This window comes from Triticum urartu, chromosome 5, assembly GCF_003073215.2.
Source record: "Triticum urartu cultivar G1812 chromosome 5, Tu2.1, whole genome shotgun sequence".
In the NCBI taxonomy this organism is placed as follows: domain Eukaryota; kingdom Viridiplantae; phylum Streptophyta; class Magnoliopsida; order Poales; family Poaceae; genus Triticum; species Triticum urartu.
In genome coordinates this window covers 259184901-259329079 of record NC_053026.1, presented here as the reverse complement: position 1 = coordinate 259329079, position 144179 = coordinate 259184901, and the positions used below count along the sequence as shown (strand labels likewise).

General features: G+C 46.0%; 1 protein-coding gene across 5 annotated transcripts in view; it reads right to left on the bottom strand.

Moving 5' to 3' along the window:
- The window catches only part of LOC125508537, a 5433-nt gene extending 4164 nt beyond the window's left edge, over positions 1-1269 (bottom strand). Inside the window, exon 1 of one of the 5 annotated variants that reach the window (XM_048673265.1) lies at positions 813-1269. The gene's annotated coding sequence lies outside the window, so the exon portion shown is untranslated. The remainder of the gene's footprint in view (positions 1-812) is intronic. The other 4 variants (XM_048673264.1, XM_048673263.1, XM_048673262.1 and 1 more) reach the window with 4 other exon arrangements.
- Between the last annotated feature and the right edge of the window lie 142910 nt (positions 1270-144179).

The following is a 144179-nucleotide window of genomic DNA, read 5'->3' as shown; positions in this document are numbered from 1 at the left end:
ATTATCACAGTATATCATTGACCTATATTTTTATACACATTTACTGCAGACTATCTTCTTTACAATTTTTCAAACTAACAACTAATAAACTGTCTTTCCCTCACAGAAAAGAACAAATAGACAATCTTTATGAACATTCCTTCCATCCATTTATATGTGTATATATATTGACTCAAATATATTTTCCTCACATGTGTCGCCATGGTTCTTCACATGAACTTCCTTTTCTTTGAGAAATTGTAGCAGTGCCAGTTTTTTTTGACATGATGCAGTGACCTAGAAGTGAACACACACACTAATAAAGTCATCGCTGCAATGCAAATATATGCTCTACTAACTAATGGGCATGCTTCAAGTTATTTTTCACAATCCCTGCAAGTATTGTCTCTGCGGCGATACAGTACGGCGGAAAAGCACATGTGTGTGAAGCCACACAAAAAGAAAATTAAAAAACCTGACAAAGACAAGCAAACACTATCATGTATATCCTTTACTTTTTTATGTCCATGTACTGATGTACCCCATACTATCTACAGCCTAATAATTTTGTGTATTGTGTCGATACTCCTTTCTTTAGGGGGTCAATACTACTCGCTGAGATGACTTACAATAGCAATTCCCATCCAACAAGCGACTGCTATTCATTGAGAAAACAGAACAACGCCACACCACTGATGCCATGACCTAGACCTGGAACCACCCGACTATAATCACGCAAGGCATACCATCAGATTATAAACCATTCACAATAAAATATGGACTCCATATAGCAACATACGAGAAGATAGGTAAGGAAAAAAACTGCATCTTACTTGTTGAGATCTGGAGGCGGGGCCGGGACAGGGGTCGCCGGTGGAGGAAGAAGAACGGCAGGCTGCTCCTCAACAGCAGTCGGTGCGGCGGATCCTCCGGCGTATGGTGCTGCTGTTCCCGGCGCGCGGCGGATCCTTGGTGGCGGACGGCGCTGCTGTTCCTCGGCGGCGGACGGTGCTCCTCCATCGCAGACGGCGCTGCTGCTACTTCGGACTAAGGGAAGGGAGGCCGGGGTCCAAGATGTGGTGGCGCGAGGGGACCGGCGGATGGTTTGTGGCGGAGGCGCGCAGGTTGGGAGCGGCGGCGCGGTCGGATTAGGGTTAGGGTGTGTGGGTGGCGAGATAGAGAGAGAGAGGTGAGATTGGGGATCGAACAGGTCGGGGTCGATGGGTCTGCTTTTTTCTTTTTTCTGGTCTAGTGCGAATCGGATGTTTGGCATGGCGTGCGCATGGCTCTCTCTGGGCGCCATATTTTTCGGACATGGGCTGAAGGAAAACGCCGACACTTTTTGTGTCCATATGAATCAGCGACACACAAATAGACAGCATTGTCTCCATCTACCGACCTAAATTTTGATGGTGTTTTTATGAGTTTTGGCGACAAATAATGTGTCACTAACTTATAATAATACTAATATACTGTGTGTCGGTATAGTTTGGGACAAAAAAAGTGTCGGCGATTCTCACTTATACCAACAGATGCATGTCGTCTTTGTAGTGTCGTGGTGTAGTGATGGTTAATGTCATGCCCGCGGTCCGAGTCTGTGGCCGGCGATGTCTCGTTGCCCTTGAAGAGAAACTTCCAGGCGTCTTCGTGAGTGGTTTCGAAGAGCCTCTTCAGGGTATGGTGCTTCTTCGGATTGAACTCCCATAGAGGGCGGCTTCGGCTTTGGCACGTGAGAATCCGGCGAACTAGCATCACCTGGATTACATCGACAAGCTTGATATCTTTGTCCACCATGCTTTGAACGTGCGTCTGCAGTGCTATCAGCTCATCTGGCGAACACCAGTTCGGGTTCTTCTCAACCCAGGAGGTGAGTTGCATGGGAGCACCGGAGTTGAATTCGGCAGCCGTGGCCCAGGTGGCGCCGCGGGGTTCTGTGATGTAGAACCACTGTTTCTGCCATTCCTTGACAGTCTCTATGAAAGTGCCTTTTGGCCAGGAGACATTGGTCAGCTTGCTCACCATGGCACCTCCGCACTCCGTGTGATGGCCATCCACCACCTCCGGCTTCATGTTGAAGACCTTGAGCCACAGCCCAAAGTGGGGATGGATGCGGAGGAAGGCCTCACACACGATGATGAACACCGAGATGTTGAGGAAGGAGTTCGGGAATAGATCATGGAAGTCTAGCCCGTAATAGAACATCAGCCCGCGGACGAAAGGGTGGAGTGGAAACCCTAGCCCGTGGAGGAAATGGGGGATGAATACCACCCTCTCATTGGGCTTCGGTGTGGGGACGACTTGCCCCTGGGCTGGAAGACGGTGTGCGATTTCCTTCGCCAAGTACCCGGCCGCCCGAAGCTCAGTAATGTCCTTCTCCTTGACGGAGGAGGCCATCCACCTGCCTTGACCTCTGGATCCGGACAAGGTTGACTGCTTGCTCGAGTGGGAAAAAGATGAGAACTTGGGCGCTAGAGCTCAAGAGTGGAAGTGCAGAGGAAGAGAGAAGGCGTGGGAGAAGAAGGGGGAATCCTTATCCCCTTATAAAGGCAGTGAATATCGAACACCTCCCCACTCGCCCCGAAACTCGGCTATTCCCAAGGGCTGTGCGAACGGCACAATTGGGTTACCCACACCCGTATTGATGAGAATCCCGCAATAAGGGGACACGATCTCTACTTTGACAAGACGTGCCAATGGCAACTGCGTCTCGAAACATGGAGCGGCAGACGAAAAACGGTTCGAAATTATGACCGGGCGGACGTGATGTCATGTTGCAAAAAGTTGTCAGCGGATTGGACTCGTGGATTATTATATTCTCTTCGGTTGTGTGTGGTGTGTGTTACAGGTCCGGACACGACCATTACGTCCGAAGACCATCTTAGAGTTCGAAAGGAGGAACCCGCCTTGCAATGCCGAAGGCAGATCTACGCGTCGGATACCTTGTCATTGAAGCCAGGTTCAGGGGCTACTGAGGGAGTCCTGAACTAAGGGGTCCTCGGGCATCCGGCCTGTTGGCCATGGGCCGGACTGATGGGCTGTGAAGATACGAAGACCGAAGACTGCAGCCGTGTCCGGACGGGACTCTCCTTGGCGTGGAAGGGGAGCTTTGCGATCGAATAAGTAGATTCCTTTCTTTGTAACCGACCTTGTGTAACCCTAGATCCTCCCGGTGTCTATATAAACCGGAGGACTTAGTCCGGAGGGGGGACAATCATTACCGTAGTCATACAGGCTAGGCTTTTAGGGTTTAGCCATCTCGATCTCGTGGTAGATCAACTCTTGTAATACTCATATTCATCAAGATCAATCAAGCAGGAAGTAGGGTATTACCTCCATAGAGAGGGCCCGAACCTGGGTAAACATCGTGTCCCTTGTCTCCTGTTACCATCGACCTTAGACGCACAGTTCGAGACCCCCTACCCGAGATCCGCCGGTTTTGACACCGACACTCCCAACAAGCAAAAGAAGAACAAGGAAATCTTTTTGGATTTTCTTTTTAATATTACTACTAATCATGCATGGAAAGTAAACTAGCTACAGCTATTTTTTTTGGTTTTTCTAAAGTTTTTTTCAAACACACAAGAAGAAAGTAAGAAAAATAAAATTTAAACATGGATGATACAATGAAAAATTGTGAACACTGACAAGATGAATAAGTGAGCATGAATGTAATGTTGGTGGGAAAGACGTACTCCCCGAAGCTTAGGCTTTTGGCCGATCAGAAGTTTGGATGGTAGTAGGGGTACTGAGGAGCGGGCATCCACTGATCCTACTGTTAAGAATCCTCCTCTGCCTCTGCAGCAGCCTGAGCGTAGGCAATGATGTCCACATGCATGATCCTATATCCGCCCCTGGCAACAGAATCAAACAAAGCAGGAGAAGGCAGTGGAATAATATCACGAGTTTTAATGCTAAAAACTAGGTTATAAGGAATAGGAATGTCAAGAGATCTATCATCAGTAAAATGGTGGTGGTCCATGGCAGCATGGTCTAGGTAAACCTTAGTCAGAGGATAATCATATATGGCGTATCTCAACCTCGAAGTGAGCCGCCAAACGAGTAGCATAAATCCCACCATGAATTTTACCCTTGGATTTATTAAGGTGGAGGCGATGAGCCACAATAGCTCCCAAGCTATATGTGTTGTCACCTTCTAATGCACGACGCAAAACAGCAAGGTCTGGTGAGCTGAGCGCACCCACCTTCTCCCTAGCAAGCAAGCATTTTGCAATGAAAATAGCAAAGTAATGAACCGCAGGAAAATGCAAGCCAGCGGCAGTGATAACTGACACCCCTCTCTCATCTCCCACTGTCAAAGTGCGATAAAAGGTCTCAAACTCTGCCGGCCTAGGCTCGGCTAAGCTCCCATCAGAAGGGATCATGCATATGTTACAAAATTCAGTAAGTGGTATATAATGGTTTTCAGCATATAAATCAAAACTCACTTCAGGAGGATTATTCCTAGGCAGGAAAGTAAAACTTTGAACAAAGATGTTTGTGAGGATTTGGTGCTGTTCACACTCATCTGTGATGAAGTCAGTGAGGCCAACATTAGCAGCATATTGTGTGAACTCCTGAAGGATTCCAGTCTCTTCCAGGAATGGGGTGTGCGGCCATTCACACGGTCATACTTCTGCCAACCTCCAAGGATGAAGATCACTATCAGATGACTGCCCAATAACACCCTTGGAGTTCTTCTTAGAGCCAAACTTCCTAAAGATATTCATGGTTTTCCTATGAACAAAATTCTGAAATTTATTAGCCCACAAAATTTTCTCAACAAAACTTCACAAAAATGATATCAACTACTCATAGGGATACATAGAGGCCATAGCAAGCATTCAAACTACTTAGAACACTAAGAATTCAACATGCAAGCTCATCTACAACAGCACCAAGAGTAGCTAATTATTCAAAATATAAACCACTAAAACAAAAACTAATTGGACAAACGGTGGAGTCACATACCAAGCAACAATCCCTCAAAACAGTTTCGGAAATGGAGCTTCGAGCAAAGAAATGGAAATCCGCAGGTTTGAGAGCAAGAACACGGGAGAGAGAGTAATGGATTTTTTTTCTGGAGGTAGGTGATGATGTGGTATAAATAGATAAGTGAGGGGTCCTACGTGGGGACCACAACCCACCAGGGCGCGCCTGGGGGTCCTGGCGCGCCCAGGTGGGTTGTGCCCACCTCGTGCACCTCCTCTGATGTTATTTGCACCAAAAATTCAAAAATATTCAGAAAAAATCGTATCAAATTTTCAGGGCATTCTGAGAACTTTTATTTTTGGGTCATTTTTTATTGCACGGGAAAATCACAAAACAAGCAAAACATGCAATTTATTTTATTTAACTAATAAAAACAGAGAATAAAAAGTAGGGACAGAAGGTAATGCTTACTAAATTCATCAACTTCATACCGCTCAAAAATGATCCATTAATAAGGTTGATCAAGTCTTATTAACAACCACTTTCGATTAGCATGAAACCGAAGAACTTTCATAGTTACCAGAATGGGGATATGCATGTCCCAAATAATAAGCATTTCATATTTCTTTTTGACAGTAGGTAGAGGTATTTGAAAACTTCCAATAGTGATTGTCGGAGATTTTTCAATAACATTAGTACCATTCACTTGGAATTGTTTCTTCGGAAAGAGCACTGTATGCTCATTACCATTGATATGAAAAGTGACCTTGCTTTTATTGCAATCAATAACAGCCCCTATAGTATTCAATAAGGGTCTACCAAGGATAATCGACATGTTGTCGTCCTCGGGCATCTCAAGTATAAGAAAGTCAGTTAAAATAGTAACATTAGCAACAACAACGGGCACATCCTCACAGATACCGATCGGTATGGCAGTTGATTTGTTAGCCATTTGCAAAGATATTTCAGTAGGTGTGAGTTATTCAAATCAAGTATTTTATATAAAGAGAAAGGCATAACACTAACACCATCTCCTAAATCACACAAAGCAGTTTTCACATAATTCTTTTTGATAGAGCAAGGTATAGTTTTCCGGTTCTCCAAGTTTTTTAGGTACTCCATCTTTAAAAGTATAATTAGCAAGCATAATGGAGATTTCAGCTTCCAGTATTTTTCTCTTATTTGTGATGATGTCTTTCATATACTTTGCATAAGGAGGCATTTTCAAGATATCAGTCAAGCGAGTACGCAAAATACTGGCCTCAACATTTTAGCAAAGCGTTCAAATTCTTCATCGTCATTCTTTTTATTTGACTTAGGTGGAAAAGGCATAGGTTTTTGAACCCACGGTTCTCTTTCTTTACCTTGTTTTCTAGCAATGAAGTCTCTTTTATCATACCTTTTATTCTTAGGTTGTGGGTTATCAAGATCAACAGGTGGTTCTATCTCAACATCATTGTCTGGTTCTTTATTATTTGGTTGAGTGTCTTCATGAACATCAACATTATCTTTTTCATTATCACTAGGTGAGTGTTCATTACCAGACTGAATTTTAGCATCAGAGGTAGAAACTTCATTATCATTGTTAGGTGGTTTTTCTATTTCAGGTTCACTAGGAGCATGCAAAGTCCTATCATTTTTCCTTTTCTTTTCCTTTTTAGAAGAACTAGGTGCACTAATGTTAGCTCTTTGTGAATCTTGTTCAATTCTTTTTGGGTGTCCCTCAGGATAAAGTGGTTCCTGAGTCATTTTACCTCTTCTAGTTGCAACTCTAACAACAAAGTCATGCATATTATTATTCATTTCATCAAGAAATTCTATTTGAGATTTAGCAACTTGTTCTAACTGAGTTTGAACCATAGAAGCATGTTTTCCAACACCTCTAACATCATTTGATATTCTAAATAATAAGTCACTCAAGCAAGCAATCATACCAGAATTGTATTTCAATTGTTTCATAACATTTGCATTGAAGTGATCTTGTTTTCAATAATTTTCAAACTCATAAAGGCATTGGCTAGGATGCATATTGTGAGGATTATCATTATCATTGAATTTCATAAGAGAATTTACCTCTACCACCTTAGGCGGTGGTGGTGTGTTAAGCCCATGTATTTCTTCAATAGGAGGTAAATTTTTAACATCCTCAGCTTTAATACCTTTTTCCTTGAATATAATGTAGCTCTAGTTCATCAATATAATGTAGGCATGTATTCCGTAAATAGTCATACGTGCTTATGGAAAGAACTTGCATGACATCTTTTGTCCTACCCTCCCGTGGCAGCATGGTCCATATTGGAAATTAAGTGATATTAAGGCCTCCTTTTAATAGAGATACAGAAAAAAGTATTAACACACGATGAATACATGAACTCCTCAAACTACGGTCATCACCGGGAGTGGTCCCGGCTATTGTCACTCCGGGGTTGCCGGATCATAACACGTAGTAGGTGACTATAACTTGCAAGATCAGATCTAGAACATGAATACAATGGTGATAACATAAACGGTTCAGATCTGAAATCATGGCACCCGGGCCCAAAGTGACAAGCATTAAGCATGGCAAAGTCATAGCAACATCAATCTTAGAACATAGTGGATACTAGGGATCAAGCCCTGACAAAACTAACTCGATTACATTATGAATCTCATCCAACTCCTGACCGACCAGCGAGCCTACGAAGGAATTACTCACTCCCGGTGGGGAGCATCTTGGAATTGGCGATGGAGAAGGGTTGGTGATGACGAAGAATGAAGATCCCCTTCTTCGGAGCCCCAAATGGACTCCAGATATGGCCTCCCGATGGAGAACGGGAGGTGACGGCGGCTCCGTCTCGTGGATCGTGATAATTCTTTCTCCTCGATTTTTTCTGGAAAAATTGGATTTTATAGCGTCGGTTTCAGGGTCTGCGGGGCCCCCAGGTGGGGGGGGGCCTGCTGGTTGTGCCCACCCAGGTGCCCCCCTTCGGTAGGTCTTGGCTCAAGAAATTATCTTTTATTGTATGAAAATTTCTCGCAAAGTTTCGTTCCATTCCGAGAACTTTTATTTCTACACAAAAACAACACCATGGTAGTTCTGCTGAAAACAACATCAGTCCGGGGTTAGTTTCATTCAAATCATGCAAATTAGAGTCCAAAACAAGAGGAAAAGCGTTAGGAAAAGTAGATATGTTGGAGATGTATCGGTCCCAGCAGTCAGGGGGAAACATTTTTTCACAAAATATGGTGGCCTGTCCGGTGGGTCCCTGCTGTCAGGTGGAGGAATCATTATTTTCCGCGTAATAAGGAGGCACTTCCTTGCTGCGGCCGTGGACCCAGCTGCCAGCCTCTCCACATATAGTACTCTTCTGATGGAAGTCGTTCCTTGACCACATTGACCACACCGCGCCGAGAGCACCAAGGCGGTGGACGTTGGTGAGGCCTACGAAGTGGACGACGCGGAGCCGGGCAAGACACGTCAGTGGATGCCTATGCGGAGTGGAGTATGAGGGTTCACTAGTTCGGCTATGGTGTGAGGCTGCCGTCATCGCAGGGCCTGGCCAGCGGTGAGAGTAGTAGGGGGCGGTGAGGCCTCCGCGACAGCACAACCGGCCATGGGAGGCAGGAGCAGGCGGCACGACCGGCGCTGGTTTGGGCGGCTGGAGCAAGAAGACTAGAGGTTGAAGAAGGACTACGGCCATTAGATGGACATCCTACGGTCACTGGAGCTCGATTTGTTCATATTGACTAAGTTGACAAAGCCCTCCGTCCCCGTCAACTTAGTAGGCCCACAAGTCAGCCTCCCACTATGGTGGGTCCTAGCTAGCAGGGGAAGTATTCATTTTTTGTGCGTAATAAGGAGGCACTTCCTTGCGTGCGAAGATATAGCTGGTGGGTCCGAGATGACAGTGGGGGGAATGTTTTTTCCATGAAATACAGAGGCCCTTCTGATGGGTCCCAGTTGTTAGGTGGAGGAATCATTATTTTGAGCGTAATAAGGAGGCATGTCCTTGCGTGCGGCCATGGACCCAGCTGTCAGCCTCTCCACATACAGTCCACTTCCGATGGATGTCGTTTGTTCACCATGTTGACCACACCGCGTCGAGAGCACCAGGGCGGTGGAAGATGGCAAGGCCTAGGAAGGGAACGACATGGAGCCAGGGAAGACTTGGCAGTTGTTTCCCATGCAGAGGGGAGTACTAGGGTTTACTAGTTCATCTGCCATCACCGGAGAATAACAACAGGTGTGGGTGAGTAGAGGGATGGCTAGGCCAACGATGGGAGTACGGTGGGGCGGTGAGGCCTGCGCGGTAGCACAGCCGGCCACGGGAGGAGGGAGCAGGCAGTCCCTCCGGCGCTTGTTTGAGCTGCTGGAGCAGGAAGAGCAGAGATTGAAGAAGCACGACGGCCGTTGGATGGACATCCAACAGTCACTGCTCTCGTGTGTTGACTAAGTTGACACGGCGTTGCGTGTGCGTCAACCTTTTTTTAGGAAAGCGTATGCATCAATCTAGTAGGCGCACAAGTCACCCTCAAATGTGTGGAAAACAGCATACAACCCATCTGCCATTATTTCTAATAATTTACAGCTCATTCGCTAATTCTTAAGGATTTTTTTGGAGCCCATCTTCTTTTTGTATGCATTACAGCCCATATTGTTGCCACGGTTAAAAATTATATGAAATTTTGCATATTTCGGTGCGGTCAACTATTTTTAATCCTGACATTTCGAGTCACATTCAAACTAATTTGAAAACTAAATTCATATCAATATAAAATCCAAATAATTGTCCACACATAAAAATCAATGGAATTTAAAATCTCAAAATGAAAAAAAAGAAATTTGAAACTAATTGCCGGTTTGATTTGTTTTAAAAATGTATAGCTCATTTCTCATTACTGATAGCCCATTTTCTCGTCTTGAAAGATTTGTAGCCCAGCAGGGCTGACAAAGCAAGTAGGCCTGGGTTGGGTATTCTACAAAAGAAAAAAAACTGGGCTAGCCATTTTCAGAAAGAAAAACAACTACTTGGCTGGTCTTGTGGTAAACATAAAGAAAAAGGCTGGCTAGACAAGCCAGAGTGCCCCGCATATCCCAGTTGACACCCTGCTTCCATCTCCAAAACAAAGATAAATGGGCAAGCTACTTCCCTAAAAAACTGGGCAAGCTACTGGGTCCCTCGTGTCAGCCACTCGTTGTGCAATTCTCTTGCTTATTGACTACGTTGACAATGGCATGGGACCCAGATGTTAGAAATCCATTAGGAGGAACCATTTTTATGGCTTGAAATAAGGAGGCACTTGCTTGCGTACTGCCATGACCCTGGTGGGTCCCTGCTATCATCCTCTCCACGTATAATCATCTCTTGATTGTGTACGCGTCAACCTAGCAGGCCCAGAAGTTAGCCTCTAAACCCGTGGCGGACAAATACAACCCATTTCAAAAATAACAATCCATTCCATACGTTCACACGGAAACTTCAACATACAGAGCAAAGTAACAGGTCTGACCAGATATAGAGTACTGAATTTCCACGTTGACAACCATCATAGCCAAGTTAACTATCTACTCCCGCTAATACTCTAGTGTACATGTACTGACTTACTCCTAGCTAACTAGACGATGTCGGCCGCCATCTGCAATACACGCTAAATGCCAGCACCGACGTCCTCCTCCCCTCGGACTTACCGGAGGTGCGATAGGGCTCGCGCGCGTTGGCCCTTTTCATGTCGGCGTGGTCCACCGAAGCTTCGGCTTCTAAACAGGAAACCCACTTGAAGAGTTGGTAGTAAAATTCGGCATCACACACGCGTGTGTGCCCGACAGCCTCTAAGGCTATTTGCCGGGTGTCGGCCTCCACGTAGTCGGCCCAGTCGCGGGCGCTCTGCTCACGACTCAAAGTGGCGGTGCGCTGCTACTCCATGCCCCGCTGGCGACGCAAATCGGCGATACGCTGCTCCTCCACTAGGAATTCGCGCTCCAACAAGTCCTCAACCTCCGCATTGCCATCTAAAGACCGATAGAATGCCTCCTCCCTCCGTCTTCCTTCCGGTGAATAACCGAACACTAGCTCCGGCGGTGAGAACCTCTGGCATCGCCTATTGCGGACGGTCGGGGGCATGATGGATGTGGCGAGAGCGAGGGCAAGTGGCGAGCGACGTTGGGCCGTTGGGGGGGTGTGAGGGGAGCCGATAGGGCAAGTTGGGTGACGGTGCTACCAGAGAACGCCGGGAACCAGTAATTATAGGCAGAAGGTAGGTGAAGCAGCATGTCGTAGGAAATGCAATGGTCATCAGAATTCAATGCATAAGCAGGCATGGCTTAGCGCGCAAGCTTACCGTGGAAAACTAGAAAAATTGATGTGCCATCCTGTCCCGTTCGTGCTGGGTCGCACATCGGCATGACGGTCAAACAAGTGCAGTCGAATTATCCAGATGAGGTACTCCCTCCTTGTAAAAAATAATTCCACCACACATCATCTACCTTGGTTGGTGAGATTTTTGAATTGAGCCCTGCAAACCAGAAAGGAGGTAGTACGTGCGTGATCTGCTATTTACTCGTGTAGGATCGAGTAGGTCGGATAGTGTACGCGTAGGATCGCATTAGCTGATGAACGTTCGCTGGGAGATAAGGCATTTGCGAACGTTTTTGCTGGCAGTTTCTTCAGATTCGCATGGCATTTTCTTCAAAACAGCTTGTCAGTTTCTTTAGAAATAGGCATTTTTGTTCAGAAAACTACCACCTTTGGATCTTGCGTCGCAACTAAAACTACCAGGAGTGTATTAGTAGGCTAGCTAGTGATCGATCAGGATCATGCTAGTAACTTGTAAACACAAATAACATAGAAATCATGATCATGTTGTGCATAGTAGTAAGAGCCGATCCGTTCAAAATGTTCACACGAGAATCACATGCCTGACATTGTAATATTTTCATATTAGTAGCCCATTAGTAGACCAAATTCACAACCAACTAGTAACATGTTAATGCATCTCAATGATTCATAGATCATATACAAATATGTAGCTCCAAAAGCAAAGATCTAGAAAAACATCTGTTCTTCCTACTAACATGGACGCTTCTCTGGGTCAACATTCAGTACAGAGTGAAAGACAAATTTGTTTGTGAAGTCTACAATTCCTCTTGCAAACGCAAGTGGTTTCACCAACAGCTGGAACCATGAGAATGAACCACACATGACGGAGGAACATCCACTGCAATATGATTTGGTCTTCTCTCGATCCCACGGCGAGACTATTTTCGAAATACAAGCTTTAACTTAGAATGATGCCCATTGTATAATCAGACCAAAGCAATGAAGCACCTAGTGTTGGCCAATAAATAGTACAGTACTACTTTTGTGCAGTCCATGAAGTGACTATCCAGTCTTTTGTGTCTATTTTCAAATGGCACTGCATGCAGTGACTATACTATTCTTTTGTGCAGTTCCACCAAAATTACGGTCACTTTGTTTGTTCAGGCAGACATCTGTCTGCACAAATATCAACCAGCTAGTAAACATATACCCCACCTTGTATTTTCGGTTTAAACATGCCTCTTCCACTTAGCATCTATCATGTTTTGCATGGGACAATTTGATACTCTCATGTTTGGCTCTGGACAATTTCGTACTGAATTGATTTGCTAGTTCAGAGCAGAAATATAGCGCACATTCTTCATCAGACCAAGGATATCCATGTTCGTAGTGATGGAAGAGGTGAAATCGATACAACCGAAATTGAGCATCCAATCATTGAATCATGTCCTGCACCTCCAATGTACGTCCACCCTGCCAATAAATTCACATGCAAACCACTAATATTACTATCTAATGATAGTACAAAAAGAGTAGCAAGATAGTAGCAAACCATGTACCTTCGTAGTGAACAGCTCATAGTGCCACCAATTGGATATAAAGGTTTGGAAGAAAACATGCTCCTAATGTTGAACCATTTGGAATTTTTGTGCAGTTCCACTAAAATCGAGCATCCCTATTTGCATAGATATTGAAAGTGTGATTATTATAAAAGTGGCAATAGGTGAAGCATAAACTAATATAAGAATTACAATTTCTTAATGGGAAAAGGTAGCAAGACTATTTCTAACCACCTGTTTGAAGGAATAAATAAGGCAACAATGGCTGATGTCAGGAAGGCATATATAGTTTTTTCTGAAAAAGTGAACCATTCCTGACCTTTCCTCTTCTTTTAAGCATATTTTGTGTAGTTCAACTACCATAAAATGCCATCACCGCCTTGACAATTTAGTGACACGGTACAAAAAGAAATGACTTAACATCACATCATGATGTCAGGTATGTAATCGACATGTATGTAATCTATAAGCATTAACAGTGCAAAAATCTAAAGGTAGTAACAAGTTTCATCGTTGGTATACTGGCTGCGCAACAACATTAGAATGCCTTAGCTGAAAAATCTTTAATACATCCACAATCAACAGCTAACCCTGAAATAATCCAGTGATATTAAATGGCATTGCTTAAGTTTATCGATGGCATTAGACTGAGTATGGCATTAGTTAAATGTGGCATCACTTTAGTAGTAGCATTGCTTGACTTTACTGCTGGCGTTATAATAACAACAAAAAAGTGGCAATAAGAGCATGGGATGCCCATTCAGACAGTGGGCGCACCAGTACGATGTACCTCCACGGATGCATAGAGTGGTGCCCAGAGCAACAAATATCCAGGAAGCATATGTGGATTACGTCCCATTTTTTCTCTTTAGCCACCTTTTTCCTATGTGAGGACAACAAACCGATCGACCTGGTCATTCTCTATTGCGTTGTCATGCCTTTCTACCCCTTTTCACCCTTTTTCAACCAAGAGACACGAGACTCATTCCTTAGCTACTGATTTCCCCCTTTTCAACCTATATGCGGGTTCGATGCCTAGTCGCTTGGACAGTACTTTCTCCCTTCCTTTCCTTATTCAACCCAAACATGGATTAGTCTGCATGAAGTAGGGTTTCCTTTAATAGAGCAAATTAAGGTTTTCGTCTGCATGACCAGCAGACCAGAGGATAGCAAATTGGGAAGATGGTGGAGTGGAAAAAGATCCACATGCAGCGACGTGGCAGATGGGGCAATAGAACAAGGGTATGGTTCGAAAAGAGGTAGCAAACCTGAGGGTCAGCAGGAAGTGGCTTCACTCATGGTCGTCGTCCTCCACACACACTACGGTAGCGGGCTTGGAGATGGAGGCCATCCCGCGCAGGCGCTAGGTCTGAGAGGACGACCTTGTCGTCAGTGCGTGACCTCGCTCGCCGACGACGAGTGCGTCAACGCTGCACATCCTTTTCTTCCCCGGCGGATCTAAGACCATCGGTGAGGAGGGAGATAGAGGCCATCTTTTTTAGATCTGGAGAGAGGGTGATAATGTGAGAAGCAAGTGGGCAGCCCTTAGCAAGAAAGCGCTGAAGCTCTAGCCTATATATCTTTTTTGATACTAGTACTAGAGGTGGAGTAGTGGTAGAGTAGTTTATATTTTCTCTGCATACACTACCAGTTAGTCATGCTTCAAAACTGAAGGGAACACCATTAAAAAAATAAAGGTCGATAACTAATGCGGCACCTCGGGCCAACGCGACCAGATCGCATTTTGCACGAGAAATTACACACCATGTTTCGTTGACATGTGGTCCCGTTCCAACATGTCAGTGAGAAGACAGCGAGTCCTTTTGTAAAATTTCCGAACAGACGTCTATGTAGGCCAGGGCGCCTCTTCGTGTACCGTGGCAACCGTCCACCACCTCTCTGTCTTTCCCTCTCGATTTGGAACTGTTGTCGCACGCTCTTCCTCCCTCCTGCATTTGCTTTCACCCTTCCTTCTGCCATTGTTCGATCATCTTCTCCATGGAGGGAATAGGCCGGAAACGACCCCGTTATTCTTGCCCCGATCTGAAAGATGACATGGTGGAGGAACTCATTGATCGGTGCGACGTCATCACCCCAAGGGTCCAGGAGCGGTTTGATCCCCCCTATCTTCTTCGCCGTGACCCTGATCACTGGCGCGCGGACGACGGAGGCCTCGTCTTGTGCAAGTTGATGCAGCTTGATAATGATACATGTGATTTTAAGATGCTATCGCTTGAGGATAAGGCTTGGGCAGGCGTAAATGGAGATTGGGTTGTTTATATTGGGTACAACTGCGAGTGGGAACTTGTGAATGTGTACACTCGTCACCGGGTTCCACTTCCAAAAATGTTAGACTGCCCAGAGGTTGAGCACACATGTATTCTACGTACGTTCAACTACGATCATGGTGACTGTCGTCTACAGAAGATAGCAATTTGTCTAGTTCCCGACCGCTCTTGGGGTTATAGGAATGCTTGTGTTGTCGCTATCTTCGACAAGCTTGTTGCCATCCTTCATATATCGACTCGATGGATATTGCTTAAAAATCATTTTCTATACACGGATGTGTACTGTGATTCAATTCAATATGAGGGTCTTGTGTTTGCTGCCACCACTCATGGCACTGTTTTTGCATGGAATCCTGGTGCTTCCGGTACGTTTGTATTCCACCGTAATTATAATTGTTTCATCCACATGCATGCGGGTTAGCTAGTTTCCCTTTACTAATTAACCTTCTTGTGGTTCCAAGGTCCTGTGAACATTCCACCACCCATACTTCAAAAATTTTATAACCAAGGGGGAGATGTCAATGATGATGATCACGAGCATGAGGACCCATATACTCAGTGGCGCTTGGCAACTTATTCCAATGGATCACCTCTTCTTGTCTATATACAGGGCACTCTGATGTTACTAAGGAAGCAGGTGTTGAATCGCATGGTCGCACTCTTCAGACCTATTCCAACATTAGTTGCAGGGTATTCGGGATGGATACTAATGTGCTAGCGCCAACACCTTCTCCCTTGTTCAGTATTGATAATCTTGGAGGAAACTCACTCTTCCTTGGATAAAACTATCCAATGATGGTGACAGGCGATCCAGCTGCTGTTGACACAACATTACTACCATTTATGAGAAGCAACTGTATCTATACCTCGGACATTGCTATGGTTCCCTACCATGGCTATCACAATATGGGGCATGAAATAGGCCACTTCAGCCTGGATGATCAGTCATGCGTTGGTCTCAAGATTGACAATAGCTGGCCCTTCCCAGAGAATATCTTTTGGTTCAAAGCAAGCGTTTCCAACACCTAGGATTGGTTGAGTTGAAGTTCATTTCATTGCTTGTTATTTGTTGTGTGATGAAAACTTTAGTATTTATAATGTATCCTCGTTGTGGTTGTGGGTTGATGACCTGTTGTGTGTAATGCTAAATGATATGCCTGTGATAAACTTACTAAATTTATAAATGGCTTTCGAGTCGCTTCTCTGATGGGTGCTGCGATGAGGAAAAAAATATTTTCCGAATACATAATTGTACGTGCATTGCAATGATACGTCTCCAACGTATCTATAATTTATGAAGTATTCATGCTGTTTTATTATCATTCTTGGATGTTTCACAATCATTTTATAGCAACTTTATATCATTTTTTGGGACTAACCTATTGACCCAGTGCCCAGTGCCAGTTGCTATTTTGCTTGTTTTTTACATTGCAGAAAAATCAATATCGAACGGAGTCCAAACATTGCGAACTTTTTGGAGAATTTTTATGGACCAGAACACCCAGGATGGGCTAGAGCAGCAGCTCGTGGGTGCCCCGAGGGGGGAACAACCCACCAGGGCGCGCCTGGGGGCCCAGGCGTGCCCAGGTGGGTTGTGCCCATCTCGGTGGCCTCCCGCTCCCCCTCTTTACCCTATAAATTCCCAAATATTCCGAAAACCCTCAGGGTTAACCTAGATCAGAAGTTCCGCCACCGCAAGGCTCTGTAGCCACCGGAAACCAATCTAGACCCCGTTCCGGCACCCTGCCGGAGGGGGGAATCATCTCCGGTGGCCATCTTCATCATCCCATTGGCCACCACAATGAGGAGGGAGTAGTCCACCCTCGGGGCTGAGGGTTTGTACCAGTAGCTATGTGTTTAATCTCTCTCTCTCTCTCTCTCGTGTTCTTGAGATGTCACGATCTTGATGTATCGCGGGCTTTGCTAATATAGCCGGATCATATGGTGTTTTCCCCTCTCTATCTTGTTGTGATGAATTGAGTTTTTTCCCTTTGAGATTTCGTTGTTATCGGATTGAATACTTTTATGGATTTGAGAACACTTGATATATGTCTTACAATTGAATACTCATGGTGACAATGGAGTATCGTATTGATTCACTTGATATATGTTTTGGCACTCAACTCGCGGATTCCTGAGGTGACATTGGGGTAATCTATGCATAGGGGTTGATGCACAGTCTTGTCTTTGTTTCTCCAGTAGAAATCTTGGGGCACTCTTTGAAGTTCTTTGTGTTGGATTGAATATTATGAATCTGAATTTGCTTTGGTGGTATTTTAGTACGAACTCTTGGTTAGATCGATCGGAAATAATAGCTTCGTGTTATTTTAGTACGAACTCTAGGATAGATTGATCGGAAAGAATAACTTTGAGGTGGTTTCGTACCCGACAAACAATTCTGTCTTATGTTCTCCGCTAGATAGGAACTTTGGAGTGATTCTTCGTTGCACGTTGAGGGATGGTTATATGATCCAATTATATTAGCACTGTTGAGAGATTGCACTAGCGAAAGTACGGACCCTAGGCCTCATTTTCAAGCACTGCAATACCATTTTTGTGCCCGTTTACTATTTTCTACCTTGACATTTTTATTTACTTAGATTATAAAAATATATTTCTACCATCCATATTACACTTTTATCACTATCTCTTCGCCGAATTAGTGCACCGATACAATTTGCCATTGTATTAGGTGTGCTGGGGACACAAGAGATTTCTTGTATATGGTTACAGGGTTGTTTGAGAGAGACCATCTTCATCCTGTGCCTCTCACAGATTGATAAACCATAGGTCATCCACTTGAGGGAATATTGCTATTGTCCTACAAAACTCTGCGCTTGGAGGCCTAACACGAGTCTACAAGAATAAAGTTGCATAGTAGACATCAAGCTCTTTTCTGGCGCCGTTGCCGGGGAGGTGAGTGCTTGAATGTATATCTTTATATCTTGCAATCGAATCTTTTTAGTTTCTTGTTTATCAGTAGTTTGGTTTATAAAAGAAAACTAGAAAAAATGGAATTGAGGTTGCATCATATTATTCATCTTTATAATGTCTTCCATGAAAATGATGGAAAGGAAAATTTTGCTCAATTGTTAGAGGAAGAATTCAACAAAATGTTTGGCATAAATGATGAGCATGATTGTAATGTTATTAGTGTGAATTATTTGAATATCCATGATGCTAATGATATGCAAAGCCATAAGCTTGGGGATGCTATGTTTGATGAAGATGATATTTTAGTCCCCCAAGATTTGATGTGCAAATTTGTTATAATGATTGCATGCCTCCTATTTATGATTATTATAATGATAAAAGTGGATTTGGAGAGGTCATGACTTTATTTAGTGATGAATCCATTATTTTGGAAGAGGTTTCAATTGAATATGAAAACAAAGTTGCTATCTATGATGATTATGGTGATGATATGTATGCTATATTGAATAATGATAACCATGAAACTTTTCATCACGGTTTTAGTTTTCAATCTCATGATAGTTATTTTGTTGAGTTTCCTCCCACCACTATTGTGGATGAGAAGAAATTTTCTTATGTGGACAGTAATAATTTTTTTATGCATGTGCATCATGAAAAGAATGCTTTATGTGATAGTTATATTGTGGAATTCATTCATGATTCTACTGAAAATTATAATGAGAGAGGATCATATGCTTTTACATATTGCAATAATATCAAGTTTCCTCTCTTTGTGTTGAAAATCTTGAAGTCGCACTTGCTTTGCCTCCCTATGCTAGTTGATTCTTGCACCCATGGATTATTTGCTCACAAAATCCCTATGCACAGGAAGTGGGTTAGGATTAAATGTGCTTGCCATGTGTTTCATGATGCTCTTGTTATGTTTCAATTCTTATCTTTTATGTGAGCATCATTGAAATCATCATGCCTAGCTAAAAGGCATTAAAGAAAATTGCTTGTTGGGAGAAAACCTAACACTTTTACCTACTGTTTTTGTGTGTTCACATGATTAGGCTACTGTAGTAATCATGTTTTATTGATTTTGTTTCAATAAAGTGCCAAGTAAGACCTTTGGGATGGCTTACGGTGATAGTTGATTTGATCTTGCTGAAAAAAAGAAAATTTTGCCCTCAGGCAGACAATTCTAATTTTTAACAGAAGCGTGATAAAATGATGATTCATTTTGCAGTAGATTAATAGAAAAATTACCTAGGTTTTCCTACTTTTTCAGAATTTGTGGAGTAGTATAAGTATGGTTGGAGTACAGATTACTACAGACTATTCTGTTTTTGACAGATTCTGTGTTCAATGCATGATGACCCACATAGGGGATCACAACAATTTTCGAGGGTAGAGTATTCAACCCAAATTTATTGATTCAACACAAGGGGAGCCAAAGAATATTCTCAAGTATTAGCAGCTGAGTTGTCAATTCAACCACACCTGGAAACTTAATATATGCAGCAAAGTATTTAGTAGCAAAGTAATATGATAGTAGTGGCAACGGTAGCAAAAGATAATAGTAGCAAAAGTAATGGTTTTGGTATTTTGTAATGATGATAGCAATAGCAACGGAAAAGTAAATAAGCGAAGAACAATATATGGAAAGCTCGTAGGCAATGGATCGGTGATGGAGAATTATGCCGGATGCGGTTCATCATGTAACAATCATAACCTAGGGTGACACAGAACTAGCTCCAATTCATCAATGTAATGTAGGCATGTATTCGGAATATAGTCATACGTGCTTATGGATAAGAACTTGCATGCCATCTTTTGTCCTACCCTCCCGTGGCAGCGGGGTCCTAATGGAAACTAAGGGATATTAAGGCCTCCTTTTAATAGAGTACCGGAACAAAGCATTAGCACATAGTGAATACATGAACTCCTCAAACTATGGTCATCGCCGGTAAGTATCCCGATTATTGTCACTTCGGGGTTAACGGATCATAACACATAATAGGTGACTATAGACATGCAAGATAGGATCAAGAACTCTCATATATTGATGAAAACATAATAGGTTCAGATCTGAAATCATGGCACTCGGGCCCTGGTGACAAGCATTAAGCATAGCAAAGTTATAGCAACATCAATCTCAGAACATAATGGATACTAGGGATCAAACCCTAACAAAACTAACTCGATTACATGATAGATCTCATCCAAACCATCACCGTCCAACAAGCCTATTGTCGGTGTCAAAACCGGCGGATCTCGGGTAGGGGGTCCCGAACTGTGCGTCTAGGCCGGATGGTAACAGGAGACAAGGGACACGAAGTTTTACCCAGGTTCGGGCCCTCTCGATGGAGGTAAAACCCTACGTCCTACTTGATTAATATTGATGATATGGGTAGTACAAGAGTAGATCTACCACGAGATCGAGGAGGCTAAACCCTAGAAGCTAGCCTATGGTATGATTGTTGTTGTGTATGTTGTCCTACGGACTAAAACCCTCCGGTTTATATAGACACCGGATAGGGTTAGGGTTACATAGAGTCGGTTACAATGGTAGGAGATCTACATATCCGCATCTCCAAGCTTGCCTTCCATGCCAAGGAAAGTCCCTTCCGGACACGGGACGGAGTCTTCAATCTTGTATCTTCATAGTCCAGGAGTCCGGCTGAAGGTATAGTCCGGCCATCCGGACACCCCCTAATCCAGGACTCCCTCAGTAGCCCCTAAACCAGGCTTCAATGACGACGATTCCGGCGCGCAGATTGTCTTCGGCATTGCAAGGCGGTTCCTCCTCCAAGTACTTCATAGAAGATTTTGAACACAAAGATAGTGTCCGGCTATGCAAAATAAGTTTCCACATATTGCCATAGAGAGAATAATATTTACACAAATCTAATCTGCTGATGTATTCCGTAGTGCGACACACCACGACCAAGCCTTTATCCGAGTCGTTTCATTATCCCACCTCAGCGCGTCATGCGAGGCGGTTTCCTTGGCACGTCTTGTTAAAGCAGAGATCGTGTCCCCTTATTCCGGGATTCTCATCAATACGGGCGTGGGTAACCCAACCGCGCCATTGATTACGGCGCTTGGGAGATAAGCGAGTTTTACCAGGCTGGTGGGGACACGTAGTTGCGTCCACCTATATAAGGGGATAAGGATCCACCTTTTCACCTACGCCTTCTTCCTCCCTTGCTTATCCATTCTCGCGCACTCGAGCTCCAGCGCCCAAGTCCGCACTCCCCACCTCAACCTTCTCCAGCCATGTCCGGAGCGGGAGGCAAGTGGATGGTCTCCTCCATCACGGAGGGGCACATCAAAAGACTAAGGAAGGCCGGATACTTGTCTAACGACATTGCGCACTGGCTTCCCGAAAAGGGGCAGCTCATCCCCACCCCTAGGCCCCATGAGAGGGTAGTGTTCCTCCCCCATTTCCTCCGCGGACTAGGTTTCCCTCTCCACCCATTTGTCCGGGGGCTCATGTTCTACTACGGCCTGGATTTCCACGATCTGGCCCCGAATTTTGTCCTCAACATCTCAGCGTTTATCGTCGTGTGCGAGGCTTTCCTCCGCATCCACCCCCATTTCGGCCTATGGCTCAAGACTTTCAACGTCAAGCCGAAGGTGGTGCGCGGCAACCAGGCGGAGTGCGGAGGCGCCATGGTGGCCAAGATGGCCAACGTCCTATGGCTTGAGGGCTCCTTTGTGGAGACCCTGAAAGGGTGGCAATCGGGGTGGTTTTACATCACCGAGCCGCGCGACCCCAAATGGGTCGCAGCCCCCGAGTTTCGGTCCGGACCCCCTACGCGGCTCACCTCCTGGAAGGAGACCGGCCTGTCGTGGGGTAAAAAAGGAGAGCTGACCGGACTCCAAACATGCGTCCAAACCCTGGTGGACAAGAAGCTCAAACTTGTGAACGTAGTCCAGGTTATGCTCATCCGCCGGATCCTCCCGTGTCAACAACGGGCTTTCAACCTGTGGGAGTTCGACCCGGCGCGGCACCAAACTCTGAGCAGGCTCTTCGACACGACGTACGAAGATGCCTGGAAGGTGCTTTTCAAGGGCGCCGAGGCCCCTGCATCCGCTACCGAGGATCGCGGATTCAGTACACAACGTCACGGTCATGCGGTAAGCTGTTTTTTCCTTTTACAGTGTATCGGTTTTTCATAGTTTGACTCTATGCGGGATCTAAACTCCCTTACCTTTGACAGGATTGGCAGGAGACGTCCGGACAGATCAACTGTCCGGCTCCTTTGCCCGAAGGCCCAGCGGACGCTCACTTGGCAAAGCTGCTGGTTCCGGCACCCCATGTGGTGCCGAAGAAGAGGGCTAAGAAGAAGGCCACGCGGACTCGAAAGAGTGCCCGGCGCCTGGAGGTGTCGGATTCACCATCCGACGAATCCAAGACGCACTCCTCCCATGAAGACGAGGAAGAGGAAGAAGAGACCCCTCCCCCTCCAGCGGGGGAAGGGAAGAAAAGGAAGGCCGCCCCAACTGGGGAGGCCGAAGGGTCCAAGAAGGGGAAAACCCTTCCTCCGGACTACTCCACCAACGCCGACGACGGCCGAGAGGAGTGGGCGCCCAGGGACAAGCCCCTGGCCAAATCGTAAGTATCCGGATACCAGAGTAATTCATAGTATTCGTTTATTGCACAGCTTTCCCTTATGTCGAATATGTTTATGCAGCCCCCCCAAAGACCGGCTCGACGCGTCGTCGAGCGGCTCACTGGACTCGTCGGAGGTGAACTCGCTTCCGACGGCTTCCTCCCCCCGCCCTATGGACGACACCGAAGTGTTGTCCCAACAGGTTCCAATCCGGGAGGAGGTGGTCCTGGAGGCGCCGCGAGGCGACCTCCCGGACTCCAGGAGTAAAGGGGATGAAACCCCCCAGGGCTCCAAGTCCGGCCCTAGGCCGGACACCGCTCCAGAACCTTCAAAGGTTCCAGAGTCCGGCGGGGGACCTCCTTCCAAGAGGAGCAAGCCCACCGTGCCGGTGACCTCCGTCTAACCCGAGGTGCCGGACAATCTGTTGGAGGCGCTCCAAGGCGCCTCCATCGACGAGAGTGGTCCAGAAGGTTCAGTCCGCCAAGAGCGGACTGACAAAAGCTTGTAATAGCCTTTTAACAGGCTTTGAGGTAAGTAAAGAATGTGTAAATAATATTACCGCATAGACAGTAGCCCCTGATGCTCTGTTTGGCGTTCGGGAAGAAAAGCCGAATAGAGGATCAAATAAAATTCGCAGGAGTCTAACAAAAAGGAGTCAATATGCGTGTGCAGGCTTCCCTGATGGCGTCCGCCGCACTGACTGCGAAGGTGGACACGCTAAAGCAGAACCTCGAGCAGTCCGAGCAAGAGCTCGGGCATGCCAAGAAGCAGCTCGAGGACAATGAAGGTAAGAAATACCTTGTTTAAATATATATAAAAAGGTGCAATTGTGAAAAATGACAGGATTATCATGGCTATTGTAGGGGCCACGTCTGAGGTGGCGACCCTTAGGCAAGCACTGGTCGAGGCCGAAAAGAGGGCGGCCACGGAGCGCACCGAGCGGGAGAAGTATGAGGCCGAGGTTGGCAAGGTACGGCAAGAGCTCCAGGCTCTCATGGAAAAACATGAGAGTTTGGAGCTTGACTCAAAGACGCGAGTGTCCGAGCTCGCGGTGGCCATTGAAAATGCCAAGTCTGCCAAGGCCGAATCCCAGAAGACCCTCCAGGAGTTGGATGAGGTGAAGAAGATAGCGGCGGGTAAGGCATTCTTTATGCAAAGCAAGCACATAAACGTGAGTTACTTGTTACTTACCCGAATCTGGAGCTCTCCAGGAGCGTTCGCAGATCTTCCCCGGAGTGTATCTGATGCCGCCGCATTCTATCGAGCCGAGGAAGGAAGCTCGACAGAGAAGGTGTTCTGGTCTCAGTATGCTGAGGCCGGACACCCCGTGCCCCTGAGCGACCAGCTGAAGCAACTGGTCGAGCTCCACAAGGTGGCCGAACAGACCATGAGGGGCCACATAGTTCGGCTGTGGCCTGGAGAGGCTCTGCCTAGGAGCTATTTCGGGCTGGTGCGGCGGCTGGTGGAGGCCTGTCCAAGGCTCTAAGTTATCAAGCGCTCCGTCTGCATTGAAGGTGCCCGTAGGGCCCTTGCCCGTGCTAAGGTGCACTGGGCAAGCTGGATGCTGAGAAGCTTGTGAAGGACGGGCCACCGCCGGGGAAAGAGCATCGCAAGCCCAAGAATTATTATAAGGATGTTCTGAAGGGTGCCCACCTTGTGGCGGATGAATGTTCTATGGATGTAATTTTTGAGTAGAACTCGCTCGTTTTGTCCTGTGCGCTGAAAACTTGTTCATATGCGCTAAGCAATGTTGTTTGAATTTAAAATATTACCTTCTGTGCGGCTGTTTATCAATTCTGAGAGATGGCAAGTCGTCGGCTTCTGCCCCCGTGCCGCTAGTGCTGGGGTGTTCGGGGATGAACCTGAGCGCTCTTTTTCCCATGTTTGGGTCCTTCGAGGGAGGCGCTCAGCCCAACGAACAAGGCAATCGGACTATAATGCATGAACACTCTCACTTAGCCATAGACTTCTATAATTTTAAATTTCGGCGAAGCCCCTGGTATTCGAAAGACCGAGTTCGGGGCGCTATCCACGCCTTGGCCGGATAGAGCCGGCTCCTCGCCCTAAGCGGCATAAGTCTTTAAGGACTCGAAAAAACCTCTCGAACAGCGACCAGCTCTCGCTTCATCATGACGGTCAGTTTTAGCATTCTCCACTGAGGTGCTCGACCCAGCTCAACTGGGGCACAATCGCAGTGGTTCTCCTAGTGCTACCTTAGCCGATATAGCGGAACATAAGGCACCAAAACATAGGAGCCGGGCAAACCCAACTAGTGACCCAAGACATGATTCGGAGCTGATGCATATAATGCTATAAGTTTGGGATGCCGCACTTGTTAAAGTGTTCGGACTTCTCACACCATGTTGAGGGGTACTGAAGCCCCTGGCGTATTTTGGCCGTACCAAAGTGTACGGGTGCAACATGTCGTTAAGGAACATATATAAAGAAGAAAGGTAATGCAAAAATAGACGAAAGCTATGCATTGTTTATTGAAAAGGGGTGCGATCAAGGCAGAACGATACAAGTAATGCGATAAGTGGAAGGTTGGACTAGTTAACATGTCCGTTCCAGGGGCAAGTTGCGGAATAGTATGCGGAACGGGTATACTGCTCGTGATAGAGACCACCTGGGAGTTCCATAATGCGGCGTGGCTTGTCTGCTTCCCTGGTTCTTGCATCGTTTGTGCGGCAATTGAATTGCCGAACAGGCCTTCCGAAGGATGGAGTCCTGAAAGTAAGAGAAAATTAAAAAATCGGCAGCCCTTGGTACGGTTTAAGCCATGTTTTGGGCGTGCCGTGATGGTGCCCCTCCCCCAGTGCCCATGGTATCTCTAGAGCGTAGTTATGTACGCGAAGTACTGGCGTCGCCTTTTTGCGAGGGTTGGGGTTGGGGCCGCATTGCTACGCCTGCTCGGATCGTGCCAGGCGGTCTTGTTGTAGGTTACTCCGGGCGCGCTTGACGGTGTCCGGTCATTTAGTGGCCGGACTGGAGAACTTCCTGGAGAGGCTGCTTTGTACTTCCGCTGCAAGGGCCGCCGTGTGCTCCTCCGTTCGGAGGGAGCGTTCGGTGTTTCCATTGACCATAATTACTCCTTGAGGGCCTGGCATCTTGAGTTTAAGGTATGCGTAATGCGGTACCGCATTGAACTTAGCGAATGCGGTTCGCCCGAGCAGTGCGTGATAACCATTGCGAAACGGGACTATGTCGAAGATTAACTCCTCGCTTCGGAATTATCCGGAGATCCGAAGACCACTTCAAGTGTGACTGAGCCTGTACAGTTGGCCTCTACAACTGGTATTACGCCTTTAAAGGTCGTTTTGGTGGGCTTAATCCTCGAGGGATCTATGCCCATTTTCCACACTGTATCCTGGTAAAGCAGGTTCAGGCTGCTGCCGCCGTCCATAAGGACTCTAGTGAGATGAAATCCGTCAATAATTGGGTCTAGAACCAATGCGGCGAATCCTCCATGACGGATGCTAGTGGGATGGTCCCTTCGATCAAAGGTGATCGGGCAGGAGGACCATGGGTTGAACTTTGGGGTGACTGGCTCTACCGCGTATACGTCCCTTAACACGCGCTTCCGCTCCCTTTTGGGGACGTGGGTTGCGTATATCATGTTCACCGTCCGCACTTGTGGGGGAAAACCCTTCTGTCCACTGTTGTTCGGCGGCCGGGGCTCCTCGTCGTCATCGCTATGCAGCCCCTTGTCTTCATTTTCGGCATTTAACTTGCCTGCCTGCTTGAACACCCAACAATCCCTGTTGGTGTGATTGGCCGGCTTTTCGGGGGTGCCATGTATCTGGCATGAGCGGTCGAGTATTCGGTCCAAACTGGACGGGCCCCTGGGATTCCTTTTGAATGGCTTTTTCCGCTGACCGGATTTAGAGCCTCTGAATCTGGCATTAACTGTCGTATCCTCTACATTGTTGCCATTAATGCGGCGCTTCTGCTTGTTGCGACACGACCTGCCACTACTGTCCCTGGTGTCCGAATTACCAGGGTTCTTGGTCATATTGTTGCTACGAGCAAGCCAGCTGTCTTCTCCCGCGCAGAAGCGGGTCATGAGTGTCGTGAGTGCTGCCATAGATTTCGGCTTTTCCTGTCCAAGGTGTCGGGCCAGCCACTCGTCACGGATATTGTGCTTGAAGGCTGCTAGGGCCTCAGCGTCCGGACAGTCGACTATTTGATTTTTCTTTGTTAGGAACCGTGTCCAGAATTGCCTGGCGGATCCCTCTGGCTGCTGGATTACGTGACTTAGGTCATCGGCGTCTGGGGGTCGCACATAAGTGCCCTGGAAATTGTCGAGGAATGCGGCTTCCAGGTCCTCCCAACAACTGATTGATCCTGTTGGCAAGCTGTTAAGCCAATGCCGAGCTGGTCCTTTAAGCTTGAGTGGGAGGTATTTGATGGCGTGGAAATCATCGCCGCGGGCCATGTGGATATGAAGGAGATAATCCTCGATCCATACCGTAGGATCTGTTGTGCCATCATATGATTCGATGTTTACGGGTTTGAAACCCTCGGGGATTTGATGATCCATTATTTTTTCTGTAAAGCAGAGTGGGTGTGCGGCGCCTCTGTACTGGGCTATATCATGACGTAGCTCCAATGAGCCTTGTCTACTGTGTTCGGCCCCGCCGAATTTGTGGCCGGCGTGACGGTTACCGTCTCGAGCCGTGGGGCGCCCACGCGATCCGTAGATCGATCTTGTTTGCCTTGCCTTGTCCTCCAACATATCTCGTAAGTCCAATGCATATTCCCGTGCCTTGGTACGGGGTGCGGCTTGAGTGGAGGGCCGAAAGGCCTCTCTGTCGCGGCCACGAGGCGGCCGGTCGGCCGCATCAAGTGCTTCCTCCTCTAATTGGGGTAGCAACCTGCGCTTTGGGTAGCTCTTGGAGGGGCGTTAGAGTTTGTGCTCTTCGGCCGCAAGGACTTCAGTCCATCTGTTGACTAGCAAATCTTGATCGGCTTTAAGTTGTTGCTGTTTTTTCTTGAGGCTTCTTGCCATGGCCATAAGCCTGCGTTGAAAACGCTCTTGCTCGACGGGATCCTCTGGCACGACGAATTCGTCGTCGTCGAGGCTTGCCTCGTCTTCGGAGGGAGGCATATAATTATCGTCCTCGACCTCTCTGTCTGCCGCTCTCTCATGAGGGCTGGTTTCTCCATCCTCCTGTGCTAAATCTTGATGGAGGGGGTTTTCTTCGGCACTTTCCAGAGTACTATTATCTCTCGTACTGGAATCACCGTATTTGTTTTGGCGGGATTTTGATCGGCGCCGCTGACGCCGGCGCTTAGGCTGTTTCTTGGAGGGGTCATCCTCTGCTGTTCCATCGCCATCTCCTTCTTTTGGGGTGTCCACCATGTATATGTCGTATGACGAGGTGGCTTTCCAGGGCCTAGTAGGCGCCGCTTCTTCATCATCTCCTTCATCGGCGTCCATACCGTCGATGTCTTCGGAGTCGAAGTCGAGCATGTCGGTTAAGTCGTCGACAGTGGCTACAAAGTGGGTGGTGGGTGGGCTTTGAATTTCTTCATCGTCCGTACCCCAACCTTGCTGACCGTAGTCCGGCCTGGGCTCTCCTGATAAAGAGAGAGACTTCAGTGACTTCAGGATATCGCCGAGAGGCGAGTACTGAAAGATGTCCGCGGCAGTGAACTCCATGATCGGCGCCCAATCGGATTCGATCGGCAGGGGCGCGGAGGGTTCGAAGTCCGGAGAGGAGTCCGGCTCCTTGGAGTCATGAGTCTCGCAGAGTACGGGGCTGGTGTTCGGCTCAATCGCCGTTGGGGTCATAGCCCCCGAGGTGGCGTCCAACCGCCCATCCTCGATCGGCGCAGTCGGCTCCGAATTAAGGATCGGAGCTGACGCGGGTGCGGCCTCCAGGGCACTGTTCGGCGGCAGAGCTAAATCATGCTCATCGTGACAGTGCGGCGCGCTCGGCAGTGGCTCGAATCCGTCGAAGATCAAGTCCCCGCGGATGTCAGCCGTGTAGTTTAAACTTCCAAATCTGACCTGACGGCCGGGGGCGTAGCTTTCGATCTGCTCCAGACGGCCAAGCGAATTGGCCCGCAGTGCGAAGCCGCCGAAGACGAAGATCTGTCCGGAGAGGAAGATCTCACCCTGGACTGCATCGCTATTGATGATCGTAGGAGCCATCGAGCTTGATGGCGACGACACAGAGGAACTCTCAATGAAAGCACCAATGTCGGTGTCAAACCAGTGGATCTCGGGTAGGGGGTCCCGAACTGTGCGTCTAGGCCGGATGGTAACAGGAGACAAGGGACACGAAGTTTTATCCAAGTTCGGGCCCTCTCGATGGAGGTAAAACCCTACGTCCTGCTTGATTAATATTGATGATATGGGTAGTAGAAGAGTAGATCTACCACGAGATCGAGGAGGCTAAACCCTAGAAGCTAGCCTATGGTATGATTGTTGTTGTGTATGTTGTCCTACGGACTAAAACCCTCCGGTTTATATAGACACCGGATAGGGTTAGGGTTACATAGAGTCGGTTACAATGGTAGGAGATCTACATATCCGTATCGCCAAGCTTGCCTTCCACGCCAAGGAAAGTCCCTTCCGGACACGGGACGGAGTCTTCAATCTTGTATCTTCATAGTCCAGGAGTCCGGCTGAAGGTATAGTCCGGCCATCCGGACACCCCCTAATCCAGGACTCCCTCACCTACGATGGAATTACTCACGCACGACGGTGAGCATCATGAAGTTGGTGATGGAGGATGGTTGATGATGACGATAGCGATGGATTCCCCTCTTCGGAGCCCCGAACGGACTCCAGATCAGCCCTCCCGAGAGGTTTTAGGGCTTGGCGGCGGCTCCATATCGTAAAACACAATGATTTCTTCCCTCTGATTTTTTCTCCCCGAAACCAAATATATAGAGTTGGAGTTGAGGTCGGAGGAGCTCCAGGGGGCCCACGAGGTAGGGGGGCGCGCCCTAGGGGGGCAGGCGTGCCCCCACCCTCATGGACAAGTGGTGGGCCCCCTGGTCTTCATCTTTTGCAAGGATTTTTTTATTATTTCCGAAAAGTTGTTCCGTGAAGTTTCAGGTCATTCCGAGAACTTTTGTTTCTGCACATAAATAACACCATGGTAATTCTGCTGAAAACAACGTCAGTCCGGGTTAGTTTCATTCAAATCATGCAAGTTAGAGTCCAAAACAAGGGCAAAAGTGTTTGGAAAATTAGATACGACAGAGACGTATCGACTCCCCCAAGCTTAAACCTTTGCTTGTCCTCAAGCAATTCAGTTGGTAAACTGAAAGTGATAAATAAAAACTTTTACAAACTTTGTTTGCTCTTGTTGTTGTAAATATGTAAAGCCAACATTCAAGTTTTCAACAAAGATTATGACTAACCACATTCACAATAACGCTTAGGTCTCAAGTTTACTCATATCAATGGCATAATCAACTAGCGAGCAATAATAATAAATCTCGGATGACAACACTTTCTCAAAACAATCATAATATGATATAACAAGATGGTATCTCGCTAGCCCTTTTTGAGACCGCAAAACATAAATGCAGAGCACCTTTAAAGATCAAGGACTGACTAGACATTGTAATTCATGGTAAAAGAGATCCAGTCAAGTCATACTCAATGTAATCTAACCGTAATGAATGCAAATGACAGCGGTGCTCTCCAACTGGTGCTTTTTAATAAGAGGATGATGACTCAGCATAAAAGTAAATAGATAGGCCCTTCACAGAGGGAAGCAGGGATTTGTAGAGGTGCCAGAGCTCGGTTTTGAAATAGAGGTGAATAATATTTTGAGTGGTATACTTTCATTGTCAACATACCAACCAAGAGATGGCAATATCTTCCATGCTACACACATTATAGGCGGTTCCCAAACAGAATGGTAAAGTTTATACTCCCCCTCCACCAACAAGCATCAATCCATGGCTTGCTCGAAACAACGAGTGCCTCCAACTAACAAGAGTCCCAGGGGAGTTTTGTTTGCAATTATTTTGATTTGATTTGCATAAAGCATGGGACTGGGCATCCCGTGACCAGCCACTTTCTCGTGAGTGAGGAGCGGAGTCCACTCCTATTGAGAATAACCCGCCCAACATGGAAGATACAGAATGCTCTAGTTGATACATGAGCTATTCGAGCATACAAAACAGGATATTTATTTGAAGGTTTAGAGTTTGGCGCATACAAATTTACTTGGAACGGCAGGTAGATACCGTATATAGGTAGGTATGGTGGACTCATATGGAATAACATTGGGGTTTATGGAGTTGGATGCACAAGCAGTATTCCCGCTTAGTACAGGTGAAGGCTAGCAAAAGACTGGGAAGCCACCAGCTAGAGAGCGACAACAGTCATGAACATGCATTAAAATTAATCAACACCGAGTGCAAGCATGAGTAGGGTATAATCCACCATGAACATAAATATCATGAAGGCTATGTTGATGTTGTTTCAACTACATGCGTGAACATGCACCAAGTCAAGTCACTTAAATCATTCAGAGGAGGATACCACCCTATTATAGTCAAAAAAAGATACCACCCTATCATACCACATCACAACCATTTCAATAGCATGTTGGCACGCAAGGTAAACCATTATAAGTTCCTGGCTAATCAAGCATGGCACAAGAAACTATGATCTCTAGTTGTCATTGCAAACATGTTTATTCATAATAGGCTGAATCAGGAATGATGAACTAATCATATTTACAAAAACAAAAGAGGTCGAGTTCATACCAGCTTTTCTCATATCAGTCAGTCCATCATATATCGTCATAATTGCCTTTCACTTGCAGGACCGAATGATGTGGATAATAATAAGAGTGCATGTGCATTGGACTAAGCTGGAATCTGCAGGCATTCAATAAACATGAGAAGACAAGGTAATATGGGCTCTTCTGTCAGATCAACAATAATGCATATAAGAGCTACTTCAACAATTTAATCATGGTCTTGTCCTATCGACCCCCAAAGAAAAGAAAATAAATAAAACTATTTACACGGGAAAGCTCCCAACAAGCAAAAGAAGAACAGGAAATCTTTTTGGGTTTTCTTTTTAATTACTACTACAAGCATGGAAATTAAAACTAACTAAAAGCTACAACTAATTTTTTTTGTTTTTCTTAAGGTTTATTAAACACGCAAGAAGAAAGCATAGAAGGAAAATAAACTAGCATGGATGATACAATGAAAAAGTATGAGCACCGACATTTGGCAATGAGTGTGTGAACATAAATGTAATGTCGGTGAGAAATACATACTCTCCCGAGCTTAAGCTTTTGGCCTAAGTTGGTGTATGGCCACGGCTGGCCTGGCGGATATCCATAGTAATATTTGGGGTCGTACTGAGATGAAGAAGACTCTGACTGCCACTGGTTGGCAATCATCTCCGGATCCCAATGGTAATTAGACTGTCATGGAGGATCAACTTGTGGTTCGGACTCTGGCTCTGTGGCTGATGTAGGGTTCCGGTAGGCGTGAATAGCCTCTAACGGAACAAGGTACTGGCCTGAAGATAAATCAAACAAGGAAGGAGCAGGTAGGGTAATAGTCTCAGGATGATGTTTATGAAAGAATAATTTGTATTTAAGCTCCCCTTCCCTATTCTTAACAATAAAATCATGTGCTACCATACTCTTATAATCTAAGTAAACACGAGGCAACAATTTTTATTCCTTCTCATAATGCCTAATAGGTATGTTAAAATGTGCAGCTAGGCGTGAAGCATAGATGCCTCTGAAGATGGGGCCCTTTGTATGGTTCAGACTTAACTGTTTAGCAATAATACCGCCCATACTAACAGAGTTATCACTGAATAAACCATGGAACAAAATAATAATATCAGGAACACTAAGGTTTCCACAGTTTCCACGACCAATTAAGCAACGACTAGCAAATATTGCAAAGTAGCGTAAGACAGGAAAATGTATGCTAGTGATTCATGCATTGGAAACCTTCCTCGTTTCCCCTACAGTGATGGTATCAATAAACCCATCCACATCCTCTTGATGTGGTTCCTCTGTCGTTCCCTCGAAAAGGACCAAACAAACCCGACAAAAATCATAAAGTGACATCTCCTTATGCTCATCATATAAATAAAACTCCACCGTATGTGGTGAGCTCCTAGAATGGAAATGAAAGTTTTGCACAAAGATATTTGTGAGTAAGAGATACTGATCGCGTTGGTCGTGGAGGAAAGCGGTGAGGCCTCCATTTTCAGCCAACTCATAAAAATCTTCATAAATCCCGGCTGCTCTCAAGAATTCATCGGAAGGCCATTCACATGGTCGAACCTCCGCGGTGCGAGGTAGATTATACTTGGGCTTCTGTGCCTTTTCCTTCGAGCTTCGGCTCGATGAGCCCATCAAAAGTCTCTTCATTATTTTCTGAAAAATTCTAAAACTTTTAGTAACTTCAAAATAAAAGTAAACCAAACGCAATAATATTGATAGCAACTACTCCTACAAGTGCCTAGAGCCTATATCATGCATCAAAACTACTTGGAACCATATAAATTTGATATGCAAGCTCAAGAACATGGTCACCTAGGCAGCACAAATTTGCAATGAATAAAGCACTAGAACAAAAACTAATTGGACCAATGGAGGAGTCACATACCAAGGAACAATCTCCCCAAGCAGTTTTGTTTGAGGTGCTTTGAGCAAGGAGATCGAAAATGGCAGCAAAACGAGCTTGGACTCGGGTTTGAGCTGGATATTCGTGTTTGTGGGAGGAAGGAGTGTATGGGTGAAAGGATAAGTGGAGGAGGGCCACCGTGGGCCCACGAGGCAGGGGGGCACGCCCAAGGGGGTAGGGCGCGCCCCTGACCCTCGTTGCCAGGTGCCAGCTCCTCCTGCTGTGTTCTCAGTGCCAAATATTCTCAAATATTCCAGAAAAAAATCATATTTAAATTTCAGGGCATTTGGAGAACTTTTATTTTTGGGGTATTTTTATATTGCACAGATAAATCAGATAACAGACAGAAAAATACTATTTTTATTTTATTTAATATAAATAACAGAAAGTAAAAGGAGGGTATAGAGAGTTGTGCCTTCTAGTTTCATCCATCTTATGATCATCAAAAGGAATCTACTAACAAGGTTAATCAAGTCTTGTTAACGAACTCATTCCGAATAACATGGAACCGGAGAAATTTCGAATAACACTATGTTACCTCAACAGGGATATGCACATCCCCAATAAGAAGAATATCATATTTCTTCTTGACAGTAGGAAGAGGAAATTCAAAACCTCCAAATAGAATCGATGGAATTTTTCCAATAGAGTTGATACTATGAACTTGAGGTTGTTTCCTCGGAAAGTGTTGGGGATATGACTACTGGAGGTAAACCGGCTAGGAGTGACCGGGTTAACCCCATGAATATAGAAGCCCATGAAGACGTAAGGATGGTGGCGCTTTACGAAGGCCCAAAGCCCAAAGGCATGTTAAGGCCTGTAGATGTAAACCGATTCTTTCATGTAACTTGTATTGTAGGTTAGAAGGAATGGAGACCGAGCCGGACACATTTATGATGGCCTCGGGACTCTGTAAACCGGCGGGCGTCAACCTATGTATATAAAGGGACGACCCGACAGCGGTTTAGGGACAACAGACAACAACTCGAGAGCCAGGCAAAGCGGATTCGCTCCATGGTCATCGAAACCCTAGCAATACCAATCACAACTAGACGTAGGCTTTTACCTTCATCGAAGGGGCCGAACTAGTATAAAATCCCTCGTGTCCCTTGTCCAGTTTAACCCCTTTAAGCTAACCCGTAGCGATGGCTCCACGACTAAGTCCTTTCATGAGGACATCTGCCGTGACAAACCCACGACAGTTGGCGCCCACCGTGGGGCTATCGCACGATGGTTTCGAGTTCTTGAAGGGCAGCTTTGATGGACTCAAAGGATACACCGTGGGCCGGATGACGAAGAGTCGTCGCGGCAAGCTCTACATCGACGATGTAGGATGGGGTCCCGAGGCCGGTTCAATCAAATACGGGTACCGGGTCCCCTTTGGTGGGATTCACGTCTTCATCGGCAAGATCGGCGAACTGGGCCCTCAGCTGGACACCTGCACCGACATCATCGAGACGGCTCAGCATGCAAGCCCTTCCCCGGTTGAGCCCACAGCAAGGCATGTTTTCGTAGGTGTCATCCATGGAGCAGAATATGAGGATGGACCGGCATCTGATGGAGAAACCGTTGTCTGTTCTGATGACGAGTCTTAAACCGGACAGACCGAATCGCTGTATTAGTTGCAGGACGGCCGGATTAGCGGAGGTTCCGATGGCAACAGTATTTCAGACCCTCTCGATCTGCCAAATCGGGTCGCTGTCTTCATGGCCGGTACACAGCTAGCGCATCACTCTTCTACCGCCGCGGCAATGCTCTCCGGTTCAGCAACAGCAATGCCAGCGGGAGCAGGGGGCTCTCCGCCACCTCCGATTCAAGTTCTGTCGGATTTGTTCGATGCTTTGGCAACATTGATGGCCGCGCAGGTGGACGCAGCAGCCCGGGATCAGCATAATGCAGAGATTGCAAAGGTGAAAGATCAGATAACTCAAGCTAAAGCGGACCTAGCTGCAGAGAACGCTAGGATGGCTACAGAACGGGCCGAGTTGGAAGCTTAGGCCTACCGGCTTAGGCTGGATCAGAATGCCTCAGACAAAGTCATGAGAAGAAGATACCGGTTGCACCTCCCGCTGGGTTATGAGCCAAGAAATCTCTTCAACACGCCAGGAGCAGGAACCAGTAACCAGCCAGTGTTAAACCGGACAGAGGCGCCGGGAACAGGAGCGCCGGTTCAGCCGCGCATGATGGACCCGCCTCGTCAGAATAGCATTGTGCCGCAGTATGTTCCGACGCCCCCAGGGCATTACTCCAACCCGTTGGACAACATTGTGGCTGCTGCTTCACGATTGGCAGCCCTCCCAACCGACGGCAAGTCACCAGTTGTGATTGAGGCACGACGGGCTAGAGAGCTCCTTCAAACAGCTTTGAATCAGCAGCAGGCTTATTCGCATAGTCGCGAGAGGATTCATTCCACCCCCCGTCCAAGTCGTTGCTACAGCAGGCACGTCGAGGATGAACCGGCTGTGTCAAGCAGTGCACGTCACCGAAACTCACCGCGAGGGCACAACCCGGCAGGTGGAGGTGCTAATGCGCATGATGTGGTGGATCATGGTCATGCATGTCGAGAGGCCGAGTTAGCAGCTCTGCATGCAGCTCGTCAACCTACTCCGGTTCGCCCTACGCTTCGGTGGAGCCAGGCGTGGTCTTCAGTTCTTTAGGGGTGCCGTGTCTTTGAAAGTGCGTTATATCGACTAGAGGGGGGGTGAATAGGCGATTTTTATGAAAGTCTTCAAAACTTGGGAGTTATGAAGACAAACAGTGAAGATTATGCCTATTACTATGCAGCGGAAGTTAGATTACACTAGGCCAGCCATGGTCATGTATTCAATAGAGTGAAAGCACAGTGACAAACAGCTTCAGTGTAATAAGGATCAAGTAGGAAGAAGTTATGAAGCCAAACAGATCATGCATTCACGTTGTGAAGACAAATGATAAAGCAAGCACGCAATGACTTCACAATGAGTAACAACAAGAGAAGGAAGTGAAGATGAAACCAGTGACTCGTTGAAGACAATGATATGTTGGACCAGTTCCAGTTGCTGTGACAACTGTACGTCTGGTTGGAGCGGCTAGGTATTTAAACCTTAGGACACACAGTCTCGGACACCCAGTCCTGAACACACAGTTCAGGACACCAAGTCCTCACCGTAATCTCCTTGAGCTAAGGTCACTTAGTCCTTGCCCAATCACTCTGGTAAGTCTTCAAGGTAGACTCCCAAACCTTCACAGACTTCGTTCACTGGCAATCCACAATGTCTCTTGGATGCTCTGAACGCGACGCCTAACCGTCTGGAGGATTCACAGTCCTCAAGTGTAATAAGTCTTCAGATCACACAGACAAGAAGACTTAAGTGATGCCCAATTTACTCTGGCTCTGGGTGGTTAGGGCTTTTCTCCTCACTAGGAATTTTCTCTCAAAGGCTTCGAGGTGGGTTGCTCTCAAACGACAAAAGCCGTGCACTGAAATCTGAGCAGCCAACTATTTATGGTTGTGGGGGTGGGCTATTTATAGCCACTTGGCAACCCGACCTGATTTGTCCGAAATGACCCTGGGTCACTAAGGAACTGACACGTGTCTCAACGGTCAGATTTCGAACTCTCATGGCAACTTTACTTGGGCTACAAGCAAAGCTGACTTGTCCGGCTCTAGACAAGATTTGCTCTCATTGTCTTCACTCGAAGACATAGGTTTTTGATTTAGGCATCACTTAAGTCATTCTGATTTGTTCTCCTGGACCCCACTTAACAGTACGGTGGTTCCTATGACTCAACAAAAATAAAAAGAACTACGAAAGATCTAAGTCTTCGAGTTCCATAGGCTTCATAACGTGTCTTCTGTTGTCATAGTCTTCAATGTGAATATCTTCATATACCACCTTTGACTTCAATGTCTTCATTCATTTTTAGGGGTCATCTCTGGTAGTAAACCGAATCAATGAGGGACTTCTACCTGTGTTTTCCTGCAATTCTCACAAACACATTAGTCCCTCAACTAGGTTTGTCGTCAATACTCCAAAACCAACTAGGGGTGGCACTAGATGCACTTACAATCTCCCCCTTTTTGGTGATTGATGACAAACTAGTTGAAGTTTTCAACGGGGAATATAAAGTGTGAAGTCTGTAAAGGAATTGTCATCATAAGTTGCAAGTGCTCCCCCTGAAGATGTGCATATAAGTTAATTTGCTTTTGGAATGCAAATGCACATGGCAGGTTGTACTTGTGGAGATCAGCTTCAGCTTATGATGACAATCTACTATGCATGTGAAAGTATATGAAGATAATAACATGCATAATGGAAAATGGACGTCTGCAGAATGAGATGACTGCAGAATTTATCGTCGCACATGCGGAATTTATCTTCGCAAAAGGAGTGGTAAAACAAGTAGCAGACGACCATCGAGTTTTAGTGTTTACAACTCAAAAGAACCAAATGAAGCAAAACAAGAGTTGCAAACACGAAGCAAGTATAACAAAACAAGGTACCCGCCCATATTGACCCGCTTGAAGACTATAAACATCATATGCTTCTCCCCCTTTTGTCAGGAATGACCAAAAAGGTTTGAAGACATAGAGTTTTCTACGCGTTCCCAGGCGTAGCAGGGTCGGTGGAGTTGTTTGGCGGTGCTGAGCTTTGAGGTGCTGAAGCGGGTGGTGGTGAAGTAGCATCATCATCTTCATCAATGATCCTCGCAGTGACGGTGGCAGCAGATGAGGAATACTCAGAGTCTTCAAGTGACGGTGTGTTGCGCATCACAGCCCTCCTAGGAGGTGTGGTGTCAAATTTGAAGCGCTCTGTGAAGCCATCCTCTTCAAGTTCAGCTTTAGTGCAGATCATTGAGTGCCCTTTCCACGTACGACGGCAAGTCTCATGCGTAACGAAGGCATTCTTGGTGGCCAGGTTTCGAAGACGGTTGACATCCACCAAGAGGCTCTTCATCTGATGTTTCAGCCAGTCGTGATGCCTATCTTGCTTTTGGTGAAGGGCCACAAGAAGCTCTCGGTCAGTGAGGACACGAGCACGCTTCTTGGGTCTTGGAGCGTTTGTGCTATCTGTGGCTTCAGTTGATGCTGGTGCACGTGTAGTGCCAGCCATAGGATAGACCCTGGACATGGCTTCAACACCTTCAACATTCTGCGTGAAGCTCTGGTGTTCGGCATTCTGAAGACTTATTGGTTGCTTGGCAGGCTCAGGGTATATTGCTTCAGCAGAGATATCCACATCTGGCAGGAAGATGCGATGGTTTCGGGCTGAGGGCTGATAAGAAATTGTAGAGTGCAGTTTGATCAGCCTCATCACCCAAGGGGCATAGATTTTTAGACCAAATGAGTCCGAGCCTGACGCAGCAAGTTATCGTATGAAAAGATCCTGTGCATTGAAGCATTTGCCATGCATGATATAGAATATGAGAGTCTTCATTGCACCCTCAATCTTGGCATGTGGAGAGTGTCCCTTAATGGGCCAGAGAGTCCGCCGGATAATATGATATATGGTCCTGGGCAGGTACTCTAGGTCTTCAACGAAGAACTCAGTTGGATAGGGTGCATCTTGAGGCAATGGCTTCATCATTGAGAGCATCTGACTCATATTGGGTTCAGGTCTCTGAAATATGCTCTCAATAGCTTCAGAATGAAGTTGACACCCTTCCTCGAAGAATTCGCCTGGAGTGGGTAGGCCAGTGAGCTCAATGATATTGAATGCATTGGCTTCATGATGGACATTTCCGGTCATCCACTCCAGGATCCAAGTCTTAGGATCTCTGTTGTAGCCTTTGATGTGGAGAGTGGCATAAAACTGAAGCAGAAGCTCTTCGTTCCAGTGCTCTTCATCAGTCACGAACGGCAGCAGACCCACTTGCCTGAAGCAGTCCAAAGCTTCCTCAAGACATGGCAGACCAGCAATAGCTTCAACCTCAAGGCGCTTGTGTGGGAAGATGCGACCTTGGTTGTATAAGATGCAAGAATAATAGCTGCGCTGTGAATAGCTCCAGAACCTGTCTGATACAATCCTTTCCCTTGAATAGGGGTTCTTGGAGCTATCGAAAAATGTGTTGTCTGCCTTGAAGCTGTTTACATCAAAGGAGTCAGGTGCTGATGCAGGACCTGGGAACCTTGGAAGCCTTGGGACTGGCTTCTGGACATGAGGCCTGTGCTCTATGTGATAGTCAAATTGTGGACCTGCAACAGACTCAGGAACTGAAGTGTCTGGCTCAGTGGCTTCGCTGTCCGCTGAAGCATTTGGTGGGGCGGGCTCCACATTGGCTTCAGTGTTAGTAGTTTGAGGGACATCTTCAGGCACGTTCTCTTGGGGAACTGCATCTTGATGGAGCGAGGGAGTGAGTTTTGGAGGTGCTTCTTCATTGTCTTCGGCTGATGCAGCCGGAATTTCTGCAGACTGGACTTGAGGCCGTGGACCTTTGCGAAGCCTACGGAACGCAGACGACGCTTGTGGTGTCGGAGTGGGCTGGGCCTGAATGTCTTCTTCCTCCTGAGGGCGATCCGCCCATGACTCATCTTGTGCCATTGGCGTCAGAGGACGACCAATGCTGATGGGTTCGCTTGTTTCAAGCTGAGGAAGGGCTGCATCACCTTGCACATTGTCCTAATGACCAATGTCTTCAGCAGCTAGTGGGTCGGCTGCTGGAATATCTTCAGCATCAGGTGCCTCTGTGGGAGCAAGCTCATGAACTGTTAGTCTTCTTTCTGCATTGGGGTGAATGACAGAAAGGGATTCAACCATCAAGGGCTCTGTGGGAGCAGCCCTAGATTTCTTAGTCTTGTGCTTCTTTTTACTGGGGGCAGAAGGAGAGGCTTCAGAGCTCTTCCTTTTTCTGGCTTCAGCTTCTGTAGCTCTTGTCTTCTTTAGCTCTGAAGCTGTTGACCGGCTCTTTGGCTTCGAGCCAGTCGTGGAGGTTGGGAAGACAATGGAAGTGGCCGCTTGTCTTGATGCCTCTGGTTCACTCACAGCAGGCTGCTTCTTCTTCTTTGCGGCCATCTTGGGGTCGATGCCTGGACGCCCAAGTGCCTTGCGCTTTTCAGCCTCGTTGTAGGCTTGAACACATTTGTCAGCCAATGACTTCATCCTTTCATGCGAGCCTTGAGCTTCAGCACGCTTCTTCAGAAAGTTTTCTTTGAGATCATGCAGCATGATTTTGAAGCTTCTGACTTCCTACACGCTGAGACTGGCCATGTGCTTCTTGAACTGAGCTTTTTCGTGATCAATTTTCTGCTTCAGCTCAACAATGCGCTGAGCAATGGCCAGTTCTGAAGCAATTGCGCCTTGGAAGGCGACGCTGAGTCCAACAGGCAGCTGCAGATCATTGAAGCTTATATCTGGTGTGTCAAACCATTCATCGATGAAGCTGTGGATGATGGCGACATCAAAGAGAGGCAGATTGTTGAAGATTTCCGCTTCCTCCTTGCTTTTGATGAGCTGTTCTAGTGCGTCATCGCCCAGATCTTCATCGCTTGATAGATCAATGGCTTCACTGCGCAGAATGGCAGCAACAGTGAGCTCTTTGCCTGTGTGTTGCTGGGGCTCCTTATCCTTCAGGGGCTTGGAGATGCGGGATACATCTTCAGACTGCACACTGACTTCAGGAGGTGCAGTTTTCAATGGCTTCGCCCTTGAGATTTTTGAGGCAGGGGCCGGCTTCGAAGCTTTTGGTTTCTTTGTCTGCTTTGGCTTCGGCACAGCAGGAGCTTCATCAGACTCAGAATCAGCTGGAGGGTCATTCACAGCAGTCCCTTGGACTAAGATGTGGGTGATCAGGCCCTCAAGATTGGCAAACGGACCGATGATATTGGGTTCCGCGTCGCGTGTGCCATCTGCCCTTGGTGAGGAGGGACCAGGATTGAAGTCAAGCCCAAATTTCTTCTTGTTTAGCTTCGCAGACTGTTGAGCAAACTGAAAGTTGCGTTTGAAGAGATTGTCGTCACGACACCAGAGAAGTGACGACGGACGTGCATCATCAGGCTGTGGTCCTCGGACCATGCATGGGTAGAAGCCTTGAGCAATGGCTTCATCTCTGGTTCTGGGTACAAGGTTCTTGTATAAGATATCCCCCCATGGACACTTGATTGCATTCTTTTCAGCATACTCCTGGGTGACGAAGCGGTATTTGAACCACTGTTCTGCCCAATAGCGTCGAATCCATTGGATTCGGGTTTTGCGCTGCCCATAGCTCTCTTCTAGATCTGTTTTGTACATTTCTGCCAAGTCTTCAGGCAAATCCTTGGAAGTTCCCTCACGTCTCTGTCTGCCCCCCTTTCTTGCTGCTGCAACTGAAGCCATAAACTTTAACTTGAAAGGCTTCAAAACTTTCAAAGGCTTCAAAGGCTTTCTTTTTCTGGACAAACAGGAATTGGCTTCAGGAGAGTTTATGTGATGCTGTTGGAATTCTGCAAATGAATGCAGACTATGTGAACCGAAGGATTCTCCCACGGACATGTACCTGTGACAGCATTAAGGTGCGAGGGAAGGGGAAGAGGTCATATGCATTCTCAGAAGGTTTTGAAGATTAATCAGTTTAGAAGACATTGACCTCATTGTGCGAAGACATTCACTTATAGATAAGAAGTTGGTTCCAGATTTGTACGAACCCATAGATCAGTACAAGTGAGGAATCTAACTACTTTATGAAGCACAAGTGAATATACTAGGCATGTTATGAGATGCAGCGAGAGATCTAACTGGTGTGAAGAGAAACTTCTTATGGTTGAAAGTGACAGAACCAAGAGATCAAAAGAGGCTGTAAAAAGAAGTTTTATTTACCACACTGGAACTGCTAGACGGAAGGAAGTTGATGCCGAGCAGTTCAGTCCTCCGTTCCCTAACTTGGCGACGGAAAACACCTACGGCGACAGCGGAGAGGACGATGTCCGCGGTCGGCGTGAGAACGGCGTTGGAGAGGTTGCGGCAGCGAAGCGCTTCGTCTCCGGCGTCGTCGAGTGCTAGCGGTGGCGCTAGGGTTCGTGCGAGGATGGAAGAAGGAGATAATGACTGCGGTAAGTGTGAATTTATAGACCCAGAGGCGGCACTGTGCTATTACGCAGGTGCCCCTGGCGGTTCGCATTTGAGGCACGCGTGGCCAGTTAGCGGAAGTTTGGGGTTTGTTCCACGTCCCACGCACGCCTAAATTGTCGGGTGGTCGTTCCTGCTTCTTCGGATCTTATGTGGAGGAATGAGCATTAAAAACGGACTTTTATGGTTGTCTCTATCTCTTCAGCTAACAAGGACACATTGAAGACATTCGACAGTTTCAACAGAATGCATATGACTTGGAGAGATAGAGTTTGAGATAGAAAGCATAGAGAGGTTAGGGTTCGATCACATTCACTTAGTTCAAAAGATTCAACCAAGACGACATAGCTATAAGTGAATGCTATAGAGGACAGAACACTTAGAGCATATATATATATAATCATCGTAGTGAAGATAATCATGAAGACATGTTAAGTTCGAAGCCAAACCAATGTGAAGATATTGCAAGGTAACGCCATGAGTTAAACACTTCAAAATGGAACGTTTGGTGGTGGCGTTACCCACCGTATAGGAAGTATTAGACCCAGACACGGCGCACAATTATTGTGGCGCTCCGAAGTCAGATTCCACATTAATGTATTCACACTTAGAATGTATGTCTTCATTGATTGAAGATATACTTTACTTTGTGCGTTGCATATCTAAGTCATCAATATTCATAAGTGTTAGGATGTGTGCCTGATCACAGGACATTTGAGGATTCCAAGATATTTAGCTCACACCGTAACTTGCAAAACCTCTTCTCATCCAAGGGCTTGGTGAAGATATCTGCCAATTGCTCTTCAGTGTTGACGTGTATGATATCAATGTCTTCCTTCACAACATGATCTCTGAGAAAGTGATGGCGAATTTCAATGTGCTTTGTCTTCGAGTGCTGAACTGGGTTGTTGGCAATCTTGATGGCGCTTTCGTTGTCGCAGTAAAGTGGCACTTGCTTCAGATGAATGCCATAATCCTTGAGTGTTTGCTTCATCCACAGAAGCTGAGCGCAGCAAGATCCAGCAGCAATGTATTCAGATTCAGCAGTGGAGAGAGATACACAGTTCTGCTTCTTTGAAGACCAACATACAAGTGATCGTCCCAGAAAGTGACATGTGCCTGATGTAGACTTGCGATCAACTTTGTCACCAGCATAATCAGCATCCGAAAATCCAACCAAATCAAACTCTGAGCCCTTTGGATACCATAATCCTAGAGTTGAGGTGTGAGCCAAATATCGAAGAATTCGCATCACAGCTAAGTGATGCGACTCCTTTGGTGCCGCTTGAAATCGAGCACACATGCAAACACTAAGCATGATATCTGGCCTAGATGCACATAAATAAAGCAAAGACCCAATCATGGAGCGGTATACCTTTTGATCGAACTCTTTCCCATTGTCATCAGGACCTAGATGATGTTTGGCTGGCATTGGTGTTGTGAAGCCTTTGCAGTCTTTCATACCGAACTTCTTCAGGCAATCTTTGAGATACTTCTCTTGAGATATGAAGATGCCATTGCGCTGTTGTCGGATTTGAAGACCAAGAAAGAACTTCAGCTCCCCCATCATGGACATCTGATATTGCTCTTGCATCATATATCCAAACTCTTCACTGTACTTCCGATTGGTGCAGCCGAAGATAATGTCATCCACATATATTTGGCACACAAATAGTTCACCATCGTATGTCTTCGTGAAAAGAGTGGGATCCAGGGAACCAGGTATGAAGCCTTTGCTCTTCAGAAAGTACTTGAGTGTATCATACCAGGCCCTAGGGGCTTGTTTGAGGCCATACAGTGCCTTGTTGAGCTTGTATACCATATCAGGATGTTTTGGATTTTCAAAACCAGGTGGTTGTGCAACATACACTTCTTCTTCAATCTTGCCATTGAGAAAGGCACTTTTCACATCCATTTGATATAGAAGTATGTTATGATGATTTGCATAGGCCAGCAGTATGCGTATGGCTTCAAGCCTAGCCACAGGAGCAAATGTTTCATCGAAGTCAATGCCCTCCACTTGAGTATATCCTTGAGCAACGAGACGAGCTTTGTTTCTGACAACTTGACCATGCTCATCTTGCTTGTTGCGGTATATCCATTTGGTGCCTATTATGTTGTGCTTCCGTGGATCAGGACGCTTAACCAGTTCCCATACATTATTCAGCTCAAACTGTTGAAGCTCTTCTTGCATAGCTTGAATCCATTCAGGTTCCATGAAGGCTTCTTCAACTTTCTTGGGTTCTGATATTGAGACGAATGCGAAGTGCCCACAGAAGTTTGCTAGCTGAGTTGCCCTTGAACGAGTGAGTGGACCAGGTGCATTGATGCTGTCAAGTATTCTGTCAATCTGCACTTCATTTGCAACACGAGGATGTATAGGGCGAAGACTTTGCTCTTGCTGATCTGCGTTGTTGTTTGGAGGAATGTCTTCATGCTGAGCATTGTCTTCATGTTGATCAGGTGCTGAGATGATGAGTTCTTCTTCAGGATGAGCTTCAGAAGGCATAATCTCTCCAGTTCCCATAAGCTTGATTGATTCACTAGCTGGGACTTCATCTAGCACATTTGGCAGTTGCTCTCTTTGTGAACCATTTGTTTCATCAAACCGCACATCCACTGTTTCGACCACTTTGTAATGGAAGAGATTGAAGACTCTGTAGGAGTGTGAATCCTTTCCATATCCAAGCATAAAGCCCTCATGTGCTTTTGGTGCAAACTTTGAGGTGTGATGTGGGTCCTTGATCCAGCACTTTGCGCCAAATACTCTGAAGTAACTGACATTTGGCTTCTTGCCAGTTAGGAGTTCATAAGATGTCTTGTTCAGAAGCTTGTGAAGATAAACACGATTGATTGTATGGCATGCAGTATCAATGGCTTCAGTCCAGAATTTTCTTGGAGTCTTGTATTCATCTAGCATTGTTCTGGCCATTTCAATGAGTGTTCTGTTCTTGCGTTCGACGACGCCATTCTGCTGTGGCGTGTACGGAGCTGAGAATTCATGTGTGATGCCCAAGGTATCAAGATATGTATCAAGGCCAGTGTTCTTGAATTCAGTGCCATTGTCACTTCTGATGTGCTTTATCTTGGCGCCAATAATTGTTCATAGCTCGATTGGCGAAGCGTCTGAAGACATCCTGCACTTCAGTCTTGTAAAGGATTATGTGTACCCAAGTATATCTAGAGTAATCATCAACAATGACGAAGCCATAGAGGCAAGCAGTAGTAGTAAAAGTTGAGTAGTGAGTGGGACCGAAAAGATCCATGTGGAGCAGTTCGAAGGGTTGTGTAGTAGTCATGATTGTCTTCGAAGGATGTTTTGCCCTTGTCATCTTCCCTGCTTCACAGGCACCGCATAAATGATCTTTCTTGAACTTGACGCCCTCGATGCCTATGACATGCTTCTTCTTCGCAAGGGTGTGGAGGTTCCTCATGCCAGCATGCCCAAGCCTCCGATGCCAAAGCCAGCATTCTGAAGCTTTTGCAAGAAGGCATACCGCAAGTTGTGGTCCTGCTGAGAAATCTACCACGTACAAATCACCTTTCCGATACCCTTCAAACACTAGAGATTTGTCAGATTCCATTAGCACCAGGCAGCGATATTTTCCAAACATTACAATCATATTCAGATCGCAAAGCATTGAGACAGACATTAAGTTGAAGCCAAGGGATTCAACAAGCATGACTTTATCCATGTGTTGATCCTTTGAGATTGCAACTCTACCTAGACCCAATACCTTACTTTTACCAGTGTCAGCAAATGTGATGTGGCTCTTGTCGGATGGACGTAATGTTGAGTCCATAAGAAGGCTTCTTCTGCCAGTCATGTGATTTGTACACCCACTGTCAATAATCCATTCTGAAGATTTTGAAGTCGCTGGTGTCGTACCCTACAGTACAGTTAGGGGGATAGGCTTCACGAAGAGAATTGTGAAGCATAAACATTTGACGAACCAGTGGGTTATGAAAACTTAAATCCAGATTAGGACTAATAGGGAGAGTAGCATGCGATTCAGGAACGAAGTACATATTGATCCCATTCGGGCATTTTATCTTGCGCCCTACAAGATTTTTAAGGTCCCCAGCAATAGCATCAGAAGATTTTGTTTTTCTGCTGGAGACCTTTCCCTGCAAAAGAGAGTTAAGCCTTTCTTAACCACCCACATCTTCAAGGGTGGCTTAGAAGCAATAAGTCTAAGTGCAGCATCTGAGAATTTTGGCTTTGAAGCCTTAGCAAACAGTCTAGCAGGTGGACAATAATACTCATAGGAATAAGCAGAATAATTTTTGGTCACATGAACACGGTTCGATGAACCGCTCTCATACTCATGTGCCTGAGTATGGTTTCCCTGCAAAACATTTGTGTTAGTGTGACTCAGGTGAGTCCTCTGTTTGTATGAAGCCATTGGACCGTATGAAGCCTTTGGTCTGAGATTTGTCTTCTTCAAGTGAGGTGTCATGAAGACATTCACAGGAAGATTTTCCAGACACTTTTTGGAAACCCAGATCTTCTTCATAGGCAGTCCATTCCTGCAATTAGTACCAATGTACCTGGCAAACACTTCACCATTCTGATTCTTAAACAGTTTATAGTTTGCATCAAAGGATTCATCAATGATAATGGGGTTAGCACAAGTGAAGCCAGATAAGTTGGATGGATCTGCTGAAAGTTCCTTTGCAGCAACCCATGTGGTTTTGGGGTACTGCTCAGGTTTCCAGTAAGAGCCATCTGCATTGATTTTCCTCACAAATCCAACACCCTCTTTCCTAGGGTTTCGATTCAGGATCTGCTTCTTGAGGACATCACATAGTGTCTGATGTCCTTTAAGACTTTTGTACATCCCTGTTTCAAGCAATGTCTTCAACATAGCATTCTCATCAGCAATAGCAGTGGTATCCTCAGCAGAGGGGTTAGTTACCACGTCAACAGTTGAAGATATTGCAACAACAGTAGAAGTGGAACATTCAGCAACAGAATTAGCATTATCACGCTCAATGCATTTAAGACATGGTGGTTCAAATCCTTCCTGAGCGGGACTGATCTGTTCGGAGCGAAGTGACTCGTTTTCCTTTTGAAGATCTTCATGAGCCACCCTCAATTTCTCAAGTTCTTGCTTCCTTTGAAGATAATCATAGGAAAGCTTTTCATGAGTTGTTGAGAGAGTATCATGACGATCTTCAAGTTCCTGATACTTAACGTGAAGGTTTTTTATGTCTTCAATTAAGGATTCAGATCGAGTCATTTCAGCACCCAACAGATCATCGCTTCTGTCTAACAGTTTTTGAATATGTTCCATAGCTTTCTGTTGTTCAGTTGCAATTTTAGCAAGTGTTTTGTAGCTAGGTTTTGAATCACATTCAGAGTCATCGTCACTAGATGTTTCATAGCGAGTAGTGCGTGTGTTTACCTTGGCACCACGTGCCATGAAGCAGTAGGTAGGAGTGGAGTCGTTCTTGTCATTTGCGTTGGTGTCGGTGATGCAGTCATTGTCTTCAGTGTTGAAGATGGACTTGGCGACGTATGCTGTAGCCAGACTCGCAATGCCAGAATTAGACTCCTCCTCAGACTCCACCTCTGCCTCCTCAGATGCGGACTCCTCCTCTGAATCCATCTCCTTTCCAACAAACGCACGTGCCTTGCCAGATGAGCTCTTCTTGTGTGATGAAGACTTTGATGAAGACTTGGAAGAAGACTTTGAGTATTTCTTCTTCTTCTTGTCGTCAGAATCATATTCCTTGCTCTTCTTCTTGGTGAATTTTTGGAACTTCTTCACTAGCATTGCAAGTTCTCTTCCAATGTCTTCAGGATCATCAGAACTGCAGTCAGATTCTTCTTCAGATGAGGAGACAGCTTTTGCCTTCAAGGCGCGAGTTCGCCCATAGTTTGGACCGTAGATATCTCTTTTCTCAGAAAGCTGAAACTCGTGTGTGTTGAGCCTCTCAAGTATGTCAAACAGATCGAGTGTCTTGAAATCAGGACGTTCTTGAATCATCAGGGCCAGGATGTCAAACGAACTATCAAGTGATCTCAGCAGCGTTTTGACGATTTCATGTTTGGTGATTTCAGTGGCGCCGAGGGCTTGAAGCTCATTTGTGATGTCAGTGAGTCTATCAAATGTGTGCTTGACATTCTCATTGTCATTTCCTCACAACTAGCTTGTGCAAGTGTGATCAGAAGCTTCACGAGAGGGTCGTGAACTCTGTTGTACCGGCCGTGCCTCAGTATTTGCGCTGGTCTGAGCAACCCATTTTATGGAGTAGAGAGGATCACCCACCCCGGGTTGACAATCTGGGTCATGTGGCCTCAATGGTGGCACCTCAAGTTGGGGGGTATAAGTTCACCAAGGTGCTCATGGATGGGGGAAGCAGTATCAATATTCTCTACTATGATACCTTCCGCCGTATGGGGTTGACAGATAAGAATCTTAAACTGTCGAACACCATTTTTCATGGTGTGGTACCTGGTAAATCTGCATATCCAGTGGGCAAGATAGCCCTAGAGGTGGCCTTTTTGGAGATGATCATGATTCAAGGTTAGAAACATGGACTTTGAGGTGGTGAAAATCAAGAGTCCATATCACGCTCTGCTTGGGCGTCCGGCTTATGCCAGTTTCATGGCAAGGCCGTGTTATGTTTATCTACAGCTTAAGATGCTAGGTCATAAGGGGACCATCACAGTACATGGGAGCAGGAAGATTGCTTTGGAATGTGAGGAAGGTGACGCGGCTTACGCTGAGTCGGTTTGTGCCACGGAAGAGCTGAAGTTTTATAAAGACAAGGTTGATCCGGCAGACATGACTTCTTTGAAAAAGCCAACTACGGAGCACGATCCGGCGTTGAAGTTTAAATCAGCCACAGACACCAAGATGGTTGATTTTTTCCTGGCGATTCATCCAAGCAGTTCAGTATCAGCGCTAACTTGGATCCCAAATAGGAAAGTGCGCTCATCGAGTTCATCCGTGAGAACCGGGACATCTTTGCATGGAAGCCTTCTGACATGCCGGGTGTACCGAGGGAACTCGCTGAGCACACACTTAATATAGATCCTAAGTTTAAACCGGTCAGACAGTTTCTCCACTGTTTCAACAAAGAAAGGCGTAAGGCTATCGGTGAGGAGGTAGCTCGGCTGTTGGTCGTAGGGTTTATCGTGGAGGTCTTTCACCCAGAGTGGTTGGCTAATTCGGTGCTGGTTCTTAAGAAAAACGGCACTTGGCGTATGTGTGCAGACTACACAGATTTGAACAAAGCTTGCCCAGCCGATCCCTTTGCCCTCCCTTGTATTGATCAGATTATTGATGCTATGGCGGGTTGTGACCGTTTGTGTTTTTTGTATGCTTATTCTGGTTATCATCAGATCAAATTGGCAGTTAAGGACCAGGAGAAGACAGCTTTTATAACTCCCTTTGGAGCCTTCTGCTATGTCTCCATGCCATTTGGGCTCAAGAGTGCCCAGGCGACTTATCAACGCTGTGTTCAGAATTGTCTTCATAAGCAGATTGGGCACAATGTTCACGCATATGTGGATGATATTGTGGTAAAGTCCAGGAAGGAGGAAACATTGATAGATGACTTGAGAGAAACCTTTGATAACCTCCGGGTTTACAAGATGATGCTTAATCCGGACAAATATGTCTTTGGTGTTCCGGCAGGCAAGCTCTTGGGGTTTCTGGTGTCTAACAGGGGCATTGAGGCTAATCCGGAGAAAATCACAGCTATCACATCTCTGGCTAAACCGGCATGTATCAATGACGTTCAGCATCTGGCGGGTCGGATTGCGGCTTTGAGCCAGTTTATCAGTCATCTAGGGGAGAAGGCTATCCCTTTATATCAGATGCTGAAGAAAACGGATGACTTTGTATGGAGCAATGCGGCTGATAAAGCGTTTGAGGATCTGAAGAGGCAGTTAGCTGAACCGCCTGTGCTTGCAGCTCCGATCGATAAAGAGCCTTTACTGCCATATGTGGATGCTAATGCCAGGGATGTCAGTGTGGCTATTGTTGTGGGGCGCAAGGATGCTAGAAAGGAATATTCGGTTCAATGACCGGTTTATTATATTAGTGAGGTGCTTATTGAATCAAAGCAGAGGTATCCGCATTGGCAGAAGCTGGTGTATGGGGTGTTATGGCAAGCCAGAAGCTCAAACATTATTTTCAGGGTCATCCCATCATGGTGGTCAGTTCAGCCCCTCTAGGAGATATCATTCAAAACAGAGAAGCAACTGTCCGGATTGCCAAGTGGGCTATTGAGCTTGGACCTCACGGGCTCAAATATACACCTCGCACAACGATCAAATCCCAAGCACTTGTGGACTTCATCCATGATTGGACAGAGTTGCAGGCACCAGAGGAAAAGCCAGATAACAAATATTGGACTATTCACTTTGATGGATCCAGGCAATTGGAGGGCTCGGGGGCTAGAGTTATATTAACTTCCCCATGAGGTGACAAGTTTTGTTATGTTCTTCGCTTAATGTTCCCTTGTACTAACAATGCAGCTGAGTACGAGCCTTACTCCACGGTCTTCGGATGGCTATGGAGATGAACTTAAGCCGGGTTAAGTGCTTCGGTGACTCAGACCTAGTGGCTCAACAAGTATCTGGCACTTGGGATTCTAAGGACCCACTCATGGCTGCATATCGACGAGAGGTGGACATAGTAGTTGGTCATTTCAAGGGTTATCAAGTCGACCATATAGAACGGAAAAAGAATGAAGCAACGGATGCTTTAAGTCGCCTAGGCTCACAGCGTAAACCGGTGCCACCTAATGTCTTCCTCGACGTACTGCATAATCCATCGGTCTAGATACCAACAGAGGAGGAGTTGGCTATTCCTGACCCGGAGGCCCATTTGGTGGCAGCTCTGCATGTCATACCGGATTGGACAGTCTCGTACTTGGCTTACATGAACCGAGGCGAGTTACCGAAGGATAAAACCTTGGCCCGGCAGATAATCCGGTGTTCCAAGTCAATGACCATAATCAATGGGGAGTTACATTGTTACAGTGTCACAGGAACAATTCAGCATTGTGTATCTCCTCAAGAGGGTTGTGAGATTTTGCGAGAAATCCACGAAGGAGACTGTGGTCACCACGCCGGTTCAAAATCCTTGGTAGCTAAGGATTTTCGTCACAGTTTCTATTGGTTGACAGCTCATGCTGATGCTAAGGATTTGGTCAAAAGGTGTGACGGTTGTCAAAAATTTGCACGCCGCGCTCATGTTCTGTCTCAGGAGTTGAGAATGATCCCAATCACTTGGCCATTTGCAACTTGGGGGCTCGATATGGTTGGACCCTTTAAGAGATCCAAGGACAAAAAGACCCACATGTTAGTGGCAGTGGACAAATTTACCAAATGGGTAGAAGCAGAGCCAGTCAGTAAGTGTGATGCAGCCACGGCGGTTCAATTCATCAAAAAGGTGATATTCCGGTTTGGTTTCCCACACAGTATTATAACTGATAATGGTACTAATCTATCAAAGGGTGAGATGGAGGAATTTTGCCAATGTGAGCACATCCGGCTTGATGTAGCATCAGTGGATCACCCCCAATCTAATGGTCAAGCGGAGAGGGCAAATCAAGAAATTTTGAGAGGTATTAAACCCCGACTTATGGTTCCATTAAAGCGGACACCAGGTTGTTGGGTGGAGGAGTTACCTTCTGTGTTATGGAGTATCAACACCACACCTAACAGATCTACGGGTTACACACCTTTCTTCATGGTTTACGGAGCAGAGGCGGTTCTCCCTAGTGACATCCGTCATGACTCACCTTGTGTGACGGCTTATGTTGAAGCTGAGAATGAGATAGCACGTCAGGACTCACTGGACCTGTTAGATGAGGAGCGTGATTTAGCAGCAACATGTTCGGCGATTTATCAACAAGATCTCCGACGTTATCACAGCCGCTGGGTTAAGAACAGAACTTTTCAAGAAGGCGATCTGGTGCTCCGGCTCATCCAGGATCAGACTAATATGCACAAGTTATCCCCACCTTGGGAAGGACCTTTTGTGGTCAGCAAAAATCTGCACAATGGGTCATACTACCTCATTGATGTTCGAGAGCACAAAGACTCACGTAAATCGGAGGAGGAGACCAAGCAGCCATGGAATATAGCCCTTCTTCAGCCTTACTATACTTGAGCCACATGCTCTTCTTATGTACATACTTATGACAATGTATATATTATATAATAAACCGGAGCCTCGGTTAAAGCGGGGTCTCTGTTCCTTTTTTACATCATGTGTGGTTTCACAAGGGTTTCTACTGACAAAGCGGAGTTTTATTAACCCGACTTATAAGGCCACACAGATATGAAGAGAGTCACTAGGGGGCTTGGTCGTATCCGAACCATAGCTACACCTCTTGATCGGTTTAAAACCAAAAAGGGACATCACTAGGGGCTTGGTTGTCTTCACACCATAGCTACACCTCTTGATAGGCTTTAAGCCAAAAGGAAATTATGTGGAACCAAATAGAGTCTGTAGCATCAAGCACAGCTCAAACATAGGTAACAAGTGAGCACAGCTCAAAAATTACCTGGGGGCTCCTTGCTTCTCAAAGAACAACGAGCTTGCACCCTTGTAATAGGCTATCAAGCCAGGCTTGGAAGCCAGGTGTATTCACTTGTCAAAGGTAAACCTGGGTTATCCTGCCTCTTTAAGTAAGCCACTCCGTCGAGGTAAACCTGGTATGACCCATCGAACGATTGACAAGTCAATTCCATGGACCCTGAACTTGTCAAAGTTAAAACAGTGATTGGTTAAAGATCGAGGTCCATCTTAAAAGGCTTTGCAAAATGGTTTAACTCAGTGGCCTGGTAGCCCATGAACAACCTCGATTTAGGGCCTGGCAGCCCATGAAAAGCCTTGTATATTTCTTTTTGATTTGCTATTTTTTATCTTTTGATAAGGGATTTATGAATATTTTCTGATAAACCGGTGTTTGTCACAACCCGGCATGACTTTCAACGCAGTTGTTAGTACATGGTCAGTTTTAAACCAGTAGTACATTGCTTCGGTCTGGTTTTGACTAGATGTCACCAGCCTTATACAAACAAATAAGCGGCTATTATAGCACCGTACGGTTTTTATGTGAACCGTCAAGAGGACAAGGAGTCATCAACACTCCGAATTGGTGTTTTTTCACCATTACCATACAAGCAGTTGGTCAGCCAACAAGGTATGTCACATATATCATCTATTTTATCCGGTTAATACAAATCTTGGTTATATATCCAAGTTATGTTTATATTTTTGGGCATCATGACCCGTCCAGTGGTAAACCACTAGGACGCTTTCAAGTTCTTATATGTAGGAACACAAATTATAATGGACTATGCATAAACAGATCCCAAAAGAGGAACAAGTTTTCAAAGTATCAAGCAACACAAGCATGCTCGATGGCATGGCAGATAAAGGTGTTTCTGCTATCGTATTACAAGGAGCTTCAAAACGGCCCAAATTGAATAATTGTTTTCAAGTAGTGGCAGACTGTAGCTGATAACCCGGTCGATGGTTTAGGATTCTTCATCGGGACGGCTTGACGATTGAGGGTCGTATTGTGCAGTCACATCTTCTTCATTCCTCCCCAGACGTTGGAAATCAATCGTTGACCAATCGATTCCGGTTAAAGCTTGAAACACGGCATCTTCATGGATAAGGCTGGAGGGGGCAATGTCAGGAGCGTAAGTATGCTTACGGATTGGAGGCACAAGATCTTCAACATCATGGATCACCGCGGGCTGTCTCTTTCCCTCAACATCATAAACTGGTTGGAAATGAGATAAATCGGTGTCCTCTGCCAGTTTGCTTGCTATTGGCCGCATCTCCTTTGTTAGCCTTCGCAGATCGTCATTATTGATGTCTGAGCCGTCTTCTTTCACACCAGGATACCCTTTGATGATATCTGCCGGTTCAAGATCCGGAATCCATGCCTTGGCACGGATTAGCGCGGTCAGTGCTCCTGATCTTGCGGCTGATCTCTTCAGTTCGTTGATCCGGGCCGGTAGCATGGCCATCTTCTCAATTGTTTCCTTTATCAACGATGGCGTCGGCTTGTTATTGGCTGCAATGCAAATGGCACGCTGGGATCCAGAGAACAACTGTTCTATTAAGGTGTAGGCCGATTTAAGTTTCATCTGCATGTCAGAGCCCAGATGAGCAATGCGGGTCCCTGTCATAGTTCAGCATCAGTAAACCAGCCATTGATAAGATCTTATGAATAAGACAAACTGCACGTGAGGGCACTTACCAAACACAGTAGAAGTCATGGCATCAATCTACCGCTTTAAACCGGCCAGTTCTTCCGCCACCGGTTTCAGGGCTGCCTCTGCATCCTCGGCCTTTTTTGTCAAACCGGCCTTTTCTGTTTCCCAGTCAGCACGCTCCTTGTTGAAAGTCTCTTTTAGCTTCTCCATAGCTGCCAAGGCATTGGTCAGCTCTTCTTTGGCTTTGGAAGCCTCTGCTTGTTGAGACTTTACATTCTCTTGAAGGTCTGCGGTTTGAGCATCCTTCTTATTCAGCTCAGCCTACAAAGGTGAGATATATCATCAAAACAGGTTATGAAGTACCAAGCGTATAACAAGTTATGCACTTTGTACTTGGGGGCTAATGCCTTTTTGTTCTATCATCAACATAGTTTTCACAAGTCTCAAGTACAATGCAAGAATTATCCTTAACACTTGGGGGCTAATGTACATCTGTTCAAAGCTGACGAATTGATTCAAGACCCAGTTTACCTCGCAAAGCTAAACCGGCCCTTGGGGGCTACACAGGTGAAAAACTAGAGGAATATAATGGTCACGTCTGATTTACATCAAACGATCAGTTGGTATATGGAGGATACATTTGTAAAAGATAATGTCTTATAAAGTCCCGGTTTATGATTTTCATCATAAACCGGCCCTTGGGGGATGCTTGGGTTGATGCGTGTACTTTGGATTTAAGAAAGGAAAGGGATGAAAATACCTCATAGCGCTCTTTCATCAAGTTCACCAAGCCAGCTTCATAATCTCGGTTTGAGTGCAGACGGTTTAGAAAACTGGAGTGGAGTTCTTGAGCGCCGAGATGGGCGTAGCTTGACAAGTCAGTGCTCCATTTACCTTTTTCCATGGTAGCACGCTCTTCCTTGGCACTATGTTGGGCTAAGATTACAGGATGGCCAGGAGAGGTGTGACCAATACCAGTAATGGTAACCTCGCCTTCTTTATCTCCAGCAGCTTTTTCTGGAGTTGATGGAGTTTCAGTAGCTCTCACCGGACTAGCCTAGATTGGATCTACCGGTTCAGCATCAAGCACAGCAGTATCAACTTCCGGTTGTTCATCGATATTGTGATCTTGAGGGGGTGGCTCATCAAAGGTGGCTTCATGATTGGGACCCTCCGGTTCGACAGTTTGGTCCGGTTCACCTGTTTGTTCCGGTTCAAGAACCACCTGGTCTTCAGACGGATTGTTCACCCGAGTCTTTTTGCTGGGACTGGCTTTGGCTCTAAAAAACAGAAAAAGATGTGAAAGTTAAGCATAATATATAAAGTATGGAAAACATTCAAAGAAGGGGTTCAAGTACTTACCCAGCTACAGTTTTAAGAGGAGGAAGTTGGGTCGCTGTTGACTCGCCAGAAGATGAGGGAGGTGTCACCTGATAATTTTAATCGGACGGATTAAGAGGTTGTTGGAAATAACCTGCCTTGGGATAAGAATTGTCAGAAGGAGGTGAGACCTCAGATTGGCGCTTTCGGACCGGGGTGTCAGGTAAACCCGCCGAAGTGACCTTTTGGCCGCTGTGCCGGGTTGTGCAGCGAGCCTCGTGCTGCTGCTTCTTCAAAATAAATGTTGGTTCCAAGTGAGCAAGAGGATGTGAAAAGCTTACTTTCTGGATTGCTTGACGGATTTTTTGTGTTGGCAGAGTCTGAACCGGAGGAAAGGATAATTACCTCTACATTGTCAGCTTGGCTACCTTCCGTGCCCTCCTGATAAATATCATTGTTAATGAGATGCCTAAAAAGGGAACCAAGTGAATCAAGTTCTACCTCAACTTCCGGTTCATCCACGTCGTCATCTAGTTCCATGCTGATACGTTCAGCTGCCTTCCGCTTTGAGGTTTTCTTGACGGTTTTTGTTTTGGGGCAGGAAGGCTTTGCCGCTTTTTCTGCAGGTTTCTTCTTCCAGAATGGATCATCACCCTGTTTATAAACAAGCAGAAAGATATTCACAGGTTGAACAGTCTAAAAAGATATCAAAGGTAAAAAGGAAGGACAGTACTTACAGCATGCGGTTTGTTTTTTTGTGTAAAAGGGGTTTAGGCCGGTTTGGCGGCAGACAGATTCCGATTCATTCAAAATCTTCTTGAAACCCTCAGTGACTTCTTCATCAGTTAACTGAATGTTGATGTGACGTTGGGAGTCTTCTACTTCACCAGTGTACTCACACATTAAACCAGAGCGGCAACTTAATGGCAAGATGCTCCAGGATATCCAGCAATGCACAAAGTCGACGCCTGATAAACTGTTGGCCATAAAGCCTCGGAGCTTGGCGATTTGAGGGACATAAGAGGCCCATTCCTGGGCACTTAGACGTTGCGGCAGTGGATGCGTGTTGGAAAGACGGTGGGCACGGTAACCCGTCAGAGGGTTCTCATCTTCAGGGGAGGTGTCTTTACAGTAGAACCAAGTTTGGTTCCACTCTTTGGGGTGACTATGCAGCTTGGCATGAGGGAATTCAACCTATTTTCTTTTTTGAATAGAGACACCACCAAGTTCAGTGTTGGGTCCATCTACAAATTCAGTGCACCGGTTCAGATGGAAAAAATCCCGGAACAACTCAGCAGTTGGTTCTTCTTGTAAGTACACTTCACGGAAGACTTGGAAGTTGCATATATTGGATACTGAATTAGGTCCAATATCTTGAGGGTGGAGCTGGAAACTGGCAAGCACGTCCCGGAAAAACTTTGACCCGGGCGGTTTGAAACTACGACCTATGTGTTCAACAAATACCACTACCTCACCCTGCTTAGGGGTAGGAGGATTCTCCGGTCCAGGAACTCGCCACCGGATCCCATTCTTTTTGGGTAAGGTACCAATTCTGACCATTTCGTTAAGCTACTCTTCGGTAACCCGGGAAGGAGCCCAGTTACAAGCATAAAACTGTTTCGCCATTGCAAGCGAAAAGCTGAAAGGAAATACCGGTTTACAAATCATTCAAGGTGATACATAAGATGCACGGGATACAGATATACAAGTATGTAAATTGCGTAAACCGAAGGCTGATACAATAATGAATGACAGGGCAATATCAGAACTAAGGTGTATGCATGCTGTTAAACCGGAGTATAACAACAGAGGTAAAAGGCTTGTCCGGTTCACCAGGGGACTAATGGTATATGATAGATTGCTTTTACAAAGGTAAACCGCCTATGTGGTGAAGAGGATACAGATCTAAGGCAAAAATGACTAAGTAAGGTAAAAACAGATTTCACAAGGTTGCAGGGAAATTCTGGATCTACTGTAAGACAGGAAAGTAAAAAGTAGACCTAAAAGGTTGATCCCAAAGCAGTTCACAAAGGACCAGATCAGTTTTTATGCGCGTAAAGGTTTGTTGTGGTAACAGAAGATAAGCCATTACATGGAATACATCAGGTTTGAGGTTTTTATCCATGGACTAAGGAGAAACAGGGAAGAACAGCGCCGGAGCCTCGATGAACTTCGACGAACGAGGAAACCCTAGTTAGATCTACAACGGAGAAAGGAAGGGACTTACAGTGGCTGTTGAAGCAGCGGAGGTACGCCGCGGCTCTCTCGTGCAACCAAGTTGATGCAGTGGCCAGCGGAGACGCGGAGGCGAAGCTCGGTGACGGCGGCGGCGCTCAGATGCAGAGGCGTCACAAGGAGGAAGAAGAAGTGGAGGAGACGAAGGGAAAAAAAGAGAAGGGCCCGTGGTCCTATTTATAAGGCAAAGTGATAAGTGACAAGTGCGTGAATCGAGGAGCTCAAAATGGATAGTTAATAAGGATGTTTCCTCGATGGTTGGATATTCATTAAATGAAGGGAATCTTCGGCTTCAATGAATAAATGACGTCATGGCGGTTTACTACGGATCTAAAGGATGACATCATGGTGGTTTACCAGATCTATATGAAGATGACAGGGCAAGAATTTTTCTAAGTATTGAAGATTGACATGAACAAGTTCAAATCAATCTGGGGCCTAATGTTGGCGATATGACTACTTGAGGTAAACCAGCTAGGAGTGACCGGGTTAACCCCATGAATATAGAAGCCCATGAAGACGTAAGGATGGTGGCTGTAGGATCGAAAGTATGTCTAGAAGGGGGGGATGATTAGACTACTTGACCAATTAAAAATCTATCCTTTTCCCAATTTTAGTCTTTGGTAGATTTTAGCTATCTTAGCACACGTCAAGCAATCTTAACACAATTCAAGCAAGCATGCAAAGAGTCTATGAGCAGCGGAAAGTAAAGCATGCAACTTGCAAGAATGTAAAGGGAAGGGTTTAGAGAATTCAAACGCAATTGGAGACACAGATGTTTTTGTCGTGGTTCCAATAGGTGGTGCTATCGTACATGCACGTTGATGGAAACTTCAACCCACGGAGGGTAACGGTTGCGCGAGTCCACGGAGGGCTCCACCCATGAAGGGTCCACGAAGAAGCAACCTTGTCTATCCCATCATGGCCATCGCCCACGAAGGACTTGCCTCACTAGCGGTAGATCTTCATGAAGTAGGCGATCTCCTTGCCCTTACAAACTCCTTGGTTCAACTCCACAATCTTTGTCGGAGGCTCCCAAGTGACACCTAGCCAATCTAGGAGACACCACTCTCCAAGAAGTAAAAAATGGTGTGTTGATGATGAACTCCTTGCTCTTGTGCTTCAAATGATAGTCTCCCCAACACTCAACTCTCTCTCACAGGATATGAATTTGGTGGAAAGAAGATTTGAGTAGAAAGCAACTTGGGGAAGGCTAGAGATCAAGATTCATATGGTGGGAATGGAATATCTTGGCCTCAACACATGAGTAGGTGGTTCTCTCTCAGAAAATGTGTATTGGAAGTGTAGGTATGTTCTGATGGCTCTCTCCACGAATGAAGAGTGGGTGGAGGGGTATATATAGCCTCCACACAAAAACTAACCGTTACATACAATTTACCAATCTCGGTGAGACCGAATTGAGAAACTCGGTCAGACCGATTTAGCAAACCTAGTGACCGTTAGGATTTTCGGTGGGACTGAGATGCAACTCGGTAGGACCGATATGGTTAGGGTTAGGGCATAACGTAATCTCGGTGTGACCGATTACACAAACTCGGTGGAACCGATTTTGGTAATAAGCTAACCAGAGAGTTGGTCAGGTAAACTCGCTGGGACCGATCGCTCATTTCGGTGAGACCGAAATGTTACAAAAGGGAAACAGAGAGTTCACATTGCAATCTCGGTGGGACCGATCGCTCATCTCGGTAGGACTGAAACGTTACGAAGGGAAACAGAGAGATTACAACCCCATCTCGGTGCGACCGAGATCCCTATCGGTGAGACCGATTTGCCTAGGGTTTGTGGCAGTGGCTATGACATCTGAACTCGGTGGCGCCGGATAGAAAGAATCGGTGGGGCCAAGTTTGACTTTTGGTTTAGGTCATATGTGGATGTGGGAAGGTAGTTGAGGGTTTTGGAGCATATCTCTAAGCACTTATGAAGCAAGAAAGCCATTAAGCAACACCTCATCCCTCCTTGATAGTATTGGCTTTTCCTATAGACTCAATGTGATCTTGGATCACTAAAATATAAAATGTAGAGTCTTGAGCTTTGAGCTTGAGCCAATCTTTTTTGTCCTTAGTATTTTGAGGGGTCCACTTTCCTCATCCATGCCATGCCTTTCATTGCACTTTTCCTCAAATATTAATCTTGGAATAGCATTAGCTCAATGAGCTATATGTTGTTAGGAATTACCAAAACCACCTAGGGATAGTTGCACTTTCAATCTCCCCCTTTTTGGTAATTGATGACAACATATAGATCAAAGCTTCAACAAATGATAATAAGAGTGAAAAACATTGTCGCTTTGAGAAGTATGGGAAAAGCAAGAGCTCCCCCTAAAATTGTGCATAGATTATGATTTGCTTTGGACTGCAAATGCACAAAGGGTTAGGCTCATGGGTTACTCTTCCATGTCACATACATCTTGGTGGAGCGCTCAAAATGATAATAATTAAATACATGCACTCATCACCAAGCAAAGTGAATGATCATATAGGGATAAAATGATAATGTCATCCAACAAGCATTAATGTAGCATATGATCAAACACATGATCATCCAAGTATCACGCAGACAAAATGTATCGCAAACAAGCAAATAAAGTTCAACCACCAAAGCAAGAGAGAATAAAAAGCAACGCTCTCTCTCGAAGCCTATGATCTATACATTTTTCTCCCCCTTTGGCAACAAGTTACCAAAAAATTCCTAGAAAATGCATAGCACTAAATCGTCTCTCAGGCTTGGTCTTCAGGTGGTGGTGTCCGGGTAACTCCAAGAACGAAGGCTTCAGTCGAAGTAGATGGAGCTGATGGAGTAGGTGCTGGAGCTGGTGGCACTGAAGTTGTAGCTGGTGCAGATGAAGTGGCTCTGGTGTCTGGAACAGGCACTGCAGTAGATCTCTGAGCTCTAGGCACTCTGGCAAATGCATCAGTGGTTGTCTTGCCCTTCCTCTCCTGCATATCATCCTGAAGTTGCTCCACAACAGACTGTATCTCAGTTACCTTCACATCCAAGTCATAGAACTTTTGCTCGACGATCCTTTCCAAGTTCTCCTGGTTTTGAGTTAGGGTGGCCAGTCCCATCTCAATCCTCAGAGTGGATGCAATCAGGTAGCCAAGCTGATCTTGCTTGCTCTTCAGAAGATACTGAGATGCTTCTTCAGTAGTTGGCATCCTTGCAACCTTTTCAGCCTTTGCCTTCTCCTTCTTGGCTTGTGCGTGCACAGAAGCTGGTTCATCTTCATCCATCACTACAGTGTTGTCCTCAAAGTCTGGGTGGATGGGCAAGTGCTCCTTGTCCAGCAGATATGTGCCAGTGCCCATCTTGGAGTTGATCAGCTCCTGGATCTGTGGGGCATACCCACAACTCCTCTTCTGATCAGCAGCTGTCCTCTTTATAGTTTCAACTATAAGACTCATGACTTTAAACTTTTGTGGAACATAAAAAATGTGCAGCAAGTTGATGGAGTGACCTCTGATCATCTTGTGACCACCTGAGTTTGGCAAGAGAGTGTGCTTGAGGATCCAGTTGATAGTTGGCAAGCCTGACAGAAGGTAATGTACAGATTCAAACTTGTGTGTCTCAAGAGCAGCATCTGGGATCTCCTTGTACATGTGTGCCATGGTGTTGTGATCCTTCTTCTTGTTGGCATAGACATCAAAGTCATCTTCACTCTCTTTTCGAGCATTGATCAATTTCGCCCATTCAGCAACCGTGGACTGGTACCTCGTACCTTCAGACATCCAGACAATCCTTCCATCTGGGTAGAAGTGAGCTGTGGAGTAGAATTGCATGACGAGCTCATCATTCCACTTTGTGAGCTTCAGAGCCACAAACTTATCAACTCCACAAGCCTTGAAAATGTCATATACACCAGGGAAGTGATCCTCATTTTCCTTGATGTACTCCCAGTCGACCCATCTCATGTCACATACTATTGGTTTCTTGTCAAGTAAGATGGTCCCATAGAAGTCCTGCTGTTCTTTGGTATGGAACCTGTAGTCCACAGCAGTCCTTCTCCTGGTGGCATATGGATCAGACTCTCTCCATAGCCTTAATCCTGAGTCCTTCCTGATCTTCATGTTCTCAGCTACTGGATGAGCATCATTGTGATCTGGAATTTTTGGCTTCAACTTCCTCAAGACATGTGACTCATCATCTTCTTCTTCCATTTCAGCTTCAGGCACTGGGCCTTGTTCTTCTCCTCAGCAGGGATGTTCCTGGTGCTCCTCTTTGGTTTTGGCTTTGGAGCTGGAGCACCAGCCTTAGGAGCAGTCTTAGGCTTAGATGGAACAGCCCCTACCCTTATGGCATCACCCATAAGCTTCTGAGCTTTGGGTGCTGGTGCAGCATCTTCTTCCTCTTCCTCTTCAGAATCTCTCATGATTGAGGATCTCCCAAGCACTCTAGCAGTGGTCTTTTTGACCCTCTCTTTCCTCTTCTTCTCTGCCACATCCTGCTCTTTGGGTGCAGATCCCAAAGTCTCTTGAGTAGATGCTCTGGCCTTAGACATTGGAGCTCTCTTGGCAGAAACCTTTTGCTTCATGCCTGGCTTGGTGGCAGCAGCTGTGCCATATTCCTTCTTCAAGACTTTCCTCTTTGAGGTGGTTTCTTATTCCTCAGCCACATAGTCCTCATCCTCTGACTCTGAGGTTCTTTTCTTGCTGGCCCTGGTGGCAGCCTTTGGCAGATTGCTTGGTGTGCTCCTGCTGCCATCATTTGAGCTGCTAGAGGGACTAGTACCCTCACTTAAGTGAACCTGCTCCTCTGACTTGTTCTGACTGTCACTTTGATCAGACATGGTGCAAACACTGACAACAGACCCTGTGAATAGATGATAGATGAGGTAGAGTGGATGAGCATCACAAAATGCAGAGGTTTTTGCAAAAGAATGAGTCAAAAACTTAGTTTTTAGTTTTCCACAGAAAGCATTTCGGATCAAGCGATTTGTAAACTCGGCGATACCGAAGCAGCTTTTGGAACCTAAACTAGTGAACTCGGTCAGACCGAGTCACAGTTCAGTGGCACCGAGACTGCTAGGGTTTCACAAAGTCCTGAACTCGGTCACACCGATTTGCAATTCTCGGTCAGACCGAGAACCACATGTGCAATGGCCTGAGCCTAATCAGTGGTACCGAGTTCCACAACTCGGTGGGTCCGAGATGGTTTCGGCGGAAACCTAACCCTAAATTCTCAATTCATGACTAAACTACAGAGTGTTTTCGATGGATAGAATGATTTCAATCGTGGCAAGATACATGGCAAAGCAATGTGCTGGGGAATCTGAGATAGAACAACACAGTGATTGTGTTCACACCTTAGTTCGGCGATGAACTCGCTACGGCGGCAACAGCGGGGATGATTCCCGTTGACAGCGGTGGAGACCAGCGGCAGGAGGTGGCTGGCGACGTGGAGGATGATCCGGAGACCCAGAGAGGCAGAGCGGGCTAAGCGCGGGTCGAGGAGGTTCAGAAAGTTTTCCAAAATTTGACCCGTGGGTATATATAGCCCGACCCTGTCGGTGTGACCGAGTGGAACAACTCGGTGGCACCGAGATTCATAACTGCAAGCAGTTACTGAAACTCGGTGTGACCGAAAAGTTCAAATCGGTTGCACCGAGAGTGAAAACCTAGATCGACTTAGTGATCTCGGTATGACCTAAATGGGTGAATCGGTCAGACCGAAACGCACAAAGAAGTTTTGGAAGTTTAAGTCTATGACGAATCGGGGACTCCGAGTGCTCCTCACACAGAGTGGTTCGAATCTGACTTGATCAAATTTTGTGATGCAGCATGAATAGAGTTTGAGACGAGAAGAGCATATATAGCTAGAGAAGGTTCTTAGGCATTCTTGTCCATCCACTTGGCCAAAAGAAAAGGAAACCAATCAATCAAAACAACAAGTGGATGTCCTTGAATGAGTAAATTATGCAACCAACATGCTCACACAATAAAATGGCAATTGAAATATGTGGCAAATCATGCACAAACAATTCTAGCATCTATCAAGCAATTGGCGATGACTAGGTCATCTATATATGAGTATATTGACTTAGGAGTCAAATGAGAACATTTGATCATAGGTCATACTCATCGTTTAAGCACAAGTGGGGTTACCACTTTTACATAAAAACGTTGTTGTGTTCACACCATTAGAGTTGCTTTAACTCAATTGTTAGAGTAAAGCTCCCCCTAGATGTGAGAACCCCCTAAGAGGGATGAACTAACCTTGGGTTTTGTCGATGATGAGTTCATGTAGGTGTTGAAGATGTGGATGCTCTATGTTGATGTAGATCATTTGGAGCTATCCTTTGGAGTGAGTTGCACTTTCCATACCTACACGGGTTAGTCCCACAAGGAACAAACAAGGATATCCATAGACATAGAGTGATGCACACACAAGATGATGTCTATGAAAGCTTTAGGTTACCTTGTCCCTTGTCTTACCAACAAGAGGGTTTGTGACTCCTTGAACTAGTGCAAGATGTGGAAGTTGGTTGCACTTGTTCTTGCCAAAATGATAAGAGTGAAGTATGTTCGCAGAGTCACCCTTAAGAACTCTCTAGTTCTTCTTTTTCGGGATCCACACCATCTTGATGGGAATCCTCGGAGTTGTAGTTGTACTTGATGAAGTGGAACTTGACGTAGTCTTGGGAACCCACTTGATCAAGGCCTTAGGAGCTTCTTCAAATGCATCAATTTCCTCTTAAAGCTTGTCCTTGCCTTTTTGCTTGTGGTCTTGTGGTGGAAGATCATCTTGAGCTTGTGTCCCTTTGAAAGAAGTAGGGTCATACTTCTCTTGTTGAGGAACAAACTTCGTCTTGGGGTATTGATGTTCTTCCCACTCAACTCCATTGGCATTGAACTTTCGTTCAAAACCAATACCTTGATTCTTCCGGTGCCTTCCTTGCTTGCGTACAATTTCCTCGAATTGCTTACTCCCAGCAAGGCTCTTGTCAACACCTTTCTCTATGATTCCCTTCAATAAGCTGTTTTCTTGCTCAAGTGTAACTTGGCTAAGAGAATCATTAGTGGAATCAAGAGAACTACTAGAAGCAACAACATTGGATTTAGCATGATTATTGTTGCTACTAGAAGAAGAATCTTTCTTGTTCTTGTTACTAGACTTGACTTGAGGCATGTAAGTGGATAAGAGTAAACGCTTGGCAATGTAAGAAGAACTTTTCTTGCGAAGATCATCATTGATGCCTTTAATAACTCATGCTCTTGCTCAAGGTTGAGCTTTTCAAAACGTAATTTCTCATGAGTCCTTCAAAGTTCTCGATGATCTCATAAGATAGTTTCATGAGCTAACTTAAGAGTGTTTAGTTCTTTAGTTAGAGACTCAAATTGTCATTCGTTTCATCTTGATTAGCATGATTAATTGACGTTTCATCATAGTATTCATCACTATAGTTGTCAACAAGTAAATCATCACCTAACAAGTCATCTTGATCACTATTAAAATCAACATACTCGGGTGCGATACCTTTGGACCTTTGGCCATGAAGCATCTTCCAATTCCTTCATTTGGTGAATCAAATATGTCGTAGGAGTTGGTTGACACAAGTGCTAGACCGGCAACACCTTCATCTTGAGTATATTCGGAGTCGGAGTGATAGCTTCTCTCGGAGTCATTGTCGGAGTCGGAGCCGGATACCCATTCACCAACATGAGCTTGATGTCTTCGTTTTGTGTAGCTCCTTGATGACTTGTCCTTTCTTTCCGAATCCTTGATTCTCTGAGAGGGTCTTCGTTCATATCGATCATAACTACTCCTTCTTTCCCTTGATGGTGATTCTTCTCTTCTACTTCTTCTTCTGGGAGAATCTTCTCCTCTCTTGTGGGGTGCCGTACACTCATTGGAATAGTGTCCAGGTCTTCCACAATTGTAACAGTTTCACTCTCGACTAGAAGATCTTTTGTCATTGTAGGACCTTGACTTGAAGCTTCTCTCTTTGCTTCTACTCTTGTAGAATTTGTTGAAGTTCTTCACCATTAAGCTCAATTCTTCATTGAAGGTTTGTTTTTCACTTGATGGTGTGAGGGCTTCGCATGAGGCTTTGTAAGCACCACTTGATTTGTTGTGGAGCTCCTCCTTATCCTTGAGTGAGATCTCATGAGCAACAATTCTTCCAATGACTTCCATTGGCTTGAGATCTTTGTAGTTTGGCATCATTTGGATCAATGTGCATACGGTATCGTATTTTCCATCCAAGGCTCTTAGGATCTTCTTGATGATGAATCTGTCGGTCATCTCTTCACTTCCTAAGCTGGCAATCTCATTTGTGATAAGAGCAAGCCTAGAGTACATTTCAGCGACACCATCACCATCCTTCATTTTGAACTTGTCAAGTTGACTTTGAAGCATATCCAACTTGGATTCCTTGACGGAGTCGGTACCTTCATGCATGTCAATCAAAGTATCCCAAATTTCCTTTGCATTCTCAAGACGGCTGATTTTGTTGAATTCTTTGGGGCACAATCCGTTGAAGAGGATATCACAAGCTTGAGCGTTGTATTGTAGCATCTTCAACTCTTCCGCGGTAGCTTCATGATTCGGTTCTTTCCCATCAAAGAATTCACCTTGCAAGCCAACACACACAATAGCCCAAACGGCAGGGTTATGTCCAAGAATATGCATTTTCATCTTATGCTTCCAACTAGCAAAATTAGTACCATCAAAGTAAGGACCTCTACGGTGATAATTTCCCTCGCTAGACGCCATACTCTCCTAGGTTGTGAAACCAAGGCTATGACCACCAAAAGCTATGGAAATCAAAGCAAATGGAGACCAAAGCTCTGATACCACTTGTAGGATTGAAAGTATGTCTAGAGGGGGGGGGGTGATTAGACTACTTGACCAATTAAAAATCTATCCTTTTCCCAATTTTAGTCTTTGGCAGATTTTAGCTATCTTAGAACAAGTCAAGCAATCTTAACACAATTCAAGCAAGCATTTAGGGTTTAGCCACTGTTGGACTATGAAGATACAAGATTGAAGACTTCGTCCCGTGTCCGGATGGGACTCTACTTGGCGTGGAAGGCAAGCTAGGCAATACGGATATGGATATCTCCTCCTTTGTAACCGACCTTGTGTAACCCTAACCTCTCCGGTGTCTATATAAACCAGAGGGTTTTAGTCCGTAGGACAATATACAATCATACCATAGGCTAGCTTTTAGGGTTTAGCCACTCTGATCTAGTGGTAGATCTACTCTTGTACTACCCATATCATCAATATTAATCAAGCAGGACATAGGGTTTTACCTCCATCAAGAGGGCCCGAACCTGGGTAAAACATTGTGTCCCCTGCCTCCTGTTACCATCTGCCTTAGACGCATAGTTCGGGACCCCCTACTCGAGATCCGCCGGTTTTGACACCGACGTTGGTGCTTTCATTGAGAGTTCCTCTGTGTCATCGCCGTTAGGCTTGATGGCTCCTACTATCATCAATGGCGATGCAGTCCAGGGTGAGACTTTTCTCCCCGGACAGATCTTCGTGTTCGGTGGCTTTACGGTGATGATGTCCGCTTGGCCATCTGGAGCAGATTGAAAGTTGCGCCCCTGGCCATCAGGTCAGGTTTGGAAGCTTAAACTACACGGCCGATATCCACGGAGACTTGATCTTCGACGGATTCGAGCCTCTGCCTTGTGCGTCACGCGGTCACGATGAGTACGATTTAGCTCTACCATCAGACATCATTCTAGAGATCGCACCGGCAGCCACTCCGACCCTCAATTCGGAGCCAGTTTCACCGACCATGGACGGGGGGATGGACCCCGCCACAGAGGCGTTACCCTCAGCAGCGATCGAGCCGAACATCGACCTTAACTTGCCCGAGAGCCATGTTGTTAAACTGCCGAATTCTTCTCCGGCCACGGACTCCGAACCGCCTGCGCCCGTTCCTATCGAATCTAATTGGGCGCCGATCATGGAGTTTACCTCCGCGGATATCTTTCAGCACTCGCCCTTCAGTGACATACTGAACTCATTAAGGTCTCTCTTCTTGTCAGGAGAGTCCTGGCCGAACTACGTCCGGCAGGACTGGGATGCGGACGACGAAGAAATTCGCGGCCCACCCACCACCCACTTGGTAGCCACTTTCGATGACTTAACCGACATGCTCGATTTTGACTCCGAAGATATCGACGGTATGGACGACGATGCGGGAGACGAAGAGGAACCACTGCCCACACGACACTGGACAACCACCTCATCATACGATATATACATGGTGGATACACCCAAAGAAGGCAATGGCAATGAGACAGCGGAGGATGACCCCTCCAAGAAGCAACCCAAGCACCGACGTCAGCGGGGCCGCTCTAAGTCCCGCCAAAGCAAAAGTGGTGACACCGGCACAAGAGGTAATAACACTCCGGATAGTGCCGAAGACAACAACAACCCCCTCCAGCAAGATTTAGAACAGGAGGATGGAGGAGCCAGCCCTCCTGAGAGAGCGGCATACGAAGAGGCGGAGGATGATAATTACATGCCCCCTCCGAAGACAAGGCAAGCCTCGGCGATGACGAATTCGCCGTGCCAGAGGATCCCGTCGAACAAGAGCGCTTCAAGCGCCGGCTTATGGCCACGCCAAATAGCCTTAAGAAAAAGCAGCAGCAACTTCAAGCTGATCAAGATCTGCTAGCTGACAGATGGACTGAAGTCCTCGTGGCCGAGGAATATAAACTCGAGCGCCCCTCCAAGAGCTACCCAAAATGAAGGCTGCTACCTCGACTGGAGGAAGAAGCGTATGATGTGGCTGATCGGCCACCTCGTGGCCGTGATAGAGAGGCATTCCAGCCAAAAGCTTAGCCCGCACCCCGACGCCATTCAAATAAAAAAGCATGGGGAAACATGCCAGACCTGCGAGATGTATTGGAGGACAAGGCAAAACATGCAAGATCGATCTACGGATCACGAGGGCGCACCACTATGCGAGACGATAAATGTCACGCCGGACATAGTAAAAGTAAATCCGGCCGGGCCGAACACAGCGGGCAAGACCCATTTGAGCTGCGTCGCGATATAGCCCAATATAGAGGCGCCGCACACCCCTTATGCTTCATAGACGAAGTAATGGATCATCAAATCCCAGAAGGTTTCAAACTTGTAAATATTGAATCATACGACGACACAACAGATCCTGCGGTATGGATCGAGGATTTCCTCCTCCACATCCACATGGCCCGCGGTGATGACTTACATGCCATTAAATACCTCCCACTAAAGCTCAAAGGACCAGCGCGACATTGGCTTAACAGCTTGCCAGCAGAGTCCATCAACTGTTGGGAAGATCTGGAGGCCGCATTCCTCGACAACTTTCAGGGCACTTATGTGCGACCACCAGATGCCGATGACTTGAGTCACATAATTCAGTAGCCAGAAGAATCGGCCAGGCAATTCTGGACTCGGTTCCTAACAAAGAAAAATCAAATCGTCGACTGTCCGGATGTAGAGGCCCTAGCGGCTTTCAAACACAACATCTGCGACGAGTGGCTAGCCCGGCACCTTGGTCAGGAAAAGACGAAATCTATGGCAGCCCTCACGACACTCATGACCTGCTTTTGCGCGGGAGAAGACAGCTGGCTGGCTCGCAGTAACAATATGTCAAAGAACCATGGTACCTCGGATACCAAGGACGGCAATAGCAGGTCCCGTCGCAACAAACATAAGCGCCGCATTAACAGCGATAATACAGAGGATACGGCAGTCAATGCCGGATTCAAAGGCTCTAAACCCGGTCAGCGGAAAAAGCCATTTAAACAAAGTACGCCGGGCCCGTCCAGTTTGGACCGCGTACTCGATCGCTCGTGTCAAATACACGGCACCCCAGACAAGCCAACCAATCACACCAACAGGGATTGTTGGGTGTTCAAGTAGGCCGGCAAGTTAATTGCCGAAAACAAGGATAAGGGGTCATATAGCGATGACGAGGAGGAGCCCCCGCAGCCACACACCGGAGGACAGAAGAGGTTTCCCCCACAAGTGCGGACGGTGAACATGATATACGCAACCCACATCCCCAAGAGGGAGCAGAAGCGTGCGCTCAGGGACGTATACGTGTTGGAGCCAGTCGCCCCAAAGTTCAACCCATGGTCCTCCTATACGATCACTTTCGATCGCAGGGACCACCCCACTAGTATCCGTCATGGCGGATTCGCCGCACTGGTTCTAGACCCAATCATTGACGGATTTCACCTCACTCGAGTCCTTATGGATGGCGGCAACAGCCTGAACCTGCTTTATCAGGACACAGTGAGCAAAATGGGTATCGACCCCTCAAGGATCAAACCCACAAAAACGACCTTTAAAGGCGTTATTCCAGGCATAGAGGCCCATTGCACAGGCTCAATTACACTGGAAGTGGTCTTCGGACCCCCGGATAACTTCCAAAGCGAAGAGTTGATCTTCGATATAGTCCCGTTCCGCAGTGGTTATCACGCACTGCTCGGGCGAACCGCATTTGCGAGATTCAATGCGGTACCGCATTATGCATACCTCAAGCTCAAGATGCCAGGACCTCGTGGGGTTATTACAGTCAATGGAAACACAGAGCACTCTCTCCAAACGGAGGAGCACACTGCGGCCCTCACAGCAGAAGCGCAAAGCAGCCTCTCAAGGCAATCCACCAGTTCGGCGTTTCAAGACTCGGACACCTTCAAGCGTGCTCGGAGAAATCGGCAACTAGACCGCCCGACGCGATCTGAGCTCGCATAAAAATGCGGCCCCCACCCCAGTCCCAGCCAAGCGGCAAAACTCGTGCCACGCGTAAATAATTACGGATTAAAAATACCATGGGCACAGGCGGGGAGGGGGGCACAACTGCGGCACGCCCCAAAACACGGTTTAAACCGCACTAGGGGCTTCCCGCTTGATTATTTTTCTTTTTCAGTACTTTAATCTCTGGAAACACTGTCCGGCAGCACTATTGCCGAACACATGATGCAGCAACTAAGGTGGCAGAAAGTTACGTCACACCACGGAATTCCCAGGTGGATTACAGTAATGAGCGAAATATTTGATTTAATACTATTCCTCAGCTTGCCCTTGGAAGGGACATAGTCCTACTCTTTGCTTATCGCACTATCTGTATCATTCTGCTTTAACGCACCTTTTTGAATAAACAATGCATAACATTACGACTATTATTGCATTCATGTTATATATATATGTGTTCTTTAATGACGCCTTGCAACCGTACACTTTGGTACGGCCAATACACCAGGGGCTTACGAACCCCACAATATGGTGTGAAAAGTCCGAACACTTTCACAAGTGCGGCACCCCGAACTTATAGCATTATATGCATCAACTCCGAATCATGTCTTTGGTCAAATGTTGGGTTTGCCCGGCTCCTATGTTTTGGTACCTTACGTTCCGCTCTATCGGCTAAGGTAGCGCTAGGAGAACTACTGCGATTGTGCCCCGGTTGTGCTGGGTTAAGCACCTCAATAGAGAAAGCTAAAACTGACTGTCATGATAAGGCGAGAGACTGGTCGCTGTTCGGTGAGGTTTCGAGTCCCTAAAGACTTATGCCACTTAGAGCGAGGGGCCGGCTCTGTCCGGCTTAAAGGCATGTATCGCGCCCCGAATTCGGCCTTCCGAAAACCAGGGGCTTCACCAAAATTTAAAATTATAGAATTCTATGGCTAAGTGAGAGTGATAAAGCATTATTAGTCCGGTTTCCTTGTTTGTTGTGCTGAGCACCTCCCTCGAAGGACCCAAAAATGGGAACAAGAGTGCTCAGGTTTATCCCGAACACCCCAGCACTCACGGCATGGGGGCAGAAGCCGAGGACTAGCCATCTCTCAGATTGGATAAACAGCCAAACAGAAGTTAATATTTTAAATTCAAACAAGCGTTGCTTAGCGCATATGAAACAAGTTTTCATACATACAGGATCACACGAGCAAGTTTTACTCAAATATTACATCTTTTTGTGCACTCGTTCGCTATGAGACGGGCACCCTGCAGAACACCCTCGTAGTACATCTCGGGGTGGCGATGCTCCTTGCCCTCCGGCGGCCCTTCCTTGATCAGCTTCACGGCGTCTAGCTTGACCCATTGCAATTTCACACGGGCGAAAGCCCGACGTGAACCTTTAATGCAGACGGATCGCTTGACGACCTCCAGCCGCGGGCAGGCATCCACAAGCTGCCTCACCAGGCCAAAGAAGCTGTTCGGAAGGGCGTCGCCAGGCCATAGCCGGACTATAAAGCTCTTCATGGCCTGTTCGGCCGCCTTATGTAGCTCGACCAGCTGCTTCAGCTGGTCGCTCGTTGGCACCGGGTGTTCGGCCCCAGTATACTGAGACCAGAATAGCTTCTCCGTTGAGCTTCCATCCTCGGCCTAGTAAAATTGTGCGGCATCGGACACGTTGCGGGGCAAATCTGCGAATGCTCCTGGAGAGCTCCGGATTCGGGTAAGTAATCGGTAATTTACTTTTACATGCTTGCTTTGCATATAGAATGCCTTACCCGCCGCTATCTTCTTCATTGCGTCGATCTCCTGGAGGGCCTTTTGGGCTTCGGCCTTGGCACTTTTTGTGCTCTTGAGGGCCGCGGCAAGCTCAGACTCTCGCGTCTTCAAGTCAAGCTCCAATGCCTCGTGCTTCGTCACAAGAGCCTGGAGCTCTTGCTGCACCTCACCCACCCGAGCCTCTTGCTTTCCTTGCTCGGTGCGCTCCTTGGATGCTTTATCTTCGGCCTCGGACAACGCTTGCTTTAGGGTCACCACTTTGGTTGTGGCCCCTGGCAAAGTCATGATGATCCTGTTATTTTGCAATCGCATTCTTTTTATACATATCCATAGACTAGGTACTACTTACCTTTGTTCTCCTCGAGCTGCCTCTTGGCAAGGCCGAGCTCGTCCTGGGACCCTTTCAGGTCCTGCTTCAGTACGGCGACCTCCGCAGTCAGTGCGGCAGATGCCAGCAGCGAAGCCTGCATATGCATATTGGCATACTTATATTAGACTCCTGCGATATTGTTTGATCCTCTGTTCGGCTTTTCTTTGTGAACACCGAACAGAGCATCAGGGGCTACTGTCTATGCGGTAATATTTTTCCTATACTTTAAACACTTACTTCAAAGCCTGTTAAAAGGCTGGCACAGGCTTCAGTCAATCCGCTCTTAGCGGACTGAACCTTCTGGATCACCGCACTCATAATAGTGCGGTGCTCCTCGTCGATGGAAGCGCTGCGAAGCGCTTCCACCAGATTGTCCGGCACCTCTGGATGGACAGAGGTCACTGGTGCAGGCGTCTTGCCCCTCTTAGAGGAGGCAGCCTGCCCGAGTCCGAAACCACTGGAGGTTCCGGCGCGGTGTTCGGCTGAGGGCCGAACTCGGAGCCCTCAGGGGCCTTGTCCCCTCTGCTCCCGGAGTCCGGGAGGCCGCCTTGAGGCGCCTCCGGGACTGTCTCCCCTTGACCCGGTGCCTCTTGAGACAGCACCTCAGCATCGTCCGCAGGATGGGGGGAGGTGGCGGTTGGAACTGGATCGCTATCCATATCCGACGAGCCCAGGGAGCCATCCGATGATACATCAATACGGGCTCGGGGCGGCCTGCATTATCACATTCGGCGTTAGGTAAAGTAGTGCGGAAAAGGGGTGCTATGAGTGACTCTGGTATCTGAATACTTACGACTTCCCCAGGGGCTTAACCCTGGGCAGCCACTTGTCTTCGCCGTCGGCGGCAGTGGTAGAGCTGTCCGGAAGGAGAGTCCTTCCCTTCTTGGACCCTTCGGCCTCCCTAGTTGGGGCGGCCTTCCTTTTTTGTCTCCCCCGTCTGGAGCGGGAGCATCTTCTTCTGCCTCCTCGTCTTCGGGGGAGGATTGCGCCGTAGAGTCCTCGGACGGTGAGTCCGATGACGCCTGGCGCTGGGAACTCTTTCGGGTTCCCTTGGCCTTCTTGGTCTTCTCCGGCACCGTATAAGGAGCCGGGGTCAGCATCTTCATCAGAAGAGTGTCTGCTGGGTCTTTGGGCAAAGGAGCCGGACAGTCGATCTGCCCGGCCGTCTCTTGCCAGTCCTATCAGAGGTACGGGAGTTTAGATCCTGCATGGAGTCTAGCTATGAAAAAAAAGTATCGTGTAAGAGCTAAAGCAGCTTACCGCTCTGGCTTGGCGCTTTGCGCTGAATCCGCGATCCTCAGTAGTGGGAGGGGGGACCTCGGCGCTCTTGAACAGCACCCTCCAGGCATCTTTGTGAGTTGTGTCGAAGAGCCTGTTCAGAGTTTGGTGCTGTGCCAGGTTGAACTCCCACAAGTTGAAGGCCCGTTGTTGGCACGGGAGGATCCGGCGGTTGAGCATGACCTGGACTACGTTGACGAGTTTGAGCTTCTTGTTGACCATGTTTTGAATACATGTTTGGAGTCCGGTCAGCTCTCCCGAGCTACCCCAGGACAGGCCCTTCTCTTGCTAGGAGGTGAGCCATGTGGGTAAGCCAGATCAGAACTCGGGGGCCGCTACCCATGTAGGGTCACGCGGCTCGGTGATGTAGAACCACCCCGACTGCCACCCCTTTATTGTCTCCACGAAGGAGCCCTCGAGCCATGTGATGTTAGGCATCTTGCCCACCATGGCGCCTCCGCACTCCGCCTGGCAGCCGCTCACTACCTTTGGCTTGACGTTGAAAGTCTTCGGCCATAAGCCGAAGTGGGGCTTGATGCGGAGGAAGGCCTCGCACACGACGATAAACGCCGAGATGTTGAAGATGAAGTTCGGGGCCAGATCGTGGAAATCCAGGCCGTAGTAGAACATGAGCCCCCGGACAAATGGGTGGAGAGGAAATCCCAGTCAGCGGAGGAAATGGGTGAGGAACACCACCCTCTTATGGGTCCTGGGGGTGGGGATGAGCTGCCCCTCCTCTGGGAGCCGGTGCGCGATGTCGTCGGGCAAGTATCCGGCTCTCCTCAGCTTCTTGACGTGTCCCTCTGTGACGGAGGAGACCATCCACCTGCCTCCCGCTCCGGACATGGTTGGAGAAGGTCGAGGTGGGAAATGCGAACTTGGACGCTAGAGCTCGAGTGTGCGAAGGTGGATGAGCAAAGGAGGAAGAAGGCATGGATGAAAAGGTAAATCCTTATCCCTTTATATGGGCAGACGAAACTATGCGTCCCCACTAGCCTGGTAAAACTCGCTTGTCCCCCAAGAGCCGCAATCGATGGCGCAGTTGGGTTACCCACACCCGTATTGATGAGAATCCCGTGATAAGGGGACACGACCTCTGCTTTGACAAGACGTGTCAAAAAACTGCCTCGCGTTATGTGCGGGGCTAGTTAAAGGAAACGGTTCGAATAATCACCGGGCTGTGACATAATGTCGTATTGCCAAAACAAGTCAGCAAATTAGATTTGTGGAAATATTATTCTCTCTGCGGTGGTATGTGGAACTTATTTTGCAGGGTCGGCCACTATCCTTGTATTCAAATTCTTCGGTGGTATATTCGGAGGAGGAACCTGCCTTGCAATGCCGAAGACAACACTACGCGGCGGACTCATCGTCATTGAAAGCCTGGTTCAGGGGCTACTGAGGGAGTCCTAGATTAGGGGGTCTCCGGACAGCCGGACTATGTCCTTTGGCTGGACTGTTGGACTATGAAGATACAAGATTGAAGACTTCGTCCCGTGTCCTGATAGGACTCTACTTGGCGTGGAAGGCAAGCTAGGCAATACGGATATGGATATCTCCTCCTTTGTAACCGACCTTGTGTAACCCTAACCTCTCCGGTGTCTATATAAACCGGAGGGTTTTAGTCGGTAGGACAACATACAATCATACCATAGGCTAGCTTTTAGGGTTTAGCCACTCTGTTCTTGTGGTAGATCTACTCTTGTACTACCCATATCATCAATATTAATCAAGCAAGACGTATGGTTTTACCTCCATCAAGAGGGCCCGAACCTGGGTAAAACATTGTGTCCCCTGCCTCCTGTTACCATCCGCCTTAGACACACAGTTCGGGACCCCCTACCCGAGATCCGCCGGTTTTCACACCGACAGTCCACGAAGAAGCAACCTTGTCTATCCCATCATGGCCATCGCCCACGAAGGACTTGCCTCACTAGCGGTAGATCTTCATGAAGTAGGCGATCTCCTTGCCCTTACAAACTCCTTGGTTCACTCCACAATCTTTGTCGGAGGCTCCCAAGTGACACCTAGCCAATCTAGGAGACACCACTCTCCAAGAAGTAAAAAATGGTGTGTTGATGATGAACTCCTTGCTCTTGTGCTTCAAATGATAGTCTCCCCAATACTCAACTCTCTCTCACAGGATATGAATTTGGTGGAAAGAAGATTTAGTGGAAAGCAACTTGGGGAAGGCTAGAGATCAAGATTCATATGGTGGGAATGGAATATCTTGGCCTCAACACATGAGTAGGTGGTTCTCTCTCAGAAAATGTGTATTGGAAGTGTAGGTATGTTCTGATGGCTCTCTCCACGAATGAAGAGTGAGTGGAGGGGTATATATAGCCTCCACACAAAAACTAACCGTTACACACAATTTACCAATCTCGGTGAGACCAAATTGAGAAACTCGGTCGGACCGATTTAGCAAACCTAGTGACCGTTAGGATTTTCGGTGGGACTGAGATGCAACTCGGTAGGACCGATATGGTTAGGGTTAGGGCATAACGTAATCTCGATGTGACCGATTACACAAACTCGGTGGAACCGATTTTGGTAATAATCTAACCAGAGAGTTGGTCAGGTAAACTCAGTGGGAACGATCGCTCATTTCGGTGGGACCGAAATGTTACAAAAGGGAAACAGAGAGTTTACATTGCAATCTCGGTGGGACCGATCGCTCATCTCGGTAGGAACGAAACGTTACGAAGGGAAACAAAGAGATTACAACCCCATCTCGGTGTGACCGAGATCCCTATCGGTGAGACCGATTTGCCTAGGGTTTGTGGCAGTGGCTATGACATCTGAACTCGGTGGTGCCGGATAGAAAGAATCGGTGGGGCCGAGTTTGACTTTTGGTTTAGGTCATATGTGGATGTGGGAAGGTAGTTGAGGGTTTTGGAGCATATCACTAAGCACTTATGAAGCAAGAAAGCCATTAAGCAACACCTCATCCCTCCTTGATAGTATTGGCTTTTCCTATAGACTCAATGTGATCTTGGATCACTAAAATATAAAATGTAGCGTCTTGAGCTTTGAGCTTGAGCCAATCTTTTTTGTCATTAGTATTTTGAGGGGTCCACTTTCCTTATCCATGCCATGCCATTCATTGAGCTTTGCCTAAAATAGTAATCTTGGAATAGCATTAGCTGAATGAGCTATATTTTGTTAGGAATTACCAAAACCACCTAGGGATAGTTGCACTTTCAGTGGCGCTTTACGAAGGCCCAAAGCCCAAAGGCATGTTAAGGCCTGTAGATGTAAACCGATTCTTTCATGTAACTTGTATTGTAGGTTAGAAGGAATAGAGACCAAGCCGGACACGTTTATGATCTGGCCTCAGGACTCTGTAACCTGCGGGCGTCAACCTATGTATATAAAGGGATGACCCAGCAGCGGTTTAGGGACAACAGACAACAACTCGAGAGCCAGGCAAAGCGGATTCGCTCCCTGGTCATCGAAACCCTAGCAATACCAATCACAACTAGATGTAGGCTTTTACCTTCACCGAAGGGGCCGAACTAGTATAAAATCCCTAGTGTCCCTTGTCCAGTTTAACCCCTTTAAGATAACCCGTAGCGATGGCTCCACGACTAAGTCCTTTCACGAGGACATCTGCCATGAGAAACCCAGGACAAAAAGTGTACCGTATGCTCATTACCATTAACATGAAAAGTGACATTGCCTTTAGTGCAATCAATAATAGCCCCTGCAGTGTTCAAAAAAGGTCTTCCAAGATTAATAGACATACTATCGTCCTCGGGAATATCAAGAATAACAAAGTCCGTTAAAATAGTAACGTTTGCAACTACAACAGGCACATCCTCACAAATACCGACATGTATAGCAGTTGATTTATCAGCCATTTGCAAAGATATTTCAGTAGGTGTCAACTTATTCAAATCAAGTCTACGATATAAAGAGAGAGGCATAACACTAACACCGGCTCCAAGAACACATAAAGCAGTTTTAACATAATTTCTTTTAATGGAGCATGGTATAGTGGGTACTCCTGGATCTCCAAGTTTCTTTGGTATTCCACCCTTAAAAGTATAATTAGCAAGCATGGTGGAAATTTCAGCTTCCGGTATCTTTCTTTTATTTGCAACAATATCTTTCATATACTTAGCATAAGGATTCATTTTGAGCATATCAGTTAATCGCATACACAAAAAGATAGGTTTAATCATTTCAGCAAAGCGCTCACAATCCTCATCATCCTTTTTTCTTGGATGGTTTGGGAGGAAAAGGCATGGGTTTCTGAACCCATGGTTCTATTTCTTTACCATGTTTCCTAGCAACAAAGTCTTTCTTATCATAACGTTGATTCTTTGATTGTGGGTTATCAAGATCAACAACAGGTTCAATTTCTATATCTTTATCATTACTAGGTTGAGCATCATCATGAACATTATCATTAACATTATCACTAGTTTCAGGTTCATTACCAGATTGTGTTTCAGTATCAGAAATAGAAATATCATTTGGATTCTCAGGTGGTTGAGCAATAGGTTCACTAGAAGCATGCAAAGTCCTATCATTTTTCTTTTTCTTCCTTTTAGAAGGACTAGGTGCATCTATATTATTTCTCCGAGAATCTTGCTCAATTCTCTTAGGATGGCCTTCAGGATACAAAGGTTCCTGAGTCATTTTACCACCTCTAGTCATAACTCTAACAACATAATCATTATTCTTACTATTCAATTCATTGAGCAAATCATTTTGAGCTTTAAGTACTTGTTCTACTTGAGTGGTAACCATAGAAGCATGTTTACTAATAATTTTAAGTTCACCTTTGACATTAGCCATATAATCACCCAAGTGTTCAAGCATATTGGAGTTGTATTTCAATTGTCTACCAAAATAAGCATTAAAATCTTCTTGCTTAGCCATAAATTTATCAAACTCATCTAAGTATGGGCTAGAAAACTTAGTAAACAGGATTTCAGCTTATCATATCTATAGAGAGAATTTACCTTTACTACCTATGTCGGGTTATCTAGACCATGTGTTTCTTCAATAGGTAATGGATTAAGATCATATGTTTCTTCAACACGCGGTAAATTAAGACCATGTATTTGTTCAACATGAGGTAAATTCTTAACATCTTCAACTTTAATACCTTTTTCTTTCATGGATTTCTTTGCCTCTTGCATATCCTCAGGACTGAGAAATAGAACACCTCTCTTCTTCGGAGTTGGTTTAGGAATAGGCTCAGGAAGTGTCCAATTATTTTCATTAGTCAACATATTATTTAATAGAATTTCAGCTTCATCCGGTGTTCTTTCCCTGAAAACAGAACCAACACTACTATCCAGGTAATCTCTGGAAGCATCGGTTAGTCCATTATAAAATATATCAAGTATTTCATTTTTCTTAAGAGGATGATCAGGCAAAGCATTAATTAATTGGAGAAGCCCCCCTACCAAAGCTTGTGGGAGACTCTCTTCTTCAATTTGCACAAAATTATATATATCCCTTAAAGCAGCTTGTTTCTTACGAGCAGGGAAATATTTAGCAGAGAAGTAATAAATCATATCCTGGGGACTACGCACACAACCAGGATCAAGAGAAGTAAACCATATCTTAGCATCACCCTTTAATGAGAACGGAAATATTTTAAGGATATAAAAGTAGCAAGTTCTCTCATCATTAGTGAACAGGGTGGCTATATCATTTAATTTAGTAAGATGTGCCACAACAGTTTCAGATTCATAGCCATGAAAAGGATCAGATTCAACCAAAGTAATTATATCAGGATCAACAGAGAATTCATAATCCTTATCAGTAACACAGATAGGTGAAGTAGTAAAAGCAGGGTCAGGTTTCATTCTTGCATTAAGAGATTGCTGCTTCCATTTAGCTAATAACCTCTTGACTTTGTATCTATCTTTGCAAGCTAAAATAGCTAAAGAAGCTTCTTCATCAAAAACATAACCCTTAGGAATAACAGGTGAGTCTTCATCATCACTTTCATCAGTATTATCAGATTCAATATTTTCACTCTCTCTCACCCTAGCAAGTTGTTCATCAAGAAATTCACCAAGTGGCACAGTAGTATCAAGCATGGAAGTAGTTTCATCATAAGTATCATGCATAGCAGAAGTGGCATCATCAATAACATGCGACATATCAGAACGAATAGCAGAAGCAAGTTTAGGTGTCGCAAGCTTACTCAAAACAGAAGGTGAATCAAGTGCAGGGCTAGATGGCAGTTCCTTACCTCCCGTCGTAGTTGAGGGATAAATCTTGGTTTTGGATCTCTCAAGTTCTTCATAATGATAAGCAGATATAAATCCCAAGTGACTCAAAGAATAGAGCTATGCTCCCCAGCAACGGCGCCAGAAAATAGTCTTGATGACCCACAAGTATAGGGGATCGCAACAGTTTTCGAGGGTAGAGTATTCAACCCAAATTTATTGATTCGACACAAGGGGGCCAAAGAATATTCTCAAGTATTACCAGCTGAGTTGTCAATTCAACCACACTTGGAAACTTAATATCTGCAGCAAAGTATTTAGTAGCAAAGTAATATGATAGTAGTGGTAATGGTAGCAAAAGTAATGTTTTTGGTATTTAGTAATGATGATAGCAATAGCAACGGAAAAGTACATAAGCGAAGAACAATATATGGAAAGCTCGTAGGCAATGGATCAGTGATGGAGAATTATGCCCGATGCGGTTCATCATGTAACAATCATAACCTAGGGTGACACAGAACTAGCTCCAATTCATCAATGTAATGTAGGCATGTATTCCGAATATAGTCATACGTGCTTATGGAAAAGAACTTGCATGACATCTTTTGTCCTACCCTCCCGTGGCAGCGGGGTCCTAATGGAAACTAAGGGATATTAAGGCCTCCTTTTAATAGAGTACCGGAACAAAGCATGAGCACATAGTGAATACATGAACTCCTCAAACTACGGTCATCACCGGTAAGTATCCCAATTATTGTCACTTCGGGGTTAACGGATCATAACACATAATAGGTGACTATAGACTTGCAAGATAAGATCAAGAACTCTCATATATTGATGAAAACATAATAGGTTCAAATCTGAAATCATGGCACTCGGGCCCTGGTGACAAGCATTAAGCATAGCAAAGTCATAGCAACATCAATCTCAGAACATAATGGATACTAGGGATCAAACCCTAACAAAACTAACTCGATTACATGATAGATCTCATCCAACCCATCACCGTCCAGCTAGCCTACGATGGAATTACTCACGCACGATGGTGAGCATCATGAAATTGGTGATGGAGGATGGTTGATGATGACGATAGCGACAGATTCCCCTCTCCGGAGCCCCGAACGGACTCCAGATCAGCCCTCCCAAGAGGTTTTAGGGCTTGGCGGCGGCTCCATATCGTAAAACATGATGATTTCTTCTCTCTGATTTTTTTCTCCCCGAAACCAAATATATAGAGTTGGAGTTGAGGTCGGAGGAGCTCCAGGGGGCCCACGAGGTAGGGGGGGGGGCGCCCTAGGGGGGCAGGCGTGCCCCCCACCCTCGTGGACAAGTGGTGGGCCCCCTGGTCTTCATCTTTTGCAAGGATTTTTTATTATTTCCGAAAAGTTGTTCCGTGAAGTTTCAGGTCATTCCCAAAACTTTTGTTTCTGCACATAAATAACACCATGGTAATTCTGCTGAAAACAGTGTCAGCCTGGGTTAGTTTCATTCAAATCATGCAAGTTAGAGTCCAAAACAAGGGCAAAAGTGTTTGGAAAAGTAGATACGACGGAGACGTATCAATGCATAGTTTGCTTGTTTTCTAATTTCCATAGCTTATATTGCACAATATAAATTGTGCAAATGATATTATACAGTAGGCATTGTGTGAGAACAATTATGAATGTTGTCCTTGACCGTACCAAAAGTGAAATGGTTTGCTCTTTATCATACTAACCTATCTCACAAAGTTCCGTTATGTTTTGTGTGATTGAAGTCTTCAAGTTTTGGGTGAGATGTCGATATGAGGAGAATAAGGAGTGACAAGACCCTAAGATTGGGGATGCCCAAGGCACCCCAAGGTAATATTCAAGGAAGATCCAAGCAACTAAGCTTGGGGATGCCTTGGAAGGCATCCCCTCTCTCGTCTACAACATTATCGGTAACCCCACTTGGAGATATGTTTTCCTTCGTCACATGATATGTGTTTTTATTGGAGCATAATTTTATTTTTTAGGATTTGCTTGCTATTATTTATAATAATTTTTTGCATATTTTATTTCAATAAAAGTGGCAATGGTAGCCTTTGCCATGCTTATTTTGCAGGTATACATGTTGTTGTTTGAAAACAGAAAGTTTACTGCTATTGCAAAAATTCCCTAGAAAAGTCAGAATGTGAGAAAATGTTGATTTTTTTGCATAATAATCTCTAATAAATTTTCTACAGTGTGGTAAATTTTAATAATCTTTGGATTTTAATAAGTATTGATACTCTTGCATTCTTTACAGACTGTACTGTTTTGGCAGATTGCTGTTATGTTTGCATTGTTTGCATATGTTTGCTTGTTTAATGATTATATTTGAGGATAGGACTATTAAATATGCAGAGGCATTTAGTATGCAATGTTGAATAATAATTTTAGTGATTTTATACAGTATAGAATGATAAGGGTTTTGCATTGGTTTACATTAACTTATCTCACGAGTTCTTGTTGAGTTTTGTGTGGATGAAGCTTTTGAGAATTAGGAAAACCGTGATATGAGAAGAATTAAGGAGACACAAAAGCTCAAGCTTGGGGATGACCAAGGCACCCCAAGATAATATTTCAAGAAGTCTCAAGCATCTAATCTTGGGGATGCCCTGGTAGGCATCCCACCTTTCTTCACCAACAATTATAAGTTAGTATTCATTGAGCCTAAGTTTTTGCTTCTTCACATGATGTGTGCTATCCTTGGAATGCCATTTTATTTTCATTTTGCTTCATGTTTTAATAAAATACTTAGATCTGAAAGTTTTTAAATAAAATAGAGTCCTCAAATAGTTACTAGGGAGGCTAGGTAAGCTGCATTCATATCCCGTCAACGAAGCTCTTTTCTATGTCATTTACTCTTGTGCTTCACTTATATCCTATGAGTAAATTGTTGAATAAATTGAATTTCATGAAGTTGAAATCATATCATGCCTAGTGGAAGCTTCACATTGGGTTTCGAAAGTGAAATATTTTGAGGCTTGACAATCACAATATTGGTCATACAAGCAATTCACGAATAATTAGTATAAGGAAGAGAAGTTTCACATATAAATACACTATCATGGAAATCTTTTGTGATTGCGAGCCCCCATCAAAATATTATATGCCAAAATTGTTGATGTTGGACAAGGAATAAAACGTAATGGTTTATGTTTTTTCATATTCACATAGAAGTTATATTGTCATCGATCCTTCAACACGTGGTGCTTGCCCCACATACTTGCTAGCCAAAAATTCCGCACCAAGTAGAGATACTACTTGTGCATCCAAAAACCCTTAAACCCAAATCTTATCTTCAAGAGTCCACAATACCTACCTAAGGATTGAGAAAGATTCTTCAAGTAAGTTGTCATCGGTGCAATAAGGCAATAAAATTTGCTTCTAAAAATGTGAGATCATTTAGTGTAAGAGAAAATTGAGCGTTGTACGAACTTGCGATGGCAAAGAATGAAAGTGACAGACTGCATAATAAAGGTTGATATCATAAGGGGCAATATAATGTGACATTGTTTTGCACTAAGCGGTTGAGCATACAAACAAATAAGCGCATGGAAACCTCTGCTTCCCTCTACGAAGGGCCTATCTTTTACTTTTCAGTATTTACTTTTATGCAAAGAGTCAAAGTATTTCTCTCTATTCCTTTTTATTTTCTCTTTTGGCAAGCATCATGTGGTGAGGAAATATCTAGGCACATATATCCAGTTGGATATGGGTAGCATTATTTATTATTGTTGACATCACCCTTGAGATGAATACGTTGGGAGGCAAAACAATAAGCCCCTATCTTTCTATGTGTCCGGTTGAAATGTTTTGCTCATGTGTATGCGATGAGTGTTAGCAATCATAGAAGACTATATGATGGTTGAGTATGTGGAGATCTTACTTAGACTCTGTTGGATTAGTTGAATTGCAATTGCTTGGTGACTAAGAACATAGGTTGTTGAGTTTCAAGAGAATTCATTGTTTGAACCTTAACATGTGAAATGGTTGCTACTATAACATGAGAAATTTTATGAGAAAAGAATTGCTGCCATGATGGTAGAAAAAGTGATTGAAATTGTTAACTTGTCCACTTTACTAGCATTCACACTTCATAAATTATTTCTTTTATCATTTACCTACTCGAGGACGAGTAGGAATTAAGCTTGGGGATGCTGATACGTCTCCAACGTATCTATAATTTATGAAGTATTCATGCTATTTTATTATCATTATTGGATGTTTTACAATCATTTTATAGCAACTTTATATCATTTTTTGGGACTAACCTATTGACCCAGTGCCCAGTGCCAGTTGTTCTTTTTTGCTTGTTTTTTACATCGCAGAAAAACAATATCAAACGGAGTCCAAACACCGCGAAACTTTTTGGAGAATTTTTATGGACCAGAACACCCAGGATGGGCCAAAGCAGCACCTAGGGGGTGCCCCGAGGGGGGCACAACCTACCAGGGCGTGCCTGGGGGGCCAGGCGCGCCAGGTGGGTTGTGCCCACCTTGGTGGCCTCCTGCACCCCCTCTTTACCCTAAAAATTCCCAAATATTCCAAAAACTCTCGGGGTTAACCTAGATCAGAAGTTCTGCCGCCGCAAGGATCTATAGCCACCGAAAACCAAGCTAGACCCCGCTCCGGCACCCTGCCGGAGGGGGGAATCATCTACAGTGGCCATCTTCATCATCCCGGCGGCCACCATGATGAGGAGGGAGTAGTCCACCCTCGGGGCTGAGGGTTTGTACCAGTAGATATGTGTTTAATCTCTCTCTCTCTCCCTCACGTGTTATTAAGATGTCACAATCTTGATGTATCGCGGGCTTTGCTAATATAGTCGGATCATATGGTGTTTTCCCCTCTCTATCTTGTTGTGATGAATTGAGTTTTTCCCTTTGAGATTTCATTGTTATCGGATTGAATACTTTTATGGATTTGAGAACACTTGATATATGTCTTGCAATTGAATACTCGTGGTGACAATGGGGTATCGTATTGATTCACTTGATATATGTTTTGGCGCTCAACTCGCGGATTCCCGAGGTGACATTGGGGTAATCTATGCATAGGGGTTAATGCACGGTCTTGACTTTGTTTCTCCGGTAGAAATCTTGGGGCACTCTTTGAATTTCTTTGTGTTGGATTGAATATTATGAATCTGAATTTGCTTTGGTGTTATCTTACTACGAACTCTTGGTTAGATTGATCGGAAAGAATAGCTTCGTGTTATTTTAGTACGAACTCTAGGATAGATTGATCGGAAAGAATAGCTTTGAAGTGGTTTCATACCCTACAAACAATTCCGTCTTATGTTCTCTGCTAGATAGGAACTTTGGAGTGATTCTTTGTTGCACGTTGAGGGATGGTTATATGATCCAATTGTATTAGCACTATTGAGAGATTGCACTAGCGGAAGTATGGACCCTAGGCCTCATTTTCAAGCATTGCAATACCATTTTTGTGCCCGTTTACTATTTGCTACCTTGCTGTTTTTATTTATTCAGATTATTAAAATATATTTCTACCATCCATATTACACTTTTATCACCATCTCTTCACCGAACTTGTGCAGCTATACAATTTTCCATCGTATTAGGTGTGTTGGGGACACAAGAGAATTCTTGTATTTGGTTGCAAGATTGTTTTAGAGAGACCATCTTCATCCTACGCCTCCCATGGATTGATAAACCTTAGGTCATCCACTTGAGGGAAAATTGCTACTGTCCTACAAAACTCTACGCTTGGAGGCCCAACACGAGTCTACAAGAATAAAGTTGCATAGTAGACATCATGCAACAGGTTATCGGATGAGTCCAATCAACAATAGTATTAGTATTTGTACTAGCTTCACGTGCTTCGCGCTTCGCACGTCGGGCGGATGTTTTTACTGCAGCTGCGAATCCCATCATCCTAGGTCCTTGGATGAGTCCAGCAGAAATTGCATTCTGATGTTTGGGTTCAAACTTTCAAAACTTCTGCACTATCTCTATGTCTACGTATACGTAATACAACAAGTTTTAATCTTGAGACCAGTCACCCACCCTCACAAAGAACACTTTTAAACCTAGCACAGACTCCGGGAAATTTGGCCACGGTGTGAGGTGGGCCATATGTTAATGTGTTCACTGTACGTAACCAGCACCTCGAATCCTTAGGGTGGCATGGGCCAGAACAAGCATTCACGGCCAGGAGTACGACACACGTCACCAGCATGACTTCCATCTGACACCATATTTCTTGGAGTCTGTGCTACAACTATCTCTTCAATCTCCTCATTTATCTAACTCAGCCATCATGCAGCGGGCGAGGTGGGGGTTTGCCGATAGTCGGTTTCCTCAACTGCGGTCCCACTTGTAAGGCCAACTCCAACGCATGACCCCAAACGGATGTCCGTTTTGCCCAGATTCTGTCTGTTTGGGTAGCTGATACGTCTCCGTCGGTCTATAGTTTTTGATTGTTTCATGCCAATATTATTCAACTTTTACATACTTTTGACAACATTTTATATGATTTATTTGGACTAACTTACTTATCCAGTGCGCAGTGCCAGTTCCTGTTTGTTGCATGTTTTTGTTTCACAGAAAATCCATATCAAACAAAGTACAAACGCGATAAAACTTTACAGAGATTTTTTTTGGAATATATGTGATTTTTAGGAGGTGGAATCAACGCAAACAAGGGCCCACAGTGCCCACAAACCACCAGGGTGCACCAGGGCCTGGCGCGCCCATGTGTCTTGTGCCCTCTTGGAAGCACTACAAAAAAATACACTTCCGTGATGATACGTGTTTGTCACAGTAGGTCGCTTTTTTGTCATGCATGTACATCCATGACAAATTTATGACAGAATCAAGATAGTCATACCTGTGCTGTTGTAGAAGTGTTCCATGACATTACCAAAATTATCATCACGGAAGTGTCCACTTCCATGACAATAAATCGCGTGTCACAGAAGTGCTTTCGTCAAGGGTGACCGACACGTGGCATCCACCATAACGGAACGCCGTTAAGCTATCGGGTCGGGTTTTGGATCCATTAACCCGTTAACAGCCCCGACCAATGGGGATTTTCCACGTGTAAAATCATCATTGGCTAGAGGAAACACGTGTCGGCTCATCGTTGGGACAGATGTCATCCACTCACTGGACAGAAGGTGCCTATGATACGTCGATACGTGGCACGGCCTAACAGTGGCCCATTCCTGTGAAAAGGCTGGACCATTTGACTTGGTCAAAAGCTGGCGGGCCGGCCCATGGAAAGCGTGTTAAAGGCCTATTCGCATATAGCCCATTTACAGCCCGCTAACCCAAGGCCCGTTACGCCCTATCCGAATTAGGCCCAGTAGCGTCATCTGGGCTGTCCAATATGATTCCAGCCCATTTTCACTTCTAGCCCATGTATAGCCCATGACGTCTTTCGGCCCATATGAGGCCCTTTGTAACTCTTGGCCCATTAGCGGCCCGTGCTGAAACTGGCATGTAATGAACAGTGTATCACTTTACAACCATTAACGGCCCATGGTGAAACTGGCCCGTAATGAATAGTGTATCACTTTATACCCATTAACGGCCCGTTATTCTGTTGGGCCGTCTCTAGCCCATGTTATCTTTCGGCCTTCTCAGAGCCCATTTATTCTTGGGCTCATTTCCAGCATTCGTTTACTTATGGCCCGTTATTGTCATTTTTTGCTTGTGGGCCAAATTCAGCCCGTGGTTACAGTCGGCCCGTTTGTGGTCCGTTAATACGTTGGGCAGTTTTAATAGCGTCATCAAATACGGCCTATTAACGATGGCCCGTTATGGTCAACCCATGAATGGATGATTCCAACTCTAGCCCGTTTACGGCAAGAATGCAGTCTATTTGGCCCATGTTTGGCTAATCGATCATACGGCTCGTATAAGGCCCATTGATGATACGGCCCGTAGAAGGCCCATTATTTCTACGGCCCATAGAAGGCCCATTGATGATACGGCCTATAGAAGGCCCATTGTTTCTACGGCCCGTAGAAGGCCCACTATTTATACGGCTCATAGAAGGCCCGCTGTTTCTACGGCCCGTAGGAGGCCCAGTGTCACTACAGTAAATATTAGCCCATGGTTATTGTGGCCTAGTTTTAAAAAAATAGGTTATTGCAGCCACTAGCAAACCACAGAAAAAGAACTGCAGTGACTACAAGCAAACAAATAAACAAGACAACAAGGAAATAAATAAGCAAGCAACTTACACTAGGCTATCATGGCTATTACACATATTACATCCACTGGGCATCATAGTTCGCCACCAGTGCAAATATAGTGTAACGCCCCGAGACCGATGTGCCAGGTGTCGTCCAGTTATTCGCTGTCGTTGCCATGCCATTTGCTTGCGTGTTGCATCTTGCCATGTCATCATCTGCATTGCATCATCATGTTTTCTAAACTTGCATTCGTTCGCGTCTCCCAGTTCCGTTCGTTGTCCGTTCTGAGCCGAGCCACACTTGCACGCGCCCGCGACATGTTCGAGATAGTATTTTATAAGTGGCCGGAAAATGTTCTCGAATTGGGATGAGAGTTGGTGTGCGGTCTGGTTATGGTGTAGGTAGACCGCCTGCCAAGTTTCATCGCAATCGGAGTTCGTTTGATGCCCCAACGATTAACTATAGCGGCAATATAGCCGGTCTAACGTCGAACATTTTCGGTCTCCGGAAACAGTCGCCGGGTCTCTCTCTTCTCTTCTCTCAGCCTGAGGACTTCCGCACAGCCCACTACCTACCGCCAGGTCCAACCTAACCTCTCTCGTAAGCCCGCGGCCCTCCTCGCGCGCGCGTCCAGAAATTGTCCCGGACCCGACCCGAGCAGTCGTCACCGTCGTGTCCAGATCATCCCCAAACATCTAAAAAATGTCTCCGTTTTCTCATTTGGGCTCCCTAGCCTATTTTTCCTGACTGTCCGATTACGATCGGAGGGACGGATTAGCCCCTAACCAAAAATCCATTTGCTATATATAGTTCCCCTTTATCTAACCCTAGATCCTAGGGGCTTGTCCCATCCACCAAATCCCCTCACCCGCTGCCGCCAGTCCTCTCCCACCTCGAGATCCCTCCCGATCCATCTCTACCCAATCAGACCGCAGCGGCCACCACTCCTCTCGTTCCCCGGCTCCTCCTCCCGCAGCTCACCCCGAGCGTGGCACCCGTCCTTCTGCCCCCGAGCAAGCCGCAGCTCACCATAACTAGCAGATGAGTACAACGCCGCCCTTTTCCCTTCCTTCTACCTCTGTCTTCCTCGTTCTCTCAACTCGCTCCCTCTGCTTGTCAACAGCATGCCCCGACATGGCCGCCTCGTCCCGGAGCAAGCTCGTCGGCGTCCTTCGTCTTCCTGCGCCGAGCGCCGCCACAGATCCAGAGAACGCCCTTCGCCTCGCCAAGCCTCCACGCCGCCGTGCCCCACGATCCTGCCTGCAAGCTGCCACCATCGCTGCTCCACTTCAAATCGAGCAGAAGAGGATGCTCGCACCTCTGCCCGAGCGCCTCCAGGACCTTGTCTGCCCCGCCGCGTCGCCGGGTCCGGCTGCCAGGAGCCTCCAGCACCGCCCTCATTGTCGCGTCGCTCCTCTGCTTCCTCCGAAGCCTGTGCTAAGTACTCTCAAGCCGCCGCCCGAAGCAGGCCTCCTCCGCTCCTCCTCACCTCGTCCGCGTCGCCAGAATCGCGTCAAGTTCACCGCCGTCGCCGTTTCCCTGCCCCGCCGCTGCAAGTCCCGCTCGACGCCTCCTCTGACCGCTGCCGCTGCGTCGAGCGAGGCCAGTCAACCGCGCGCTGGTTGACCGCATCGTCAACCTGCCCGAGCGGGTCGACCTCCAGCCGAGCGCGAAGCCCAGCTCCCAGCCAGCCTACGGCTGGCAAGGAGGCCTGCCTTGGCCTCTCCCTCTCCGCAAACTGGGCCTGGCCCATGGGTGAGGCACACCCCAGCGCTCCTGTTAGTTTCCTCCTATTGGGCCAGATCTTAGATGCGGCCCGAATCTTGTTTTTTTCCTGTGGAACGAATTTAGCTATTATTCATGAGACGGTTGTTTAGCAGTAAAGTCCCTAGAGTTCATGCATTTAATATCTAATTAACCGTGCATCGGATTAAAATAAGTTATATATGAAACATGGCTAGAATTTCATCTAGTTTCATATTATGCCATTTTCATCCATGCTTAACATGTTTAAAATATTGTTTGATTAATTTTTGCTCTATGTCATGCTAAAATGATTTATTTCATAACTAAATAACCGTAACTCGGAATTTAATAAACTTTATATGTAAATGCGGTGGAAAAATGCCTAGTTTAACATGGTGACATTGCTTTGCATGGTTAACAACTATAAAATATGGTTTAGGGCAGAACAGTACCGAACCTAATATATGCATATGGGGATTACCGGAATTGTTGTTCGTTGCTTCCGGCCTCATTTAAACTTGACTAGATAGGTAGTTTTACTTTGCTTCACCCTCTTGCCATGCTAACAACATTTAATCTTGTTGGGTACCTAAACGAGAGAGAACTAAATAAGTCATGTGGTGTTTTCTTCAATATGCAACTCCGTTGCATATTGTGCTCCACTTAATTTGTAGGATTGTTTGTGCATTTTTGCCATGCCATGCCCTCTTTAAACCGGACATGCATCATACTTGTTTGCGCATCATGCCGTGTCTATGTGGTGGTTGTTTACTATGTTGTTTGCTTCTTTCCGGTGTTGCTTCTTCGGGTTGGTTCCGATAACGTCGTGTTTGTGAGGAACCGTTCGACTACGTCCGTTTGTCTTCTTCATGGACTCGTTCTTCTTCCTTGCGGGATCTCAGGCAAGATGATCATACCCTCGAAATCACTACTATCTTTGCTTTGCTAGTTGCTCGCTCTTTGCTATGCCTATGCTGCGATACCTACCACTTGCTTACCATGCCTCCCACATTGTTGAACCAAGCCTCTAACCCACCTTTTCCTAGCAAACCGTTGTTTGGCTATGTTACCGCTTTGCTCAGCCCCTCTTATAGCGTTGTTAGTTGCAGGTGAAGATTGAAGTTTGTTCCTTGTTAGAACATGGAGATGTTGTTCCTTGTTGGAACATGTTTACTTGTTGGGGTATCACAATATATCTTATTTAATTAATGCATCTATATACTTGGTAAAGGGTGGAAGGCTCTGCCTTATGCCTGGTGTTTTGTTCCACTCTTGCCTCCCTAGTTTCCGTCATATCGGTGCTATGTTCCCGGATTTTGCGTTCCTTACACGGTTGGGTAATAATGGGAACCCCTTGACAGTTCGCCTTAAGTAAAGCTCTTCCAGCAATGCCCAACATTGGTTTTACCATTTGCCACCTAGCCTTTTCTTTTCTCTTGGGAGTCGCGCTCCTGAGGGTCATCATTATTTTACCCCCCCAGGCCAGTGCTCCTCTGAGTGTTGGTCCAACTGAGCGATGTCCGGGGCTACCAGGGGCAACTCTGGGCTGGCCTACCCGACGTCTGGCTCATCTGAGTGTGCCCTGAGAAAGAGATATGTGCAGCTCCTATCGGGATTTGTCGGCACATTCGGGCGGTGTTGCTGGTTTAGTTTTACCCTGTCGAAATGTCTTGTTGTACCGGGATACCGAGTCTGATCGGAGTGTCTTGGGAGGAGGTCTATTCCTTCGTTGACCATGAGAGCTTGTCATGGGCTAAGTTGGGACACCCTGCAGGGATTTGAACTTTCGAAAGCCGTGCCCGCGGTTATGGGCAGATGGGAATTTGTTAATGTCCGGTTGTAGATAACTTGAACCTTAACTTAATTAAAATGAATCAACATCGTGTGTTACCGTGATGGTCTCTTTACGGCGGAGTCCGGGAAGTGAACACGGTGTTGGAGTTATGCTTGATGTAGGTTGTTCTAGGATCACTTCTTGATCATAGATTCTTGACCATTCTTTGCCTTCTCTTCCCGCTCTCTTTGGCGTATGTTAGCCACCATATATGCTAGTCGCTTGCTGCAGCTCCACCTCATACCTTTTACCTTACCCATAAGCTTAAATAGTCTTGATCGTGAGGGTGCGAGATTGCTGAGTCCCCGTGGCTCACAGATACTTCCAAAACCAGCTTGCAGGTGCCGATGAGTCTGTGCAGATGACGCAATCTAGCTCAGGAGGAGCTCGATGAAGATCTTGTCCTTTGTGTTGTTTCATTCTAGTTGATCAGTAGTGGAGCCCAGTTGGGGTCGATCGGGGACCTTTGTCGCTTTTGGGGTTCTTCTTTTATTTTGGTTCCGTAGTCGGGCCTTGATTGTATCTGGATGATGTAATGCTTTATTCATGTATTGTGTGAAGTGGCGATTGTAAGACAACTATGTATCTTTTCCCCTATTGTATTACTTGGGTTGTGTGAAGATTACCTCACTTGCGACATTGCTTTCAATGCGGTTATGCCTCTAAGTCGTGCTTCGACACATGGGAGATATAGCCGCATCGAGGGCGTTACATATAGGGAACATAGCAGCATATAAACGTCGCAGCAAAACAAGTCCAGAACTAAAACCACTTCAGAAGAGCTCAAGAAACAATATCCTAGGTACCCATAATGCTGGCAAGATGCTTAGCAAGCTTATTAAGTTTCTCTTGTTTGGTGCTTAAGTCCTCCAGCGCTTGCTGTTGCACTAGAAAGTATTCATCTGAATTCTGCAGGGACTTCGTTAGTCCTTTGGCTTCCTGTCGCATAACATCTGATCGATGTCTTTCAACTTGAAGTTGAGACTCAAGAAGCCGAACTGATTCAGGCAATGAGTTCGAAGAGCTGGTGCCAACAGTGGTAGCTAGTAACTCGAACACTACATCAAGACAGGACTTTGGGGTTGTCTCAGTGTCTTCAATATAGTTTTTATCAGCTTTCTTGGAGACCAACAGGGATGTCTCACTATCTTGAACCTTATCTGCATGACTTCCTTTACCATTGTATAACAGGGTACTCTTCTCCAATATTTTATCCGCATTCTAAAAGAGAAACAAACAAACACATCTCAGGTTTACAATGTAGTATATGAAACTCATTTTAGTAAACCAGTTCAGTAGTAAGGTGGACAGGATAACAGTATGAAACAAACATATATCTATGTAGTATGGTCACTATATGGTCTATATCATTCTAGTTTATGTTGCCAATTCAAGATAGATACAGTTCGAATCATATCTATTTAAGACAAAGCAGCATAGACAGAATATAAGTGTGGGAAACTACACAGCAATAACAACACTTGTAATGTGCATGGCATGAGAACATAACTATTTATTCAATTGAAACTGAAATCAACATAGAGCAAGTTACAATAGCAAACAGCCAAACACGTTTACGAAACAGGTTTAAAACATACCTGTTGCGCCATTGGAGTTTCAATTGCATCCTTCAAATTTGAAATTAGTTGGTATCAGTAAATACAGTGATGCAAGAGCAAAGTAGTATGAACCATAGCTACGGAACCTGACCTGAGAACAATTCTTCTTCGGCTTTAAGCGTTGACTTCGGGTTTGGAGTGGTGGTCCTCGTGATTTGGGCACTGCAGTTGCCTTACTAACTGCTCGTGTTTGGGTGCTCTGCGGTGGAGACAGTGTTGTGTCAATGGGAACTGGGTGTCTATATGTTGGGGCTGGGGTTAGAAGGGGTGTAGCTGGTTCTCTGTCCAACTGGGTAGGGGTATAATCTGCATGAGTGTGGGTTATGTGTGGTGGGGCTGGTTCTTGGGCAAGTACAACCGTGGTTCTATCTGCATCAATAGGTAGCACTATCTTTTCTGAAGACCGTGTTTTTACTCCCACAGATACTGCCATCACTCCCTCCAATTGAAATGGCTGATAAACAAGAAAAGTAATTGAATGTACAGACATTGTAAGATAGACAGGTGCAATGGATAGTAGGGAAGAAAACAGGGCATGAAATAATTCACATTTATGTTGTCTAAGCAAACAGAATAGCAGGACATAATTTCACATATATGATGGCTAATTAAACAGGATAGCATGACACAATTTCACATGTATGATGGCTAACTAAACAGGATAGAATGCCATACTTCAAAATATGATGACTATGTAAACAGGATGACATGATATAACTATATGATGTGTCTATTAAAGTGGTTGGCATGCCATAAATCACAAACATGCCGTCGATGGAAACATGATGACATGATATAACTATATGATGTGTCTATTAAAGTGGTTGGCATGCCATAAATCACAAACATGCCGTCGATGGAAACATGATGACATGATATAACTATATGATGTGTCTATTAAAGTGGTTGGCATGCCATAAATCACAAACATGCCGTCGATGGAAACATGATGACATGATATAACTATATGATGTGTCTATTAAAGTGGTTGGCATGCCATAAATCACAAACATGCCGTCGATGGAAACATGATGGCATGATATAATTCACGGATAGAATGACATAATTTAAATATGATGACTATGTAAATAGGATGAGATGATATAACTATATTATGTCTTTAGAATATGGGTTGGCATGCCATAATTCAGATACATGCTGTCTATGTAAACATCATGGCATGACATAATTCAAATATATGATTTATATACTAAGGAAGTGAGCAGAGGGCAATCGCATATATGATGTGTCAACTAATGAGATGGCATTCAATATTGTGTATATGATGTAAAAACAAAGCATTGCAATACAACATATGCATTATATGAGTAATATAACCCTGCCAAGTTTGAGCATACACCTCAGGGGGATAATAGGACTGGTCATCTGCCTCTGAATCCTCCTCTGAAGAGCTATCTGTAACCAGCAAGATATCTGCTTTAGCAGGTAGCATCGTCTGCTCTGAAGACCTTGTTTTCACTCCAGATTTCTCCATCACCAATTCAAATGGCTGATGCACAGGAAGAGCAGTTGAATATACAAACATTGTCGACAAAAGCAATGAGAAATACAAAAAAGGACGACATGATATAATTCACATATATGACGCTTGCCTAAACAGCATGGCATTGCATAATTCACATACATAATGCCTTGCAACAAGATAACATTGCATAATTCACATATATAATGTCTTGCAACAAGATGGCATTGCATAATTCACATATATGGTAATTAGACACTAAACAGGTGGCATTCACACAAAGTATGTCTAAACTAAGCAAATGACATAGCAATGCAAGATACCATATGCATGATATGAGCAACATAACCCTGCCAAGTTAGGGCATGCACCTCGGGGGGGGGGGGATATGACTGGTCATCTGTCTCTGAATCCTCCTCCGAGGAGCTATCGGTAACCAGCAAGACATGCGCTTCGTCAGATAGCATTGTCTGCTCTGAAGACCTTGTTTCCACTCCAGATTTTTCCATGACCGTGCCAAATGGCTGATGCACAGGAAGAGTAATTGAATGTACTAAAATTGTTGACAAATTTAACACGTAATAAAAAAATGATGGCATGATATAATTCACATATAAGATGACTGGCTAACCAGAGTGGCATTGCAAAATTCACATATATGATGCCTGGCTAGACAAGATGGCATTGCATGATTCACGTATACGATAAAGAAACTAAACATATGGCATTGACACAAAGCATGTCTAAACTAAGCAGATGACATCTTTAATGTATACAGTAAGCAATGCAAGGCACCATATGCATGATATTACCAACATCAGCATGCCAAGTTAGAGCGAAGACCTCATGGGGTAAATAGGAGTGGTCTTCTCCTTCTGAATCCCCCTCATAACAGTTATCTTCCTCTTGATTACGATCCGAAATGGGTGGAGGGGGGATGCCTTTGTGCCCACCATGGAACGACGTCTGCATGAAATTTTATTGCCATGCAAGGCTCGTCTCTTTTGCTCTACATTATCAGTTCCATTGTGTACAATGACTGGCATGCATAGGAATAAAACATAGTGAGATTATGTAAGGAGTGCATGCACAAATCCAGAGTGATGGTAGCAAACTGTGGATAGACCCAAAACCAATGATAGCAGGCAGATTATAGCTTTGGTTAAAAAATATAGATAATGGCTCCTTTAATGTTTGTTTGCACCCAACATGAAACTCATAGTAGACACCAGAGATTAACCAGATAGTAGACAGATAGTACTGATTGCTGCCCCAATATGTACCCCACAACCATTTAAAAACTCAAGTTTCAGCATTAGTTTGGACCTGACTCGGAGTCTAATAGGTGAACACGACGATAATGTAGCATGTCATCATATTAAGCGACACATAACGTAAGAAGACACAGAAGAGTGCGATCTCTCTTGCGGACCTGTGTAGTCCTCTTGCTCATCTGCTCAGTTGATGATGGTAATGCAGTTGTCGTGGCTGCCGGCGGCGGGGAAGAAGATCTGAGGCGGCGAAAGACAGTCTGGAGAGCGGATCCCTGCTGTGGTGAACCCTTCCGTCGTTGGAGCAGCTGAGCTGGGGTGGAACACAGCGCCGCAGGAGCAGGACAAACCACACAAGGTTTTCTTTGACACATATCTGTAACAGAAGTAATTGAGTAAGGGCTTGTTTGAATTTGAGGATTCTAACAATGCAGGGATAGGAAATAGACAGGAATAGGATAGGAATGCACGTGCAAAACAGAGAATTTAAAAACACAGGATTTCTGCCAATCTGGGTGTTTGATTCACAACAATTGGAAGATCACAGGATGCAAAAAAGCATGGTGAGATTAAGTCAAACCACAAGAAAATATATGGTTATAATGCTATTATGCTACTATCTCTTAGTCTTGTGCTTGATGAATAGGAATATGAAAAGGAGGAGAAGTGGAAATTAGAATTCCTACGGTTTTTCTTTCAAGGAGACACTAAAGGAACAAATCCTACAGTTTTCCTTTGCTCCATTCCTTTGCACCGAATTCATGAAAAGTAGTACCATAGGAAACTTTCCAATTTCGATGTTTTTCATTCACTTTTCCTTTCAAGCACTGGCGATTCTAGTAGGCAGGCTTGAGCAAGGAAAATCCTATACTAAAAAAATGTTTTTGTGCTACTTCTATTACTTTGGACCCAGGCCACTGCCATACTAGCTCAACTCCCAGGCCCATCGACAAATGCACAGCTCAAACGCGTAGAGATAAATAATGATGGCGTTCAAGAGAGTCCATCACGGATAGCTAAGTTGCCTGGTACCTCACTCCTTGTCATATAGTAGGATAAAATAATCGTATTTCCCCTTACTACGAGTGCTCAGTGGACAATATATATAACATGTAGAGTAAAAAAGAGATGCAACAAGGTTACAACCTCTTTGGAAAGCCTGCTCACACCTACTAGTAGTACGTACCAAACCTGAACGTTTTCCCACTATGCAGGTATTAGTACTAGTGCTAGTACTTAGGTTATAAAAAGGGGAACTACCTAACCGAAAATCACTCTACCTTTCCTCCTCATAAGTGCTTCTTCTTCGTCCGTCGTTGCCATGGCCGGTGAGCAGAGCTCTAGGTCGGGAACTACTCGTAACAAGGGAGCGGCAACCAAGGCTGTGGAAAAAAAAGAGGGCTCGCCACCACGTAGATACCTCGAAAGATCTCTCACGGGCAGGCGATGGCTCCTAGGAGCGCCCTAGCCGCGGAGGCGCACATGCCGAGCCGACGGAGCTGGAGTCGTTATCCCTCGACGGCATGCCCGATCAGCTCAATAAGCAGAAGGAGTTCATCCAAGGCTTGATGGAGATGCTGAAGGAGAGCCTCGACAACATGCCCGATGAGCTCAATCAGCATGGGGAGTTGACCGCTGGCTTGGTGATGCTACTGAAGAAGAGCATTGCCTCGGAGAAGAAGGCGACCGGTGAAATCCTGCGACTTCGGGAGGACAATGCGAAGCTCTGCCACGAGATCGACCTGTTGAAGGAGAAGAACGCCGGCTGGAAGAAGCTGCATGAGAATAGTAGTTCCTCGATGAAGATGCTGTAGGCCCTCGCCATGGAACAAAAGGAAGAGTTGGCGAAGCTCCGCATCAAGCACCCGACTACTGTCAAGGTACGTAATATGGCCGTGGAACAGATGATGAAGGCTCGCGTCGAGAAATGCCGCGTCATGGACACAATGATGAAGATGGCGGAGGAGACACGCAAGGAGATGGAGGTCGTGGAGGCGATGAAGAAGAAGTTACGACTCCGCGGTGAATTAGATCATTTGGGGTGATAATCTTCCTTCTTCTTTTGTTCCTGTGTTTCATCTTTTTCTTTGGGTGTTTCATCTTTTGCTTTGGGTGTTTCGCCGCACGTGTCACGTTCTCTGCGTGGCATGAATAGAACAATGTTTTTTTGAGGGAATGAATATAACAATGCTAACAATGAGATGACTAGAAAATTAGATCATTTTTATCACCATATGGCACTGGGCTGCCGTGTTTCGTGCTCCTCTGTCGCAGTACTACTCCAGTGGAAAACTTGAGTATACCGCACGGTTCTTTGCTCCTCCTCGATCAGGTCGTCGGCGCATTTATACGAGGAGTCAAATCACAAGGCCCCGCCTTCTAGCAGTAATGAGCCATCAAATCACAAAGGCCCTCGCCTCTCGTGAAACTGACCAAGCTAGACTGCTCCGCCCTCTAGCCTTTTAAAAACGTATACTTTTGTACATCAGTAGTATCAATGGATTGCGCCATGGAGCAAAACTTGAAATTAAAAAAGGTGGTACATATAGAGAGCACTCGTCGCCAAATTATGCATATAGTACTATTGAAAAGGCTAGTCACAATAATGGTGTCTAGCACAACCCACCCCTCAAATAAAACTAAGAGGGTGCTTGGATACGTTTTAGTCCCATGACTAAAAGTAGTGGGACTAAAACATGCTAGCCTCACCCATGCTTGGATCCAAATACTAAAAAGGCTAAAATCAAGTTAATGAGCATTTATTATCCTCCAAACCCTCCAATCCAGAACTCGCCTGTGTTAAAGGAGAGGAGTTAAATGAGTAGAGAGAGGACTAATCCACATTTTAGTAGGGGTACCCCTGACTAAAATTTTTTAGTCTCTAGACTAGTTTTAGCCCCTCTTTAGTCAGGGGTGCTTGGAACTTTAGCCTCTTAAAGAGACTGTTTTTAGTCAGACTAAAATAAGTCCCTTGGGTCCAAGCACCCTCTAAGCATCTTGGAATTCTTTGACAAAAGTAAGCACCCTGAAATTCTTTGACAACTAAACTGCTGGCTATATGATGTTGGCCATATGTATTGTACGTATATAATGTGAAGAAACGAGTGGTAGTACTATACCAACTAAAAGATGAAATGTAAGAAATACTAGTATGTATCTACTGAAGATTTAAAGTAATGAGAAGAAACATAACATAGTTCTGCTGGGGGCTCAGCACAACACACCCCTCAAATTAAATTAAGCACACCTGAAATTAAACTTTGCAACTATTCCGGTAGACACTGCATTAGAACCACCATGAGCAACGACACTGCCACCTTACTCGGAGTCCTCGTCCACGTCCTCGACTTCGTCCTTGGCCCTCTTCCTCTTGGCCGATACTTCTTTGCTTGAACCGCACACTTGGTTGTTGCTCTTCATCCAACCCTTGTAGATATTGAAGCAAAGGTAGCCATCCATTGCAGCGTAGTGGATGTTGTCTATATCTAGTAAATTCCGCTGCCATGCATGACGATGAAACATGTAATGAGGTTTCTCTAGTTTACCGTACGAAGGATGAACCATGGCTCCTGCCAGGGTCAGCATTGAAGGCTGACGAGAGGACACCAGCCGATTCTTCTGGAGGTCGAAGGTGTTGCCTACAACGAGGCCTATCCAATGCAGGACTTCTTTGTCATTACCAAAGTCTACAGTAACGAATTTGACTAGGTTGCTCTCGAGGAAGTCCTTAAAATCCTGGCACTCAACGTCGGCATGGCATATGTGGTAGACCAAGCATAAGTCATGCACTCAAACCTGGATCATGGCGGGCTTCTTCCTCTCTTCGTCCTTTAGATCCTTCTCTCGTCCCAGGACTCTGGTGTACTCAACATCTATCCTAGTAACCCACTCATCATCTGAGTCTTCAAACATGCGTCTGAAGTGAGAAAGGCATCCTTTCACCATCGTGGAAGAACGGGTGTAGATGACGTTGAACTCATCACCGGTGATGGTTCTAACATTGTACTCACCGCCGATCGTGGAGATTTGTGACGCCATGGATTTGGGAGGAGGGTTAGGATTAGTGGAACTGCCGTAATGTGAATGGACGGGATGACTAGGAGTGAACCGCCATAGTATTGAAGGACGTGTAGGGACGAGTAGGAGCGAACTGCCAGTGTGTGAACGGCAGGGTAGTGGCTTTCCATTCTCCCATGATACGGGCTTCCGAGAGCCCTTGGATCTGAGATCGAACGATTGCGTGGCGTGATTCTAGACCTATGGGTGAATATCCTATCCTGGAGGGTTATTCTGCAAATTTTCAGCAACTTAGCATGCGACCGTTTGATCTTAGATCCAAGGGCTGCCAGCAGCCCGTATCATGGTCGCGCCTACCACGACCGTCGCGTCGCTCGCGCGGTCGTGCCCTTGGAGATTTAACACGGTGCGTTAGGCTATCTGATGTTGGCATGTCATACATAGTCATCACTTAGTCACTCATACTACAACAAGGTTGGCTATAAGTGTATTTTTTTACTCCTCCCTATCTCTTTCTTCGTACTCAAGGAAGAAACGGTGCTAAGTGCGTGTATTTATTGCATTTGCCAAGGAGTGACCTCTTCCAATGAAATGGTGTTGCTAAGTTTGCTTCATTTAATTAGCTATAGACTCAAAATTGTCTTTTCACCTAGGTACACGTGCTTAGCACCGTTTCTTCCTTGGGTCACCAAACTAGTCTCTCTCTTCTTGATTAACTTGCCACATCAGACTTTATGCTCATGTGGCAAGCTTAAGCACCTGTAGGAGCAAGTAAAAGTAAGTACAATAGTGCGCTTTACATGGGATTTTTGCATATGTGGAGGAAAGAGAGGCAAGGAAAAAGTGGAGAAGTGGGCTCTCATGCAAGAGCCAGCCTCTACTACATGTTGGAGCATTGGGCGAGGCACCTATATGGAGGTGGTCAGGAATCTGGGAGACTCACACTGGTCGTAGCGCCGCAGTTAAAATGATAATTGCAAGTCAAATCACGGGGCCCCACCTGTCCAGCAGTAACTCGCTGTCAAATCACACATCCCTACGTTTGCAGCAGCCTACTCCCTCGTCTTCTCGCGTCTCTATCGAACCGACTAGGTGGAACTGCCCCGCCACCTACCGCGCAGGAAAGGCCCCGCCCTCGACTTTTAAATAGTAAAGAATATATTGATTTTGTATCCATGGATTGCGCCCGCGCCACGGAGCAACGCGTCTAGAAAACAAAGGAGAGACGGTGGTCTTGCAATAGAGAAGAGGGAGAGGCGAGACGATGGTTTTGGAATGGAGATGATGGAGAGGAGAGGAGGTGGTTTTGCAATGGAGAAGAGGGAGAGGAGCGTGCGGCAGCGATTTAGGATTGGACGAGAGGGCTAGCGCGCTCTGACTGGATCAAAATCAAAATCAATTTACCCTTCAATTAAGAAAGCGACCCCACATTAACTAGTCTCCCTTTTATTCTGGGTCATAATTGACCATGATTTTCGCACATAAAATATATGTTATACGTTGTATACAAGGCCACTATCAAAATAACAATTTGGAACTATACAAGGCCACTAACATTAATCGAGGCAAAATTGATGGCGTTTGCCTCGTACTAGCACCTGAGGACATTAATATCCTTTGTGTGCATGCGGGAGTGAGAAGGTTAGCTTGCATTCCCAACATTAATCAACCAATGAGGAGTAAGAGGGTTGGCTTGTTGTGCTTGGGAGAGAAAAACCACATTAATTAAGACGACAATCAAGGTGACAAGCTAGCTTGCAACATTGACTTAAACATAGCATTGATTTTTACCTTGGTACCTGTAATATGAGTTTGTGGCCTTGTATACAAAAATGGAGGGAGTATAATTTTAAAGTACATTCAGATACGAACCAAACGATACAATTTTTGGTGACATGCATTCACATTTTGCTTGTCAAATACAGTACGCAAGGTTGTCACAATCGCGATTCTGTTATACGATTCAACGACTTTACGATCCAAACTAATCCCTCTGATTCTACGATTTTAGTTAATAGAATCTACGTTTTTACGATCCTGATAGTGAAGATTCCATGATTTGTGATCCTACCATCAGAGCTCCAATCCGATTCAAAATCGTAATTCTGACAACCTTGACAGTACATGGTCAAACTTTGACCCGAAATACGCAAAACAACAAAAAAAAACTTCCAAGACCAGCGCCGCTCTTCTACTCTTCTCCTCTTAAACCACCACCGCTCCTCTCCTGTTCCAATCTAAATGCAGCGCCGCTCCTCTCCTCTTCCATTTCAAAACGATCGCCCCTCCTCTCCAGTTCCAGTCCAAAACCAGCGTCGCTCCTCTCCCGTTCTAATCCACAACCAGCAGTGCTACTCTCCTCTTCTATTCAAAAACCACCACCTACGAGTGAAGGTGCTGTGGAGAAGTAGATCGATGGAGGAGTACAACCGATACGTGAGGATCGCAGACGGCGACCCTGTGAAGCTAGCTGGGATGTTGGAGATACAGTCTTGGTTTGACAACAAGGACCAAATAGCAGCGACGGCGACATCCATGGCCAAATATCTGCAACAGAGCGAAAAGGCGGCGATACTCCCGAAGGGAGTCGCGCCGGAGTACATAGAGCTGCTCCTCTAGGCCATGGAGCAACAGATTCACCGAATCCGATCGTGAGGGAGCGGTGGTGGGAGTATCGATCCCAGATGGAGCATCCACCAGAGATTGAAGGATCGAGCATCTACAGGGTGCCGTTTGTGAGGGTGTCCTGCCAGAGCGAGCCGGTGGAGTCTTCGTCGACCGAACCCAACTGCAAGAGGAGAAAAGTAGTTGCCCTGATGACGCTTCCCCGCCATCGTCTCCCTCGCCGTTCACATCGTCTCACGGGGCGGCTGTCTGCCGCCGAGGAATAGGAGGGGGCTGCCCCCCAGCCCAATAGTCGGGCAGGTTGTGAATTGTTAGGAGGAGCTTAGGGTTGTCAGTATTTGCAGGTTGTGAATTGTGTTTTGTGTTGTGTATTTTGAGAGTAGTTTCAGATATGAATGTATTTTGAATTTCAGATTTGCAGTATTGAGCATATGAAGTATTTTATGAATTCTAGATATCTATTTTTAGCACTTAAAAAATGTAGTTTCATAGGAGTATAAAAGTGCAGACAATGTGATTCTTAGAGAAGAAACTGCAAGTTTCAGTTTCAGATAAGAAACTGCATGTTCAGTTTCAGATAAGAAACTGCAACTTTCAGAGGCAGAGCATTTATATTAACACGGCCTTTTCAAACAGGGTTAACATCATGTTGGAAGTTTTATTCATGGTCGAAAATGGAACTACCAGCCAGTTAACATCATGTTGATCAACATTCATGCATAGCACATCTTCATATGATGCACAGTCAAAATGCCCACACAATGTCGAGTGTGCGAAACACAGAGAAAACGAGGGACGAAGTTTTGGCAAGTGTTGGATGTGGTTTTGGGCTGCCCCGTCTAGGCTTTCATTTTTAACATGCGCAACCCATGTCCTCGGATGGGAGGTCCATAGGCCTGTTTGTATTTTCTTAGGGTGGTCATGTATCGACCGGCCTATGGACCTCCCATCCGAGGTTTTATTTTTGGCAGCCCAATTTATGTATTTTTTTGAAGAAAACGCAGAGGTCTGTTCTATTTTTCTATATAAGAATAGGAACGCCAGGTCCAACTTATGTTTCCCTTCTAAATATATTATATATATTTAAATTATTTTATATGTTGACTGTTTAGTTCACATAATTGGCAAATAGATGACCGCTCTCGCGATCCCCTTCGCCCCTGCCACCACCTCCACCCTCGCTGCCGCCATAGATCTCGCCGCCACCCCCCGCCTCCTGACTCCGGGCGCGCCTGCCCCCCTCAGCAAGTCCGCTCGCGTGCCCCATGGAGTTGTCGGCCATATCCACGGGGGAATGGCTGGAAGACAGGCATATGTACAAGATGCATCTCCCACATGTCTACAAAGCCTTCCCGCGGATGCTCCAGCCGCTCGACTCCGTCGCGCCGGCGGTGCTGCGGGAGACTCGAGGGAGGAGATGGAGGGAGCGGGCGATGCGGATCCGCAACGACGCTCTCTCCTGGACCCAGTGCACGCGCGAATGGAGGGAAGCAGAGGATGAAGCTGCGAGGGAGGAAGCCAAGGAGGGACCGAATCCGTTCTCTCACTCGCGCAGGTATGCTCGGATGTGCAAGGATCATGTGGATTGGGAGTTGCTGAATCTAGCCCGTTGGATCTACTTCGAAGGAGATTTCTCGGAGAAGCACAGGATGCCCCACCCCAGTGAGCCGCCGATTGCGTTCGTTCGATGGGCGAAAGGAGAAGTGAATTCAGGAGATCCACGCCGTGCTGCGAGATGGGAATGCTTGACTGGACTCCTGTCCACCAGCACACCACCGGAGCCAGAGCAGGTGGATCCCCTACCTTACCTCTCCCCCAAACTTGCAGAATATTGAAATTAGGCTTGCAATCTGCTTCAATTGAGTTGTCTGGTGGTTATTTCTGCTTCCTTAGAGACAACATCTGGCTGGAGGATGAGAAGGAACCAGGAACTCCGATGAATTTCCCCTATCACAATGGGGGGGAGCGCCGGTTGGGCAGTGGTACGGCCCACCTCCGCCCCAAATGGGGGCACAATCTGGGCAGGCTCCTGTAATTGCCCAAGATCAATCTGCTGGTGTTTCTGACTCTTAGATCAGTGGGAAATCTCAAGGCAAGAATTAGCAAAAGAAGAGATAGGACATCCAGAAAACTGCTCCTGCCCCTGCTTCGTGCCTTATGGAATACTCTGAGATGATCTGCTACAACTGTGGGGAACCAGGGCATCATTTGGATAAATGTGTCAAGCCCAAGAGTTATTTTATCTGCAAAATGGTTACCCATAAAGTTGAGAATTGCCATGTCAGAAGGAAAACCCACAGTTCTGCTAGATATGTTGGAAGTGCTGCTCCAGGATTATGTCCACCATTGACATAATTTTTTGTGACATAGAATTAGATAGTTTTTTCCCCTTTATAGTTGTAGAGCTCTGCCCAGATGTGGTAGTGACCACACTCCTTTGCTCTGGGACTCTGGTCTTAACCAAACTTCAAAGAGCAATAGTTTTAAATTTGAAAAGTGGTGGTTTCTTAGAGAGAAGATTTTACTGAGCTAGTTAGGAAAATCTGGAATGAGCCTACTGGGAGCAGCTGCCCCCTAGAAAATTAGCAGATCAAAATCAGGAGATTTAGAAGAACTACCAAAGGGTGGAACTCCAATGAAGAAGCTAATCTTACAAGATACAAAAGGCTTCTCCTCCTTGAGTTTGATTCTCTAGATATTAAGGCCAAAACCACTGACCTCTCTGAGGCTAAGACTAATAGATTAAACTTTGTCCATGGAGAGCTCAAGAAAATTTGGCTTCAAGAAGAAATCAAAGCCAAACAAAGGTCTAGAGATAGGAACATTAAGGAGGGTGATAGAAATACTGCTTACTTCCATGAAGTAGCTAACCAGAGGAGGAGGAAAACCCTCATTCACTCCCTTGATGGCCCTGTTACCGAGGTAGATTAGATGCTGAAAGTGGCTAGTGACTTCTACAAAGACCTGTTTAAGAAAGAAAACCCTTCTGGATTCTCTCTACAAAACAATTTTTTCTCTCCTTCTGAAAAAGTCTCTCCTGCTGAAAATGAGCTGCTAGAAGCCCTTTTTCAGAGACAGAGGTGAAGGAAGCCATTTTTAGGTCTTATCCTGATGGGGCTCCTGGTCCTGATGGGATTCCCTTCTTGTTTTACCAGCATTTTTGGGAATTGGTGAAAAATGATCTCTTAGATCTTTTCCAAGCCTTTAATAGAGGAGAGTTGGATCCATCAACTTAGTCATGGGGGGTCTGTTGGGGTCAAGTTAAATAACTGTGAAAGTGATTTTTTCCTTGCTGGTAAAGGCCTTAGGCAAGGTGACTCCATCTCCCCGCTTTTGTTTAATTTAGTAGTGGACATTCTTACTAAAATGCTGAGCAAAGCTACTGATCATAGTCTGATTGCAGGGCTCTGTCCTGAGGTCTGCCCTGGTGGCATCATCTGCCTTCAATATGCAGATGATACCATCCTTTTCTTAGACAATGACTCCACACATGCTAGCAATCTGAAAACTATTCTAACCTGGTTTGAACAAGTCTCAGGCATGAGAATCAACTACTCTAAAAGTGAACTCATCCCTATCAACATGGATGATCAGGAGTTAGCTGACTTCCTCTCTATTCTAGTCTGTAATAAAGGTAACTTCTCCATTAAGTACCTAGGTATCCCTCTCCATTATGATAAACTAAGGAGAAAGGATATCCAACTCCTTCTGGATAAAATCATTAAAAGGATTGCTGGGTGGAGGGGCAAACTTCTCTCTTACAGAGGTAGATTGATCCTCATACAAGCTTGTTTGGCTAGCATTCCAGTGTATCTCCTCTCCTTCAAGTTCCCTAAATGGGCAGTGAACCTCATCAATTCTCAGGTCTCATTTATTGTGGAATGATTTTGAGGGAAATAGAAAGCTACACCTTGCTAATTGGGCCCTAGTCTCTATGAAAAAAGATTTTGGAGGCCTTTGCATACCTAACCTCCAAGAAATTAACATCTGTCTTCTAGGGTCTTGGATTAAAAGATTCTATGAGGAAGACCTGAAACCCTGGAAGCTTATTATTGCCCATAAATAACTAGGAAATAAACCTAATATTTTTGTCCCTTCCTCCAACCCTAAGACCTCTAGATTCTGGAAAGGATTAAAATCTATTATGCATGCTGTGAAATTTGGCTACAGATGGAACATAGGGGATGGGAGCAGAACCAGGTTCTGGGAAGATACTTGGTTTGGCACATCCCCCCTAGCAGTCCAATTTTGGCTTATTTACTCTGTCGGCAATGAGCTTAACAAAAGTGTCAATGAAGTTTGGGACGGTCAATGCCTAAAACTCTCTTTTAGAAGGAACTTTAGTGATAGTCTCATGGAACAATGGTTCCAGTTGGAGGAAATTGCCAAAAGCATTACCTTTACCGCCGAGCCGGATGACCTGATTTGGCAGTTGGACAATAAGGGGAAGTATTCCTCTAGCTCCCTCTATCATGTTATCAACTTTAGAGGGGTCCAACCCGTGTTTATCCCTGCTGTCTGGAAATTGAGAGTTCCCCCTAAAATTCATGTATTTCTCTGGCTTCTCTCCAAAAACAAATTGATGACTAGGGATAATCTTAGGAAGAGACACATCATCAAACCCCTTGATTGTGTTTATTGCTTGGAACAAGAGTCTTGTTCTCACCTATTTTTTGAATGTATAGTTGCTAAACATCTCTGGGCCCACATTGAGGAATATTTCTCTAGTCAGATTGGCTCATCCTTCGAATCTGTCGCCAAATTCTGGATTGCTACCAAAAAGTGCTCAGTTTTAAACACTGTTAGCTCAGCTGTCCTTTGGTGCCTCTGGAAATATAGAAATGCTATGATTTCAGTAACACTTCCTGGATTTCCATGCTGCAGGTCTTGAGGTTGATCAAGAACATGGTGAGGAACTGGGCGATTCTCTCCTCTGGATCGGATAAGGACAAGTTGATGAGCTTCATGGAAACCCTAACGAGATCCCTCCAGAAACCGTTGGTGATCACTTGTGGCTGAACAAGGCTCGACCTGCTCTGGGGCTGGACCCGTGGGCTCGTCTCAAGATCTTTGATGAAGATGATGGGCACCTGGCGCCGAAAAAGAGGGACATCCACCATGCTACGCCTTCCAGCCCGGTGTCTCTGCTTGCTTACTGGTCGCCGCAGGCTGACACAGCCCCTCGGCTGAAGACCGTGAAGGCTTCGCTGGACCCTCCTTGTGTCATTTGAGTGCTCTATCCGCTCTGCATTTCGCACCGCTCGGGTGATTTGTGTTATTCAGAGAACTTGTTCATCCACCCCCCTAGTTTGTAGCTTTTCTACCTTTGCTTTCGAACTGGTCTTTGAGCTGCTGTATCAGAATATGTTGTGGTTTCATTCTCAGCAATGGAACCGGGGAGATGCTCCCTGTTTTTCTAAAAAAAATATATTTTATATGTTATTATATATTATTTTTATTTTCATCATATATTTAACAGATACTTACATATGTAAGAAAACAACATCCCACATCTTATTAACTTATAAAAATAATTTCTTATAACAAATAAAATCCTAGATTGTTTTGGCACGAAAATCCTAGTGATTGTGTACAAAAGCTTGGTAAGATTTAAGGACGAATGTAATAATATCACTTATTATTTAAATATATTTATAACAAAATGCTCAGCCCCTTTTTATTTTTTGATAACAATGCTGGCCCAACCCAACATTATAATTAGAATCAGCCCAGCAAAATCGTGTATTTCGAGAAAGTGCAAATGGGCTGTAATTTTTTAGGAAGTAAAATAAACGGGCTGCATGGACGCTACATTATTTGTTCACCCAGCCCAGCTAATGGCTGTAATTCAAAAAAATAAGATCAAATTGACTGTAAATTCTAGCGCGCAAAAAAGACTGTAAATTCCAAAAAAATGGGTTGAATACGTGCCACATTTTTGGAGGTTGAAATGTGGGCCAATAGGTCGAAGCCAATGCAAGTCGTTATCAATTTAGTCAACAAATGATTCTAACATGTTAGCTGTTGGATTTACATCCAATGACCGGCATCCATCTTCAATCTCTCGTTTTCTTCCTCCAACGCCGCCGGGACCACCTCCCGCCTCCTGCTGCTAGCAGCTCTGGTTAGCACGCTTCGCTATGAAGCGCTACTCCACCGTTGGCCAGGCCATCCCTCCACCCCTCCACACCTCCTGTTCTTCCCCACCGACTGCCGAACCACATCGCACTAGAACCAGTTAACCCTCGTACACCTCTCTGTCTGCGACTCTACTCCCGCGTCTTCCCATCTCTGGCTCGTTGCTGTCCGGGGCCTCGCCGTGGTCCACCACCTTGGATGCGCTTGACGCGGTGTGGTCAACGTGGTCAACGAATGACACCATCGGAAGTAGACTGTGTGTGGAGAGGCTGACAGCTGGGTCCACGGCCGCACACAAGGAAATGCCTCCTTATTATGCGCAAAATAATGATTCCTCCACCTGACATCTGGGACCCACCAGAAGGGCCTCTGTATTTCGCGAAGTAAAGTGCCCCCCGCTGACATGTCGGACCCACCAGCTATCTTCGCACGCAAGGAAGTGCCTCCTTATTACGCACAAAAAAATGAATATCCCCCCTGCCAGCTGGAACCCAGCATAGTGGGAGGCTGACTTGTGGGCCTACCAAGTTGACGGGGATGAAGGGCTTTGTCAACTTAGTCAATATGAACGATTCTAGCTCCTGTTATCGTACGATGTTCATCCAACGGCCGTAGTGCTTCTTCAACCTCTGGTCTTCTTGCTCCAGCCGCCCAAACCAGCGCCGGTCGTGCCGCGTGCTCCTGCCTCCCGTGGCCGTCTGTGATGCCGCGAAGGCCTCACCGCCCCCTACTACTCCCACCGCTGGCCAGGGCCATCACTCTACTCACCCACACCCCCTGTTATTCTGCGGCGACAGCAGCCTCACACCGCAACCGAACCAGTGAACCCTCGTACTCCTCTTCGCGTGGGCATGCACTGCTGCGTCTTCCCCGGCTCCAAGTCGTCCCCTTCCTAGTCCTCGCCGTCGTCCACCGCCCTGGTGCTCTCGGCGCGGCGTGGTCAACATGGTCAACGACCGACTTCCATCGGAAGAGTACTGTACATGGAGAGGCTGACAACTGGGTCCACGGCAGCCGCAAGGAAGTGCCTCCTTATTACGCGGAAAATAATTATTACTCCACCTGACAGCGGGGACCCACCGGACGGGCCACCAGTATTTTGTGAAAAAAAATCGTTTCCCCCTGACTGTTGGGACCCATCGGACGGGCCACCGTATTTCGCGAAAAAAACGTTCCCCTCGCTGTCAGCTCGGACCCACCGGAAGTGCCTCCTTATTACGCACAAAAAAAATGAATACTCCCCCGGCTAGCTGGGACCCACCTTGCTGGGAGGCTGACTTGTGGGCCTACTAAGTTGATGGGGATGAAGGGCTTTGTCAACTTAGTCAATATGAACGATTCTAGCTCCAGTGAGCATACGATGTCCATCCAACGGCCGTAGTGCTTCTTCAACCTCTTTTCTTCTTGCTCCAGCCGCCCAAAGCAGCACCGGTCGTGCCGCATGCTCCTGCCTCCCGTTGCTGGCTGTGCTACCGCAGAGGCCTCACCGCCCCTACTATTCCCACCGCTGGCCAGGCCCTGCGGCGACGACAGCCTCACACTGCAGCCGGACCAGTGAACCCTCATAGTCCTCTCCGCGCGGGCTTCCACTGCCGCGTCATCCCCTTCCTAGGCCTCGTCGTCGTCCACCGCCGTGGTGCTCTCCGTGCGGCGTGGTCAACATGGTCAAGGAACGACTTCCATCGGAAGAGTACTGTATGTGGAGAGGCTGACAGCTGGGTCCACGGCCACAGCCTAGTTTTTTTGTGATTTGCCAAGTAAGTCGCTTTGTCAGGCCTGTTGGGCTGCAAATCTTTCAAGACGAGGAGAGCTTTCATTCGGCTGGCCGAGAAAATGGCCCATCAGTAATGAGAAACGGGTTGTACATTTTTAAAACACATCAAACCGGCAATTAGTTTCAACTATCTTTTTTTTCATTTCAAGATTTTAAATTACATTAATTTTTATGCGTGGAGAATTTGTTGGATTTTATATTGATATACATTTATTTTTAAAATCAGTTTGAATGTGAGTCGAAATTTCGGGATTAAAAACAGTTCGGACCGCACCGAAATATGCAAAATTTCATATAATTTTTTAACCGGTGCCACAATATGGGCTGTAATGCTAACAAAAAGAATATGGGCTCCAAAAAAACCTTAAGAATAGCAAATGGGATGTAAATTATTAGGAATAATGGCAGATGGGCTGTATGCTGTTTTCCACAGATTTGAGGCTTTCCTAAAAAAAGGTTGACGCACAAGCACTGACTGTTGGATGTCCATCCAACGGCCGTCATGCTTCTTCAATCTCTGCTCTTCCTGCTCCAGCCGCTCAAACAAGCGCCGGCGGGACTACCCGCTCCCTCCTCCTCACGGCCGGCTGTGCTGCCTCGCAGGCCTCACCACCCGACCGTACTCCCATTGCTGGCCTAGCCATCCCTCTACTCACCCACACCTGCTGTTATTCTCCGGCGACGGCAGACAAACCAGTAAACCCTCGTACAGTCGTACTCCCCTCCGCGTGGGAAACAACTCCCGAGTCTTTCCTGCCTCCGTGTCGTCCCCTTCCTAGGCCTCGCCGTCGTCCACCGCCCTGGTGCTCTCGGCGCGGCGTGGTCAACGTGGTCAAGGAACGACTTCCATCAGACGTGGACTGTACGTGGAGAGGCTGACAGCTGGGTCCATGGTCGCAGCAAGGAAGTGCCTCCTTATTACGCGGAAAATAATGATTCCTCCACCTGACAGCTGGGACCCACCGGATGGGCCACTGTATTTCGCGAAAAAACGTTTCCCCCTGACTGCTGGGACCCACCAGCTACATCTTCGCACGCAAGGAAGTGCGTCCGGGCAAAAAAAAATGATTCGCCCCCTGACTATTGGGACCGACCTGCTACATCTTCGCAGGCAAGGAAGTGCCTGATAGTCGGGACCCACCTGGTCGAAGCATACGTAGTGTTGTCATTCTGGTCGCGAACGTGTACGTACATACTGGTCGATGTAGAGGCGCGCACATGTCGTAGTAGAGGCGCGCACGTAGCATTTACACGTACGTACAGCGGCCAGGGTGCAAGAAAGAAAATACGACCACGTATGTGTACATATGGGCGGGGTCTCGAACGCCTACTCGCGCATACGTACGGCCAGGGCTCCTGTACATGGCTGGGTCGGAACGGAGAAACAACGTCGTCGTCGTGTTCATGGGGAGGCAACGGAATGCGTCGTGTTCATCGGGAGGGCTTGGACGGAACATGCGATGGAAACGAGGCCTGGCGTACCGCAGAACGGAGGAAACAACCTTGTGTTCGACCGGCCACGTTCGAAACGGGATCCTATTCATCGGGAGGGGTCTGGCGTACCGCAAAACGTTGGAAACGGACCTCCTACGGTCGAAACGGGGGTCCTGTTGATCGGGAGGGGTGTGGCATACTGCAAAACGGAGGAAACAGACTTGTGTTGGTGCGCTACAGTCGAAACGGGGGTCCTGTTCATCAGGAGGGGTGTGGGGTACCGCAAAACGGGACTCCGCGGGATACTGTTCATCTCCACCGTCGACCTCCTCCAGCCTCCACGGGCTCCTGCTCATCCAGCCTCCACGGGCTCCTATTCATCCAGCCTCCATCGCGCGCTACTCCACCGGCTACTGTTCAACCACCCCTCCACCGTCTACTGTTCATCCAGCCCTCCACACCACGGGGTCTTGTTCAACCACCCCTCCACGGGCACTCCTCCACCGTCTACTGTTCATCCAGCCCTCCACACCACGGGGTCCTATTCAACCACCCCTCCACCGGCACCCCTCCACCGTCTACTGTTAATCCAGCCAACCACACCACGGGGTCCTGTTCATCCACCCCTCCACGGGCACCCCTCCACCGTCTACTATTCTCCAACCCTCCACCACACCACAGGGTCCTGTTCATCCAGAGGCAATGCCACCGCTCACTGTTCATCCAAACCCCCCGCAACGCTAACTGTTCATCCCATCGACCAGCTTTAGTTAGCAGCAGTAGCGAAGGAATCGCTCGATCGGGTTCAGTTAACAGCCATTGATCGATCGCTCGGGTTCAGTAACGCGTAGCATGCTGTGCAATCGCTCAGGTTCAGTTAGAGCCCAAAGCCTCGCTCGGGTTCAGTTAGAGCCAACACCTCGCACACACGCGCGTACGTGTACAAGAGAAACGCGCATCAGTCGGCCCCCGACCTCCCACCGTAACTGGGAACTCCCCGAAATTTTCCTCCCCCTCGCTTCTACCACGGTTTTTTCCGTCATGGACGGCCCAAAGAATGTCATCCAGCTGCGTCTCCGTCCCGCCTAGTACGAAAAGCCCATTTTCTGTCATGATTTTTTGTCATCGAAGTAGGAGCCCACCACATCTATGATGATACCGGGTTTTGTCACAATTATCGTCATAGAAGTGTCATATGTATGACATAATTTTTTTCCGTTCGGCCCAAAATGTCACGGATGTGTCTTTTTTTTGTAGTGAAGGTCGGTTGCGGCCCTTCTTCTCACGCAAGAAAGATAATTTACGAAAAAAATCGTGTAAAAATTTCAGCACAATCGGAGTTACGGATCTCCAGGAATTTAAGAAACTGTGAAGGGCCAGATGAGGGGAGCGCGAAATAGAAGAGAACAGAGAGGGACATCCAATCTCGGACGGGCTCCCGCCCCTCTGTCGCCATTGGAGCCCATGGAATAGATGGAGAATTCGCCTCCCCATGCAGGGGAGTCCAAGGAAGAAGAAGAAGTAGGGGGGCTCTCTCCCCCTCGCTCCCGGTGGCGCCAGAGTGACACCGGGGCAATGATCGACACGGCGATCTACATCAACAACATTGCTACCGTCAACACCAACTCTCTCCCCCTCTATGCAGCGGTGTAACACCTCTTCTCCCCGCTGTAATCTCTCCTTAAACATGGTGCTCAACTCCATATATTATTTCCCAATGATCTATGGTTATCCTATGATGTTTGAGTAGATCCGTTTTGTCCTGTGGGTTAATCATGATCTTGGTTGGTATAATTGTATATTTTATTTATTTTGCTATCCTACCATGCCCTCCGCTCTCGCGCAAACCTGTGGGGCCCCTGCTGTAGGGTGTTGCAATATGTTCATGGTTTGCTTATGGTGGGTTGCGATGGTGACAGAAGCTTAAACCCGAGTAGGTGGGCTATGGCATGGGCTAAAGAGGACTTGAACTTAATGCTATGCTTGGGTTTCACGACCTTAATGATCTTTAGTAGTTTCGGATGCTTGCTAGGGTTCTAATCATAAGTGCATATGATCCAAGTAGAGAAAGTATGTTAGCTCATGCCTCTCCCTCATGTAGAATTGCAAGAAGGATTACCGCTACTTGTTATCGAATGCCTAGGGACAAATAACTTTCTTGTTGACAAAAACCTTTTTACTAAACACCTAACTCTTATTATCTTGCAAAGTACTTCTAGTTTTATTCTTGCAAAGTAGTTCTAGCATCACACCTACAAACTAGTTTCATACTTGTTTTCGGTAAAGCAGACATCAAGTGTGCGTAGAGTTGTATCGGTGGTGGATAGGCCTTGAGGGAATATTTGTTCTACCTTTAGCTCCTCGTTGGGTTCGACACTATTATTTATCTTAAAAGGCTACAAACGATCCTCTATAGATGAAACACCAAAAAAATTAGTGGTACTTGCTACTCATGGAGATGGGGAACCTCCAAAAACCCTCGATGCTCGTTATGTGAAAAATATTATGCACTACTTTGATAATCTTGAGAAAACCCCATTCAACATGATAATGGGAGTAACATTAGATCAACATGAATACTTTAGGGATTATTGGTTGACACAAAAAGGGAAAAATTTATGGGATCAAATTCATATGTTGCATTGGTATGCTTGGAATTTATGCTTAATATATGATTATGCTTGTTGATCTAGGATGGATGCTCCACACCTTCCCTTTTCATGCAAATTTAATGACAATGAAACCTTGGCTTCTTATGCTAATGGTATATATTATTACTATGATGTGGAACGAATAGAAGAATTCATTGCTTTTAAGGGTGCTTATGAAATTGAATCTTTGTTTGAAAAGTTTGAAGATTTTGATGATTCAGTTTATAAACCTGAAAATTTTGCTATCCTTAAATATTGCTATGATAATTATAAATATAATTCCAATATTGATGAATTTATTGAGAAAATCTCCGCTTTCCGATAAGAGACTAATATTTTGCAGGAGTCTATTGAAGAAGGAATTGATGAAACTGTGAGCTCATTGGATGAAAAAGATGATGAGGAGAGCGAAGAACAAAAGGAGGAAGAGCGGATTAGCTACCCGTGCCCACCTTCTAACGAGAGTAACTCTTCAACTCATACATTATTTAATTTCCCTTTGTTCTTACCGAAGGATGAATGTTATGATAATTGCTATGACCCCGTTGATTCGTTTGAAATATCCCTTTTTGATGAACTTGATGCTTGCTATGCTTGTGTCCATGATGCCATTATGAATTATGCTTATGGAGATGAACTTGCTATAGTTCCTTATGTTAAGAATGAAATTGTTGCCATTGCACCCACACATGATAGTCCTATTATCTTTCTGAATTCTCCAAACTAAACTATATCGGAGAAATTTTCACTTATTAAGGATTACATTGATGGGTTGTATTTTACCATTGCACATGATAATTTTGATGAATATAATATGCATGTGCTTGCTACTCCTACTTGCAATTATGATGAGAGCGGAACTATATCTCCACCTCTCTATGTTTACAACATGATAAAATTGCAAGAAACTGCTTATGCTATGTATTGGCCTTTACTTGATATGCTTGAATTGTTCTTGTATGACATGCCGATGCATAGGAAGAGAGTTAGACTTCGTCATTGCATGATATATGTTGCTTTGTGCTCACTACTAAATGCCAAATCATTGTTAATTAAAATTGGCTTTGATATACCTTGGGATCCGGGTGGATTCATTACTTGAGCACTTTATGCCTAGCTTAATGGATTTAAAGAAAGCATTGCCAGGGAGACAACCCAGAAGTTTTAGAGAGCCATTTATTTCTATTGAGTGCTTTTATAAAGTTTAAAACCTTTTCACAAAAGAGAAGCGATTGGAAGTTAGGCATTGGAGAAGTGAGGGTCGACCTTGAACACTTCTGTTCATGCTCATGGAAACAATGTAGAATTTTTCATGAAGATCTCACAAAAATAATTATCCCCTTGTACAATTCCATTGTATTATAAAAATAATGTGCCAAGGTTTGCCTTTAGGATGATTAAATTGCTTGTTGGTTTGTGTGGTGCAAAACAGAAACTTTGGCTATAGTGCTCGATTTTACATTTTTTACTGGAATGTCAAATGGGTCTGAAACTTTTTGTACTGTCTTTCTATACAAATTTTTTATTTTGTCCTAATGTTTTAGATTTTTTTTGAGTTACAGAAGTATGGTGGATGTTCAAATCTTTACATGTTGTCCTGTTTTCACAGATTGTTGTTATAGCTTCATTATTTGCGTATGATTGAATTCTTGTTGAAGCCTCCTTGACTTGGGGCCAGAGAATTGTCATAGCATACAGTGGGTAATGTTTTTTTATAATTATACAATAATGTTACAATAGTACATGATGGGATTTCATTTCCATATTCACTAACCCCGCCACTAAAAGTTTGGTTATGTTTTGTGTGGATGAAGTGTTCGAAGATCGAGGAGGTCTCGATGTGAGGAGAAGGAGGAGAGGCAAGAGCTCAAGCTTGGGGATGCTTAAGGCACCCCAAGTAAATATTCAAGGATACTCAAGCGTCTAAGCTTGGGGATGCCCTGGAAGGAATCCCATCTTTCTTCAACAAGTATCGGTATATTTTCGGTTTCGTTTCGTTCGCGTGATATGTACAAACTGTAGCGACTCGACCCGAAGGGATCGAAGTTTCTGTGCTTAAGTATCATCCCTGGATCGGTATGCTGACACACATAGTACTCGAGGATTTATAACGAGTTAAATCACATGTATGGAGTAACATAAATACTATTACCTCAATCCATATAGCGGAAGTAACAACAAAGTTGTGGAGTTTCCAACAACACCAACGACAAAGTTGAGTGCAGACATCGTAACCCTAACGTATCACTTACTCGTCGTAAGAATCCTCCAACATGAGACATTGCAACCATGTAGGTCACTACATTGAATGTACTGGCAATTTCACACCATAGAATAATAATGAAAATATCTATCTCTATATGCATATTTGGCTAGTGGAGGCTCTAATTTTAAATTTTGCATAAAGCTAATTTTTCCCTACAACAAAAGAATAGATTTTATTTACTACTAAGTCAAATTACCCATATTGAGAAGGTAACCCCAACTCAATCCCAAAATTACCAAATCAGTAATAACCTAACAATTTCATTAAATAGTGTGATGAGATTAACCAATAATTCAAATACCAGATACTCAAGATGTCCATAACCGGGGACACGGCTAATCATGATTAGTTTGTACACTCTGCAGAGGCTTGTGCACTTTTCCCCACAAGACTCGACCACATCCATGATTGGAAGATCGAGACATAGTCTTTCTAAAGAATTAACTCTTTACTCTGGGTAGACAATACCACATATTTTCCCCTACATCTGCTAGCCTACCACTGAAAGAGGTCACACAACATACTCAACTATGCCAGAGCCCATAATGGCTTGTGGCTGCACATGGAAGTTTCTAGCATGAATAATCTTATGGTCCATTTGAGCCTGGGTGGCATTCCATACGGTGATCACCGTGTACTCCGGGATCCCCTTGGGAAAGCACTGGGTTCTCCAGGTGCCCGGGCAGACCACTTTGTTCTCCAGAGTGCCCCAACCATTCCACCCAGATGTGTGTTAATGTTGCCACCTTAAAGTTACCCTTAATTATTATAACTCTCTCAACTTGCATGAATCTCACATACTAATCCCCGTCTACGAGCATGGCTAAGCAATATGAACATAACGTATATCCCGGGGTGATCAAAGGTAATAGGTTCCTACCTCATCAACTACATAACATAACCACATGTTCCGAATCCAACTCATGCAATCTTTGAGGGTAAAATTAATGCATAAAAAACTGGGTATGAAAAATATGATCAAAGTGTGAACTTGCCTTGTACTGTGGATGAAGATTCTTCGCACTCATAATCCATGTTAGATCTACTCGTCACACTCCGTTCATTCTATCGTAAGCAAGCAGGTGTAACCATACATAAGCAATCACTCAAAGAACCAAAAGAACGAAGAAAACACTTCGGAAAACTTCACAAACCAAAAAATAAAACTTCTAGATAGAAACATATTTTTAAAAGCAGAAAAATTGTGTGATTTTGATCTTAACAAAAGGTACATGTCAAGATCTATGATTTGCAAAAAGAATCAATTAAAACAGAGTTGTAAAACTCAAGTTATAGCCAAAACAAGTTTGAATTCAAAACTGATCTAATTCAAATTTTAAATTTTCAAAAATTTGATTTTATATGTTCTCTGGATAGAGGGGATCAAGACGAAGAAGTGGGCATTGGTTTCATAGAATTTGGATAAACGAGTAAAAAGTAACGCTAGATTGAAATCTAGGGGCTAAACTATAAAATAAAATAATTGCAACTAGGCCCCTGGCTACGTGACAGAAAGACTATTGGACGAACGTCCGCCTCCGGAAACTAAACAAACGAAAACCATTTGCTAAAGAGATCTAAACAGAAAACATCCCCTAAATAATAAAAACAAAACAATTTATTTAAGAAAAACCCATCTGGATCAGACCGGTCGGCGACAGTTTTTTACCGGTCGGGTGAGTTCGACGGAAACCGGCGGCGTCGGCGGCGAGCGACGGCTACGGGTGTCGGCAAGGCGGTGGCGACGGGCGTCGGCGAGGCGAGGCGGCTCCGGCGGGCGAGAGTCGGAGGCGGCGGCTACGCGGTGAGCGCGAGGCGATGGAGCAGCGGCGGCTCGAGCGGGACGGCAGCGCAGGCGGCGGCGGTGGGAAGTGCGGTGGCGGCTCGGCGGTTGTGTGGAGGAGGAGAGAGACGGGATGTGGGGCAGCGCATTTATAGGAGGGGCAGGCAATGGCGTGGCGGAGGGGCAAAGGGAGGACGGAGTCCGTGCGGACTCGGCGTCGCCGGAGTGCGCGCGTGGGACTTCGCTTGCATGGGGAAGGAGACGAAGCTCGTGCGCTGGGCTGGGCTTGGCGACTAGCTAGGCCGGCCCAGTTCGGCGGATAAACCCTTTTTTTAAACAGACACAACAAAATAAAATAAAATATAACATAGGCATATTATATATCAGAATTTTCAGAAAAATATTTTCTAAAACATGAACTATTTTTCAAGGGCAAATAAATTCCACAAAAAATTAAATAAATCAAACAGTGCTACTGGCTCAATAAAACCTAATAAAAAATCATTTTTAAAATACCAAAATGATTTCAAATTCATTTTCTCCTAATTTTACATTGAATGGGATCATTTTACCCTTATTTCCATTTATTTTATTTTTGGAGAAAAATAAATTGAATAAAAACTAAATAACTCCAAATTGAAAATTGTTTTCAAAATATCTTCAAAGGGACTTTCAATTTGATTCTTTTAAACTTCCAACTCATATTTCATAGCATTTGAAGAAGTCATTTTATCTTCTCTCTTGAAAATCATTGAGTTGCATAAAGTTTCTGAATTTGAAATATTTCCAAAGACCCTTTTCATTTTAAATGGAAGAAGTTATATCATATTCACTCCAGGGTTTTGTGATGAAATAAATTTGAATTCATGGAGATCATAAATGCAAGATGAAAGGTTGGGAAAGTCCTTTTATTCCCTCTCATTTAATTTTCAAAAAGTTTCAAATTTCACTCAATTTCACACAAGCAACCACACCACAATCAAAACTATTTATTTATTATAACATTCCAAAAATTTAGAATTTTGGGATGTTACAAACCTACCACCCTTAAAATGAATCTCGCCCTCGAGATTTGGAGAGGCTGGCAAGAAATATGTTAGGTTCGGGGCTCTTCTCAAAATGCATCAATTGTCTCAGGGGGTCTCGGGTGCTACCACCCTTAGAAGCATTGTTACGGTTCCATCAAAACTCATATACCCATCCTTATTCTTGATAGTATCAGTCTTCTCAATTTTTGGGAAAATTCCTACTCCGGCTCTTCCGATAGTGGCATAACCCTTTCCTCAAGTCTTTTGTCTTTTTATCTTGGTACGGTTCTTCTGTGAATGGGTCTTCTTAGTTGACACTTGACAGGTCTGGCGCCAATACTAAACAACTATCGATACCTCATGGTGGTCATCAATTTATGATTTCTCCTGCAGGAAATGAGTTTGGGCTTCATTCTCGCCGTATGACCTACGATTGGCAACAGCTGCCTTGTACAAGGGAAAATTGTCATACCATTCTAAGGTTCAAACAAGGTTTTGATCATCGCCTCACTACTCTGGGTAAGTCACTCAGATTTACCATGCCATATAGCAGAGGCGAATAATAAGAGTAAGTCGGCATGGTGATCAATCCAATCCGTACCCAAATCATTACCTTGTATATGGTTTAGTGAATCTCGCATTCTAACACTCGTCCATCCTCACAAGCATTGCAGAATTTCTCTTGTCGATGAACGAAGTTCGGATAAATCCATTGATTCTGCAAGCCAAATGAACATCTATCGTTTCTTCACCTCTCTCAGGTTTTGCGTAACTCCTACAAGATCGGCTGTTGATAAAGTCGTAACTTCTTCCAGGGTTTTTCCTTCAGCAAGAGTGTGCTTGCTTCTTGGCAGGTCCTGGAGCCTGTGGGTTATAGGCTCACCTCATCACATGTATAGCTTCAACTCACCCTGGGGTTACAATTGCTCCATATTACCAACATTATATCTCCTTTACATCCAATAGTACTTCATCCCTTCATATTCTCGGGGTATCCCACATATTGAGATAAAACTCATACTTATTTTGTCCGATGTCCACTCCGTGGAATATCATTATCTTTTCCAGGGGTCAAATGTCCTCACAAGGTACTACCACCCTTGAAATGCACAAATTCTTTCATAGACCATATTTCTCATATCCTTGAAAATGGTCAAAATCTTTCTTCATAGAGTAACAACTCATAAAATTTAAAATCAGTACCAATGATGCTAACTTTATCGATTCTCAAATTATTACAGTCTCCTGCATTCCATTACATGCCTCAACTCAACACCTCAATATAAAAGAAATGTTCCAACTACTACTACTATTTAGCACAAGCCTCCTTCTCTTTGGGACAATCTCTGACAAAGTTCCTGCTTCGTTACAACGAGAACATATTACTTCTGACAAGTCCCGAGGTTTCCTTGTGATTACATAGCCTCCTTGGGTCCTCGGCTTCCTTTTTGGGTAACCGCTGAAGTAGTGCCCTAAATCTTTGCACCTGAAACATGTGATATGACTCAGGTCCTTCTCTGTAGAAATTGGGTTGTTCCTAGAAGCCAATCTATTTCTCTTCCTGGACTTCTCCGTTCCAATCAGGGCTTCTATCTCTTGTGGGTCATACTCTACTTCCACTGTCGGGAATGCTACTAGATCCCCCTTCAGACAGTTCTGGGAGATGTGTCCTTCTTCTCCACATGAGTAGCAATACTTGGTGCAGGGTTTAATTGGGTCTTTCTTCGGGCGTGTCCTCCACCTCTTCCTTCATCACACGTTTTTCTAAAATTTCCATGAGGGCTCCTTCCATTGCTCCTTTCTTCTGCTGGATGGTTCTTTGTACCATGGGGTAAATGTGACACTAAGCAGGGTAGTGGGTAGTCCCTTCACATAAGAAACAAGTAATCTGCCTAGTTGGGCATTCTTCAGCTGGGTGACATTCTTCACAATGAGGTCATTCATCCTTGTGTTCTTTATCATTATGTCCTATTTCTCCATAGAGCTTGCATGCACAAGGTTTCTTCATATCATTTCCACAAGGCTTCAATTTCTGGGACACAAGCTGAGACTTTAGCAATGTCAACTTAAATTCTTCCCAAGGGGTTACTCTTTGCCATCCATTGATGGTTTGGTACATCCTCTACCAAGTAGCAGCACCTCTTTCAAAGCACTGAAGATCATGCTGGGCCATATCCTTTCCGGCTATAGGGTTATTCTTCATGTGATCCTTCATGTTCTGAATCCATTGGTCTGTCTCCAATTGAGTCATCGGTCCAGAAAATATGAGTTCATCTCCATTCATCCTCTATTGGTTCCAAGGGTTTTGGGGTGAGATAAGAGAGATAGAGAGGGATACACACAATACAAATAGTAGTTTTGAAGAGACATATTTTATTTTGTGGCTATCGGAAAAACATCAAACAAATGAAAGCTCACAATCATCACATCTAACGTAAGTATGTAACAGGGGTTTGGTCTTCTTCTGATCGTGCTTGCTGATCTTCTCAAGTTCTTCTGCCAGGTCATTTTTGTTGACGCGAAGTCTCTCGTGACGTCCTTTAATATTCCGGAGTTGCGTTCCAAACCTCAGGATTTCAACCTCCTTGGCATGAACCATGGTCATCCTACTGTCCTTCAGTTCTTGACGAATCTCCAGTATCTCGAGGTTTTGCTCCTCCAGCTTGGCTACCTTCAGCTTCTGGGTCCTGAGTTCTTCATGAAATGCTTCCTTGTCAAATACGGCTTCCTGAAGGTCCATCTTAAAATTCTTGATGTAATACTCTAGATCCTGGCGATACACCAGCTAAGGTTAAAACTTCATCTTTTGCTAATAGGTGATCCATTAGCCCTTTTGTCATCCAATTCTTCCGATTAAATGCATGCTTAACTCAGCCCGGTGACAATAGCATAAGCGGGCGATAACCTCATGGATAGCCGTGTTTATGCCCATGTCATTGCCATGAGCTATCATTCCATAGTCGATATCTCGTGCCTTAGGGTTTTCGTGACAAAAACTTTGAGTTTCAACGCTCCATGTACCGGTCTTTCTCCGACACACCTTGCTCTCGGGTATTGAAAGCTTCAATAGTCTGACAAGTTCCATAAGGGTAGCTTTCCTAGATCATACCAATCTGGGAATTCTTTAGAACCTTCAAATTCTCCTAGTCATCGAATTCTTCAACCATTGTAGTTTCCACTATTATAATGCACGGTAAAATCCTCTTCATTCCGAAGTGGTCTTAGTTGTCCGATATCTTCTCAGAGTGGTCTCATCAGCTGAATCCTCGCGTGGTCAAAAGGGGAAAGGGTATAGTATAACTATTTGTGATGATAGGAAATACTTGGTAAATCTTAGAAAAGATGAGAGTTAAGGGGTCTCTTTTGAAAATAAAGTTTTAGGGAAAACATTTCCTAAGGGCTTGCCAGTTTCTAGGGGTCATGTCCTACAGTCAGCATGTGCTCTGACGCCATCTTGTAGCGATTTGACCCGAATGGATCAAAGTCTCCGTGTTTAAGTGTCATCCCTGGATCGGTATGCTGACACAAACAGTACTCGAGGATTTATAACAGAGGTATATCACATGTATAGAGTAACGTAAATACTGTGACCTCAATCCATATATCGGAAGTAACAACAAAGTTGTTGAGTTCCCAACAACACCAACAACAAAGTTGAGTGTAGACATCGTAACCCTAATGTATCACTTACTCGTCGTAAAAATCCTACAACATGAGATGTTGCAGCCATGTAGGTCAGTACATTGAATGTACTGGCAATTTCACACCATGGAATAATAATGAAAATATCTCTATATGCATATTTGGCTGGTGGAGGCTCTAATTTTAAATTTTGCATCAAGCTAATTTTTCCCTACAACAAAAGAATAGATTTTATTTACTACTAAGTCAAATTACCCATATTGATAAGGTAACCCCAACTCAATCCAAAAATCACCAAATCATTAATAACCCAACAATTTCACTAAATAGAGTGATGAGATCAACCAATAATTCAAATAGCAGATACTCAAGATGTCCATAACCGGGGACAAGGCTAATCATGATTAGTTTGTACACTCTAGAGAGGTTTGTGCACTTTTCCCCACAAGACTCGACCGCATCCATGATCGGAAGATCGAGACATAGTCTTTCTGAAGCATTGAGTCTTTACTCTGGGTAGACAGTACCACCTACTTTCCCCTACATCTGCTAGCCTACCACTGAAAGAGGTCACAAAACATACTCATCTATGCCAGAGCCAATAATGGTGTCGGATCACGTGTTCCGGCAAACCCTTGAGGTTCGAACACTAGGGTGCGCACGAAGATCTTCCCCCCATCCCATGCTCTTGCAAAGATCTTAAAACCTAGCTCGCCGAATGCAAGGAACAAGGGACACAAGAGTTTATACTGGTTTGGGCCACCATTGTGGTGTAATACCCTACTCTAGTGTGGTGTGGTGGATTGCCTTGTAGGCCAGGGATGAACAAGTACAAGGGAAGAACAACCTCATGAGGAGAGGTGTTCTTGAGCTCGATGAGCTTGTGTGGCTGGAGATGATCCGAGTGATCTGTCTCCAGATGAGGCTCTCTCTCTATCTCTCTCGATGAGCCCCCCGGCTACGGTGGTGGCTAGCCCTATTTCTAGAGGCCCGGGTCCTCTCCCCAAATATTAGGTGGGAAGGGATCCCACAACGCCCAATTCGAAGGGGGACAGCGAGTACAAGTTATCCTGACAAAAGGTGGTCTTCGCCTGCCAAAGGTTCTGGTGGTGACGCCGTCGCGGGCTCCGTGGTGACTTCCGTCTTGCCGTCCTGCTGGTCTTGGTCTCATTGCACCGATATGGAAACCTTTGACTGATGCCTCGGGACTCCTCGCCTGCGCCTGCCTCTTTAGCACCAAAGAGGAAACTAGTACTCTGCACCCGCTAGCGCCCACCTGGCCTTGGTCGTCATGGCTGACATCACGGGAACCTCACGAGGTGCCCCTCGCCTTGATCTCTCCGCTCCTCGTGAGGCGGCCTAGTAAGGCCGCCCTTGAGGAGGTCTTGTGTCGTCCGCCTCATGAGGCTTGGCCCCTCGCGAGGGTCTTGAGCGTTGGTTGATGAAGATGGGCCGTAGCAGGCCATTGGTGGAGCCACTTCGTGGGCCGTAGGCAGGCAAGTCTGGGGACCCCCGTTCCTAGAATGCCGACAATAGCCCCCGGGCCCAAGGCGTGCTCGAACTTGGCTTCGAGGCAAAGTCAAGGGGCAAGTGCAGAGCGCCGTGGGCCCCAATAGCCTGTGGCCTTGATTGACGTGCGGCGACTAACGGGACATGGGCGCCTCACTTCCCCATGCAGCCTTGATTTCCGCCTGGCTAGATAACCACCGTCGTCTTCATAGCTCCTCACCCCTTACGGGTAGCACTTTCCACCGCTCCCTCATCTCCCAGAAGGCTGCAAATCTCTTTCCCTGGCTCAATCTGACACCAACTCCCCCCGCCTCCATGGCACCAAGCCGGAAGAAGAAGGCAAAGAAAGAGTCCCGTACCTCGGCCCCTGCAACGCAGGTCCTCGAGACCACCGTCGAGCGGTCGGTGGTGCTGAACCAAGAGGCGATGGGCAAGGTGCACAAAGCACTTGCCACCCGATTTCAATGAGTGGGGGGCGCCGGTGGCTTGGCCCACTTCCGGCGCTGAAATTGACATGACGGCCACCAAGGTCCCCATCCATCTTCACGCTCTCTGGGCAGGCCTGATTCCTCCCTTCTCTGATTTCTTCAACGCGGTGCTCTTGCATTATCAGATCAATGCGCTGCACCTCGATCCCCAATCGATCATCCTTCTTGCTATCTTTGCCTTTGTCTGCGAAGCCATGGTGGGCATTGCCCCTTCCGTGGCCTTGCTTTGCCACTTCTTCTCGCTGCACCTGACAGACCCTCTCCAGCGCTCTGCGTGTGTATCCTTCTATGCCGTCATGGCGACAGCTGGCTCGGGGATTGACTTCGAGCTCTCGTCAGTCATTGGAGGCTTCAGGAGGAGGTGGGTGTTCGTGGACGTCGGTGTGCGCAGCCCCCTGCTGCTGCTCCCTCGGGTTCCAGCTGCTCCGAGCTCCAGTTGGGGGCACGCGAAGTTCACCGATCGGCGGCTCACCCACGTTTGGACCCGGCTCGCCAGGTTAAAGGACCTTGGTGTGACGTCGCCCATGGTGGTGAAGGAGTTCATCCGGTGTCGCACCGCTCCGCTTCAGCTCCACTCTCGGCAAATGTGGACCTTCTCTGGATATGGGGACCGCATGAGGCTTCATGCTCTGGCTCTTCCTCCTAAGGCGCGACGCACAGTTCTCAAGCTCCTGACGGGTGACCCGTTGCCAGGCAACCTGCCGGAGGAGGGCTGTCTTATGTACTGCTGCTCGAACAAGGCAGAGTTCATGAAGCAGATGCCCCCTTTCGAAGAATGGGGACCACGCCCAGCTGGCCTTGCAGGGCCTCGAGAGAGCCCTGTCTTCGTGGCCCTCCTTCCTGCCACGAGCGTGGGGCCCACCCCAGGAGCAGGCGTAGGGGGGCGGTTGCTGTCGGGCGATGGTGACGCTGTTGCTGAGGAACCGTCATCACTCGGGGCTCTTGAGGTGCTATCCCCCGGGACCCTCGAAAGCCGTCCTGAGGAGACGGCCTGGGGGGCTATGCGGTCCGATGCTCCTGAGGCCAGAGCCCCCGAGGCCTTGGTGAACCTCCACGAAGCAAGCACCGAGGTCTCAATGCGATCCGGCACCCCTGAGGTCGCCTCCTCAGGGGCCGCACCATCTGCGCCAGGCCTTGGTGGCCGTGCCCAGGGCTTCGGCTGGCTCCGCCCGAACTTCGTAGCGCTCCATAAAAGGAGGGGATCTCTAGGATGCAGTGGTGACGCCTTCCGGCCGTTGAAGCAGAGGAAGTACATCGCTATTGACGAGTGAGTACCTTACCTTTGTAATTCCTAGGGTGCTGCTTCCCCTCCTGACCGTGATTCCTCAGGGTCCCTTCCGCCAAGGAGACAAAGTCTCCCGATAAGCAGCCTCCTCCTGTCTCGATTCCTCTGCTGACCTTGAACGCCTCAAGCCAGCCAGCAGCACTTGGTGTGAGGTTGGCCGGAGAGGCAAGCACGCCGGCCTGGCATCTCGCCCCCGCGTTCTTGCCGTCCGCTCTTCACGGCCTTGCTTGGGGTGCGGGAAGTGTGCTGAGGGCTCCTCCTCTGGTTATTGATTGCAGTTGGGTGGCCTCGGCTCTAGCCTTTCCTTTGGGTAACGAGCCTCCACCCCTCCGGGCCTCCGTCGGGGCCCGAGGGGCGACTGGAAAGGCGCCGGCTTCCAGCCCCTTGCCGGGAGGAGGCGAGCCACCTCGAACCTCTTTAACAACTCCCGGTGTGGAGGATGGGCCCGGCTGTGCATTCGAGCTTGCAAGCAGGCGGGGTAACGTCTGTCACGAGCTCTTCTAGGAAGATATGGGTGTGCTGAGCCAGCTCGGGGAAGAGCTTGTGGATGTGGAAGCTCGCCTCGAAACCGAGGGTCTTTGGCTGGTGGATGAATGACGCCAATTGAAGGTGGCCATCAACCTTGGGCTCCTCCAACGTGAGCGCGCCAACATGGACGCTGAGGCATCCCTTGCAACCTCGTGGGAGGCCTGCGCCTGAGCCTTGGAGGAGGCCAGGGAGGCAGACCGCTGCCGCGAGGTTGCCGACAAGCGCTGGCAGGAGCTTCAGGCCCTGAATGCCCTCCTGGAGCAACAGGTGGAGGCTCGCAGAGCTGCCTTGGCATCGATGAAGGGGGCTCCGACTGGCGAGGATGAGGTCCTGAAGCGTGAGGAAGCACTAAGGCTGGAGGCCACCAAGCGCGGCCTCGAGCTTGAGTGGTTGGAGACGAGGGAGCGACAGGTTGTGCAGGCGGAGGATGCCGCCAGCGCGTGCGAGGCCAGGATCCAGGAGGAATTGGACCACAGGGCAGAGGAGGCTCGCGCTGACCTTGCCAATAGGGGCGACCTGAAGCTGAAGCTTGTGGCCACCGAAGCTGAGGGCAGGACCACCGCTCTTAGGTCGAGGTTGAGTGAGGCGGAGCAACGCGAGAAGGCTGCTATAGCTGCTTTGATCTCCATGCAGGTTAAGTTGGCTTCCGCCCGAGCTGAACTGGTTCCGCTCTAGTAGACAATATCACCTACTTGCCCCTACATCTGCTAGCCTACCACTGAAAGAGGTCACACAACATATTCAACTATGCTAGAGCCCATAATGGCTTGTGGCTGCACACAGAAGTTTCTAGCATGAATAATCTTATGGTCCATTTGAGCCTGGGTGGCATTCCATAGGGTGATCACACGGGTACTCCGGGATCCCCTTGGGCAAGCACTGGGTTCTCCAGGTGCCCGGGCAGACCACTTTGTTCTCCAGAGTGCCCCAACCATTCCACCTAGATGTGTGTTAATGTTGCCACCTTAAAGTTACCCTTAATTATTATAACTCTCACAACTTTCATGAATCTCACATACTAATCCCTGTCTACGAGCATGGCTAAGCAATATTTACATAACGTATATCCCGGGGTGATCAAAGGTAATAGGTTCCTACCTCATCAACTACATAGCATAACCACATATTCCCATTCCTACTCATGCAATCCTTGAGGGTAAAACTAATGCATAAAAAAACTGGGTATGAAAAATATGTTCAAAGTGTGAACTTTCCTTGTACTGTTGATGAAGATTGTTTGCACTCATAATTCATGATAGATCTACTCGTCACACTCCATTCAATCTATCGTAAGCAAGCATGTGTAACCATACATAAGCAATCACTCAAAAGATCCAAAAGAACAAAGTAAACACTTCAGAAAACTTCAAACATCAACAAATAAAACTTCTAGACAGAAAAATATTATTAACAGAAGCAAAATTGTGTGATTTTGATCTTAACAGAAGGTACATATCAAGAGCTATGATTTGCAAAAAGAATCAATTAAAACGGAGTTGTAAAACTCAAGTTATAGCCAAAACAAGTTTGAATTCAAAACTGATCTAATTCAAATTTCAAATTTTCAAAAAGTTGATTTTATATGTTCTCTGGATAGTGGGGATCAAGATGAAGAAGTGGGCGTTGGTTTTGTCGAATTTCGACAAACGAGTAAAAAGTAACACTAGATTGAAATCTAGGGGCTAAACTATAAAATAAAATAATTGCACCTAGGTCCCTGGCTACGTGACAGAAAGACTATCGGACGAACGTCAGCTCCGGAACCTAAACGAACGAAAACCGTTTGCTAAAGAGATCTAAATAGAAAATGTCCGCTAAATAATAATAAAAATGGCTTATTTAAGAAAAACCGATCTGGATCAGACCGATCGGCGGCGGTTTTTTACTGGTCGGGTCAGTTCGACAGAAACCGGCGGCGTCGGCGGCGAGCGGTGGCTGCGGGTGTCGGCGAGGCAGTGGCGATGGGCGTCAGCGAGCCGAGGTGGCTCCGGCGGGTGAGATGCGAAGGCGGCGGCTACGCGGTGAGGGCGAGGCGATGGAGCAGCGGCGACTCGAGCTGGACGGCGGCGGGGGCGGGAAGTGCGGCGGTGGCGCGGTGGTTGTGGGGAGGAGGAGAGAGAGGGGGTGCGAGGGAGTGCATTTATAGGAGGGGCGGGTGATGGTGTGGTGTAAGGGAAAAGGGAGGACGGAGTCCGGGCGGACTCGACGTCGCCGACGTGCACGTGCGGGACTCCTCTTGTGTGGGGAAGGAGACGAAGCTCGGGCGCTGGGCTGGGCTTGGCGACTAGCTGGGCCGACCTAGTTCGGCGGATAAACCCTTTTTTCAAACAGACACAACAAAATAAAATAAAACCAAAAATAAAATGAAATATAACATAGGCATATTATATATCAAAATGATTTTTTAAAACAGTGCTACTGGCTCAATAAAACCCAATAAAAAAATCATTTTTTAAATTACCAAAATGATTTCTGATTCATTTTCTCCTAATTTTACATTGACGGGGATCATTTTACCCTTATTCCCATTTATTTTATGTTTGGAGAAAAATAATTGGAATAAAAACCAAATAACTCCAAATTGAAAATGGTTTTCAAAATATCTTCAAAGGGACTTTCAATTTGATTCTTTTAAACTTCCGACTCATATTTCATAGCATTTGAAGAAGTCATTTTATCTTCTCTCATGAAAATCAGCGAGTTGCATAAAGTTTCTGAATTTGAAATATTTCCAAATGAATTTCAAATATTTCCAAAAACCCTTTTCATTTTAAATGGAAGAAGTAATATCATCTTCACTCCAGGGTTTTGTGATGAAATAAATTTGAATTCATGGAGATCATAAATGCAGGATGAAAGTTTGGGAAAGTCCTTTTATTCCCACTTATTTAACTTTCAAAAAGTTTCAAATTTCACTCAATTTCACATAAGCAACCACACCACAATCAAACAAACATTCAAAACTATTTATTTAATATAACATTCCCAAAATTTAGAATTTTGGGATGTTACACAAATCTTGGAGTGTGTTTTGTGTTTATTTTTCTTTTTTCTTTTTTTGCACCATGCTGGTATGAGATAGTCCATGTTTGATTTATAGAATGCTCATTGCACTTCACTTATATCTTTTGAGTATGGCTTTATAGAATGCTTCATGTGCTTCACTTATATCATTTGAAGTTTGGGTTGCCTGTTTCTCTTCACATAGAAAACCATTGTTTGAAGAATGCTCTTTTGCTTCACTTATATTTGTTAGAGCATGATATTTTGTAGAAAGAATTAAACTCTCATGCTTCACTTATATCTATTTAGAGAGCCAACATGAATTGGTGATTTGCATGGTTAGTCATAAAATCCTACATAAAACTTATGGATCACTGAATATGATATGTTTGATTCATTGCAATAATTTTGCGATATAGAGATGGAATATGTGGGAGGTACTAGTAAATGGTTCTGGTTAGTAAGAATATTGGTGTTAAGGTTTGTGATTCCCGAAGCATGCATGTATAGTCTCTCGTTATGCTATGCTATTGGAGCATGATTTATTATTGATTGTCTTCCTTGTGAGTGGAGGTCAGGGACGAGCGATGATCTTTTCCTACCAATCTATCCCCCTAGGGGCATGCGTAGTAGTACTTTGCTTCAAGGGCTAAAAAACTTTTGCAATAAGTATATGAGTTCTTTATGACTAATGTGAGTCCATGGATTATACACACTCTTACTTTTCCTCAATTTACTAGCCCCTACGGTACCGTGCATTGCCCTTTATCACCTCGAGACGTGGTGCAAACTTCGCAGGTGCATCCAAACCCCGTGATATGATACACTCCATCACACATAAGCTTCATTATATCTTCCTCAAAACAGATACCATACCTACCTATTATGGATTTTCCATGGCCATACCAAGATATATTGCCATGCAACTTCCACCTCTTTCGTTTGATGACTTGAGCATTCATTGTCATATTGCTTCGCATGGTCATATAGCTGACATAGTAGTTGTGGCTCAGCCACCGTTCATCATTTTTCATAGATGTTACGTTAGATCATTGCACATCCTGGTACATGCCAGAGGCATTCATATTGAGTCATACTTTGTCATAGGTATCGAGTTGTAATTTTTATTTATTTTGAGTTATAAGTAAATAGAAGTGTGATGATCATCAATAATCATTTTTAGAGCAATGCCCTAGTGAGGAAAGGATGATGGAGACTATGATTCCCCCACAAGTCAGGATGAGACTCCGGACAATGAAAGAAAATGAAAAGGAAAAAACAAAAAGAAATAAAAAAGAAAAAGAAAAAAAGAGAAAAATAAAAAATAAACAAAGAGATAAGGGGCATTGTTAGTATCCTTTACCACACTTGTGCTTCAAAGTAGCACCATGTTTTACATATGGAGAGTCTCCTATGTTGTCGCTTTCATATACTAGTGGGAATTTTTCATTATAGGATTAGATGCACACCCACTTAGTTTTCATATTGAGCTTTCATACACTTATAGCTCTTAGTGCATTTGTTGCATGGCAATCCCTACTCCTGGCATTGATATCGATTGATGGGCATCTCCATAGCCCGTTGGTTAGCTGCGTCGATGTGAGACTTTCTACGTTTTTGTCTTCTTTATATTTCCCCTATCATCATACTATATTCCACCCGTAGTGCTATATCCATGGCTCGCACTCATGTATTGCGTGAGGGTTGAAAAAGCTGAAGCGCGTTAAAAAGTATGAACCAATTGCTCGGCTTGTTATCGGGGTTGTGCATGATACATACTTTGTGTTAAGAAGACAGAGCATGACAAGACTATATGATTTTTTTGGGATAGCTTTCTTTAGCGTTGATATTTTGAAAGACATGATTGTTTGTTGGGATGCCTGAGTATTGATGTCTTCATGTCAAATTACATACTATTGCTTTGAATCACTTATATCTTAATATTCATGCCATGATTAGACATATGATCAAGTTTATGCTAGGTAGAATTCCACATCAAAAATTATCTCTTTTTATCATTTTCTTGCTCGAGGACGAGCAGGAATTAAGCTTGGGGATGCTAATACGTCTCTGTCGTATCTATAATTTTTGATTGTTTCATGCCAATATTATTCAACTTTTACATACTTTTGGAAACTTTTTATATGATTTATTTGGACTAACTTACTTATCCAGTGCCCAGTGCCAGTTCCTGTTTGTTGCATGTTTTTGTTTTGCAGAAAATCCATATCAAACGAAGTCCAAATGCGATAAAACTTCACGGAGAATTATTTTGGAATATATGTGATTTTTAGGAGCTGGAATCAACGCAAACGGGGGCCCACGGTGTCCACAACCCACCAGGGTGCGCCAGGCACCCCCTCACGTGCCCAGGTGTCTTGTGCCCTCCTCGAAGGTCGGTTGGGGCCCTTCTTATGGCGCAAGAAAGATAATTTATGGAAAAAAATTATGTGAAAATTTCAGCACAATCGGAGTTACGGATCTCCGGAAATTTAAGAAACCGTGAATGACTAGATCTGGGGAGCGCGAAATAGAAGAGAACAGAGAGGGAGATCCAATCTCGGAGGGGCTCCCGCCCCTCTGCCGCCATAGGAGACAATGGACCAAAGGGGGAATTCTCCTCCCCATCTAGGGTGGAGGCCAATGAAGAAGAAGAAGTAGGGGTGATCTCTCCCCCTCGCCCCCGGTAGCGCCGGAGTGCCGGCGGGGCAACGATCGAGACAACGATCTACATCAACAACCTTGCTACCGTCAACACCAACTCTCTCCCCCTCTATGCAGCGATGTAACACCTCTTCTCCCTGATGTAGTCTCTACTTAAACATGGTGCTCAACTCCATATATTATTTCCCAATGATTTATGGTTATCTTATGATGTTTGAGTAGATCCATTTTGTCCTGTGGGTTAATCATGATCTTGGTTGGTATGATTGTATATTTTATTTATGGTGATGTCCTACCGTGCCCTTCGTTCTTACGCAAACATGCGGGGCCCCCATTGTAGGGTGTTGCAATAGGTTCATGGTTCGCTTATGGTGGGTTGCGAGAGTGACCGAAGCTTAAACCCGAGTAGGTGGGCTATGGCGTATGGGATAAAGAGGACTTGATACTTAATGCTATGGTTGGGTTTCACGACCTTAATGATATTTAGTAGTTGCAGATGGTTGCTAGAGTTCCAATCATAAGTGCATATGATCCAAGTAGAGAAAGTATGTTAGCTCATGCCTCTCCCTCATGTAGAATTGTAAGAATGATTACCGCTACTTGTTATCGATTGCCTAGGGACAAATAACTTTCTTGTCGACAAAAACCCTTTTACTAAACACCTAACTTTTATTATCTTGCAAAGTACTTCTAGTTTTATTATTGCAAAGTAGTTCTAGCATCACACCTACAAACTAGTTTCATACTTGTTTTCGGTAAAGCAGACGTCAAGTGTGCGTAGAGTTGTATCGGTGGTCGATAGAACTTCAGGGAATATTTGTTCTACCTTTAGCTCATCGTTGGGTTCGACACTCTTATTTATCGAAAAAGGCTACAAACTATCCCCTATACTTGTGGGTTATCAGTAGGTCAATGGGGTCGTGTCCGGGCCATTTCTCGGATGCGGTGGCCGTGCGCCCAACACGCGGACGCATCCCGACCGCGTACATTTTTCTTTGCAAACACATATCTTTTTTTCATCATTGATTTTTGGTACATGGAAATACATCACCAAATTTTGACTAGAAAAGCATGACCAAAGAAAACAAGAACCACAAGAATACATTTTAGAAGATATCCAACTTCCATAACTGCTCCTGTAAGTTGTATTAGTGCCTTCTCGATGCATTCATTGTTGATCTGCGGAGGCTCGATCTTGTGTGCTTCTTTCTTCTTCGAGTGTAAAGAAGTAGACATTGCTTCCTCGTATGTAGTCTCATGTCTAGCCTTTATTCTATCAAGAAGTGCACTAGTCTCATCTCTAGCCTCTATGCTAGCTAAAATGCTAGAACATCTACTAAATTGCGCTCTGTCAATATATCGATGTACTCTTCTTCCCAATACCAAAACTTGCATCCATGATACACAATAAAGTTTTAAGTTAGCACAACTAGTCAAATCCAAGAGCACAACCGAAGCTAAAGCAGCACATACCCCATCGGTTGAGCACTTGATGAACACCCATCCGGGATGTTCTAGCGTTGTAGACACACGGCGCAAGACCTTCCTTGTGCAGTCGTCGCACATAACGAGTGGCAACGGTGCGCCGACGAGCTTTTGGGCCGGCACCGAGCCAAGCCGACAACCATTCATGTATCTGCTGGCGGACCACCGACGGTGTAGATCCGAGTGCCTAGAGGAGGAGTCGGTACATGCATGCTGCCTTGCCGGGGCCTTCCGGCCCGGTGCCCAGCCAGTCCATGGCGCGGCGTGACCTTCCACAGCCGGGCGAGCTCAAGCCCGACCGGATCCGCTCCAAATACGGCCGCCGGGTGTGCAAAACACATAGTCGTGGTTAGGTAGCTCGAGGGCGTCGAGGAAAAGGGGGCTGGGTGAGCGTGTGTCCGAGCTGCACGCGCTGGAGTTGGCCTAAGTGAAGATGCAAGACAAGACGCATTTCCCTAGCGGTGTGGCGGACCAACCGTGTGGGGGTGCGAAGTGGCTTCGCTCATGTGGGGGGCGGAAGCCATCCAGTGCGGGCGCTAGGTTTGACAGGAAAACCTTGTCGTTAGTGTGTGACCATTGGGGCAACCGTCCGCTCCCCACTAGCCTCTTCGTTGACATGTGGTCCCGTTCCAACATGTTAGTGAGATGACGACGAGTCCTTTTGTACAATTTCTGAACGGACGTCTATGTAGGCCGGGGCGCCTCTTCATGTACCGTGGCAACCGTCCACCACCTCTTTGCCTTCCCCTCTCGATTTGGAACTGTTGTCGCACACTCTTCCTCCCTCCTCCATTTGCCTTCACCCTTCCTTCCTGCCATTGTTCGATCGTCTTCTCCATGGAGGGAACAGGCCGGGAACGACCCCGTTATTCTTGCCCCAATCTGAAACATGACATGGTGGAGGAACTCATTGATCGGTGCGACTCATCACCTCGGCTAGCATGGCAAGTTCGTTCAAGAAAATTCTCGACTCAACTAATAACATCATTACAAAGAACCCAAGAGTCCGGGCGCGGTTTGATCTCCCCTATCTTCTTCGCCATGACCCTGCTCGCTAGCACTCGGATGACGGAAGCCTCGCCTTGCGCAAGTTGATGTCGCTTGATAATGATACGTGTGATGCTAAGATGCCATCGCTTAAGGATAAGGCCTGGGTAGGCACAAATGGATATTGGGTTGTTTATATTGGGCACAACTGATAGTGGGAACTTGTGAATGTGTACACTCGTCACCGGGTTCCACTTCCAAAAATCTCAGACTGCCCAGAGGTTGAGTGCACCTGTATTCTACGTAGGTTCAAATACGATCATGGTGACCATCATCTACGGAAGATAGCAATTTGTCGAGTGCCCAACAGCTCTTGCGATTACATGAACTATGAAGTTGTTTCTATCTTTGACAAGCTTGTTGCCGTCCTTACTTCCACGCCTCGATGGATATTGCTCAAAAATCAATTTCTTTACAAGGATGAGTACTATGATGCAATGCAATACGCGGGTCATGTGTTTGCTTCCACCACTCGTGGCACTGTTTTCGCATGGAATCCTAATGCTTTTGATACGTTTGTCTTCCATCGTAAATATAATTATGTCGTCCACCTGCATGTGGGTTAGCTAGTTTCCGTTTACTAATTAACCTTCTTGTGTTTCCAAGGTCATGTGAACATTCCACCACCTATACTTGAAAATTTTTATAACCAAGGGGGAGATGACGATGATGATGATCACGAGCATGAGGACCCATATACTTAGTGGCGCCTTAAAACTTACTCTGATGGATCACCTCTTCTTGTCTGTATACAGGGCACTGCTGATGTTACTAAGGAAGCAGGTCTTGTCTCCCATGGTCACACTCTCCGGACCTATTCCAACATCCGTTGCAGGGTATTCAGGCTGGATACTACTGTGGTAGTGCCAACACCTTCTCCCTGGTTTAGTATTGATACTCTTGGAGGAAACTCGCTCTTACTTGGACAAAACTATCCAATGATGGTGAAAGGCAATCCAACTGCTGTTGACACAACGTTACTACCACTTATGAGAAGCAACTATATCTATACCTTGGACATTGCTATGGTTCCCTACCGTGGCTATCACAATATGCGTCCTGATATTGGCCGCTTCAGCTTGGATGTTCAGTCCTCCGTTGGTCTCAAGATTGACAATAGCTGGCCCTTCCCAGAGGCTTACCTATGGTTCAAAGCAAGCATTTCCAACGCGGAGGACTGGTTGAGCTGAAGTTCATTTCATTGCTTGTTATTTGTTGTGTGATGAAAACTTTAGTATTTACTAGAATGTTTTGTTGGAACTAATCTATAATCCAACATGTATCCTCGTTGTCGTTGTGTGTTGATGACTTGTTGTATGTAATGAATGGTACATTTGCATATGCATGTGATAAACTCAATTTATGAATGGTTTTCGACTCACTTCTTGGAGTGTTAGTACCGTAGTAGTATAGCTAGCATCCGGTTTTATGAAGTTGCCGCATCACATAGAGCCAACCAATATTGGAGTATGCTAGCACAATAGTTAGTTCTAGTTAGATCAACTAGAGCTAGGTGTCGCACGGAGTCCGAGAAATATGGTGATAGCGTGACTGCGTGAGGTGGGCTTGTACGTAGTATGATGTAGGCACAGGGCTTGCTGTGTTTCCTACTACTCCGGTCTAAATGTGGAGAAGATTTGGTCGAGTTCTTCCTCCTTTTGCCGACACGTGGGACATCCAGCATCCAGGTCGTGTCATGCAAGAAAATGGAGTGCTAGTTGAAGCCACGTGATGGGCATCTTGGGTTAAACTGTAAATAGAATCTTACTCTTGAGTAACTCCAGAAGTGGATATCGAAGATCTTTATTGGATTTGTTTTTCATCACCAGCACATCAAGGTGAAAGATGTGCAGGTTCAGTGGGTCCTCTTGCATTTTTACTGACATGTGGGACCACATGTGACCAAACAGATGATGGGCTCCGTGCGTCGTCTAGCTGGTTGAGAAGAGCGAGAGGAGGGTTGAGCACGGACTCCAGGAAATTTGTTCTACATAACCAGCACCTCGATATAGGCTCGATATAGTGGGGTGGCATGGGCCATAACTAGCATTCACGTCTAGTAGTACGACACACACCACCCACACGAGTCCCATTTGACACCAATTTTCTTGGAGTCCATGCTACAACCATCTCTTCTCCCTCCTGTTTTCTCAGCCATCGCGCGGTGGGCGGGCTGGGGGTTTGCCGATAGTCGGTTTGCTCAACTGTGGTCCAGTTGTAAGTGAAAATGCACCACAACACGCATTCCCCCTTGAGGGACATGCCGTACCAACCATGTGGGGGTGCGATGCGAACACGGCAGGCTTTTCCTTTTGAACTTGTAACTTGTAAAATTTGGTTCTGCTCCATGGCGCGACCGATAGATAGAAATAACGATTTTCCCTAGAGTAATGAGAAGTTTGGTTCTGGCGCGGTTCATGCATGGAGTACACATGAAAATTATGAAGTTGATGCGAAAGGTAATATAATTACCGGTAGTACCATATACTACTACATGGATTTGATGGAAAGATAAAGATACATATATACATATCCATCAACGACATCCTCACGCCCTAGTGTGCCCGGTCACCAACCGATGTGTGAGGAGTAGCAACGTTGGCGGCGAGCTCAACGTGGTTCTGAACAATACCGTCCAAGGTTGCCCTGCGGTCCAAGAAGGCCTGCGACCTATCGTCCTCCTCTGGCACGTAGTAGTCCTTGTGGATGATTTGCGTGTAAACGTGGGTGATTATGTCGATGGTGTCTTGCTTCGCCAGGCGCTGCATGGTGAGCACAACCTCGAGGTGGACATTCTCCGACGCAATGGCGGGTAGTTGCAGGGCCACTAGTGCATCGAAGAGGTTGTCACCATAGAGGCCGTTGAGGGTGGCGGGCATCACAGAGCCTGGGCGCATGGGCTGGAGGCGTACGTCAAGGTCGTCCACGAGCTTCTTGATGACAGCGAACTTGTCAAGGAAGCCGACGAGGACGTCGTCGAACAAGGAGACGAAGCTGTCATCCAAGCGGCCTCTCGCCCTGGCGGCCTCAAGCACGACCTAGAGACGTTCCTTGGTGCCGGGCCACAGGCCGGCGTCGTGGACCATCTGGGACAGCCGGCAGATGCTCGCGCTCATCGCCTCCATGGGTCTAGCTTCTAGTCAACTGATCTTGCGGTTGGAGTGATCACTCTTGCCCTTGGTTAGGGTGCGTAGGTGCGTAGGATTTCGTAGATTGGACTGGCGGGGAGCCTTTATATGAGAAGTGCAAACTGCGTTGCATTCACATGTGTGTTGGACATCTACTCCTCGGCCCTCTACTGCACCTGCCTTTAGCTGTATGACAGGTGGGCCAGCCACTAGTTGGGCCCACCTGTCATACACCAAAGGCAGGTGCAGTAAGTCAATGAAGCTGCGTCCGTATGGGACTGAGCTCCGGTGCCTTAACTGACTTGCCTTTGGCTGCATGACAGGTGGTGTCGGCATCAAAACCGGCGGATCTCGGGTAGGGGGTCCCGAACTGTGCGTCTAGGATCGATGGTAACAGGAGACGGGGGACACGATGTTTACCCAGGTTCGGGCCCTCTCTATGGAGGTAATTCCCTACGTCCTGCCTGATTGATCTTGATGAATATGAGTATTACAAGAGTTGATCTACCATGAGATCATAATGGCTAAACCCTAGAAGCATAGCCTGTATTACTATGGTAATGAATATCCTTTCCGGACTAACCCCTCCGGTTTATATAGACGCCGGGAGAGGAATCTTCATAGTCGGTCGCCAAGCTTGCCTTCCACGCCAAGGAGAGTCCAATCCGGACACAGGTACATTCTTAGGCATTCATGTCTTCACAGCCCATAAGTCCGGCCAACGGATAACATGCCAGATGCTCGAGGACCCCTTATCCAGGACTCCCTCAATAGCCCCTGAACCTGGCTTCAATGACGAGGAGTCCGACGCGCAGATTGTCGTCGGCATTGCAAGGCAGGTTTCCTTCTATCTGAACTTAAAGGTAGTCTTCGGATGCGATGATAGTATCTGGACTTGTCACACACACCACACATAACCGCAGAGAGAATATATTTTTACAAAAGTCTAATCTGCTGACAGCTTTTTATAATATGACATCATGTCTGTCCGGTCATAATTTCGAACCGTTTTTCGTCCGCCGCTCCATGTTTCGACACGCGGTTGCCATTGGCATGCCTTGTTGAAGTAGAGATCGTGTCCCCTTATTACGGGATTGTCATCAATACGGGCGTGGGAGACCCAACCATGCTGTTTGCACGACCCTTGGGAATAAGCGAGTTTAAGGAGAGTGGGGAGACACTTGATATTCATGGCCTTTATAAGGGGATAAGGATTCCCTTTCTTCACCCACACCTCGTTCCTCCTCAGTCCTTCCGTCTCTGAGCTCCAGCGCCCAAGCTTTTAGCTTTTCCCTCATCCGAGAAAGCACTCCAAAGATGTCCAGATCCGGAGCTGGGGGTAAGTGGATGGCCTCCTCCGTCAAGAAGAGGGATATCAAGGCGCTCCAGGAGGCCGAATATCTGGCCAAGGAGATCGCTCACCGACTCCCGGCCAAGGGACAAATCGTCCCTACTCCAGAGCCCCACGAGAGGGTTGTGTTTCTCACACATTTCGTCCGCGGGCTGGCTTCCCTCTTCACCCCTTCGCCCGTGGACTAATGTTTTACTACGGGCTAGACTTCCATGACCTAGCCCCCAACTTCATCTTCAACATCACGTCATTCATTGTCGTGTGCGAGGCCTTTCTCCGCATCCCGCCTCATTTCAGCCTATTGCTGAAGACCTTCAATGTGAAGCCGAAGGTGGTGAGCGGCCAACAAGCAGAGTGCGGAGGCGCCATGGTGGGGAAGATGCCCAACGTTACCTGGCCCGAAAGCTCATTTCCAGAGATGGTGAAAGGGTGGCAATCGGGGTGGTTCTATATCACCGAGACGCGTGACGCCAACTAGGTGGCGGCCCCCGAATTCTGACCGGAATCCCGATGCGGCTCACCTCCTGGCAAGAGAGGGGCCTAACCTTGGGTCCCTCGGACGAGCTGACTGGGCAACAGACATGCGTCTAGAGCATGATAGATAGGAAGATCAAGCTTGTCAACATGGTCCAGGTCATGCTCATTCGTCGGGTCCTTCCGTGCCAACGCCGGGCTTGCTATCGATGGGAGTATGATCCGGCCAAGCACTAGACACTACTAGAGCTCTTCGGCACGACGCACGAAGAAATCTGAAAAGTGCTCTTCAAGGCCGGTGAGATGACACCGCCCACGACCGAAGATCACGGGCTTAGCTTAAAACGCCAGGCTAACCCGATAAGTTCTTTTAATGTTTTCAAGGCATACCCTTTACTAGCATATTTTTAGAAAAATCCTAAGCTTTCCTACCCGTGTTTTCAGGCCTGGATCAAGATAGCTGAGGGGATTAACTGCCCGGCTCCGTTGCCCGAAGACCAAGAATTCCCATTACTGTCGAAAATGCTTTTTCCAGCACCTTATGAGGTGCCAGAGAAGATGGCCAAGAAAGCGGCCAAAGGGGCCAAGAAGGTCCCTCGCCAAAAAGGCGCTTCAGACGTGATGTCCGAAGATGAGACTTCGTCCTCTGACGATGACAATGAAGAGGAAGAAGAAAGCGACCCCCCACCTAAAGTGGGGAGGAAGAAGAGAGCGGCCTCCACAAATCCGGAGGCGAAAACGCCTAAGAGGGTTAGAGGCTCCCTCACGGATAACTCCATGTGGGATGTTGATAGCAGTCCGAAGCGACCTCGCCGGACCAAGCCTCGGGCCACCTCGTAAGTACCAGAATCCGAAAACGTCTAGCCTTCCCGGTTTGTAATATTGATATACCTTAAACTTTGTTATTGCAGTCCAGCACGCGATGGCTCCCCGTGATCCTCGAGAGAGGGGTCGCTAGACTCAAAGGAGATGGCTAGCATGTCTCCGCCACCTGCTCATTCCGTCTCTCCCAAGGGTGACGACGAGGCGGTGTCGCAAAAGACCTTCTCCGACCAAGGGGGCTTCCGGAGATCGTCGGGGTGGTGCCCCAAGACGATTCCTTACTCGCCGGACACATGGAGGAAAAATCACCTATGGGGACTGGTGACGGGGGCCGAGTTCCCTTCGGACCTGAGCCAGATACCATTCCGGAGATCTATGCGGATCCGGAGTCCAGCGAACGGCATTCCCAAAAGGAGGGAAGGTGCCTATTTCGCCGGTGACCTCTATCCAACCAGAGGCACCAGATAATTTGCTGGAGGCGCTACGAGGCGCCTCTATTGTGGATGAACACTGCGCCCTTATGGGCACAGTAATAGAGAAGGTCCAGTTCATAAAAAGCAGACTGACCGAAGCCTGCACTAGCCTTCTATCGGGCTTTGGGGTAAGTAATGCGGTTGTAGGAAGAATATCACAGTATAGACAGTAGCCCCAGATGCTTTGTTTGGTGTTCGGAAAGAAAAAGCCGGACAGAGGATCAAGAAGAAATAACGCAGGAGTCTAACATAAGTTGTCTGTGTGAATAAACGGGTATCACTACAGGCTGCCACCGCTCATGCTGCGGAGGTCTCCGGACTGAAGTGGAAATTGGAGCGGGCCGAGGAAGAGCTCGGCCTTGTGAAGAAGCAGTTGGAGGATGGCCAAGGTATGCAGTAACCTGTGGGTACGTTTTAAGAAAAAACAAATAGTCCGTCCGGACTGAGGTGTCGTAAACTTTATTAGGGGCCACAACCGAGCTGGCAGCCCTCAAGAAGGCGTTGGCTGAGGCCGAGGACAAAGCGGCCAAGGAACGCGCCGTGCGCGAGAAGCACGAGGCCCAGGTTGGCGAGGCACAACAACAGCTCCAGGGCGCGACCAAGAGATTTGAGTCCTTGGAGCGCGATTGTAAGGCGCAAGAGTCCAAACTGGCGAAGGCCCGCCAGAGTGCATAGGATGCACGAGCCGAAGCCCAGAACACCGTCCAGGAAATTCAGGCAGCCAAGGAGATTGCGGCGGGTAATTCTTTCACCATGCAAAGCAAGTATGTAGAAGAAACGTTCCTTGTACTTATCCGAATTTGGGTTTTCCAGGGGCGTTTACGGATCTGCCGCGCAGTATATCAGATGCTGCCGAGCATTATAGAGCTGAAGAAGGGATGTCTATGGAGAAGCTATTCTGGTCCCAATATCTTGGACTCGAACATCTGTTGCCCTTCAGTGACCAGCTAAAGCAGTTGGTCGAGCTGCACAGGTCGGCAGAGCTAGCCATGAAGGACTTGATAGTCCGGCTATGGCCTACTGAGCCTATACCTAGTAACTACTTCGGACTTGTTAAGCGGCTGTCCGCGGATCGAAGCCGTGAAGCGGTCGGTCTATATTGAAGGTGCGCGTATGGCCTTGCCCGCGTCAAGACGCATTGGGAAAAGCTGGATGCCAAGAAGCTGATGACCGAGGGGCCACCGAAGGGCAAGCAGCATCGTCAACCCGAGCTCTATTTTGATGGCGTCCTGGAGGGGTCCCACCTTGTGGTGGAGCAATGTTCAAAGGATGTCATATTCCCATGAGAACATTTGTATTATCATGTCCTGTAATATGGAACAATGAAGTTATGTATTATAATGCTTGCGATTTACATTTTACCTCTTGTGCGGCCGTTTATGAAATCTGAGGGTTGACCAGTCGTCGGTTCTGCCCCCACGTAGATAGTACGAGGGTGTTAGGGATAATTCTAAACACTCTTACTCCACATTTTGGTCCTTAAAGGAGGTGTTTAGCGCAACGAACAAGGCAATCAGACTATGCGGCCTTTACCGCCCTCACTTGGCCATAGGAGTTTGAGAATTAAGAAAGTTGGCGAAGCCCCTGGTATTCGGAAGGACGAAATAGGGGCATTGTACCCGCCTAATCGGAGGAACCGATTCTTCGCAAGAAGCGGAAAAAAAATCTCTAACGATTTGGAACCTCTCGAACCGCTGACTAGCGCACGCCGCATCATGACAGTCAGTTTTCGGCTTTCTCTACTGAGGTTCTCGTCCGGAAGAACCGGGACACAATCGCAGTAGTTCTCCCTTTACTACCCTAGCCTATATAGCGGAATGTAATGTAGTAAGAACAGGAGCCGGGCAACCCAACTATTGACCAAAGACATGATTCAGAGCCGATGCATATAATTCTATAAGTTCGGGTGCCGAACTATACTGGAAAAGTGTTTAGACTTTTATTGCCGTAATGCGGGGTGTAATGAAGCCCCGGCGCAGTAATACGTACCATGGTGTATGTGTGCAATAAGTAATATATACAAAGGTGAGGAAACAGGAAAATTAAGTAATAAGCTGACGCCACCATTTATTCACCATTGTGATGTAATTAGTACGTCGAGGCATA